This window comes from Phodopus roborovskii, unplaced genomic scaffold (genome assembly GCF_943737965.1).
Source record: "Phodopus roborovskii unplaced genomic scaffold, PHOROB, whole genome shotgun sequence".
Lineage (NCBI taxonomy): Eukaryota > Metazoa > Chordata > Mammalia > Rodentia > Cricetidae > Phodopus > Phodopus roborovskii.
In genome coordinates, this window is record NW_026126549.1 from 19,939,470 (window position 1) to 20,054,806 (window position 115,337).

At 49.7% G+C, this 115,337-nt stretch overlaps 1 protein-coding gene across 2 annotated transcripts; it reads right to left on the reverse strand.

Annotated features, from left to right (window-relative positions):
* Positions 1–54,639: 54,639 nt before the first annotated feature.
* Positions 54,640–114,560, reverse strand: Ndst1 (N-deacetylase and N-sulfotransferase 1). 2 transcript variants are annotated; one of them, XM_051200953.1, is made up of 15 exons: positions 114,395–114,560; positions 81,819–82,747; positions 76,588–77,082; positions 73,684–73,771; positions 72,217–72,371; positions 71,279–71,464; positions 70,374–70,502; positions 69,524–69,706; positions 68,183–68,279; positions 66,796–66,919; positions 65,042–65,216; positions 62,107–62,277; positions 61,560–61,669; positions 60,136–60,238; positions 54,640–59,489 (listed from the first exon to the last, which is right to left on the reverse strand). In XM_051200953.1, exons 2-15 carry the CDS (start codon positions 82,329–82,331, stop codon positions 59,370–59,372), a joined length of 2,649 nt encoding a protein of 882 aa, XP_051056910.1. In that variant the 5' UTR covers positions 82,332–82,747; positions 114,395–114,560; the 3' UTR covers positions 54,640–59,369. The 2 variants fall into 2 exon arrangements, with proteins under 2 accessions (XP_051056910.1, XP_051056911.1); XM_051200954.1 differs by lacking the exons at positions 71,279–71,464; positions 114,395–114,560.
* Between the last annotated feature and the right edge of the window lie 777 nt (positions 114,561–115,337).

The following is a 115,337-nucleotide window of genomic DNA, read 5'->3' on the forward strand; positions in this document are numbered from 1 at the left end:
AAATAAATTAAAAAATAAATGGATGCAGAGCGTTGAGCACACTTTCTGAGCCATCACTCAACTTATGTGAGTTATTCTTTCATCTCACAAAAATTCATCAGGACCCTAGTCTACTTCAGGTTTGATAAGAGATGTGTAGTGCAGATAAAGGTATTGTGTGCTAGCTCATGAAGTTTTGACATCTGTTAGAGCAGTGGTTCTCAACTTTTCTAATACTGCAACCCTTTGATTCAGTTCATGTTGAGGGGACCCCCAACCATTGAATTATTTTCATTGCTGCTACATAACTGTGATTTTGCTACTGTTATAAATTGTAATATCTGTATTTTCTGATGGTCTTAGGCAACCCCTGTGAAAGAATTCTTCAACCACCAGAGGGGTCACAATACACAGGTTGAGAACCATTGTGTTAGGGAGAGCTGTGAATGATAATGAGAACATGGTGATAATAGTAGGATTATTTATAAATGTTATGAATGATGATAATCAGGAGAGGACAGAAACTTTCTCCCCGGGCTAAGGAGGAGGGGATGAATGGAGGGTACTCAGGCAGAAGAGCTTAGCAGATGGACAGTGGATGGAAGGAAGGGGGAGGAATATGGGGTACCACACAGGTCCCTGGCTCTGAGGACACATGACAGTGTTCATGGAGGTTGGAAACAATAGGAAGAAGGTTCAGGTGTTTGGTGGAGCAGGGAGGTGTCTGATGTTTAGATTTGCAGGGGAGATAGGCAGTGGGATCCCAGAGAGCAGGAGAGAGTCCCACAGTGGGGACGAAAGTTTGGAAATCACTTGAAGAGACGCAGTCTAACATGAACAAAACCTTGTCAGTTGAGAGGTAACCCTTAAGGCAGGGCACGCTGCCAGTTATGCTTGAAGGCACCCTTGTAGTGAATGGATCTTGTTGAAAGAGTCCATTCTACCACCGCATAGCCATGAGAACTCTGTTAGGAGACAGACTGAGGACTCGTGTGTGCACATAGTCATGTACTGGCTGTGCCTGACTTGTAAGACTCTATGGAAGCCTACTGACTTAATGACAGTGGGGTTGAGCATGACCACCTATGGCCCTTAAGTCTCTAGTCTAGGCCAGTGATCCCAACTGTAGTAGTCTGGGTTGAGGTGCTGGCCTCTGGCTAGGGCTGGGCCAGGAGAGACCAGTAGGCGGACTGGGAAATAAGCACATTACCAGGCCCTCTGGTAGATCAGAGCCAATCAGGGGAAGACAGACATAAGCCCTAATCAGAGAGAGAGCCAAGTACCTTTTAGCAGGATCTGGGAAGAAGGGTGGCCCCAGGACTGGGCACCCACTTCCTCCTGGGTGTTCACTTAGGCGAGCATCACCAGTACTAGACAGATGCTTTCTTTCATAACTCATCCTACGGGGAGGGAAAGTGGGAAGCCACCGAATGAAGTGACCCAGCTGGGAATCACACCTAGCTCTGACACCTTGACCATGAGGCTGGACCTCAAACCAGATGAAGGTGATCTCAGACTCAGATCTTCCCTCTTCCTAGGTAGGACCTTGCTTGCTTACCAGAAACTGCCAAGCTCCTGCCACTGTGGTCTCAAAGGTCTTATAAACTCTCACGAAGGGGACTGTAGATGCTTCATGAACCTGGCCAGGGCCCTCCTACCCTCTGGAGTCAGTTTCCCCCAGCAGCACAATGCAACTCAGGCAGCCAGTGCTAGAATGGCCACAGGACTCCAGCATCAGATCCATGATTTTCAGTACTCAGAGCCACCCACCTCTACCCTGTCACAGAACCAGATGGCAGGAGGCAGCAGGAGTGGGTGAAGGGCGGGGGCAGAGCTCTCTGACTCCCCATGGGGGCCTCGCCTGCTCCATCCCTGCTTCTGTTTTGCTGTATTTGACAGTGGCCATGGTTTCCAGGAAAGAAGAGAGAGGCGGAAAAGTTAACTTTCCGCCACCCACACAAATATTTTTGGCTAGCTTTGTCTTCAGGCTGCCAAGCCAGGAGGGAGGAGTTGGCAGGAACAGTCCAGCTCAGAGCTCCCTCCCAAGGAGGCAGGGTTTCCAACCCAGGCAGGGGCTCAGCAGGGGTCCTAGCAGGCCTGTGCTCTGAAATACCACCCCAGAGACCAGGGACTCATAATCACAATAGCAGGCACCACATCCTAAGTGTCTACTAGGTACTGGTCCTTTACCCATAACTCTCCAGGAGGGTGGCAGGAGAGTGTTATCTGGGGATGAAGATCCTGAAGCTTGATACCATGTGCAGAGTTTTGGGAAGAAGGCTAAGAGGGTGGGGACCACAGCTGTCAGGATCTGTGCTCTTAGGTACCACTTTCAGCAGCAACAAACTGTGGCTCCAGGGGCTACACAGCCCCTGGAGATGCTGAGCCCATGTAGCAGCCCCATCTGTGTGGGCAGGAGAAGGCTAGTCCTGCTTAGCAGAGATGGAAAGGGTCCCGCCCAAGCTTGAAATGCATTTTTATGCACATGCTGCCCCTGTCTTGTTACCAGCTCTGAGCTCTGGCAGGGGCCTATAGGGCCCACGTTTTCCCCCCAGAGGGAGCTTGAAGCCCAGGTTAGGTGGCAGGTCCTAATTGAACCCAGACACCCCTATGTTCCAGCCTCAGCCCCACAGACCAGTTGGGCATCAATTCCTGCAGTCCCAAAACCTGACCAGACATCCTAGGCTCTTTCTGTTGCCAGTTTTTGAAAATAGAGTCCAGTATCTGTGACCTGAGGTGGGGTCGGGACTCAGGTCCTTTGTGCTGCTTGCTCTCTACATTGTGAAGGAAGGGTGCTGGCTTGGAGTCAGATCCTGGTTCAAATTCTCTCTCTCTCTCTCTCTCTCTCTCTCTCTCTCTCTCTCTCTCTCTCTCTCTCACACACGCACACGCACACGCACACGCACATGCACACGCACACGCACACGCACACACACACACACACACACACGCTGAGTTGCTTGGCCTGAACCAGCCTGCTGGGCCTCCCAGGGTAGTTGTAGGCATTTGTAGACAGAATGCAAGCTCACTGCTTTCGGCCACCAGCCACTTCCCTGGATGCCTGCAGAGGATGCCTGCAGAACAGACATTCAGGGCCAGTGACTGCCATTCACAGGCTGCATGACTGGAAGACCACAAGAGCCTACTATGAGATTACCAAGGAAGTGAGGAATGGAGGACTTCCAGAGGTACACAGCAGGGCACACCTCGAGGTACATGAGGGTGTCCAGACATGGGGTCCCTGTCATCACTCTCCCAGAGTCATCACAGGATCTGAGCTTCTTCTTCTTCTTCTTCTTCTTCTTCTTCTTCTTCTTCTTCTTCTTCTTCTTCTTCTTCTTCTTCCTCTCTCTCTCTCTCTCTCTCTCTCTCTCTCTCTCTCTCTGGCCTTTTCCTTTTCTTTTTTCTTTCTTTTTTTTCTATTTATATCCCCCCTCCTCTCCCCTGTCTTTCTTTTGACAGTCTCTAGCCCACACAGGCCTCAAGCTGGTTATGCAGCTAAGGATAACTTTGATCTTATGATTCTCCTGTCTACCTCCTAGGTATGGACCACCAAGCACGGTTTATACAGTGCTGGGGGTTACAGCAAAGACCTTACACATGGTAGGCAATCACTCTACCAATTGAACCACATCTTTGGCCCCCTTTTTTCTTTCTAAATATCTTTATAATTTTTTTATTTCATCTACACGTGTTTTACTGCATGTATATATTGCACCATATGCACGCCTGGTGCCTACAAAAGCCAGGAGAAGGGGTCAGATCCCCTATAACAGGAGTTGATAAATGGCTGTGACCTATCATGTGGGTGCTGAGAACTGAACCTGGGTCCTCTGCAAAAGCAGCAAATGCTCTTAACCATTGAGCCACACCCCCTTTTTTTTTTTTTTTTTTTTTTTTTTGGCATAGTCTCACTATGTAGCCCTGGTAAGCCTCTAATCATATTCTCTTGCTTCTCCCTTACCCCTACCCGAGTGCTAAGACTCTAGACATACCTGGATGACAGAGTCTAATTCTACAAGTAGAAGACAAAAATTAGACTGAAAAGGAATTAGTAGCCCAGGAAGATAAGATCCTCATTCCCCAAAAGGCCCTTCTCTCTACCTGACCCTGTCCTCCCCTACAGTCCATTTCTGCCTCTATGCTGTATAGGATCTGATCCATGGTTCTTGGCTTCCTAAGGGAGATGATCCATCAAGGACCCATGAAGGCAAGAAGTCAAGACCACTGGAGATAGATCTGAATATCCATGTGGGTTTGGACAGGCCAAAGTTGAGCATGCTGGGAAGGGCATAGGCAGGGGAAGCTGGAAGAGAGAGGGTCAGATTGCGACAGGCTTCAATTGCCAGGACCCTTTCTGCTAATGGTGTAGATGCAACCCTGTAGGACTGACTGCTGCTGGGCCAGTTCTGTGGAATGGGGCTGAGGGCAGTGAAGCTGGAGCAGAAGGCTGGAGACTGGACCAGGTCTGGCACTGAGGGGCCCTTGGAACGGAAATATTTTGGAGCAGTTTCCTCAGCTGGTGGCACAGTACCAGGCACATAAAAACAATATGGGTGATAACAGATGATGACTGTGTAGTGTCTTTTTCAGGTTCTATTCCAAACACCTCACTCATTTGACCCTCCTCAGGAGAAGAGGGTTGCTATTATTAACCCCATTCCATAGATAAGGGAGTTGAGCTTCCATGACCTGCCAAGTTCACACAGCCAGCAAGTGGCTAAATCAGGTTCTGATCTCAAAAGTTTCCCTCTACACATCACAGCTCATCCCCAAGGGTCCACTCCCTCAGCAGTGTAAATAATTACTGAATGAGTTAATGGGTGAATGAAGATGACAGGTCAGGGGATTCCCTCCAATGCCTATTACATCACCTGGCATACTATAGTCCCTTAACACATAAATATGGGGTAACCAACCAAGGGATTAACCACATATATAGCTGATGCTAAAAATGGCATATCCCTGGGAAAATGGTTACTCAGAACCTGCCCAGCCCACCCCTATCTGGCAGTACCCTCAGCTTCAGAGTGGATAAAGGACATTGTCTGGCCTGTTGAGAGCTGAGGTTTTCCTGCCATTAAGCAGAGGGCTGGTGCTATCCCCAAGCATCTGAGCTAAGAAGATGCTGGGTCTGCTTCTCTCCTGGGATAAGGTTGGGCACCAAAGCAGGAATTTCAAAGCAAGAGTCCCCTGACTGGCTGGGGCACTTGTCATTGCTCTGTTCCACACTCTTGGAGAAGTTTCTTCCTTTGCATAAGCCTCAGTTTCTCCAGATAAAAAAGGTCTTAGTGTGGTTAGCGGGGCAGGCGCTTAATGGAGCAGCAGCAATGGGGAGACAGACACTTTGTGGACCCTTTCATTGAACTTCCCCTGTCCCATTGTCCTGGCAGCCAATGTATGGCTGCCATTCCCCAGCCCTCCTCCTAGACCCTAAAGAGACGACAGACAAGGATTCTGGCCTCTGTCTGTGTCCCATCAGCAGTGTTAAGAGACCCAACCTGCTATGACTTTTCCTTCTTCCTTGATATTCTTTTACTTTCCTCCATCCCCACCTGTCCCTCGCGGAGAAGGGGTCTGGGTGGAGTGAGCATGATGTGAGGTCTGGAGAGCCCAGAAGCATCAGGAAATCCCTGGGCATGAGAGGGCAGTGAGGGAGCAGGGGTCCCCAGGGAGGTGAGTGCTAGCCAAGCCTCAAGTTTGCAAATCACCTCTGGTGAGTTAGATTGCCCCTCTGAATCCCTGGCGCCCTCTTGGCAGAGCAGAGGCTCAGTCATTCATTTCTCTGTTCTTTCACTCATCACGACTTCACGAATGCCTACTATTTTAAGCTCTAGTGGCGCACAGCGAACAAGAGGGAGAGAAACTCTACCCACGTGGAGCTCACATGTTGGTTGGGGTGGACAGAAAATAAATAATAAATAAATAAGCGAATCAGATGATGCTAAACGGGATGGAAACATAATTAAGCAGGAAAGAGAGCTGGGGAATGTTGTGGAGAGTCGAGATGGAGCAAGCAGATAGAAACCTCCACAGATGCTATTCTGGGTTTTGGGTGGCATATGTATTTCAAGTTCACGATGGTGTTAGATTTTCATATGCAATGATTTTAAAAAAGCACACAAATCAGCATCAAATGGCAGAAGCCCTGGGAGGTGCTATTGTTCTGAGTGTTGTTACTCACTGTTTTAGAACCTGCTCACCCCCCTATGACTGTGACTACTGTATTTTTTTTTTAATCTGTACTTGCACCTTTGATTTCACATCTCAGTATTATTTCATCTGAGACCACAGTGTTTCAAGGTTATGAAACTGATAGGATGCCTCCTCCTCCTAGAAAAACAGATGCTGTGCGATGAGTCTGGATAGTCCTTGGGAGGACTAAATAAGGCGACCTGTGAAAGCGATCTCTAAGGTACAGCTCTTGCCACTGTAATTATTGTTTTGTGAGAAGATGCCTGAGGGTGTAGTAAGAATCAGAGCTGCCATCCGCTGAGCACTGACTCCATGCAGGGCCTGTCCTGGCCACCAGTTCCACTGAGGCCAGCGCCTGCTACTCATTCTTATGAGAATTAATTAATATGAGAAAGCAGAGCCTGCTACTCATTCTTCCCAATTAATATGAGAAAGCAGAGGCCCAGCAAAGAGGAGTCTCTGCCCATGGTCCAAGAGCAGGGGGATGGCCAAGCTGGGACTTGGTAGGTCCCTAGGACATAAAATTGCCACTAGTGTCCTCTGAGGACTCCAAGAGGGGTGGAATGAGCCATTTAGCGCAAAGGGTCTCCATTTTTGGCCCTGGCTTAATCATAGCCCTCCACTCTGGTCCTCAGTGACCCCCCTAAGCCTGAGCCTCAAATCCCATTTCCAGCTCTGGGTTGCCTGTGGCACCTGATACCCCAGGCCCTAGATGCCAAGCCTATTCTAAATGGACTTGCTAATCCAGACTGCACCAAATCAGCTAAGTCCCCTGTACGTCACACCTATTTCTGCCGTGCTGGGTTGACAAGTACATGGGCCAAGGAACCAGCGAAACTGGAGAGACTGAAGTCATGGCTATAAATACAGGGCCAGTGCTGGCTGGATCAGACCAGCCTGGGAAGCCACAGTCCCCTCCTGGCCACAAGAAGAGATAAGTACCAAGAAGGGAAGGAACTTCATGGGGGGTCCAGAGTAGGCCAGAGCATCAGGCACTTGTCCCTAAAGCTGTTCTTTCTGGCCATCCTTGCCCTGCTCTGGGAACTCAACAGGACAAGTCCAGACTGAACAAAAATAGTGTGGTATGATTTCAGTTTGTAAAAGAAGCAAAAGATTCAGAGCATTTTTATCCATTTCCCTTCCCTCCATGGGCCCTTCTTCACCCAGAGTTTTTGTCCGCATGTGGGAGTCCAGGCATATATACTCTACAGTCTTTTGTTTGATCTGAGTATACGTGTAAGCATGTATGTGTGGAGTGTGGGGAGGGTACACTACTAGAGGCCAGAGGAGGACATCAGGCGTCCTAGTCTATCATTCTTCATTTTGTTCCTTTGAGATAGGATCTCTCACTGAACCTGGCACTAGGCTGATGGCCAGCAAACCCAAGTGATTCTCCTGTGTCTGCCCCATAGCACTGGGGTCACTGGCACAGTCACATACCTTCATGCTTCTGCAGCAAGCACTCCTACCACCAACCTGTCTCCCAGGCCAGAAATGTGCACACATCTCTTGCCACATCTATACCCTTACAGAGGAGAAATGATAGCTTGAAACGGACTGTGGTGGGAGCCGTTGCAGCATGGGAATGAGAAGATGTTACAAGCCATGGTCTTTTCCCCCATAGAGCCTACTGTTCAGTACTGACCACCCCTGAACCGGTTAAAGCCACAGCCAGTGAATTCCGCTACACCACATTTCCTCAATCATGGTGAGCCTCTGCTTTTCCTGAAACCACACCTATGCCATGACCACTATGAGATCTGCCTGGGCGTATGCCCTGAGCTTAGGTCTCCAAGAGGAAGTACCCAACCTTGTCCATACATTAGAACCATCCGAGAAGGTTTCACACATTCCAAATCCCTAGCCGAAACCCTGAAGGATGACAAATGTGTCTATGAGTAAGACTGGAGCATCTGAAAGTTTTTATCTTTCCCTATGATTCCTGTGTGCAGAGAGTTTGGGAATGCTACTCTTTGTGAGCAGCCATTTAGCTGTTTCCAGACAATAGTGGAAAGGGAGCTGTGAAGACCCCATCCCTGTTCCACTTAATAATTCATGGGGTTTCATGAAAGTGTGTGTAAAGGATAATGAGTTTTATTTGTTGGCTTACAACCCTCATAGCAGAAAGCACACAGGAACCTGGGAGGCAGAGTTTCCTTTGCCTTCTTTTTTGCAACCCAGCCACTAACACCATGCTGAGCAGATGGGCCACAGGCTTATCAACCCTCTGGAGGCCTCACTTCATGTGGTACCCAGCTGGTCAGGCAAGGAGATGGAGGGTTCTCAGCCAGCCCCTCCTCCTCTCCAAGCTGCCACTTCCTAACCTAAAGGCCAAAGGTTCACAAAGGTGGCGCCTCCCGGGAGACATCAAGCTTCAGGCTCAGAAGACTGGAAATAGAGACATCAGGGTGCAGTTTATGCCAAAGGCTTGTGGACTCATCACAGCGTCTTCTGGGACAAACAACAGTTAATGAAAAAAGTGATCATGTAAGAGTCTAATATTTATGGGTTTTTTCCTGTGACCCAGACATACCATGGTAATAAGCCCTTGCAAGGTTGTGCTAACCAAATTGGCTACCACTAACCACATATGCTTCTGAGTAGTTGTAATGTGGCACTCTGAGTGACACACGTTCCAAGCAAAGAATACAGAACATTCCCAAGATGACACCAAAAGGAAAAAGAAAAGAAAAAAAAAAAAAAAAAGACTAGAGAATGTCTCAGAATAGCTCCACCTGGTCTGTAAGTAAGTTATCAGAATTAATTGCTCAGGCATCTTCCTTCCACTGGTGTTTTTATTTGTTTGCTTGTTTGTTTGTTTTGTTTCTCTTCCCTTTCAGTGTGACTGCAGACATTTTAAAATTATACATGTGCTTCTCTGGTCAGCCCTAGCCTGAGTCTGGAAAGGCATGGCCGCCACTGCCATCCATGCCTCTGAACTTCAGACTGCATTCTGGTATCCCATCACTGTACCAGTTCAGAGACTTTAGGCAAATCATGTATCTGTCCCTCAATTTCCTCATTGTCAACTAGAACAATATTAGCCAGTGTCCTGATGCTGTGTGCCTGGAATCTCAGTGCTTAAAAGGTTGAGGCAGGAGGACTGAAAGTTAGAGGCTTGCCTGGACAACATAATGAATTACAGGCCAGCTTGAGCTACAGGGTGAGACCCTGTCTTAAAGGAAGAGAGAAACAGAACAGCCTGGGATAAGAATAGTATGAGTTTAGCCAGGAGTGGAGGCGCATGCCTTTAACCCCAGCGCTCTGGAGGCAGAGGCAGGTGGATCTGTCTGCCTTCAAGGCCAGCATGATCTACAGAGTGAGTTCCAGGATAGCCAGGACTACACAGAGAAACCCTGGCTTGAGATGTGGAGTAGGGGGAGGGGGTGGGAAATAGTATGTGCTTCTCTCTGCCACGTTCGGGGTTTGAGCAAGTGCTGCACCGAGAAATTTCCCAGAGAAGAGTAGCCAAGCTGGGAAAATTCAGCTAGGCATTAAGCGGCTTTTTTGATAATCATAGGCCTCAGCAGACGCGGTGATTCCCACCAGTGGTAGGGAGCCAAGGGATCTGCGTAGCTCTTTAGCAGGTCCCTCCAATGGCGTATGAGCAACTGCAGAAGAGAGAACCCTCAGGAGAAGGTCTGACAGTGTGCACCCTTTCCCTCTCAGCCCAGTTGGACACACAGGGGCCCCTGGACTTGGCTCTACAGGACCCTGTGGGACACAGGGAAGGGCAGAAGTGTGAGGCAGGAGCTTGAGTGTCATAGTGGGTGGGGGATGACAAGGTAGGAGAAGCTGCTGAGCCTCTTAGCCTCAGTCTAACGACCTTGTAAAATGGGGCCAAGGACAGGGCCTCCTGGGCACTGTTGTGACACAGGAGGGGCACTCTGCACCATGCCAGATACAGGGTCTGACTCAGGAAGGGTTCTGGCGAGGAGTCCTCACTCTGGAGACATGTCGGCTTTTCTCACTGTTTGTTCACTCCACATAATCTGTTTCTTTGGGGCTGGGGAGGGTAAATTGTTCTTTCTTTCTTTCTTTTCCTTTGTTCCTTTCTTTCTTTGTTGTTGTTGTTGTTTTAGATAAGGGGCTCGTTATATAGCCAAGAGCCATGGCTAGCCTTCAAATCACTAGATAGCCCAGGCTAGCCTGACAACAACCTAACTGCCTCAGACTCTTATGCTATGATTACAAGTATGAGCCACCACCTCGTTTCCTCCCCACCCCTTCTCTCATTTTGTTTTGACAGTCGTTCTATATAGTTCTGGCTGGTCTGGAACTATGTAGACCAGGCTGCCTTGTAATGATCCTCCTGCCTCTGTGTCCATTGTCCTGGGGTGGCAGGCACGTGCCACTGTGGTGATTTGAATAAAAATGGTCCCCATAAGCCCGTAGGGAGTGGTGTGTCCTTGCTGCAGTAGGTGTGGCCTTGTTAGAGGAAGTGTATCACTGCAGGCGGGCTTTGAGGTTTCAGACATTCAAGTCAGGGCCAGAGTTACTCTCTCTTCCTGCTGCCTTCAGATCTACCTATGCTCAGCTACCTATGCAGCACCATGTCTGCCTGCACACTGCTATGCTTTCTGCCGTGACCATAATGGACCAAATCTCTGAAACTATAAGTAAGTCCCAATTAAACGTTTTCCTTTATAAGCATTGCTGTGGTCTGAGGTGTCTCTTCACAGCGATAGAAACCCTACCAAGACAGCTACCACGCCTGGCTCTGACATGTAGCCCCTGCCTGCACGTGCACTGCATATCAAGCTTGTGCTAAGGGTTCTCCTGGGTTGGAGAATGAGGTCAGGGGGACTGGGGGGAAACAATGAGAAAAGGTGCCAGGTAATTTCAGGACAAGGCAGGAGGACACTGTCACTCTTTCTTTTGTATGGCAGCCATCAAATCTCTTGACCTACTGCAGTGCATGGCATCTACAGGGCCTAAGTAAGTGCACATGAACATCTCCTATGCCAGAAGTGCCATGGGTTGTGTTGAAGGGCATGCAGGCTCCTCCTTCTGAGATAGGCACATTTTTAGTCCATCACTGGCTGGGCACATGGGAGCCTAGGGCTGGAAACACATTGGAGCTAAAACTATGAGCCCTATGAGCCCACTGACTCCAGACAAGATAAGGTGCTATACAGCCCTCTGACTTCAAACAAGTTGTCCTTGTTTGCCTCAGTTTACCTCTCCACTAGGGAGAAGGTTGCTCCAGGTGCTTGCCAATGGTTCCCTCAATCCTGGTAGGCCTGCGCCCCTCCACTTAAGACACCATGTCCTGGAAGGAGTGAAGGAGGGTTGAAGATGAGGCTGTACTAGCATGCAGTGACTAGAGCAGGACAGACATGTCGAGGTCTCCCCTGAGGAACCCACAGCACCTAGCACGGAAACAGCCGTGGTGAGGACACTAATTTGAGTGGTCAAAAGTTGGCCCTGAGGAAGCTAAGCTGTCTGTGATTTCTGGAGTCTTTATATATTTTTTAATTGTACTTACTTCTTTTTATGTATATAGATGTTTTACCTGCATGTATGTCTGTGAACCATAGTCTGTGCCTGGTACCCATGGAGGCCAGAAGAGGACATCAGATCCCTGGGACTGAAGTTACAGATGGTTGAGAGCCACATGAGTATTGGGAATGAAACCCAGATCCTCTGGAAGAGCAGCCAGTGCTCTTAACCACTGAGCTAGCTATCTCTCTAACCCATTTCTATGATTTCCAAATCCCCTTTCACTAGGCACCCAGCCTTAGCTGTACCTCCAAGGTGTCAGGACGTGTCTCCTCCCAAGCCAGGGCATTCTTCATCTTTAGAACCCCTTTCCTATAGAAACCACCACCACTGCTACCACTGATCTCTGTCCTCAGGGAACACCCACCTTTCCTACGCAGCTAACCCTCATCCAGACCTGCAAGAACCCACAATCCCTTTCCCATCCTGCCCACCCTCCCTGCTGTGAACCAACTCTATCATGTCTCAGAAGTGGAAAACCAGACCCAGACCCATAGGGAATATGGAAAGTCCATGCCTGGCCATTCTAGGCATTCTACCTATATCAATAAAGAGGAACATTAGACCAGTGTGGTGATGTTTTTCTTTCAACGGCCGCTTGATCTCATGCTCACCGTCCACAAAGACCTCACTGTACACCTGTTTTTACCATGTGCCCTACATTTCATACCTGCATAGTTGTCACTCTAAGCCCAATAGACAAATTATAAATATTTTAGTTAGATACACACACACACTTGGAGGCAGGGTAGAGCCAAGACTTAAGCCTACTAAAAGAAAATAGCCTCCAGCCCCCCTCATCATACATGCAGGCCAACATAAAATGATAGAAGGGAAATATAAACAGCTGCCCAAAGCTGTTATTCAGGAAGCTTGGAAGACGCTTGCTAAGACAGCGGCTGGGTGGGTGCGAGAGAGGGGTATGGGGCGGGCCAAGGAAAAGGGGGTGACAGAAGATGCTCAAGGATCAAGAACGTCCTGGTCCAGCCTGTCACTGCTTCTGCTCTTCATCAAAGCCTGAGCTAGACACACACTGAGACCCAGCCTGCTTCCTCCACGCCATGACATGAGCATGGCATACCTTGCCTAGGCCTGAAAAGGGTCCACCTCCTATTGTTGCTACTCAGAGTCTGGCCATGGTGGAGGTGCAGAGCTCAGGCCCATACTGGGGCCATGGTAGGACCTTAGCAGCTCAGACATGCTGGGGAGCTGGCAGCTAAAGCTCTGCACTCTGGTGGTCTGCTTTGGAATAGCTACCAAGCCAACCATAACCTCCAGCAAGCAGCTCTTCCTCTCTGAGACTTGACCTCTCCAAATACAAATCAGGGCCATTGACAGAGCCTATCTCCCAGGGTGCAGTGAGGGCTGGACAAGGTAATGGAAGAGTTTACAACAGGACCTGGCTCCATTCACAGCATTAACATTGTAGTGAAGGCAGAAGACAGGCAGGGTACCTGCCTGCCCAACAGCTTGGAGCTTCCTCCCTGCTCCCCCCCCCCATGTAACTGTGTCTCTGTTTGTATGCCCATATGCCTCTGTGTGTCTGTATGCTGACATGTAGCTGTATGCTTGTTTCCGTGTGTGAGGTACATACCCATTGATGTATGGATCTCTGTGTGTGTGCTCGTTTGCTCACATGCATGTGGTGAGGGTGGCCTGCAGACCCCAGGTGTGGTCCAGGAGGCTACTCATCTGACCAAACAACCCCATCTTAGCACTCCAGGCTTTCTCCTGAATACATATTCCTCTGCTTTCTGGTTCTTTTAACCCTTTCTTGTTTCCAGGGAAACTCAAAGGCAGCCTGGTCTAGGCTCGCCTGGTTCTTTCTTCTTTCCTGCCTGTTTCCCATACCTGTCCCCTTTCCCTCTCAAAGCCTCTATTTCCCAAGTGTGTCCCACTTAGTATTCTTCAGGTGTGAAACCACCCCACTGTCCTTGCCCCGCCACTGACCACGCCCATCCTACGAATCTAGAGTGAGCCAGTTCAAGAACTATTTTGGACATTGTTCCTGGCAAAGTCTAAGACAAACCCTGGAGCAAAGTACCTGAAGCCATTGACCAGTGAGCCAGCTGACTCTGCAGGCTGTAGCTGACAGATAGGAGAGGACTGTAGGAGGGGATTCCTCTGAGGCGCAAGACCTCTAGGCCTCCATCATCAAAGTCCTTTCCGTGGACCAGGACTGAAGATCTGATTGAGTCCTGCAGGCATCATGAGGTAGATGCTGTCCCTGCATCTGTTTCATATGAGGAAATGAGGCCCGACAGAGTTCAATGACCTGCTTGAAGTCAGAGCCACAGGCTAGGACTAGGAACAAGCCTGAGGAAGAATTGGTGCTGGTCCTACACCTCAGGGCCCCACGCTCAGTGTCTTGTCTTCTCTGTCATAGGATGATGACCTCCCTCCCTGGGTCAGCCTTTAGTGCCCCCTGTGGTGTGTACCTGGCAGTCTGTCCGGTTACTGTGTCACTTTCTGATGACCCATCTTACAGATCAGGAAAGTAGATCGCAGAGTCTCATAAACATATAACGACCCCAGGAGGAGCTGCAGAAATGACCCGTGCAGGCTGCCTAGCTTTATCCTTTGTTTCCTAATCCAACATTGGCCCTCAGTTTCCCCTTGCCTGAGATTGAAATATTGCCACTAGCAGCTTAGATGCTACACAGTAGATCAACTGCTTTGTCCACTTCCATTCTGCTTCTAACAAACCCCAAAAAAAGGACTCAGGGAAGCCAAAGGAGGTGATGGTGACGAGCCCAGGCATGGCTGCAACGAGGAGCTCAGTGGAGCGCTAATCCCATGCCTCCGTCACTGACCACTGTAACAGAAGCAGGTCTGTTCTCTAAATGAGGACATTTCTTTGGGGAAAAGCTGGTCTTGCAGCTCACATCCTGCCCGCTGAGCAGAGCCTCAGTCAAGCTGATCCCCATGACTCCCAGGAGCAGCCTAGGGCAGGTCTACTTGGGTTTGGCAGTGGAACAGCAGTGAGTCCTCAGCAGACCTCACAAGGCCTGTTAGACGTGCAGAGTTCCACAGGCAGAAATTGTGCCCCTGAACTTAGCCAGCTGCTTCCCCGGAGTCTGAAAAAGCTACCACCAGCACCCAAGAGACCTGGGCCTGCAGAAGGTCGATGGCTCCACTCGGTCAGCCTGCTTGAGGGAGCCATCCTCATTCTGCAGGGGAAGTGTCCTAGAAAAAGAAGAACATTCAAGAAGCAGGTTGCTGGCCCATCACAGTGTATTCAGTCCAAACAAAGACAATGATTCCTTGGGTTGGAGGAGAGAAAGAGAATGTCCTAAGGAGCTAGTTCAAGGTCATGCAATGTATTACTGGTAAAAGTATAATGAACCCATCCTTCAGCTCCTTCCTCCACCTGCCGCCTCCTTAAGAAGAGATCATAAATTCCTCCCTACCCAAGGATGCTCTCCACCACTGTGTGCCAAAGGCCAGTGCCCTCTGCTCGGTACCGGGCAAGATGAGAAAGAATGGTCCCAGAAGTTGCTGTTTCTGTTTCAGAACAGATAAGACTTTCTCAAGAGCTGGTGATAAGAAAGTGCCCAGTGGAGCTCTGTGTAGGAGCAAAGACCAAGTTACAGCAGCAGCCACAGTGAACTCATGCAGGAGAGGCATGCCCTCAAGAGTGCCATCTTAGACCAGCTCAGCCTGGAGAAGTGACTGGGATGCTACTAAGTCTCCTCCAAACCCCTGCAAGTACCCAAGCGCTCCTTACCTGAGGTAAGTCCTGTCTCAGCATATAAATCACAACCCAGTGACTTGGGAGCTAAGACTGAATGACAGGAAAGGCGTGAGCCTCAGGACAACTCCACCCAACCTTCTGAGCAATTCAAAGGAAGGCTGAGACCAGAGGAAGCACTTGAAATGCCACTCAGGGGACATTCTTTTTCCCAAGACCCTGCCTTTGACCTTGGACACCAAACCTACAGTAAGAATGAGCTGGTCCTTCTCTCTCTGCCCATGTTGGCCCTTGCTTTCCCAAACAGCACCCATCACACACCACACACACACACACAAAATGTAGCAACTGTGCTTTCTCCTCTGAACTCATAGAATTTGGCACTGCTAATTCGTGGGGCCAAGAGATGGTCTCCCAAGAAGATCATATCTGGTTCTCAACAGCTAGAATTATACTCTTATTGTGTGTGTAAGACAAGGTCTCATTATCCCATACTGGCCACAAATGATATATATTGGAAGATGACCTCCACCTCCTAGCTACTGGGACTACAGGCACACACCACCACTCCTGGCTTATGCAGTGATAAGGAGCAAACCCCAGGCTTCATACATCTAGACAAGCCCTTTATTACCCGAGCTGCAGACACAGTCCGAGAACCAACACTCCTGAGAGCAGTTCCAATGTTATAAGCGTGAAAGGAGACACAGCCTGAAAGGATAGGACCTAAAGGATTTTCTATGCAGTGCCAGGTTTCCTTCATTTTAGAAGAGTAAATCTCCTCACAGATTTGAGATGCTACTTGTATATTTTTCTCAGTATAAGGAAGACTAACACACACTCCTTGTTAAGATGAATACTAGCAGTGCACAGGGCACTGTAACATGAGTGAGCTGCCAGCGGTATGCATGCTGGACTTTGGAAGCATCGCCCTGGCCCAGCCATGTCATTGTAGGCAAGAAGACTGAAGCAAGGTGATGGGTAGGGCCCTGTGAGGCAAGACTTGGCAGGGTCATCACCTGACTAGGGAGCTAGCTCCCCTCGAGGCTCATTCTTCAGGGAGAAATGGCCTTGACTCCGGTCACTTGACCCTCAGAAATGATCTCACTGGCCAAAGAATGGAGAAGGGAGGCCCTGTCTTTCCCCAAGCCCAAGTCTTCACCCTAGCCAGGCCATGCCTCTGTCTGAATCTGGACAGACCATACCCCAGTCCCCCTGGTGGCCATTGGCCAGCTGTCTCCTGGCTCAGGCTATGGTGGCAATGCCAAGCCCCTAAAGGTGAGGGACTACCACGGAGTACAGGAAACAGACCAGAGGGGGCTGCTATCACTCTCCCTGTTCTGCTGTTTCATCTGGGAAATGGAAGAGAAGATGAAATGTGGCTGTAGGGAACGCATAACAGAGAGAAATAGGCGGAACGGAGCCCAGTAAAGTAAGGACCCCAATGGGCCAGGAGGGAGGCTATGTGAGCCTTGTAAGTCTACTCACTACAACTTGGTGATGGGCACATGACACACACACAGAACCTTGACATTCAATTGCACTCTGATGGCCCCCAATACACACACACACACACACACACACACACACACACACACACACGCACGCACGCACGCACGCGCGCGCCTTCTTGCCTAGCCCTTCACCTACCCTGGAGCACACTGCAGAGCAGCCTACATCTTTTCTCTCCCAGTCCCAAGCCTCAGGCCAGGCGAAGTCCTTGTCCTGCTGCCTGGGAGGCACATGTGGTTTCAGTTAGCAGCAGAGCGGGCATTTCCGTCCCAGACGGTGGGACCCTGCCAGGGCCCCAGCTCCATGGGAGTCCACAAGAAGGGCCACCTCAGCTCCCACTCCCCACTGGACATCCCAGGGACTGTTCTCTGGAAAACTCTGCAGTCCTCTCCCGCCATCACCACCTCACCTGGAACTGGACTCGGCACACACTGGAGAGGAAGCCAGCTGTGCCCGGCCTCTGTCCACAGCAGCTCACTGCCCACCGCCTGCCCGCCTGCCTGCCTGCCTCCTCTCTCTGCTGTCTCTAGCAGGCTGAACGGGATGGGAGGAGGGCAGGGTGTCAGGGGGCGGGCAGGAGGGAGGGAGGGGAGGGGGGCGTGTGGAAATGAAACTTTAATAACAGAGCCCCTTTTGTTTCCGAGCATATGGGATATTTCATACATACTGAAGACATTAGCCGTCTATATTTTTAAGGGCTCAGGCGAAAGGATGAATAAATAGAGCCCATGTTCTACTCAACAAACACACATGCAGAGAACTGACTCCTGGGGCATTTCAAACCCCAAAGAAACAGCCCCAGTGACACCAGACACTTTAGAATAAACATGTTCCCAAGCCTTTGGGCTCGCCTGGCCCCCTCTTGGAGCCACCTGAAGCCTTGAGGCTCCTTTCCCCTGCACTGCCTTCCCTTGTACCTCCATGCCTTCTACTCTATAGGGGGAGGTGAGTCCCTGGAATCCAGCGCCATCCTATCCCCTTTCCCAGGACCCCCAGGACCCAGCCAGATCTGTCAGAGTTCCAAAAGAACTTGGAAATCTCTGCCTTCCCCACTGTACAAACTGGGGCCAAGGCCCAGAAATGGGCAGGGACTTGCCTGAGGTCACACAGCAAACATGTCAGGGTCCTGGGCCAAAGGGCAGCACGGCTTCCTCCAGCAGACGGGTGTCCTATGTCCTCACCTCAGGGCTAAAGGTGGGGAGACCCCAGGACCTGGAGGCAGGCCCCGCATACGGACTGGGAGTGTGCCCGCCTCTTTTTCCCACTGGAACACTGCTCTGAGCACTGCCCCCCGACACACACACCAATTCTGGGCACCCATCCAAGGGCACCGTCAGCTCTGCAGCACTAGGAACAGGGCCCGCCCCAGGAAATCCCCTTCAGGCCTGCAGATCCCAACAGGCCTGGAGGCTTCAGGTGTGAGAAAGTATCCCTCTGTGGCAGCTCAGCTTCTCTACTCCTCAAGTGCCTTCTTTCTGTCCTCCAGGAAGAGAAATGGGCCCGGAGAGGGCCAGGCCTTGGAGGAGGTAAAGCAAGATGGTGGCAGGCCAGGAAATAGAAGCTCGCCTTCTGGAGCCTGTGTTTGCTGCATGACTGTACAATTGATTAGGCCTTCAGCTCCCTTCAGGCAAGCCTTTGTGCAGTGACACACAATCCCATAGTGCTCCATTGACTCTGTCCCTCTTGGAGCCCAGTCTCCTCTTGCCAGCTGTCTACTCATCCATTTATCTAAGTAGTTAGCATAGTGTATGGCACTAAGAGCCCATAATGAACACATGTAATTATGAGGTTGCCTGAATCCATCCATGGGCTCCATCTGTCCGTGGCCACACCCCTGCAGCAGTCACAGACACTCAGTACAGAGAGGTCTTGGCCTCTGCCTACTCAGAGACTCTTCAAAGATATGTTTTCAGTAGACTCCATCACTCACCTCTGCTGGTAATCACTCAGGCTCAGGGATTCTGCTCCTTCCCTGGGTCACACGGCTGGTCAGTGCAAGTCTGGGCCTCTAACCAGAGTCTCTTGACTACCATGACCCTAATGTTACTCACTCATCACTTATCCCCAGCTCTGGTCCCAAGACTGCAGAGCCATCACCACACCACTGGGAATCTCTGCATTTAACAAGTCTGTTGTGGTTCTGTGGGCCTAACCTATCCTTAGGCAGCACCCCTTGGGTGTATGTGCAAAAATGACACTGGCCTGAGAGCAGGAGGTCTGACGGTTTAGCCTCATCCTGCCATCAGTGACCTGCAAGACTCCCTCTAGGACACTCTTTCCCCCTTGTGAATGAAATAGCCGGTCATCTCACTGAGCGACAAAGGCCATATGATAGAGGGCGTGAGAGAACTCTCACCAACGTGCTGGTTTCCCTCTCTGGGATTTCATGCTGAGCCTAGACCCTGGCATTAAATTCTGTCTGGTTCCAGCAGGCTCTAACTGGTCTCTTCGTGCCTGGGTGGTCCTCAGTGTTATCTTCAGCCATCACAGAGTCGGCCATTCCACCTTTACACCCCAGCAGTGAGCAGACAGCAGTTCTGGTCACCCCAGATAAACGGATGTACTGGGGGAGGTGCATTGGAAATCCCACCTCAGTTTCCTCCCTCGTTCCCACTCAGACCCTCCACCCCAAGTTGTCTGCCCCCGTGGTCTCCAGGATGCTAACCACCCCACTATCCCTTCTGTGGACAGCTTTCTGGTGAGGGTGGCCCATGAGCTCTGGACACAGGCACAGAACTCTTAGAGTTCAGAGTCCTTTCGAATGAGGCTTCCTGTGAGTCCTGGGCTGTGTTCTGTATCAGGACATTTCTAGATGAGGAGCAATTGTCTTGATGATAGTCATTCCACACAACAATCATAACCCTGCCATGAGCAGAGCAGTGACTGCTGGCACCGAGGGAGCATTGTATGGGCCCAGTCCCTTCCCTGGTAGTTTTTTTTTGAAGCTGGGAGGAAGCTAAGCTACAAACCTAATGGCCCCAGCTTGCCCCTTTCAGGGCAGGTATACAAGCACATCTACCAACTCTGCCTCTTTCCTCTCAACTTCCTTTGGCTCCTCTGATATGCAAGACCCTGATACGCAGGTGTGGCCTCAGACTTTCCTTTCTCTAGGCAGCAGAACTGAGCACAGGACTCTGATCTGAACTGGCACAGAGGGCACATGCCTAGCTCCTCACTCAACTGGTGTTGAGTGGGTCCTCAGTGGCAATGCAGAGTGCAGCCAGTGTGACTATGTGGAAGCCTGTGGCCTGTCTCACCCAGAAGGGGACATCTGATCCCCCATAGGCAGTTGTGAGCTACCATGTGGTTGCTGGGAATAGAACTCAGGACCTCTGGAAGAGGAGCCAATGTTCTTTAACTGCTGAGCCATCTCTCCAGCCCTACCTGTTATTTCTTATCCAAGCCAGTTCATCTTTCCTTAGACAACCTGGTGGTTCCTCACTAGGAGGTCATAATAGTGATAACAAACTTAACAGAGTGCCTGATTTGCATGGCACACTGCACCCAGAACTCCTGAGCTCAGATCCTGTTGGATGTGTGCATGTTGGTAGAGATGGAGAAAGAGGGGCAGAGGGTAGAGGGAAGCAGGGTGGCCAGGAAAGTAGCCTGGAGCCATAGGCTCAAAACAAGGGTCTCCAGTGGGGAGTCCAGAGCCCGCTGACCCCATTAAACCCGAAGACAGCAGCAATTATCTTGATTTCCCAAAGAAGGATCCTAAGACATAGCCCACGGTTCTGAAATCTTCACTGTCACAGCTTTGCAAACACCATCTTAACCACCGAGGTCCTCTAGCAGGGTTCAGGATGTGAATAGAGAGACAAGGAGAATCCCATTTGCCTGCTTTGTGGGCACGATCCAAGAACAACTTCCATTACCCTCCGGTGTCTACACCCCTACCTGGTTTTGGGATGGGGTACTTGAGCCAGTATAGAAAGTACAAGCCCTACTGGGCCTCTGTTCTTAGCTCAGTAGGACACTGCTCTCCAGATCTTATCTTCCAGAGACCTCATGAAAGCACCAGGGCTGTGAGAGGAGCCAGGAGCCCTCACCCCCCACAGAACAGCCTGCGCCAGGGCCTCCTCTGACACATGAGATGTCCTGATCACATCACAGAAATGGAGTTGCTTTGGGGGTAAATTCCATCCAGATGTGTGGAGGGTGGGGTGACTTCCTGAGCAGAGCGGGGTGGTGTGCTGATACGTGGGGGTCACGAAGCTAGCTTGCCAGGGCCCAGGAAGCCCAAGGCAGGGCATTGTTCTCTGCAAAGGCCAAAGGAGGGATTTCAAGGCCAGGTTCTCCGTGTCTAACCTTGGTGGGCAGAGGAAACAGAGGCAGAGAGGGGCAAGAGGCTGATCCAGGTGATGGGTGGATTTGGTGGGTCAGGACCCCAGATCTCTCTGGCAGGAGCTCTTACGTTTTGGGAAGTTTTAGATAGAAGCTGACTTGGGTAGCCTCCTCCCCCCCCCCAAAGTCCCCAAGGAGCCTTGGATTAAGAGGGCAGGAGTGGGGGTCAGGAAGTGGAGACTCTGTGGTTAGGGGAGCTCTAATCACCTCCAGCTTGAACCTCCAAACCAGAGAATACTCGGCATTCCGTTCTGGGGGTTATAGGGATAGCATGAAGGAGAGGCTGCAGGGGCTGTAAGTGACTACCCCCTCCTTTTATCCGGTGCCTGGGATCACTGTTAAGGGGAGCCTGTGGCTTAGGCCTCTTTCTTCGGGGGGGACTCTCTGTGTCTCTCCTTTGGCTTCCTCTGGGCCACATACCTTCCTGACCTCTTTGGGCTGACTTACTGGAAGACAGGAAGAAGCCAGTCAGCTTGGGGGTGGGGGGGGCATGAGAACTTGGAGAGAATGAAAGGAAACAGGGGGGAGTGGGTAAGGGGGAATGGAGAAGGGAATTTTTTGCCTCCTGCCTCATGTTTTGGCTGCCTTAGTGTGAACATGTCTAGGCGCCTTATCGTGAAGGCCGGCACAGTCTGCACAAGAAAGAAAATAGTGTCTGCAGCCGGGGAAAAAATACATCTTGATTAAACATCCCTTTGGAATGGCACTGGGGGTCTCTTATCAGCAGGCAGCTGGGCCCCACATACCTCTGTCTGCTGCCTGTCCCAAGGCTCCCACCCTCACTCTGCCCCCACCCCCCACATCATGCCTCCCCAGCAAGCAGCCATCACACCGACCCTCAGCAAAGCCTAGGCTCACCTTGTCTTGCCACTGTCCTTGGCGCTGTATGACCCAGGCCAAATTCTTTCCCCTGTCTGGGTCTCAGTTTTTCTTCATTAAAAGTCAGGAAGGGAGGGCTGGAGCAGATGGTGTCTAGAGACCTTTCCAGCATTAACACTTTGTGATTCTGACATTTTTGTAGTTTGTCATTCTGTGTGTGTGTGTGTGTGTGTTTGAAGTTTTCCAGCCTCCACCCCAATCCTGACAGACTAAATGTCTACAATCTAAAACTTTCAAGTTCCTATCTATCCCACCAGACCCTTGAAGAACTTGCTTAAGCTCTGGTGAAGGCACTGGGCCCGGAGCTGGCATGTCTCACCAGAGAGTCCTTCTCGGCTCCTATGAGAAGTCCTGCAGCAGCAAAGGGCCAGCAACATTTTTTAGGCACGTGTTTTTGTTTGTTTGTTTGTTTTTTCTTTTCTTTTCTTTTTGCTGAGCATTTTCCATGAAAATCCATATAGAAAGTAGGCAACTGAAACACGGTGCCTGCTCTGCCTATCCCTTTCTCAGTACAATCTGCCTTCTAGGCCCCCAACTCTCCTCTACAGCCTCCAGAGACCCACTGTTGTCCCCTGAAGACTTGAGGCACAGTGGACAGAGACGAGGCCAGAAGGCACCTACAAACTAGACAGGACCTTTTTCTCTGAGCTGTGATGCTATCACCGAGGGCTGAGCTTGCCAGGCTCCCCTCCCCAAGTTGCTGGGAGGGGGAGGGGGTCAGTAGGAACAATCTAGGGACGTACTTAGAGGATAGGGTTGCTGATAGCAGTGAACCTCAAACTCCACATAGCTGGAAGGGAGGCTTGTGACTGTGCTTAACACAATGCAATGATAAATGTTTGAGACATGGATAAGCTAATTACCCTGTCTGATCATATCCACCCACTGAAATATTGTCCTTTACCTTATAAATACGTGTAATTATTGTGTCAGTTAAAGGGGGAGAATAAGAAAGCAGGCTGCAATCACAAGAACACAATGGTGGTGTTTACGGAGAGCTTGGAGTCTGTAAATATGAGACCAAGGAGGGTCTCTACTGGCCATCTGTCAAGTCCTGTCTCACATAATTAGAAAAACTCAGGCTGGAGATGATGAGGGTGGGGAACTTGGCAAAGGTCAACAGCAGAAGCAGGGTCAGGCCAGAAAAGCCTATCCACAGGTAGGGGAGGGGCTGGCTAGCATCGAAGGATTCCAGATAATTGAGATACTTAGAGTCCTCGGCTCCCCTCGCCTAGGCTCTTCACCCTGAGACACAGGATGAGGAGAAAGCCCCCTCTATGTGGCAGCTACCCCCCCCCCGCTCTGAGCCATGATAAACACCTTTCTGTCCTGGCTCCCCCAGCCCTGCCAGCCAACCATCTGCTGCAGGCCACAAGTCTAAGCCTGTACACAGGACTCCACAGAGCGCTTCTGTCTTCCAGCTGTCTGAGTGGCACACGTGTGATGATGCACCGGATGGCAGAAGGCAAGGCCAGAAGCAGCAGAGGCAGATTCTGCCTCGAATCTGACTTGAGTAACAACTTCCCATTCTGCCAATGCTGGAGCTCACGCAAGCGCACACGCACACACACACACACACACACACACACTCCTGGCACCTATTTAGCCCCCAGTCACCTTTCACTCTGCCTGTGTTTTCCTATCCCTGAACTCCAAGCAGCCCTAACTACTTAGAACTCATACATTTAGAGAGATCAGCCAGGACACATAGAGGACATTAAAAAATGCAGAAAAGTAGGAAACCAGGGACTGAGCAACCACAGAACCCAGGACTCCAGGGCTCGGTCTGAGCATCACAAGAAAGGCGGCTCCATCCCTGGCATGGCCTCTTCTAGAAGCATACCAACCTCTCTCCCTGCTCCCTACATCATACATTGCAATGCTGCTCCAGGCAATGCCCCAGACCCTGAACTATAAGAACTAAGTCTCTTCAGACCCCAGTAGGCCTCTAGCCCAGATGGCAACCAAGGATGGTTGGTATTGGGGTTGAATGAACACAGTGCTCAGTAGGACTACAGTAAATGACTTCTATGCAGTCCAGGAAGAGCCTTCACACAGTAAAGATGCCCCAGGCAAAGAGAACCCTCCAGAGATGGTGAGTTAGAGACAAGACCCCAACCCCAAAGGGGTACACAGGGGAGGATGGAGATGTTCGAGGAGACAGCCTCAAAGGTCTTTTCTGTCTTGAGAAGCTGTGTGTGTGGGACAAATATTTAACACTCATGCTTTCAAGCCGAACATTCAGACACAAGCCCTCTGTCCTCTGAAAGCTGGGTCAAGCCATCTTCCCTGAGGCTGTCCTCAGTCCACAGGCCAGCTGACCTTCAGAGTCAGCCCCAGTGTCGCCTTGTTCCCCACATGCCTTGAAACTCCCCCCAAGCTGGAATGCTCTTCCCTACCTCTAAATCCTCACAGCTGCATGCAGAGGTCTAATGTAACTCTGAATCAGAACGGGCTTTCTATTCCTTTAAACACTTTATTCCTGGAGTTGGAGAGATGCTCAGTGCTTTAGAGCACATGTTGCTCTTTTAGAGGATCCAGGTTTGATTTCCCACATGGTGGTTCACAACATCTATACCTCCAGTTCCAGGAGATCCAACACCCTCTTTTGACTTCTGCAGGCACCAGGCACACATGGCACACATACATATATGCATGCTGAACACTCGTACCCATTAAATAAATCTAAGAAATAATTTTAAAACTTTATTGCATTCAATAATGGTAGGGTCGACAGATTTAGCAAGTAAAAATGCAGCTGCCCCATTAAGTCTGAACTGATACAAACAACTTCTTTTATTTTCAGTGTACGTATGATTATGCATTATCTGTAATGTACTTATGCAGTACATTTATTTGCTATTGGGGTTAGGGTACAGTTCAGTGGTAGAATGGCTTACCTAGAAGGCAAGAGGCCCAGGTAAAGTTTGATCTCCAGCACCACCAACAATGAAAATTAATCATTGTCTATTAATGATGGGGTCTTGTCTCCAGCAAAGAAGCTCACCTCCCTGAAGGCTTCTCTGTGCAATGGTCAATAAAAATGTCCTAGTACTCAAGTTTAACTACATATTTTGCATTTTACCTGGCAGGCATAATGGAGAGGATTCTTGTCCTTTAACAACCCTCATATGTGCTGATCTCCCTGTTTTAAATCAGAGAGGAATCTCAGGCACTAAGGAACGATTAACAACAGTGTTCGTTTTTTTATTATGTCTTCCCTGTATAGTTGCTAAGTACTGGGAGCCTACAGTCTTCCATTACAGCAATATAACTTTTCTTTTGAGATAAGTGTGTTCAAGGTGTTTTAAGTGACTCAATCTAAAGGGGAAATGTTACATAACTAATGTCACAGGCTAAACAAGGATAAGGCAAAGCAGAATGAGAAAGCTCAAGAGATCAAGGCAAAGATGCTTCTCTTTTTTCTCCTCTGAGAGCCAGGGGCCCTGGTCCTCTGGCTCTAGTGAAAATTCAGGCTATAGGTCAGGGAGGCCTGCAGGAAGTGCCAGAACCTGCACTCTCCGATTGCAGGGGTGAGGTCCCAGCCTGCTCTCCATCACCAAGTCCCTGGAGCCCCTTTATACACAACAGCCCTACCCGGCCAGCCTGACTTCAGAGACTGTTTTTGGAGGAGGCAGCTGCCAGGCACTTCTCACGGTGTTTCCAAGTCAAATCCAAACCTTTTCAGTTTTGCCAGGAAACCACCCCACCCCACCCCCTTTCTACTCTCATCGGGGCTGCGGGCTTCCAGATGCTGCCCCCACCTACCAGGCTCCTTCCGGCCCAGACAGAGCCTGCCCCCCCACCCGGGCCTGGCACCTTCTCCTACTCCTCCCCCACCCCCTCTAAGCCTGGGGCTCTGAGCAGAGAGCCTTGGAATTAGAGGCAGGAGGTATGAGTAGAGCCAGAGAAGGAGTTAATTCTCCTATTGCACCAAAGACCCTCAGATCGCCACAGAGCGAAGGCAGTCAGGTAGCTTTTTCTCAGAAACCCCTGCACCACACCTTTGTTTTGTAGTCACCAATGGGGTCACTAGCTGTTCTTTTTGAGCCTCTTTACACACCATACACTTGTATATCCCACGAGCTCCCCTATTTCTCCATGACAGAAATGCTCAAGGTGGGGATTGCCATTAAAAAAGAAAAAAAAGAAAGAAAAAAGCAAGTTTGGGACCGATCCACTGTGCTAATTATTTTCCCTACGAGGGGCAAAACTCTGGGTTTGGATCTAGGTAGGGGGACTGTTGACACCCACCCTCAGCTACAGGGCATCATTGCTCAGAGCTCCAGGAAGTGATGCAAGGAAATTGAGAGACTGAAGGTAACAAAAGCTACCAGGCTCATATGATACTGGCAGCTTCATGCTCTTGCCATTCAAAACTAGGACCTGGGACAGCCCCTTACCCTTACTGGGCTGGACTTCCCATTCTAGGCTCTATCACAGGGCCTTTCAACTCAGCCAGGAACCCACAGTTTCAACTGGACTGGATCTTGGAGAAGACATTGGGGGAAAGGCCTGGGGACCATCGAGCTGTGGAACTCCCCGCCTCTGATCCTCAGCAAGATGTGTCTCCCCCAGGCGGGGGCAGGCTCGGCCCAGACATCAAAGGGCCTGTGCGGCTAGTGCTTTGAAGGGAGCCTTGGAGAGTAATAGGAAACATGAGGATGACACTGTGACCCAGCCCAAAGCGCAAGACTTGGAAAAATGAAAAGAAGGAACTTCTGGCAGCCCTCCGTGTGGGCTTTGGCTGAACTCAGCCCCTCGCAGCTGCTGGCAGTCTGTCCTCTCCCCCTGGATGATGTGGGTCCTTGCATAGACCAGGGGCGGGGACTTCTCCAAGCAGCAGAGGAACTCTATCCACTGGACTCCTCTCTTGCTCCTACAGGGAGCATTACAGACAGAACCAGAACTCAGGGCTCAGAAAGGGAGAATGGGGACTCAGAATGAACTCACTTGAAAATCCTTTAGCCCACTGAGACTCTATGGCTCATAACTTAACACTCCCTGCCAAAGGTATGGACAGTCTTGAACTAGACCATGCAGGTGACAATCTGCTGGTGTCTACTGAAGTAGATAGATACATGTGCCTCCTGGTCTGCATCAGCAGCTCTAGGAACCATATGCTTAGAGCTGGTTACACAGTATCCGTTGCAGGACCACTTGTATCCAAAAGTATTATCAACTCACTTTCATGCTGCCTATGCTGGATAGGCACCCTGACACTGAGTGCCATCCCTCCATTTTACAAGAATATTATACGCACCATTTTGTCTAATTGCGCCTTAGCGATGATTTCTAACCGGTATCTGCAATCTGTGTTTTACCTTCATACACTCAGTTGTACCGTTTGGGTTTATTTTCCTTTTACAGTGGTTATGCAATATGAACTTGTTAATGTCAGAAGGACATGAAAGCTTTTTATAGAAACATCATTCTCTCCTTTATAGAGGATAAAGTCCAGAGGGCATCCTGGCTTGATGGCCTTGCGAGCACCGCCCTACCTACCTCACCTTCTCTCCCTGCCTGCACTCCAGTCTAGCACACTATCATGGTTCCCCAGCCCAACACAGTCAGCAGAAAATCCCCTCCTCCCATCCAGACTCCACAGCCCTCTATGTTTGGGGTTAGAAACACTTTTGTTTGTTTGTTGTTTGTTTGAGACAGGGTTTCTCTGTATAACAGCCCTAGCTGTCCTAAAACTCGCTCTGTAGAACCAACTGCCCTCAAACTCACAGAAATCCTCCTGAGTGCTGGGATTAAAGGCATGCACCACCACACCCTGCTTAGAAACATCTTAAGACCTATTTGTTTCCACAGCCACCACAGAGATCCCTTCCTTACCTGCAGTCTCCCCACTTGGGCTGGGAGAGGCATCTCCCAGCCTCAGGGCTGAAGGGCTGCAAGAGTCCTAAGCACAGCACATAACCCCACTAAGGAGCCTTTCACAACACAGCACCTAGGATGCTCCTAAGATGGAGATGGAGGGGGGGGTGGCCACACTGGCCCCAGAGAGAGATTAAGGCTGGTCCTCCCACCCTACCTACACCTCACTCCACCCCAGGGTTTAGATACACCTTGTTAGCTCCCTAGATCTTTATGAAAGGGTGGGTAAAGGTAGCCAAAACAAGTCTAACACAACCAACAAGGTAGGACTTCTCAAGAAACAAAGAAAATGCTAGATGTGGGCCCTGGTAGAGTTCCAACCTTTTCTTTCAAAGGAAAAGTAGAATTCCAATAGCTTGTCCCACGTCACCCAGTAACTCACAAAAGGCAGGCTGAAACTAGAACTTTGACCCTGCTCTCGGAGGCCTTTTTGCAGGTGGTGAGGAAGCATTAGGGTCACCTCATTTGCTGTGTGAGCTTAGCTAATCTATTTCACTTCTCAGAGTATATGGGAGCTGAGGTCTATAAACGTACCTTCTGCTAACGATTTGACCTGTGCTTTGTTTCAGCAATACAGTAAAGAAACATCTGATTCTCACAGTTTAGATGTCCTGGAGTTCCTCTCTTTTAATTGTCTGTTTCCTTCCCATTTCCCCACCCACCTTCCTAGCATCCATTGTGTGTGTGTCCATCTTTTTATTTAACCAACCACTGCCCTCCCACACATTCAGCTTCCCACTCACTCACTCATTTATCCATCCATCTGCCCACATCCATCTACACATCAACCAGCCCTTTGTTCACGAAGTATTCTGGGGTTCTTATCATACTCCAAGGCCTGAGGATACTCTGGGGAACAGAACAGACACATCTGCCTTCTCAGAGACACAAATCAATCTAAGCATACCACACTTGGGTATAGTCAGAAATTGAGGCATAAGAAGCCCAGCTGTGGAAGAGCTATTGAAGAGGTGGCCTGTGTCTATGCAGAAGGAGAATAGGTATGGTGGATGGCTTGCCAGAGCAGGCAGTCAGGAATTGGACACTTTAAAGAAGAGGTTCAGGATGCTTCTGCCTGAATCATATACTGGTTCCTGGGGTTGGCCTCTGTGCTTTGGGGGTTTAAGTGAGCATGTCACAGTACTGGACCTAGGCTCCACCTTGCTAAGACAGCTTGTAACAATGGGGTCCCTCCTCCCATGCATTTCCCAGCCCACAGTCCCCTCAGCCCACCGCAGCCAAGGGCATCTTGCCTAAACTCACCTCTGCTTTCCTGGATCACTGACCAGCAGTCGTCTATCACACATGTCAAAGACCGTGATGCTGATGTGTGCTGAGGACCTTCAGGATGGTACAGCCACTGGGCTTCTCCAGCCTCCTCCTCCTGTGTGGGCTGGTTTACAATGCCAGTGAGGACTTTGCCCAGCTTAGAACCTCTGAGGCCACTGCCAGAGTCTAATGAGCTCCCAGACCTGGGGACACGGAACCAGACTGACTTGTTGGAACCTCTTTTGAGGAGGAAGGGATGCAGAGATGCCCTGTCTCTTGGCTGGTACCAGAACCCTCCCCCCCCCCCGGCATTTTTCAGTGTCTCTACATCTGTTCAAACAATGTCCACCATCCAGAATGCTCCCCTCTCCTCCCATCCTCTTCAAGTACTACTCACTCCCAGTTACTTGCCAAAGCCCTCCTCAAATGAGGCAGTCCAGACAGAGAGAGAGGTTGGGTTTGGTAGCCCAGAGTCAAGTCTCAGTGGCTGACTGTGAGCCTTCTGCAGCTATAAAATAGCAGGGAGAATAATAGTGTCACACCAGCTTGTTGGGTTATTGGGGCGATAGTCAAGGGAATGCATAGAAAGTGCTTGAGGCTTTGGAGCATTGACCAATGTCAGGAATGCTTTGAACTCAGCCTCCAGTGTCTCAGCCTTGAATCTAGAGGGCAGTATATGCCACCTTGGGTCACTGGTTCTCCTGCTGAGCTCCTAGGCAGAGCAATGACCTGGGCAGAGGGAGCTTTCACTGTTATGTCTGGCTCTGTCATTCGGTCCTTGTGTGACCTTGAGCAAACCCTTTCCTTCTACACCTCCTATGATTGGATGAAATACTGGGTTCCTGGGACCAGGAGCCCGGGTTCCCATCCTCTCCCTAGCCCAGTGTCAAGCCTAGTGTCAAGCACTCAAGGTTGGCTTGAGAGGGCAAAGGAGGACAGGGGGTAGAGAGTCAGGAAGGGAAAGGAGTCTGCAGCCTGTGGCGGTGGCCTCTGTCTCCTTCCAGTTAAGTTCGGAGCTGAAAAATAAATAAATAGATAAATACACCGTGTCTACACAGGAATCTAAGAAGGTGGTTTGTAGCCTGGATTTACTGTGTCTCCAGCTGCCTGGGGAGGACAAGCCAGGTCTGTTCAGCTGTGTACCAAGGGCCGGGTGAGGCATGAGGGGTGCTGTGTCCTAAGCACTCAGCCTGACCGGGATAGGAAGGAGGCAAGTAAGGAGACCAAGGGGGCAGGGTGTGTCTGAGTGGGCGAGAGGCGGTGTGTATATTGGGTGGAGCTCCCTTGTTCCACACCTCTGTGACCATAGCCAAGTGAGTGAGTTCACCCGCTTTGTGCAAGAGAGCTAACAATGGGAGAAGCAAACAAAGCCGAGGAAAGGCCCAGCGCTCAGCAAGTGCACGGTAAGTCAAGGAATGTGCTACTTCCAAGTGTTACTCTTATTGTGCTGTCAGAGTGCAGTGATGGGCATCGATGCAATGGAGGTGTGTGTGCGTGTGTATGTGTAGGGCAGAGACGTTGCTGACAATGGTTGATTTGTGCGCTGATAAAGAAGAGTGTGTGCAAGCAAATGCCATCATGGAGGAATTGGCTCTGCACAGTTCTTAGGAGTCTTAAGTGGCAAAGAGCTCTGAACCATCATCTCCCAGTCCAAGTTCCTCCCACCTCCTCTCAGCGGCATGGCTCATGCTGCTTTGTCAGATATCCATGTCCCCAAAGACAGGCACGCAGTCTTCCTTAGCCACTCACTCGTAGGCTAAGTCGGGCTGCTATCACCTTGGCCAAGTCTTTCTAGGTCTATGGCAGGAAGCTGGCCTGTCCCTGCACAAGCCTGTGCCTAGGGCAAGTAAGTATAAGTATTTGTTTGTTTTTTTTTTTAAAGATTTATGTTTCACGTATACAGTGTTCTGCCTGCATGTATCCCTGCAGGCCAGAAGAGGGCAGCAGACTTCATTATAGATGGTTGTAAGCCACCACCATGTGGTTGCTGGGAATTGAACTCAGGGCCTCTGGAAGAACAGGCAGCACTCTTAACCCCTGGGCCATCTCTCCAGCCCCGGCAAGTAAGTATTTGTGACAGGAACATTTTTGCCTTGTGCCTGCCACTGTCCTTAAGCGCTTGCAGAGTCCCTGCGAATCAGACCAGATTGTCAAGGAACCCCTGTCATTCAGGCTGTGTGAACTGAAGAGAATAGTGACACTGGCTCCCCAGGTCCCCAAAGAGAAAGTGTGAACCAAAATGACTCATAGTGACTTCAATCCCAGGGCTTCCCCACCCTGTGGGCCCCTCTATAACAGTGGGAGGCACGTGTTTCTGGGCCCCCAGGTAGGTTTTTGCCACCTCAACCACCAGCCACCTTCCTTCAGAGGTGGGGCCCGGACTGAGAAGCTGCAGAGATGAGGATGGAGGTCTGTACACGTGAGCTCGGCTGTTTTGGTTTGGTAGTTTTGCTTCATGTAATTTACCATAAAGAAGCAATGCAGGTGTGTCCAAAGACACACACTCAGAGTCGGTACCACCTGTCTATATCGGCATGGTTTTGAAGGCGCAGGCGCACACATTCACAAGGAAAGCCCTGAACCAAGCGGTGCAGATTTGCATCTCTTAGACCAGCACTTCACAACATGCTGTGCGGTAGGCAGGAAGTTTACAAGGATAGTCAACGATGATGAGCCTGTTTAGCACACACCTAAATATTTACACGTGTAGACCACACAGTCATGTTGCCGTTTTGGTTTTGCCTTTGTGTTTTTGGATTTTTGTTTGACCTTGAACTTACTAGGTAGCCAAGGATGACTTTGAACTCCTGATTTTCCTAGCTCGCAAATGCTGGGTTTACAGATATGAGACATTATATCTGATTTATGTAGTGCTGAGGACTCTGAAAATTCTAGACAATCACTCTACCTACTAAGCCACATTCCCAGCCCTGAATTTCACTTTTAGTTGGGTTTACCAGAAGTTGAACTTAAGTCCTCAAAAATGCCAGGCAAGTTACTACCAAGCTACATCCTCAGCCATATGTCATGACTCTGGGTGATGCTTAGTTCTTTTGTTCTCTCTGTCTCTCTGTGTGTGTCTCTCTCTAGCTATATCTCCCTGTCTCTGTCTTTCTGTCTCTATCTTTGCAAGTTGCCATGTGGGTGCTGGGAATTGAACCGGGTTTCTCTGGAAGAGCAGCCAGAGCTCTTAACCACTGAGCCCACTCTCCAGCCCTTTATGTTTGTCTCTCTCTGTCTCCTTCTGTGTGTGTGTGTGTTTGTGTGTGTGTGTGTGTGTGTGTGTATCTGTGTATGTACACATATGCTTTCTTCTAGTTATTGTTTGTTCAATACTAAAACCACAGGTGAGCCCAGAGATGGATCTTGGTGCTTGAGTCAAGCTCATAGATCCATATACTCTGTGTCTCCCATGGTACTGCTGAATATTCTGGAATCTGTCTTTAGATTTACACTCCAACTAACACATCCAGGGGCCTCCACCGGGTTAGCCCATTCCCAGAAGTCTCAGGCCTCAATCAGAGTTTCCTCGGTGGCTCTGGCCAGAAAAGAATTTGGGGCAGTCAGATTCTCTCTGGTGCTGAGAGCTCTTCCCTGGGCACCAGGGACAGAGTGAGTTAGGACTACCCGGGGTAACACAACAACTGACCCAGACCAGCCACAGAACCAAAGCTCCCCTCAGCCCAGTTACAGAAAAGACAGAGAGGCCCAACATCTGGGCAGCTGCTCTTTGCCTCACTGTTGTCCTGCCCTGCCCCCACCTTAGTTCCCCAAAGGCTGGGAACATCTGGCTGCTGGCCTTACTCCAGGAGGGGTGAGCAAGGGGCTTCCTTCCACCAGGCCCGGAGGCTGCCTTGGCGTAAGGCACATCAATCAAAGGCTGCAGAGCAAGCTGGTGCCGGAAGAGGAGCCAACTCCTTTCCCACCCCCTCCCTAGACATTCCTATGTAATGGACCCTCCTTTCCTGTTCATTTATTATCAGCCCACAGAGCTCCACCAAGCCCAGGCTGCAGACTCAAGCTCTATCAGGCCTGCCCTCCCCTGGGAGACCAGGAAGAGCACTGGACCCTAATGTTTCAATTACATGTCCTGAACATGCTCCCCTATCCTACACACAGACCTGCCCAGGGGTCATCTCCGTTAAAAAGTTTACATAGGCATCTTGCATATCCCCATCATGAACAGAACATCCTCTCACTGCCTGTGAAACTCAGCTCAGAGATACTACATTACTGGTTTGGGAAGTACTATCATTTTAACGGGGGTAATGTGTCGTCCGTCCAGCCCATGAACAGATGGTATTTTCCACCTAAATATAGGTATTTCTTTCCAAAGTTTTATAACTTTCTATAAGTTTTGTGCCTCTTCTGTTAAGTAGTGTCTATGTATTTTGTTCTTTAATTTCATTGTGACCATGATTGCTTTCTTAATCTTGGATTATTCTTTGTGACTACGCAGAAAATGCAACTCACATTTTTAATGTTTACCATGTACCATATGGAATTTAATCTTTTGTTTGTTTGGTTGGTTTTGGTTTTTCAAGATAGGGTTTCTCTGTGTAGCGCTGGCTGTCCTGGAACTCGCTCTGTAGACCAGCCTGGGCTCCAACTCAGAGATCCACCTGCCTCTGCCTCCTGAATGCTGGGATTAAAGGTGTTCAGCTTAAACCTATTTTTCTTTTAAAGATTTACTTGTTTATGAGAGAGAGACAGACAGACAGACAGATAGACTGTGGGTAGAAGGGTGCCATGACATGTGCAGAGATCAGAGGACAACCTTTGAGGGGTGGGGTCCCTCTTTCTACCTCGTTTTTGAGGTGGGGTCTTTGCTTCCACCATGTGGCTGCACTTGGCCAGTTTTCCTGCATCCATCCCCCATCTCACCACAGGAGGGCTGCGATTGACCCCCATCTCACCACAGGAGGGCTGCGATTGACCCCCATCTCACCACAGGAGGGCTGCGATTGACCCCCATCTCACCACAGGAGGGCTGCGATTGACCCCCATCTCACCACAGGAGGGCTGTGTCCCCATCTCACCACAGGAGGGCTGCGATTGACCCCCATCTCACCACAGGAGGGCTGGGACCCCCATCTCACCACAGGAGGGCTGCGATTGACCCCCATCTCACCACAGGAGGGCTGCGATTGACCCCCATCTCACCACAGGAGGGCTGTGTCCCCATCTCACCACAGGAGGGCTGTGTCCCCATCTCACCACAGGAGGGCTGTGACCCCCATCTCACCACAGGAGGGCTGTGACCCCATCTCACCACAGGAGGGCTGTGACCCCCATCTCACCACAGGAGGGCTGTGATTGACACAGGAGGGCTGTGTCCCCATCTCACCACAGGAGGGCTGTGATTGACACAGGAGGGCTGTGACCCCCATCTCACCACAGGAGGGCTGGGACTTCAGCTCAAGCCTCAGCTAATGCAGGTTCCAGGGATCCAACTCAAATCATCAGGTTTGTGTGCTCATCACACCTGCTGAGCCCCCTTACCATTCTTTTTGACCTTAATGATTCTACCTTAGGACTTTCTAGCTATAAGATCATGTCAGACTGGGGACACAGCTCAGTGGTTGAGCACTTGCTGAGTATGCACAAAATCATGGGTTTACTTCATAGAAAGTATAAAGCAAACTCTTTTTGCATGAAGGCAGAGCCTTTCCATCTAAATGCTTTTTCCCCCTCCTTGCATCATCACCCTGAGGAGAACCTCCTCTAGAACATGATGAGGGAGGATAAGGATGGACATCTTTATCTCTGCCCTTTTCTTCCTGCCCGACATCTTTCCCCTCACTTCCTAATGCTTAGATACTTATACTCCCCCATCCCTGCCCACCCAGGATGGGTCATTCCTGCCCACCCAGGATGGGGTTGGGGGAGTATTAGAAGAGAGGAGTACATCTGCACAGGGGGTGACAAAGGAAAAAAGAAACATTGAATGACAATGCATGCCTGTAATCCAAACACTTAGAAGACAGAGGCAATAGGATTCCCTCAAGCCAGCCAAATCTCCAAGCCAACCAAGGCTACATAGTAACACTTTCTCTCAAACAAACAAACAAACAAACAAACAAACAAACAAATAGGACTAGAGATGGCCTAATCAGTAAAGTGCTGTCCTCATAACCATGAAGACCTGCGTTTGATTCCCCCCCCCCATGGAAAAGCCAGGCACTTGCTTGTAATTCCAGCACTGGTGAGATGGGAGACAGACAGGCAGATCATCCGAGTCCACAGGACAGATCCCTGCACTGGCTGCTCTTGGAGAGGACCTGCTTCTGCTCCCAGCACCCACATGGTGGCTCATGACAGTCTGTAATTCCACTTCCAGATGCCCTCCTCTAGCCCCTGGGAGCACAAGGAATGCATATACTACATATCTATGCATGCAGGCAAACACTCATGCATACAAAATAAAAGTAAGTAACTTCCTAAAAATTAAAAATTAGTTTTTAAGATACTCATAACACAGAAACTAGAGACCTAGGAAGAAAACATAATGGTTGATATTTGTCACAGACCTACTCCCATGCACTCAGAATGCAAAATGAACCAGATAGTCAAGAGTCAAAGCAGTGGGCTGGAGAGATGGCTCAGCAGTTAAAAGTACATGCTGCTCCTGTAGAGGACCCAGGTTCAATCCCAGAGTCCACATCAGGTGGCTCACAACTGTCTGCGACTCTACCTCAGTTGTCCCTGGTCTGCTTGGCTGCTAGCACTAATGTTCATGGTACCAAACACAGACAGGGTCACATACATGCATACAACTAAAAGTAAAAATCAAATCTTTTAAAAAGCATCAAAGCCAGCATTCAAACTGAGATCAAAGCTCAAGTAGTCCCACACCCATTCTTCTTTTCTTTTTATTACCACTGCCAGGGATTGAACCTAGGATCCTGTACATGCTGACCAAGTACTCTACCACTGAGTTGCATCTCTCAATGGTCCATATTTCATCTTATAAAGAGGGAAAATCTAGAATGAACCCATCGTTGCCACTCAAAATCCTCCTCCATAGTCTACAAACAGCAGACCCAAGCTGTGCACTCTGGTTCAGATGGGAGTTTACAGTGCTCCAATTCCTAGCTGTGGGCTTATAAGTTTCCCTGTAACTTTGTCGTTCTGTAAAATGAGGAAAAACAGTAGCAACCCCAGAGGGCTATCCTGAGGACCAATTAGTTTGTTGGTAAAGTGTTTAGTAGAAGGCTTGCATGTGATGGAGCTATGTGAATGACTCCTCTTCTGCAGATGTGGTACTCAGAGAAGTTTACCTGCCTGTAGAGAGTCTGGTTGTGGCACCTGAGAGGGGGCTGGCTCCTTGGACCCCTTTGGAGTTGTGGAAAAGTTGCCATGACTTACGTTCCTTGTAAGACAGGTCAGGTCACTTTGGTATCCTATGTGTAGACCCATGGATGGAAATTCACAAATATAATAATCTCATTGATGGTTCTTACTACAGCTTATTATGTGTCAATCAAAGCTCAACCAGAGAAACCCAACCAGGAAGAGATATCTTCTAAGATACTTAATGCTAGCATTTGGCCTTCACAGTCTCAGGAACTAGCTGGTATCTTAGGGGTTCTACTACTGTGATAAAACACTATGACCAAAAGCAACTCAGGGAGGAAAGGATTTACTTTGTTTACACTTCCAAATCACAGGAAGTCGGGATAGGAACCTGGAAGCCATGGAGGAATACTGCTTACTAGCTTGCTCAGCCTACTTTCCTTTACCATCCAGGACCACCAGCCCAGAGAGGCACAACCAACAGTGGGCAGGGCCCTTCCACATCAACCATTAATCAAGAAAATGCCTTACAGGGCCTGGAGAGTTGGCCCAGCATTTAAGAGCACTGGCTGCTCTTCCAGATGTCCTGAATTCAAGTCTCAGCAACCACATGGCAGCTCACAACCATCTACAGTGGAATCTGATGCCCTCTTCGGGCATGAAGGCATACATGTAGATAGGGCACTCATACATAAAATAAATACAAAAATATTTTTGTAATGTCTTACAAATTCACCTAAGGCCAATCTTAATGGAAGCATTTTCTCAATTGTGATTCCCTCTTCTAGGTTTATATATACAAAAACTTGTCTAGGTTTATGACAAGTTGACAAAACCAACCGTCATACTAGGCAAGTCTGAGATCCACAAGTGTGATGGTTAATGTCACAACATGTCAAAAGAATGATGCATGTTATCAGTGCCTTGGGGAACTGTGATAGAGTCTCCAGGGGAAAAAGGCAGAGGGCCTTTCACCTCAGGTGCATTTTGTTCCCAGGATTGCTCTTGGACATGATCTCATGCCTCCTGTGACAAACATTTACATTCAATTTATAAGACGTTTATTCTTGTTGGATGTCAGACCGTAGATATAAAGCCCAACCTAGTCAGTGTACCCTGAACCTGGGTATGGCCCTCTGCCTTGCTTTAGTGCTGTTCTGTTTATAATCTATAGCACATGGTAGGCAATTGGGTTTAAATTGGTCAGACCTGAGAAAGTTCTGGGAAAGGGCTGCTCTGTTAATATTTTGTGTGTACTTACTGATGTTTATTTAGATATTTTTTCTGATCATGTTTCTCTGAACCCAAGCAACCCTCTTTGGATCATTGCTTCCTTTGTTACATTTGTGTGTGAAAGTACACTGAAAAGAAAATAAGGCTGCCTACAGCATTCTTTCAGGTCCTCAGGTCCCAGGCTCAGCAGACAAGATCTGCACAGGTTAGCTGAAAAATTGACAGTTGATTTTATGGGCCAACTCGACTGGGCTAAGGAGTGCCTGGATATTTTGTTAAACAGTATTCTTCCACATGAGGCTGTCGGTGGATGGGATTTGCATTTGAATCAATGGGATGACTAAAACATATGGCCTCACGGTTGGATGGGTGGGGGCTTTATCCAACCAGCCAGATACAAAAAGAGGAAAAAGACTCCCTCCCTGGAGTACAGGACAGTTCTTCCTGCCCAGATGTCTTGGAATTGCGTTATCTGCTTTTTCATACCTTCAGATTGGAGCCAAAACATTGTCTGTCTAGGTTTCCAGCTTGCTGATCTGGGGGAATGGTCCATGGCACATGAGTTCCTTATAATAAATCCTTTCCTATGTATACAAATACACAAACGCACACAGAGACACACACTCACATGTGTACATAAATGCTCATACACAGCCTGCTGGTGCTGTCTCTGGAGAAGCCTACCTAATGGAGGTTCAGGCCCCAAGAGGAAGGGCAAACTGGGACTGCCGGGTACAACACAGACAAAGCTGACACACAAGCAAGCTGTCCTCTGGAAGGAAGCCTAAGCTTTGCATATGGGTGAAGGCAGGCCTATGCCTATGACCTGGGAGCCTCTCTCTCACCTAACAGGCTCTGGATTTTAATCACATCCGTGAAGTACCCCCACAGCATCATCAGCATCACCGTCTTACCTAACACCTGGGTCTACACCCTGGCCAGAAACATGGTGCCAAGCCCATAGCAACTGTTCTGTTTTTCCAACAACCCCACAAGGAAGGCTTATCTGGCTCTTTGTTCTAGAAGAATCTGACTTGTCCAGGGTCACGCAGCTGTTGTGGAGAGGAGCTAGGTGAGAACTCAGGTCCTCTAGGACACCCTCTGAAATCACAGCTGGCTCTGTGCCACTGACTCATTTTCTAATCATACCATCCTCTGAGGCAGGATGCTCTTGATGGCTTTATAGGACATGGAGTTTTAGAGAGGGTAGGTGGCTGCCCCAGGTACTCAGCAGGGAGAAGGAGTCCTGTCTACTCCTGTTCCTGCTCCACCAGAGCCATCTGCCTCTGCCTCACCTCAGCAGCTCATCACACAGGAAAACACCACCCGAGATCCCTCCCCTGGACGACACAGCACAGCCTTCCTTCTACCCTCAGCCTTGTGCTGTGTAAGGAAGGGCACCTTTCTGTTGGGTTTAATATTGAAGGGTATGTCTGGCTTGAGAACAGTGTAGCATGTGGGATTTCTTGTCCCAGGGAATTCCTACTGTGGGCTAGACCCACTCAGGGAAGATGCCGATACTTCTTGGTCAGCATCCAAAATCACTTTGTGTGCCGAGCTTCAGGCTGCGAGGCTGTGGGTCACTTAGTAGGATCTGCATGCCTGGGGAACCAGGGCAACTTCTGAGGCAAAGCACTCAACTGGAAGGGTCTCAGTGCAGCCAGGCCTGTGGTCAGCACAGGCTGTGGTCTGGCTTAACCACCCACCCCTTCTGGTGGGGGCCTCAGCGCCAGGCCCTATGAACAGTGTCTCAGTGTGTTCTTGGCTAATTCAGCTACACCTTACACCACTCCCTACTCATCCCCAGGAGTCACAACTGTTCCCAAACAACCTCTGAGCTCCCTGACACAATGCAGAGGTCAGGACAGGGGTCCTGAGTCTGGAGATGAGGGCTGGCATGTCAGCGGAGCGCCCATCCAAACTTCCCCTCAGCCAGTCCCTCTCCACCTTTGTTGAGCCATTGTGAACAGGCTCCAGTCGCTGTGTGGAAAATGCTGGATGAGAGGGGGCTCTGAGAAGATGAGCATCTTGCCTCTTGTCAAACAGCCTGGGAGCAACCCAAGCAAAAACACCCACAGCCCATGGTATTAACCACGGCACCTAAACGCCCTTTCAAGTTCAAGGGCTTTAGGGGTGCTGTGGGTAGAGCTCAACATACACATACACACCCACCCATTCCTGGGAACCAAAGCCTGCCCGAAGTCTGCCTTTTCCAGACAGCATTGGAGAGGCCCCTGCAAGGTCCTGAGGTATAACTTTCACCTGGAGAGGACCCATCTCCCATAACCCTGCCTGACCCCAAGAGCCCAGCCTAGGGTACCATTGGTATGTTAGGGGTAGAGTTCCAGTCCTGCCCCTGTACACTCTCAGCCTGATAGGCCTGTGGGTCACCAGCCCCTTCCCCCAACCCTTATAGCCACAGGCCCCAGGCCAGGCTCGGTTTCCGGAGCTGCCGCCAGCAGGGCCAGCCACACCACACATGGTTTTAATCAGTAGCCTGACTGAATGAATAGTGCCTTGTGCAAGAGCCACAGGGCTCACCTCCATGGCAGGGCAGACCAGGTAGGCAGCCTCAGGGAGGGTGGAGTGCAAGGAGACCTCAGCTGAGGTGTGGGGAGGTGCCACTTGAGGCAATGCTACAGTGTAGCACAACACTTACGAGCCAGGGCCTGTGTTCAGACAGAAGGGTGACGTTTGGCCCTGCCACCCACAGTCTATGTCTAGGCAGCTCAGGAAGCCTCTGAGCCTCAGCCCCACCCTGGCATACAGGGCTGAAGAGAGTTCCTGGCAGGGCTGTGAGAACTTGAGAAGTGACACTTGGCACATAGCAAGCATTTCACACCCAGAGTCCAGCCCAACCTGTCTGGAGACAGGGGCAGGGGACCCACAAACTTGCTTTATGAAGGGGGGGATGCTTAGAGCGTGTGAGCAGAGGGGTTTCAGCTACCTCTAGTGTTCCATTGGCTCCGGGGACCCCACCCCTGAAGCTCCCTGGCCACTTCCAAAGCCTGGTGGCGAGACCTCAGTCACTGACAGGCCAGCTACCCTCCTCAGCTTCAGTCAGAGCTTAGATGGAAAGAACTAATATCCGAACACTTCCTGGGTGCAGGACTTTCCCCCACGCTGTCCTGGTTAGTCTTCTGACAGCTTGACACCGATAGAGTTATTTGAGAAGAGAAACTTCGATTAAGAAAACGCTTCGATCAGATTGGCCTGTAGGCAAGCCTGTGAGGCATTTTCTTGATTAATGATTGATGTGGGAGAGCCCGGCCCACTGTGGGCCACCGGTGCCACCTTTAGGCAGGTGGCCCTGAGCTACCTACATAAGAAAGTGGGGCTCCAGCCCTTGAGCAGTACTCCTTTGATGCAATTATGTAGCTTCAGTGCCTGCCTTGGCATCCCTCCATGGACTGTGACCTGTGACAGCTAAGTGAAACAAACCCACTCTCCCTGCGCTGTCTCATTTGGTCATGACATCTTACATCTTTAATCATCAGCTCTCCTTGCATATGACAAGCAGAAAAAGATAAGCAACTTGGTCACAGCCTGGAAGACAGTGCCATAGCACCACCTGTCAGGGAGCATCAGGCCTGCAACCCCACCGTGGGGGCCTTTTCTGTGGACCTCCAACAACCTGCGGTTTATTCACCCAGACCCCTGCCCAACCTCCTTGCTGTGCACAGGGCTTCGGCCAAGGGCCACAGGTTTGTTTCTTTCTTCCCACCTCACCCTAGCACCCCACAGCCTGGCAGAAAAAGCCATTTGAAAAGGGAGTAGGGGAGTGGGAAGGGAAAGGCTCTGCAAGGTTCAAATCTCACTGCATCACTCCTTCCTGGGAGTCAGAAGAGAAAGTACAGGCTCCACACCCTTCACACTCCACAGGATCAGCAAGCCCCCAGCTCCTCATTTCCATCTCGGCCTTGCCATAGTTACCACTGTGTGGCTAAGTTGTGAGGCCTAGCTCACACCTCCGGCTTGTTCAGTGGGCCCCCTTAGGTCCCCCTCTACCCTTGTGAACTGTCCTTTGAGGCCCAGCCTAGCACACCATGCATTGTGATACCTGATGGTCAATGTTGTGGGATATTAATTTGTGTTAAATTCGTTTTATGCTGTGGAACACTTGTTTTAATGGTGCAAAGATGTGTTGCATTCTTTTATGTTGTGTTTGTTTAACTATGCCTGCCTAAAACACCTGATTGGTCTAATAAAGAGCTGAATGACCAATGGCAAGGCAGGAGAAAGGATAGGCAGGGCCTCCAGGGAAAAAGAATAAATAGGAGGGAAAAAAAAGGGGGGGGGATTGAGGAGCAAGAGTGAGAAAAGGAGACAGGCTATCAGGGCCAGCAGCAGTTACACAGCAAGCCATGGAATAAGGAGGAGAGAAAAGATACCCAGAAATAGAGAAAGGTAACAGCCCAGGGGCAAAAGGAAGACGGAATAATTTAAGCCGGCTAGAAATAAGTCAAGCGAGGGCCAGGCATTAGTAAGTAAAAATAAGCCTCCGTGTGTTTATTTGAAAGCTGAGTGGCAGGTCCTCCAAAGAGTAAAGAGCAAAGAGTAAAATAAACAACCAACTACAATGGTCTAGCTGGGTGAAGTCCCTCTGTGTTCCATAGGTTTCTGTTTCTGGTAGCAGAGCCTGAGGCTCCTAGGAGTTCCCTGAATTCAGAATCCATTTCCACAGAAGCAGGAACTGTTCTTCTATCCAGCAGTCAAGCGATGCCACCTTTACACACTGGCCTCTCTTGCACCCATTCTGACCCAGCAGCAGCCAAGCTGTGGGTGATATGGTCGTGTCCCTTGAGTGTCAGCTAGGTCTTAGGCTCTCACGGGGCTCCAAGCTCAGTGAGAAACCATTTAAAGAATAAACGGTGTCACTCTCTTCTACGTGGCTTGGACATTCCTCTAGTTGCTGTGGCCCTGCAAGAATGGGGCACATACAGCTCTTCAGAAGCCCCAGAGTCACCCCAACTTGCCTGGCTCTTGATGCAATGGGTCAGTGAAAGCCAGGAAAGAAGGCATCTCTGGAAACGACTATGGACACACTCAAGGACTTGACCACAAGAATGTTCAGCATGCCTTTGTTTACAATCCAGAAAAATCTAAAGTAACCCACACAGTCAATAGTTAAAGTCTGGTGCCTTTACAAAACCTAATCCCACAAAGAGGATGTCATATGACACAAGGAGATGGTCCCAAAGTATCTCCAAGTGACTGGGGTGGAATATAAAGCTCAGAGGAAAAGCTGGCTCCAGGCAATTCTGTAAAGGAAGCAAAGGGTAAATGGTGGCTGGGGGGGGGCACATGCAGATCCACCACCTCAAGGTCAGGGACCCCGGGAGATCTAGCAGATACAAAAGTCAAGGGACCACCCACAAACTGGGGAGAGTGTAAGTGCTGTGTGGGAGGCATGGACTAACCCAGTTTGCACACCAGTGTGAGCAGCTCTGATTCCACATGGTGGGTCATTTTTATCACCTTATGTTTGTGTACTTGTGCTTCCAGAATTATCTGCAATGGACGTGTATCACTTATATAAACTATGTGTTTATACGTGTGCACATTGTGACTGAATGTGAGAATGTGAGTATGTGTACAGACTACAGGTTGACAGCCAGCTGCCCTCTTCAATCTCCACCTTTTGCTTTGTTTGCCTTGATTTTTTTTGAAACACTGTTTCTTCCTGATACAGGGGGTTCACCAGTGTAGCTAGGCTGGCTGGCCAGCAAGTCCTAGGAATCCAAGTGAATACAGCCATGCCTAGCTTTTACATGGGTGATGGGGATCCAAACAGGCCTTCATGCCATGAAGCAAGCATTTACCCACTGAGACATTTCTCCAGCCCCCTCATGCTTTACATTTAGAACTGATGTTATGTTTTGTTTTGTTTGTTTTTAGTGACAAGTTTCTCTGTGTATCCCTAGCTGTTCTGGAACTCACTCTGTAGCCCAGGCTGGCCTCGAACTCACAGAGACCCACCTGCCTCTGCCTCCCAAGTGCCCCACCACTGCCCGGCTGATGTAGTACTTTTACAAGCTTGTATTGCAATGAAAAGGGAATAACAATTGGATGAGGTAGAAAAATGTCTAACACTACATAAAGATTTTGACAAGTATTCTGATTAAAAAGAAGCTTGCAAACCACAGTAGATGGGGCCAATGAGAAGGCTCAGCAGGTAAATAAAGGCACTTGCTGCCAGGCTTGACAACTGAGTTCTATTCCTGGAACCTACCTGATGGAAGCTATCCTGTAACCTCCACTTGCATCACACTCATCCACAGGCAACATAGATAAGTGAATAAACGAGTTATCTTAAAAAGCTTCATTTAGGGGACAGAGAGAGGGCTCAGTGGTTATGAGCATACTGCTTGATCTTGCAGAGGACCTGTGTTTGGTTGCCAGCACCCATATCAGGTGGCTTAAAACCACCTGTAACTCCAGCTCCCAGGGATCCAGTGCCCTTTTCTGGCCTCCTCAGGCACCAGCACACATGTGGGCATATGTATACACACAGAAATAGTTCATTATAAACAATGTCTTTAAAAGCTTTATTTAAAAAAAATACAGTATATGTTCTCTTACAGAAACAACTCTCTGCCTAGGACAAGGAGGCAGAGCACAGGGGTCATCTCAGGGCAGTGGGGTCTGGACATTAACGATGGCTTATTAGCCTGTATGTTCTACATTTTCCACAATGGGGATTAACATGTACATACGTGAGCATGTATATTCTTAAAAGGAAAGAGCTGGCTCAAGTTTTTGCCTGTGCCAAAAGCACCCCAGTTACAGCAGACTGCAATTCCAGGCTTCTCCTGGCCTCCTCTCTCCCACATACGTTCACACCTGCTTCCAATTTGCGCCATCTTGCTGTCCTTGCTGTCCTTCCCGAGTCCTTATAAAAGATCTGAAGTCTGTGTTGGAACCAGACAGCTAGAGCTTGGGCCCAATCCACTGTTCCTATCCAGTGGGCGCCCACCACTCCACACGGCCTCCTGGGATCCTGTTCCAGTTACTGCAGACTCAAAGCAGATCCAAATACAGAACTATAAACACCACAGGCAGAGGCCCATAAACATCTGCTAAGTGACCCCAGCTGTGCAGATGGGGCCTGGCCCTCATTCACACTGGGACCAGAGGGACTGGCTGGTCATGTGGGATGTCCTCTGCCTCCTCCTTAGACCATGAACTACCAAGAACCATAGACTTGCAGGGAGGGCTAAACTAGGTGAAATCACATCCAAGAGGGTAGAAATATGAAGGCCAAAGATTCTTAGCCTATTGAGCTGCATTACCTCTATACTGAGGCCACAATTTACCTTTCTATAATATGGGGAAGCAAGGACGTAACAGACTAAACAGCCATGAGTTCTAGCGCATTGTGAATAATTCGTTAAGTCAACAACGTAGGCATAAATGCTCATGATTTCTTTGTCTATACTATACTAGGTATACATGAAAATGTGGTAACATAAACATATGCTATAATAAATTATAAATAAAATTTTGAGCATCTCTATCTCCCAAGTGCTGCAGTTACAGGCATGGAGCATCACACTCTGGCTCGGTCTTATTATTATTCTATGTTGATATAATAAGCATCTCCAGATATGTCATGGGGGGGAATATGCACAGACAAGCCAGGAGAACTTCCTGTAGGAATGGAGATATAAGGCCTATGAGTGACAGGCAGATGAAACCTCCAAAAGCTCTTAGGGTCAGGTAACAGAGATCTGAGGGTTAGCAGTTTCCTAGGACTATTTGGGGGAAGTTCCAACATCCCCCCAGCATCCTGGACTAAAATGACCTAGCCTCATCATCCCTGGGGGAGCTCCTAAACCCACCACAGACATCACAGGACCCTTATGGAGTGAGGTAAAACCTAACCCACTGCATTTGACCTGAAACATCTGAGCCCAGGCCAGCAGGACTTGAGTTTTTGACTGTGTAACAGTTGCCTAGTAGGTTCTGAGGAGACATGTCTGGTATGGTGGGCATTGGGAACCTCTGATTTATGGACGGCTTGTGGAGTGGAGGACTACTCATGATTCCTGCCCAACTCAGATCCTCTGACCACAGGGAACAGTGAATGCCAGGCAGCTGGAAACCACCCCATGTTGGAGACCTGATGGAGATAGAAGCCCTTGGGAAGCTCACTAGGTAGCCAAGGTTCCAGGACAGGGCCCGCCTGCCTCAGCCTTCTGAGCTCAGTGCTGGAGGCTGGTAGCTTCCCAGTATTACAGCCCAAGGGTGGGTATGAGGGCACTCGGAAAAGCACAGCTAGGAGGTCAGTTAGAACTCAGAGATGCAGTGTTTGCCCAGAAGCACAAACCCACATTCTGTCCTCACAGTAAAATCAAATAGCATCATCAACAGCAAAAAACCCACACAAGATGCTTTCCAGAGATGGCACCTAAGGGTGGAAAGGGCTCGGGTCAGTGAACAGGCCAGAGGTCGTCCAAGTGGGACCATCTCTGGTGGCCCTGTGTATGTCAGGAGTCCTCCTACTGCCCACATCACAGGCAGCAGCTGCGCCCAAGCCTAAACCTCCCCTGACATGCCCTCCCCTTTGTCTGCCATGTGACCTCCCGGTTCCTCCATCTGCATCATACAGGGCAGGTATAGGCAGGAGTGAGTGGCACATTCCAATCCTGCCTCTAAGACCAAAACCTCCTTCCTGTTCCAAGTGGGCCTGAGGCCATGCCATTCTTGACCCAGGTCACACTCACGTCAACTGCCATTTGTACCCATGCTCATCATTATGCTCTATGAAAGCATGAGAACAGCAGAGCCGGGCACTCGCTGTCAAACCCAACAACCTGAGTTCAATCCCAGACACCCAAAGGGTGGAAAAATTGATGACTCCTAGGAATTTTCTCTGATCTCACAGGAGCTGTGCCAACAGCGAATGAGCACACATATGAACACAAGTAAGTGTAAACATGTTTATTTTTTTTAAGAATGAAACTTTGAGCCAGGTGTTGGTGGTGCATGCCTTTAGTCCCAGCACTCGGGAGGCAGAGACAGGCAGATCTCTGTGAGTTCAAGTCCAGCCTGGTCTACAGAGCTAGTTCCAGGACAGGCTCTAAAGCAATACAGAAATACCCTGTCTCCAAAAACCAAAAATAAATAAATAAAGAAAGAAAGAAAGAAAAGAAAAAAAGGAAAAAGAACGGAACCTTGAGCACCACTAACTGGGGAAATGCAAACCAGCTCCAATGAGGGTCCATTTCCTGTCCATTAGGCTAACTGCAGCTCACAAAAAGGAAAATACTTTTTGTTAAGAATGCAGCAGAGTGAGAACCCTTATGCTTATGCATGGCATATGTGGTTGGTTGCTATGCAAAGAATGTGGCAGTTCCTAAAAGACTAAGCACAAAATTATCTTATCCCAGTAATCCCCTTCAAAGCTTAGATCTAAGGGATTCTGATACACACTTGCACTCATCTCCAAAGCACTATATGCAGTAGCCAACTAGAAAAGCAAAGGCCAGACAGTGGTGGTGGCACACACCTTTGATCCCAGCACTTGAGAGACAGAGGCAAGCGGAGCTCTGTGAGTTTGAGGCCAGCCTGGTCTACAACCAGAGTTCCAGGACAGCAAGAACTATTACACAGAAAAACACTGTCTCACAAAACAAAAACAAAACGAAAAGTGGAAAAAATAAAAAAATAAAAAAGAACCTCCTGTCTCTACCTTCCAAGTGCTGAGGTTAAAGGTATGTGTTACCATGTATGGAAAAAAAAACCCAACCACACAAACAAACAAAAAACCAACAACAACAAAAACCTTTATTTTAAAAACTATATTAAAATGAAGTTTTGGTAGTTGCTACAAAATAAATGAACTTTAAAAACACCATGGGTGTAAGGATTCAGGCATTACGCTGGCCTGCCCCTGTCACCTGGCAAAATGCATTCAGGCAGTACCCTGGTCAGCCCAGGGTTCCATGAGAACTATCTACACTCAGGTATAAAAGGACCCCTTTAAAAGACAGACCCCGCCCACTTATGCTCTCTCTGCTTTCTTTGCTCTTTGTTCCTTACTATCTTTCCAGCTCTTCTCCTCCCTCCTTCCCTCCCTCCCTCCCTCTCATGACTTCTCACCTTACTCTTCTCTCTCTTCTCTTCTGTTCCCGGTGTCTCCATGTCTCTTTTCCCTTCCCCCTCACTCCCCCTTCTAAATAAACTTCTCACTTAGGCTCTGTCTGCCTGTCGTGTTATTTCCTCTCGCCTGTTGTGGAACCTGTTATGCTCTCCCACAAGGTCCCTTACTTTGGGACCCCCATCCGGGACACCACCCTGCCCCCTTCTCCACCTTTCCCCAAATTTATCCTATAACCTATAACTTATAACTGTAACAAAGGAACGACAATGGGTGTTTTCCATGCAAGCCGGATAACTTGAGTTAGATCCCTGGAACCTAAGGAAGGAGAGAACCTATGTCATAAAGTTGTACTGTGATTACCACATACATGTGGTGGTATGCACTTAAACATACATCATGCACACACTCACAAAGTAAGTTTAAAAACTACCAAAAACAACCAAACAAACAAACAAAACAACAAAAACAGGCTAAGTGAAAGAAATCAGGCACAAAGGCCACATCACACAGAATTCTATTCATGTGAAATGTCCAGTGTCCCCACACACACACAGAAAGTGCTAACCAAGGTGGTACGCTCCTGTCTCAGTTCTCTGGAGGCTCAGGCAGAAGAATCCCAAGTTCAAAGTCCACTTGGGTTACATGACAGATCCTGTCTCCAGAAGAAAATCAGGAAGGAAGGAAGGGGGAGAGAGAGTGTGTGTGAGTGTGGAAGGGAGGGTAGAGGGGAGGAAGAGTTTAATGTTAGGAATAGAGAACAGAAATAGAATTAGAGATGATGGGACCCAGCTCTTAGCACATGCTCCACGAGTATCCAGTAACTGAGCTCCATCCCCAGCCCCACTAATCTCTGTTTGGCCTTACAATTAAAGTGGTGCTGACCTCAGAGCAAGGGTCAGTGAGCATTCCTCCTGCTTTGGCCTTTTTGTAAGAGTTTGATTGGGGTTGGTGGTGATGCTGGGGAGAATTTCTGGTGATGTCAGCTTAGCGCTCAGTTTCTCTTTGCTGGGAGGTTTTGAGATGTTTTGATTTGCTGGGTTTGAGTGTGGACCAGGGATGGGGCTCAGGTGGCAGAGTGCTCTGGATCTTGAAGCCCTGGGTTTGTTACTAAGCATTGCAAAACCCAAGTGTGATGGGGCACACCTGAATCCCAGGACGTGAGAGATGGGGCACATCTGTAATCCCAAGACATGAGAGATGGGGCACACCTGTAATCCCAGGACGTGAGAGATGGGGCACATCTGTAATCCCAGGACATGAGAGATGGGGCACATCTGTAATCCCAGGACATGAGAGATGGGGCACACCTGTAATCCCAGGACTCGGGAGATGGAGCACACCTGTAATCCCAGGATATGAGAGATGGGGCACATCTGTAATCCCAGGACATGAGAGATGGGGCACACCTGTAATCCCAGGACGTGAGAGATGGGGCACACCTGTAATCCCAGGACGTGAGAGATGGGGCACATCTGTAATCCCAGGACATGAGAGATGGGGCACACCTGTAATCCCAGGACGTGAGAGATGGGGCACACCTGTAATCCCAGGACTCAGGAGATGGAGCACATCTGTAATCCCAGGATGTGAGAGATGGGGCACATCTGTAATCCCAGGACATGAGAGATGGGGCACATCTGTAATCCCAGGACGTGAGAGATGGAGCACACCTGTAATCCCAGGACATGAGAGATGGGGCACATCTGTAATCCCAGGACATGAGAGATGGGGCACACCTGTAATCCCAGGACTCAGGAGATGGAGCACATCTGTAATCCCAGGACATGAGAGATGGGGCACATCTGTAATCCCAGGTGGAGTCAGGAAGAGCAGAGGGACAAGGTCATCCTAAAACAGCTCAAGGACAGCAGCAATCATGAGACTCTAAAAGGAAAATGAAGCAATCACTTCTCCACCTTTTGGTTAACACCAAATGTTTGTCTGATCGCTTCATCAACTGGACAGCTGGTTGGTTGACAGATCTGGGGGAAGAAGGAAAAGGTCTTGCTCTCTAGCCCAAGTGGGCCTCAAACTCTTGGTAATTTTCCTGCCTGTTTCTGGAGTGTGCCACCTTGCCTGGCTCTTGCCAGGAGCGTTTTGATCTCTGGTTCTCTTACTAGTGCTGTCTAATGGGTGATCCATTGCTTCTGGGCATCTCTGGGAATTTGTCCCCTTCACCTGAGCTCCCTGGTGTGTTGGTGCATTCACTAGCTGTCATTTCCCTGTAGTCTCCCAAGCTCCTTTTCAGTTTCTAGCTGGTCAGCAGTTCTATCTGAATTTTGCCCCAGATCACCAAACCCTTCCATCCCAAATGTCCTGAGATAAGCAGTCAATTGTGATGTTTCTGTGCAGGATGGACACTCATGACAAAAGTGGCAGTGTGCTTTCAGGCTCAGACGGGGCTGTGTGGCCTGGACAACTAAGAACTTCCCACCCAGTAGGCTTCTACAGTGAGTTCTTCAGGTTCAGAAGCCTCACACCTCCCAGAACCATTTCAGCTTGTTACTGTCACATTTTTACAAATGGGGAGAGACAAGTCACCTGCCCTAAGCCACATGGCCAGATCTGAGATCAGACCAATCCTCCTGGAATGTTCTGATGGCTATGCTAGCAGCTTACTCTTCACATTATCAGTGAGCAACCCCTAAAGAGGACGAAGGCTTGGTAGGGCAGGCTCCAGCTTCTCCGTGCTCCTAAAGGTGGGCAGAGCAGGACCTCTCTGGGTACCTGATACAGGAGCCCCCCCCCCCACCTGCCTCCATGAATGGCAGCAGACTGTCCTCCCTGCACTGGTGCCCAGAGGCTCTGTGAAAAAGAACGGGAAACAACACAAAGAACACAAACCAGCGGGGGATGTGTTTACTTAGGTGTTCACACGTGAAAATAATTCTGGAAAGATCTACACAGCCAATAGTGGTGGCTTGCACTGAAGCAGGGGTCTGTGGCCGAATATTAGTACTTCCTGCTATATTTCTGTTGGTCTTCTTTTAGACTCCGGAACATTTATAGCTTTAAGGTGGCCCATCCCAGGACTGTGTGGCTGGCTTTGGGAGGAACAGAGCCAATCACAGAGAATCGTTCCACTCTGTCCCAAGGACATTGCACACTGCTTTTCTGAAGGCCAGGGCTGTTTCCCAGCCTCGGCCTCAGGAGGCAGGACCACAGAGGAGACTTGGGACTGAGGCGTCTCAGAGACCAAGGACTTCAGTTAGCCTCTCAGATTTTGGATCTGCAATAGAATGGTGAGAACATTTCAAGGCCTTGTTACAAGTACTGAGAGGGCAGCTCCCAGGAGCAGAGTGCCTGACCGGCACGCGGGAAGTTCCTTTTATTATTTTCCTACTTGTTTATTGTCCTATCAGCATTAGTGTAATGCTGCCTCACATTAACAAGTCTGGTGAGGCGTGAATGACAGTCTTCAGAAACTGAGCCAAGAGTGCCACCTGGTGGACACATCCTAGGCCGTACCCCAGACATACCAACATTCGGCTTGCTTTCTTCTGTTACTCCTCCTAAATATGAAATATTTCATTGTGTACTTACTATGTAGCTCAGGCTGGCCTCAAATTCATGGCAATCCTCTTGCCTCAGCTCCCATGTGCAGGTGTGACAGGCAGGAGTCACCTCGCCCAGCTTCAGAGTGTACTCTTAACACTGACCAACTCCTAAATACCAGTATAACAGCCAAAATAAGAGAGTTTATCTTTGAGAGAACACTATTCCCCAGAGTGCAAAGTCCCGATTCAAGGATTGTCCTTCACAGCTACTTATTTAATGGTTCAGGTTCGTTTCTAGGGTAGTCTGTGAGCCATTACACAGCCTTGTCATTATTAGATTTTCAGATAGTTACTTGGCAAACTGTCTTGATGAGGACGCATCTCTGGTTTCTTCTTGGGACCTATAATGGTGGTGGTTTCACAGGTGGAAAACCAGGTCCCCAGGGCATCTCATCAGGAGCCACACAATATCAGTCTTTTCAATGCTGGCGATTACAGCTCTAATGCCCTGTGAGAGTGAGTCAACACCACCGGGAGCTGACTTGTTGGCCATCACAATCAGACTCTTAGCCTAGGGGCTCTTGTCAAGTGTTTAGGACACATGGCAAAGTCCTCCACTAGTACCCTGGGCCTGCAGAACTATTCCTAGAAGAAGCCTTAGGGTCAGGTGGAGAGCAGCATTGGGCCCAACACACCATCCCAAGAGCTCTGATTCCACAAGTGAGGTCTAAGCAGAAGCTAAAGTCTCCTTAGAAAACGCTCCTCTTCCAAGTTTCCTCTCCCTCCTTTGGAAGCAGCCAACGTGGTTGTCTTGGTAGGAGACACATTTCTATTCCCGGGGGAAACACTCTAACATTCTTATTACACAAATGGTCACAAAGACATTGCCCCAGACTTGGAGGCTGAGGTAGTTCGTGTGCGTGTGTGTGAATGTGTAGCAGATGCATGCATAGACGACCAGACACAGTATCGGTCGGTGTCGTTTGTTCTTCCACCGCTACTACCCTCTCTCAATAGCCCTAATGGCCACGTAGGCTAGAATGGTTGGTCTGCAAGCCCCAGGCCCCACCTGTCTGCCTCCCCATCACTGGAATTGCAAACATTTGCCACTATGACCAGGTCCTTTTGTTGTTTTAAATCACGGGTTCTGAGAATCAAACTCAGGTCTCCGTGTCCCTGTGCTTCACTGTCACACCATGTGGATCATCTATCGGGGACTGTTCCTGGCACTTTGCTCTTATGAAACACACTACCTGTGCTGGTAGTTCCTTGTCAATCTGAGGAGAGAGTCATCTGAGGAGAGGGAAACTTTTTTTTTTTTTTTTTTTTTTTTTGTCTTTGAGACTGGGTATTTTAAAGAGAATGAACTTTTAAAGACTGCAGACTTTTAAATGTTGAAATGTTTTATATTGTGATAGTGATATTAACATGACATCTTAGGAACAAGAAAGGAAAGGTTATGACTTAATAGTGATGTGTCTGTGTGTCAAGTTTTCAAGGGGACAGTTGTGTTGGTTAGTGAGCTCTCTTGTCAACTGGAGACAAGCTAGAGTCCTGTGAGAAAGGAACCTCATTTGAGAAACCGCCACCACCAGACTGGCCCTAGGCAAGCCTGTGGGACATTTTCCTGATTGATGTTTAATGTGGAAGGGCCCAGCCTGCTGTCGGTGCTGCCAATAGGTCAGTGTCCCTGGGGCATGTAAGTAGACTGAGCAAGCCAGGAGGAACACTCCTCTATTCATCTCTTCTTTAATTCCTGCCCTGCTTCCCTCAGTGTGTCTGACAGAAACCCTTGCCTCCCAAGTGGCTTTTGGTCAGGGTGTTTGACGAAACAAAAGTACCCAAACTAGAAAACTACCCAAAGGCTCTTGCAAGGAACTGTGTCCTCCAGAAATTTGGGCACTTGGTTAACTTAACTGGCATTCTGAAGGGATGACTCATAGTCAAGGATAGAGGGTCTGATGGACTTCCACTCACTGGGCTGTTGGTATTGTACAACTCTTCCCACCCCCTCATAATTTGTACAACTCTTGATTACTCTGCAAACAGCTGGGCAAGGTTTTTCTATTTCAAGGAATCTTAGAATTCCAGGACAGCATGAGATGAGGTGCAACAAAATCAACCTCATCCTTGCTCCAAGTAGAACACACTTGCCTTTAGCCCCTTCCTGCTAAGTGACCCAGAAAGCCTGTGTCTTCACAGGCACAAGCATGGCATCTGCACCATACCTTCTGGGTCTGCTCCTGGCAGCACAGCCTCCAGCAGTTCTGGGCAGTGGTGTTTCATGACCCACGAATGCTACACTTGCCAATCTGAGAAGTTTCTACAGGTTGGAGCTTGGTGTGCTCACCCAGACCAGGGCTCCCTTCCCCTCCCAGGTGTGTCCAGAACACCTGTTCTCTTTTTCGAGGTGGAGGTGGTGGGGGGCGTTGTTTGGAATACACTTGGGAGCTTGACTCAATATTCCCAAAGATTCTGAGAATCAGGGAGTTTCTTGAATACACATTGCTTCATCTTACTTGTAGAATTTCTGGGTGAGTGGGTTTGGACAAGGCACCTGGAATGCCCACTTCTCAAGAGGATTCTGGGATTGGGCCTTGACACCTGCCTTGCAGACATCAGGGCAGAGTCTCTGCTGGGAAGACTCTGGTCCTTATTAGGCTATTCTCAAGGCATGTCCTTAGTAAACTGGAAGGGGGGTGGGGGTGGCTTGACAATCACTCGTTTTTCCCTAAGGTTTTCTTGGATAGTGAGGAACCTATGAAACCTTCCATCTGAGCCTGAATCCCTGGAATTTTGCTCAAAATGCCTTGTTCATACCCGCCAGAGGGATCTCAATCTCTAAAGTCAGAGCATGGGAATCTGTATTCCAGGCACATTCTCTACATGAGGCCACTAAATCCAACTCACTTCACATCCTAAAAGACAAGGGAACTACCAATCAAAAAGTAAAATGGTGTGACCAAGTCATGAAAGAAATAATGGCAGGGTCCTCTGGGGACAGTGGGCACACCTAGTACTGACAACCCTGTGCCCAAAGGCTCTTGGTCATCTATCGGAGATGAGACACTGCATGGCTGCCCTGGGTTGGGCCTCTACAGCATCTGAAAAGGCATCAACTTAGAATGCAGGGGAAATGTTCTGTCCTGACCAAATCAGGATGCAAACTGAGCAAGTTTGGGCCATGATGAAACCCTCCATATCCCCACCTTCCCTAGCAGGCAAAGGTCAGACACAAAAACAAGAACAATATGTACAAACAGAATCCCATTTTATTAGCAGTTAGTTCAAGATTGTACATTAATGGAGGAAAGTTCCCATGTTTAACACAACCCAAAACGGCTGGTTCAAGAGCCCTCTTCAGGTGAGCTGGGTAGCATGCCCTCTGCAACCCTTCCCACCCCCCTGCAGGGAAGGAAATCCTCTGCCTGTTTCCCAAGCGCACCCCACCCCACTCAGTTGGCCCTCTTCTCTCCCCAGGAAATAACATGAATTTCATGCACAAATTACAAAAAGAGCCCTCTTGCCATAAGAAAAGCTAGCTCAGTCATAGAAAACCCTTCCCTCCGGTAGCCTCCAGGCCAGGGAAAGAGGGAAAAGTGAACTTCTTAGGCAGAAACACTGTGGGGAGTCTCCCCTGGCCTTCAGGCTGGCCCTCAGCAGTTGACACACATAGTCATTGCCCAGCCTGCTCAGAGCTGGCAAGCGCATCAAGCCCAGAGCCAGACAACCCTGACCCCAGCACTGCATGGAAGGCCAGGAGGTTGGGGTGAGGGGCAAACTTCTAACCTCATTTCACACACAGTAGAGTTGGTTCTTGCATGGACATGCGGAAACCCCTGCTGTAGCCTCTATCTCCTCATTTTAAGGAAGGGGAAGCTGGGGCGTGGGAGGAAGACTGCCACATGGCCACCCACTGTACCCCGTGCTCTTCTCACACCTCAGTTAGAGGAGGCATTTTCCCCATAGCCCTTCCTGCCATAATCTGAGGTCTTACTCCTGCTCCAGTGCACACGGACCATCTCGAAAGTGGAGACCCCAGAACCACAGAACAGAAGCAAGGACAAAGTCAAAACAAGAGCAGAGAAAGAAAGAGATGGAGAAACATGGATGCTGCGCCCGGTATGGGACAGCCTGGCTTCTCCAAGCTGTACACACTCATTCTGACATCACAGTGCCCAGCCTGGCCTCCCTGGGGCAGTTCCACAGGCCATCCCACCCCACAGTGCCCTCAGACCCTCCCAATGTAACCCTGTCTCTTCAGGGACCCCTTTCCCCTCCTCCAAGATGGTTTGGCCCTTGCTACAGGTGGTAATGAAGGTAAGGGCACCTTAGGCACAAGGGAAATGCCACATTAGCACAAAAAGCAACATTACCCTTGAAAACATGTGGGCTAAAGACTAGAGGAAAACAACTGGATCTGGAATGTGGAACTTCTATATGACAACAGACCCTCTGGCCTTAAATCCCACACCTTTAATTCCAGCACCTGGGAGGCAGAGGCAGGTGGATCTCTGAATTCAAAGCCAGGCTGGATCACATAGCAATTTCTAAGACAGCCAGAGTTACATGGTGAGACCCTGTCTCAAAACAGACAAACAAACAAAATACCATTTTGGACTGGACCTGGTAAGTGCACACATTTAATCTCAGCTCTTGAGAGTCAAGTGGATCTCTATGAGCTCCAGGGCTAGCCTGGTGTACATAGCAAATTCCAGGCTAGCCAAGACTACACAATGAGACCTTGTCTCAAACAAAAACCAAACATTTTTTAAAAAAATCAGATGGGCAGAGGGAAAACTTTTTAGCATTCTAAGAAACTTTTTTTTTTTAATAAAATACAATGTTCTTGCCCTGACTGGACCTAATACTAAAACCAGGTATTAACTGCTGAGCAGTGAGATTGGGGGTGCTTTAGGTACAGACAGATTGTGGTGGGTTGGGACTACAGTCTCGGCTGTGGCACTGGCTGGTCTGGCAGAAGGTCCTTACCCCTCAGCGCAACACTATCGATAACAGTCTCCTGTACCTGCAACTCACTTTGAAGACACATACACATACAGAGAAAAGAAAACAAACTGGCGGATGCTAACCTCCTTCAGTCCAGACGAAGGTGGCTGGCACTCACCACCCAAGACTGGCTGAGACGGTTCTGAGCTTGCTGTGCCCTCTGACACAGCTGTGGGGCTCCGGGGTGGGAGGGGCCAGCAGTTTCCTCCACTGGAAATCAGCACCCACTGCTTACACATATGCCAGGGTGTGGAAGGGGCCATTCTAACTTCATGCTCTCGGAGGTGCCTGCCCCAGAGAAAGCTCTAGAACCTGGAATGACTGAGGCAGTTGCAGGTGATCTGTACCCATAAGGCAAAGGCTGCTGGTAGAGAGCACAGAAGGGACAGGGGATGTCCTGAACGACTGACTCGAGTTCCCTCAAACTTTTTTTTTTTTTCCCCAAATGCTTCCAGTCAATCAGTGGACACTCTAGTTGAGAGATCCTAGAACAAACTTCTCTATTTTCCAAGACCCAATATCTGCAAGCTGGGGAAGACTCTGGGTCCAGTAGCAAGAGGGGACACAGTAGCAGCAATAACCTACAGACTTAGAACAGTCTCTGGGGTCTTAGAAGGAAATAGACAGTAGCTCCTCTGTCTGCCAGGCTCTCCAACCTGCCTGCTTCCACCTGAGGCCAGAGGCAGAGACTAACAGAGCTGCAGGCTACACAGGGGCCTCTCCAACCATCCTACCTCAGCTCTCACAGAGTCTCATACAGAGAGTAACTTTCCGAATATAGGAGCCATCCTTGCTGACAAGTGGGAAGTGAGGCTAAGGGCACATACTGACCTGACTCCAAGTCTGGTTCCAGCTTGCTGGCAGGGTCTTTGAGCATATCTAACCCTGTCCTCGGGTATTGTGTAGTGACCAGGATACACGGGCTCTGCACACCTAAACCATGCCTGCAGGTTCCCCTGAGCATCCAACACTCTCCACCACAGTGGAGAACTCAAGGAGAGACTATCTCAGAATCAAGACAATCACCAGGAGGATGAATGCTGGAAGCAGAGAATACAGCAGGAAAAGTGGTGTGCAGGTCTTGGAAGGGGAAGGCTCAAAGGCACCTGGCTGGGAAAGAGTGGTTTGTCCCCATGTCCTGGAATGACCACAGCTGTGACTGAGGGAAAGACAGGAACCTGGAACACAGGAGGACCCGAGGGTGGGCTCGGAGGCAGTATGGTACCAGAAGAGCACTTGGCTCAGAAGCAGTCGCCTGAATTTAGTTCTCGGTACTGCTTCCAACAGCTCTGTGACATTGACCAAGGCCACCTCCCATTCCTGAACCTACTTTGTGTCTGTCTTGGAACCCTTCCAAGTCCAGTATGTCCTAGAAGCCTGGTGGACACTGAATTGGCAGTTGAGGAGGGGCAGGGAAAGGTAACCCAACCTCAGTCACTTCACATTGTTAAAAGGGGACAGGAACACAACCCAAGCAGAAAACACCCAGAGACCCTGTGCCTGCAGAGACTGGAGACACTTCTGTGGGTCCCTGTGGGCATCCCACTCCAAGGCAGCCCCAGCCTAGCACCATGTGAGGGGGAGGGCAGCTCAGGGCCCCAGCCCTCCCCCCCCCAGCCCAGCTCTTCCCTATGGCCCAAACACCCCAGGGCCACTAGGCTTGTAAACCCAGACTTCCTGGAGCGAGTTGGTCTTCCTTTCCAGCTTAACATCTCTGCTCCCTCTGTGGGAGAGGGAAGAGGGACCCTTCAAGCCATCTCCCTGAGGCCTAGACTCTTACATAAACACTCATCTTCCCTTCCAACTCATTCTCTAGCATTAAGATATGACACCCTTTGAGGCTAGGGCTTGCCACCATTGTGTATGACTGAATTAAAAACAAACCCAACCAAAAAAAATATAATATATATATACACATTATATATATATATATATATATAAAACACAGTGCGACCCCAGCACCCAGGGTATAAACTCTGGCACCAAGAAATAAAAACACAAAATATTAAAATACTTTAGCTTCTTAGTATTTGGGAGGTTAAGGGGGGGTCTCAGGGACCCTCGGCCACAGGTTGCTGGGCAAAGCAGTGGACAGCAGTCTTGCTAACTCTGCCATGTCTGCTGGGCCGAGGCAGTGGCTGTAAAACGATGTATGTACACAAAGCATGGACACTGGCAGACTCCTGACTCGCCTCAGCCTTTACCACAGGAAACACCACAGTCCCACCCAGGTTAACAGAACAGGGCTAAGGCCCATGTCTCTAGGCCCAGTGGCATGGCAGTGGCCCAGGGCCTACAAGAGACCATGAGCAATAGGTGGACACAATAGGGGCCAGAGAGACTCTCCCCTAAAGGGAAGATGAGATGTGATAATATTAACCCACATATAGAGGCCGTATGTCCTCTCAAGATGGCCACCCTCACATCCAACCAATGAGTGCATCTGGGTGCCCAGCTAAACCCTGGCAGAGCCTCGCTCGAAACCCTCAAGGACATGCCCAGTCTTTCTCCCTAGTTGGGCGAAAGACCCAGCTGCGCTCTTCTCCCTTACTGTCTGGAGGACAGGGAAATATGACAGCTAATACTGAGGGGCACCCTGCTGGAGCAGGGGGCGTGTAACAAAGGAAAGGGCAGGAGTGGTAGAACACAATGAGGGGACGGAGGGCGTCTCCAGGACTCCCCCTACCAGGGAATGACCTTCCACCAACACAAGCGGTCTCCCCAGGCAGCGAAGCTGCGAACGGAATGGACCTCTGGTGCCAGAGAGGTTCCATAGGCCACACATCCAGCAGTGGATGCTCTGAGGCGCTTGCAGACCTGCCTGGACTTCAGGCCCCAATGGGCCTTAGCAGAGTATTGCTCGTTGCTTTAGGCTGGCCGGGCCCAGCACCCTTCTTGGCAGGTCAGTCTGGCTCAGTGTGAGGCAGGACATCCCTGCTAACACAAGCGTTCTGTCTGGCTGTGGTGGCCGAGGCTACCTGGTGTTCTGGAGGTCCTCCCGCAGCCAGGTGGGCAGTGTCTGGCCCATCTTATACAGCAGCTTAGAGAGCTCGATGTTGTGGTCCCGATAGTAATCCTTTAGGAAGGCTCGGGACTGCAGTGGGAAGAAAGCTCAGGTCAGAAGTGACATGTCAACATGAGTATGAGCCTCTCCATAACATCACACTCTGTCTTATCCCAATCCTCTTCCAAAAAGAAGCCTCCGGAGAAAATGCTCATGGTGGAGCACCAAACCAACAGTGCCCAAGGTCAAACCCATGAGAGAGAGAAGAAAGCATTTATCAAAATCACAAGAAGAAGAAAACAAGACAAGATACAACCTATGGCCTTCCCCGAATGTGATTTCATGCAATGTTCCCCCTACAGAGTAGCCTGCTTCTCCTTTCACAGGGCCAAACCCTGGGGATGACCCCCTAACTCTACGCCCTCTGTCCTGCAACGACCCTCTGTGTCAGTGCTCCTGCCTTGGACTCTGCTTCGTATTGTGTGGAAGCCATGCACAGCATCTGCTCTATCCATGGAACCCACAGTGCTAACCCTGCTAAAAGATAATAAACACATACTTGACAAAAGTAATGCTGACCTCCAGGGCCCAACCCCTATTTCCTTCTCTAGAAAATGACTACTGGGCAAGAGGTCCCAAGGCCAATGCCATAGTCAAGAATAGAGGTTTAAAGGCTTCCTCCAAGAGGGACCCTTCCCACTCAGCCCACTGCCATGGGACTATAGCCCCCACTTACATCCAAGTCCATCTCTGGATACTTCCGTCCCTTGCTTTTGCCCAGACACTTGGTTTTTCCTCCTTCAAGCAGTTGGCACCAAAATCCTTTCTTTGGGTCAAACCTGAAGAGGTTGGAAGCCCATGGGTGAGTGGTCTTGCCTCCCTCCTCAGGGCCATGTCCTTGTCCTAGTGTCTATTCACACAGTGTGAATATGCAGGCTGACACTTGCCATCTGTAGCCAAGTGTTGCCTTTTCTCCCAAAAAAGGCACCTCAATGTTCTAAGTCGCTGTAGTCCAGGCTGAGGAGTTTCAGTTCCTCCTATAATCCCTGTGGAATCTTTCCAGTCCCACAGAGTCCTGAGAGACATTTTGAGCAATCCCTAATGGTATAGAATGGGTGTTTTCTCTCTCTCTCTCTCTCTCTCTCTCTCTCTCTCTCTCTCTCTCTCTCTCTCTCTCTCTCTTCCTCTTTTCCTCCTTCACTCTTGGTTTTTTTGGGACAGCCTTTCTCTGTGTAGCTTTGGAGCCTGTCCTGGAACTCGCTCTGTAGACCAGGCTGGCCTGGAACTCACTGAGATCTGCCTGCTTTTGCCTCCTGAATGCTGGGATTAAAGGCATGTGTCAACACAGCCTGGTGAACCCAAGATTTCTTCAACCCTCAAATTTCAAGATGGTAGTAAGCACATAAAAAAACATGCTACAGTCTAAGCATGGAGCCCAGAGTATCACACATACTTTGTCATTCAATCCAGCAATTTTAGGAGGCAGGAGTTACCCTCCTCATCTCCATCCCCAGAGGGACAAATGGAAGGTCCAAAACCCAGAGGACTTGTCAAGTCATAGAACTCAAAGATAAAGAAAACAAAACAAAATGGTCCTATTTGGCCCTAACCAAGTATCAGTGATGAGGCAGCCTACACTCACAAGTGTTGTAGTCTTCTGCCTCCACAGGGGGTGCCAACTCTGTTCCATCTCAATACCCTTGACAGTGAGGAGGAAATACCCCAGGAAAGCAGCTGATGAGGGTAAATTTATTCCTCCTACTCTTGGGACTCCTCCTGGGATTGAACATGCCACCTGTATGGGACATGGCACTGGAAGGCAGCCTCCCCAGTCCCAAGTCCCTGCAACCCAGGCTGATGCTTACTGTGGTAGCTACATCACTTAGACAAGAGAGACTGCACGGAAGAGAATCCTCCAAGGTGAGCTGAGCAGAGGAGATCCATCGCTCCCTTTTCCTAAGGCCAAAGCGTTGCTGGTATGACCTAGGCATCTTAACATTTGTTTTTCTGCTAAAGAGTCACCATCAGGGAAGAGCGGCATGTTTCCTTATTAACTTGAGTCAACCCTAGGTATCCTCCAGTCATTCAAGCCTTTGTTTCCTTAGCCAGGGTTCTGGGCCAGGGAAACTGCCTCCATGCAAAGACCAAGGCAACACTTACGCCAAGGTTTTATGGTAGTCAACGGTGCTGGTCACCCCAAGGAATTTCTGCACTGTATCCATCACTTTGGCAGGTTCTGTTCGCAGCAGTTTGCCATCCAAAACCAGGATCTGAAGACAAGGGAAGGAAGAAAGGCTATCTGGACTTGCTTTCATCCTAGTGGCAAACTGTCCATGCCCACTGCAGCAGGAAAGACCTGGCTGCCAACACGGGGCCCTGAGCATCCAGAAAGCACCCCCTACTCCTGATATCCTCTACAAAGATATCCCTGCTCACCCACTGCTCACTGCCAGCTCCCCACCTTGTTCTTTCTCAGAGTTTAAGCTGTCAGCAAAGCTGGCACCCTTGCAGTGCACTAATTGCAGCCTCCAACCCACTGTTCTGCTCCAGTCTTCAAGGCTTCTCTAAAAGACCTCCTTTGATCTAACCCTGCCAACACTCTACCACCACACCCTGGTTCCTCCTCCTTCCTAGCCCCCCACAGAGCTGTCCAGGTCCCCTTAAACTAAAGCCACTCCTTTTTGCAAGAGGCAGGGCAGATAGCTACCTGGTTGGCATGGAAGGCGCTGAGCCAGCGTTCAATATGAGTGGCATACCAGCCAGGGACCAGGCAACGGTTCTGGAGGGCACGAAGCTTTGAGGATGCATCAGGGCCAGCTGTGATCACCTCATGGAAGGTGTACTTTAGAGCCACTGGGTCATCGTGGGCTCGCTGGTGCTGCAGACACGGGAAGAAGACAGGTGCATTGCAGGTGGAGCAGAGACGAGTGGGTAGCCTAGGCCGATGTCCTGGTTCTGCCTCACTACTTTAGCCTCAGAGTCATCAACTCCAAAATCCTGAGTTCCACAGCTTTTGCAAGGTAGGAGATACCCTACACCAGCATCCCAAATGCTCTTCACTGGCACAGTCTCTGAGACCCCTGCTGCTCCACGGACCTGCTAACCAGCAAGTGTCAACATCAATGTGGCTTTCTTCAAATCGACTCCCATTTCTTGAGACACAGTCTCATATTATCCAGGCTGACCTCAGATTCACTACGTATAGCAGAGGATGGTCTTGTGACCTTGAACTTCTGATTTTCCTACCTCTATGTTCTGAGCACTAAGATTACAGGCATGTGTCACCACATCTAGTTTTGTGCAGTGCAGAGAGCAAACCTAGAGCCTTATGCATGCTAGGCAAGCATCCTACCAACCTAGCTATATCCCCAGCCCTCACTTTTCCTTTTTACAACCATTTACTAAAGCCCAAACAAGAAAACCCTTGACATGATCTTTATAAAATGGAAAAACAGAATCAGTTGCTATGTCCAAAAAACAGCTATTGATAAATAAAATAAAAACACAACCATATTCTCAAATGCCAGCTAGAGGGAAATACCTGCTCTAAACCCTGCACGCAAAGGCCCCATCCTTGCCAAAACAGAGTGTCACCTACTAAAAGGACATGAGAGTCTCTTCTACCAAAAGCAACATTGTCCTTAATAGACACTGGATGGACTGACAGAAATCACAGAACGGGGAAATGTCAGGTTGACCCACCTGTAATGCTGTAAGCCACGGGCTGATCTCAAAGTGAGAGGCCAGGCACTTAGCCATGCTAACTGACCCTGCTCATCATTGAGAATCATGCACAGCCTGGGGCAGGGCAGGCAGGGCAGTAATGCATATAAATGTATAGACAATCTCTGCTCCTCCCGACTTTTTGAAGACAGACCAGCTTCCTCCCTCTCCTCCCAGTACCTTCTTATATCCTTCTAGAATGAAGCAGCCTCTTTCTCCTTATGGCACTTTGCTCACCGATCATAGACAGGAGAAAGAATTAGGCTTTAGGTTTATAAGACCTGCATTCAAAATGCCACATGTGATGGTGACTCTTAGTTGTCAACTTGACTTAATCTGTAATCAACTAACAGGCAAGCGGCAAGAAATACCCATGAGGGATCTTCTTGATCAGGTTATCTAAAGTGGGAAGACCCACCCTAAATGTAGGCAGCACCTCCCAGTGGTAGTCTTGATAAAAAGAGCTGGAAGAACAAGGCTTGTCTTTTACATATCTGTTTCCACTCTCACTGGCAAGTTCATCTATCCTGTTGCTGCTGCTACTGTTGCTGTGTTCCTTCCCTCATGTCAGAAGTCAACTTCTTCTGGCTTCCAAATGTGAACTAAAGACTAGTAGCTCTCCAGCAATCCTGCAGGCTTTCAATGACAATCATTATTAGTCTACTCAGAATCTATCATATAGCCAATCCAATAAACTCTTTATATACATATCCGTTCTATAGGTGCTGTTCCTTTAGAGAACTCCATTACACTACATGAAACCCATGTAAGGGAGATCTGCACACACACACACACACACACACACACACATCCTTGTCTGCTTTCTAGAAAACCACTGTGCACTTCAAGGGAGACAGCAAAGTCGTTCTGTCATGAATACCAAACAGGACTGACTGGACTCATGAGAGCAACCTTCTAGCCATCCATGCTTTGGAGCAAGTGTACACACACAGGCAGGAAACTGCCTGCTGCCCTCTGGGCTTCCCACAAAGATGAAGTCCCTGGGAACAGCAAGACAAGGTATAAACCAGCATCCTAGAGAGCAAGAGAAAGGGCTTCTCATCACCGCAGGCTCAGGGCGAGACTTCTAAGGGACTACAGGAAGAGAGGAACCCTGTACACTACACAGGATTCAGTGAGGCCCCAGGAAGCAATCACTACAGCATTAGGTGAGCAGGCTCAGAAGGTGACAAAGACCCACTGAAAGTGGTAGGCAGGATCGAGCTTCCCAAGCCAGGACAGTGTGTACTTCCCACCTACCCAAAGGCTGAGGCCCACAGCATGATGGTCAGACCCAGTCTGATGGCTTGACTCAGGTAGACCAGAAAAGTAGCCTCAGGCACCAAGGCAGCTGAGACACAGTGCTTGCAGTGTGGACTATTCCCAAGAAAGAGCAGGAAGTCGGAAGAGGAAACCCCTCCAAGCCCCATGTCAGGGTGAGAAGCACTCCAGTGAGCCCATGGAGTGCATGCAGAAGTCAAGTCGGGGCAGACACTCAGAAAGCTCTGCAGCACACACCTGCAATGGCAACAGGGAGGCCTCTGTCTGCAGCTCATGTTGCAGCCCAGGTGGGAGCGGTCTTCCTAGACCCCTAGGTCTGAGTCCTGCTCCCTAGCAAGCATAACCCAGATGGCTGCTTTTGGGATCTACGCTGTCTCTAGGTCCACTCAGCTTCTGCCTCTTATGGCTCTCAAAGTCTAAGACAGGACCCATGAGAAGCTTGGAATAGACAGGTAGAGAGAAGATGATATTCAGCATCAATTCTGCCTGTCACCACTACCAGGCCAGAAGCACCACAGAGGAAAGACTACTGTCATCTATCACCCGCCAGGCAATGCGCCCAGGGCCAAATGCAGTGGTGTTTCTTCAGTGCTGGTGAGTAAATGTATACAGATCCATGCCATACTCGGGACACTCACCTGGTACCAGGAGTAAGCTCGGTCAGCTGGATTGATGAGGATGGTAAGGATCTTGGCCTTGGGCAACAGGGTAGCTGCCCGTCGTGGTGCCACTTCTGAATCAAAGTAGTTGGCACTTTTCTCAAAGTAGAAGTCAGAGGTGGTGTTGGAGGGAATAGGGAAGAACTCCATGTACCTGTAGGAAGCCCAGAAGCAGGGCTCAAGGCCAAATCTCATAAGTCAGGTGCCCCAGTGTGATAGAGCAGGGGTCCCTAAGGTAGAATTTCCTCAAAAAACAAAGCAAGGCACAATGACCCAACCAGCAAGGACTGTCTCTGATGGGGGCTTGGGAAGAACTGCCACTTGGCAGTCTCCTACTCCAAATTCATTTCTTTTCTGGTGGGCATCACAGAATCAAATGCCTGGAGATTCTTAAGCATGTGCTGTGGGTTGTGGGGCCTGAGGAGGGGACTGTGCATCTCCACAGATGACTTGCTGGCCCTGACCTCTATGTCTCTGGGGATAAGCAAGGCTCAGAGTGACTCCCATTCAGGAAGGACAAGTCCAAGGAGATGATGTCCTCTGCCACCTCTGGGCCTGGGATAGTGCTTTTCAGTCACCCTTTGCCACTTATACCCCTCTCTATACCCATAGATTGCTGTGGATGAGCACAACTTCCTACCCAAACAGAACAGACCTTCATGGAGATACTGAAAAGAAAAGAAAATACACCCTAATTCAAAGTACATATTTCTTCAGTAGTTCCAAGGACTTTTAAACAGAATCCCCTAGGACCTCTTAGACTGTCATACCGCATTCCAGAAAAACCAAAGTCTTGGGAATGGGGCTAAGAAGTCAGTCTAACAGTGTTAGACTAACTTTCTCCATCTGTAATACCTTTTTTCCTAAGCTTGTAGTATCCAGCACCCAACTCCTTAACCGTCCTGGTAAAAGTATCCCCACAGCTACCCTCCATCCACATGTGAGTGGTGGGGTGCCCTGTAGCCCAGGCAGAATGGGGTATATTGCCACACATTTCCTTTCTAAAATCCCAAGCACATGGGATGGCACTAAGATATCTGGCCACAAGGGATTTTAAGTAAGAGAATACACTTGTTAAAAATATACTGAAAGATGGAAAAACATGGAGAGATGATATATGGCAAATCAAAGAAAACAGTGTGAAAAAAAAATATCAAAGGACAAACACAGGGGCCCATAATCTCTGTACCCAGGGAACCCACTAATTAATAATACATAATGTGAACATGCTCACATGAGCCTTACAAAGGCAGGAAAGACACAATGGGAAAACTGGAGGGTAACAGAAGCCCATGTTAGCCCTCTACATGGTGCCCTCTTGGGAAAGTTCTGGTGGGAGTGTGATTCTATTGCCCCCAGAGAGCTCCTAGACACCCAAGGAACCCCTCTTCCTATAGTTGGCCATAGGCACAGGACACCCTACTGTCAATAACTGACTTGTTGGATGGGGACAACCTCCCTGCTTGAGGACTCTATGTTCTGTGCACTCAGGGAGGGGCTGGATGCCCAGTCCAGCTAGCTCTGACCCTGAGCAAAGGGCTTCCTCATCTAGTGTCCTGTTTGTCACAACACTGTTGCAACATGACTCAACGGTCACTGAGCCTTGTCCATGTTTACAGGACTTTTAGCTGCGTGTGAGCAAGCACCAGCTGCTTCCTGCTGTGGCCACAATGGCCACTCCAGCTGGCTCCATGATGGCCTTCCTGTCCTGCTGGAGACAGAAGGCCACTTACCAGTCGATGCCTTTGTGATAGTTGTGGCCATTAAAAAACTGGATCTCCTCAAAGGTCTCGGAGCTGGGGTAGTTGCTGCTGAGGTCCGGGTGCATGCCCAGGAACAGGTAGAGGGCCGTGGTGCCTATGAGAGTGGCGGCAGCTGAGACCTCAGCCCAGCCCCCAACCACAAGACAAGAGCACATTCTGGGCCTGTCTTCCCTAGTCACTGGGAGGGCCTGAGAAAATCCCTTCCCTTCTGGAGTCTCAGTTCCCTCAAGAGTATAATAAAAGATACGCTAAATGCAGACTGTAAGGTCTATACACGATCACTGGTCCCAGTCATTGGTCCCTGTGACCCTTCCAGATAGATACCATGCATCTATTATAGCATTCTTCATCACTAAACAAGGACTTGACCTCAGAGGCTCCCAGCCCAGGTACCTGCTGCCTACTCAGAGTCTCAGAACTAGGCACTTTCAGCTTGCCTTTTCCAGCTCTGGGCCTCTGTCCACATGGGAACCTGGGAAGAGCCCAGGGACAAGGAAGCTCCAACCCTCCAGGTCTGTTCCTGGGGAACTCTTGGGTCCCTTCATTTCTTTTTACTGCGTGCTTGCTTTACTCTTTGACAGGGTCCTGATATGTAACACAGGCTACCTCACACTCATGGTCTGGCTGCCTCAGCTTCCAGAGAGCGGGATTTACAGGCATGTGGCAAGATGCCTAGCCAGTATGAAACTCCCCAGAAGCCAGGAAGCCCAAGCCCGCTAGCTCTTCTTGCTGGTGCCTCCCCATCATGTCCCCTTCCTCCTCTTTGAGAGGACCCTTTGTTCATTCTCCAGGTGCTCTCTGTGACAGCACATCCAAGGAGAGACTCTGAAGTTTGGTGACTGCGAAGCTTCAGGGTCACAGACCCAACTATCGTTTCCCAACTCTGATGCCAAGAGTCACTTAACTTCTGCACCCCCGTGCTTGTCCATAAAAAAGAAACATCCCCCTGCCCTCACAGACCTGAGTAGATGGCAAATGCTTAGCAATCGTGCCAGTGTGTCTTTCTGACAGACATGACTAATTGATCAGCCCTCTCTGTGCTGACCCAGTTTTGCCAGGCACTGCTCAAATTTGCAAAGTAGATGCTCTAGACATCTTTCCTGCTTTGTCTCAGAGGCTCCTAGAAGGGTGTTGGGGGGTGTTCTCTGAAGCTGTGGGTTCAAAATAAATGCCACATCTCCCTGTGCTCTCCACCCCCACAATGACAGGCAATTCATAAGTGTCCCCATGTTGCTCCCACTTCTGGTAAAAGGAGATTGAATATTTAAGACTGAGACCTGATCAAGATGGTCCCCAGAATTCTGTGGCTGAGATAACAGGCAGTGGGGGAAGCTGGGTCAAGGGTCAAGAGACCTGCCTGTTTTCTGGGGGCCAATGATGAGAAGCTTTGGGAAGCGGTCACATGTCTTCTCCTTAGACCAGATGTCTTTGTGGCGCTTGTCCTCACAAGGATCCTAAAACAGCAATGGAGAGGATATGAGGGAGGCCTGAGACCCACGAATGAACTCCCTCCACGTGTGGCTGTGTCTCTGTCTGAAACCAGGGTCTCACTAAGTAACCCTAGCTGGCCTGAAAGTCACTGTGTAAACTAGGCTGGCCTCAAACTCACAGATCTATCTGACACTGCCTCCCAAGTGCTGAGCTCAAGGCACATGCCACCATGCCCAGCTCTTGCTGTATCCTCACCTCCCAACACCAGTCTGTAACAGACAGGGAGGGACCATTACTGGCTAGTGTTGCAATCCCATCAAGCCTGGAAAATGGCCAGCTATGTGCTCATCACTACCAGGAACTCACAAGCACTTGTTGACTTTAACTGCATTTGCTATGCCTGAATCCAGGGTTCAGCAAACTCCCTGTGGGAAATGTTCAGTAAACACTGTAGGCTGACAGCTCTCTCTGGTCTCTGCTGCAGTAGCACAAAGGTGGCACAGACAGACACACAAGAAGCGTGACTGGGCGCCAGCAAAACTTTCTTTATGCAGACAGACCACAAGCCAGACTTGGCCCAGGAGTAAATGTTGGGAACCCTGGCCTGAGTCTAGCTTCTGCCTCCAGCTTTTAGCAGTTGAGGTATAGATTTTCCCTAGGACCACCCTAAACTTTCCCTCAGCCCCTTTACTTGTAGCTGAGAGCCTGCTGCAGTTGAAGAAGATGGCATGAGTGGCCACTAGGCAGGGCAGACACTCTCTATACTTTGCCCACACTAGTCTTACCCCAAGTTTTTTGGTTTTCGGGGGCTTTTTTTGTTTGTTTGTTTGTTTGTTTGTTTGCTTATCGTTTTTTGTTAATGTGCATTGGTGTTTTGCCAGCATGTATGTCTGTCTAAGGGTGCTGGGTCCCCTGGAACTGGAACCACAGACATTTGTGAGCTGCCATGTGGGCACTGAGAACTGGCCTGGGTCCTGTGGAAGAGCAGCCAGTGCTCTTACCACTGAGCCATCGCTCCAGACCTTACCCACTGTTCCTAAAGGCTCTTTTCCAAGGCTGTGTATGAGTGTGCATGCACACAGGTTTATGGGTAAGGATGGGGCACAGGCAGTGTATACATATATTGCACCTATGCATGTCCAGGAGTGTGCTCACACTGCTGAGGGAGTGTGAAGTGTGATGGCTGAGCCTAGAGCACATGCCTGGAGCACATGCCCAAGGACAGAAGGCATGCTGCTCTAGCAAGGCACCTTGCCACTCTGCTCACCTGCCACAGTGGGTCCTTCTCCTCAGAGAAGATCTGGAAGTACTTCTGGGCCAGCTGCACGGGGGGCAGCGTTTGCAGCCTCAGGTTGGTCCAAGAGTGCAGAAAGCGCACCAGGTGCTTAAAGGTGTATAGCCCCAGACGGTCATTTCCATAGTTGGACAAGTGTGTCATGAAGATGCTGATCTGTTCCAGGGAAGGAAGAGGGAGGTGAGGCTGGGTCAGCTTCTGAGTCACTCTTAACCCCACCTGTGACTAGTCACTGATACCCAGGGCAAGGTACACTGGAACTATGAACAGTGTGACCTTGAGCTGTGTTCAGCCAAGGAAAACCCAGGCCTAACTGACATTACAGGTCTAGGGTAGGAAGCCGGCCTGGGCAGGAGTTATTTGCATTGTTTTATAAATCAGGACAGGGAGTGTACACAGAATATGAGGAATAGGCAGTCCACAAGGCTGAGAATAACACACACATTGCTCATTTTACAATGAAGAATAATTGGTTCCACCTTACAAATAAGAAAAGAGAGGTTCAAGTGAAACGTGTGGTGTGTGGTGTGTAAGGGGGGAGAGAGGGTGTGTGCACGTATACACATACAGAGAATAGAAAGACAACACAAACAAAAAGTGCTAGCATTTCTACATAGAAGTGCAAAATTACAAAAGAGAAAACACCAATGCTTTTGTCTGGGTCACACAGAAGAGCCCAGTGCCACAAATGGACAGTGGACCTTCCAGTTCCCAGTCCCCCATGCCAACTTGCCCACTCTCCCCCAGCTCAAGAAGCCTCCTAGGTTACAGACAGGCTGTTGGCACCCCTCCTTGTACCAGCCCTAGGCTGCAGAGCACTCACGGGATTGAGGAGCACAGTGAGAAAGAGCTCGCCGCCATTGATGATCTTGTCCAGCTCACTGGAACCTCCAGGGTATTCATTGTAGAAGATGGTGTGTGTGAAGAGGCCACAGGTCTGCCGAGGGAGGACCTGAGAGGGAGTAGTAGAGGGACCATGGTATCTCCAGTCATGGTCCAGAAAGGAAGGATGCTTCCTCAGAAGGGTAGAGCCTCCTCAGAAAGACGCGTCCCTATGAGGCCACGTAACCCTCACTCCTGGGTCCTTCCCAAGGCTCTGCAGCCTGCAATAATCCCCAGGTGAACCACTGCCCTTCTTACACAAAATAATCAGATCCAAAAGCAGCATGGGAGTTTCTAGAAACTTGTACCATTTGTAGTGAGGGTCTCTGATCCTCTAACAGGACACTGAAGGCAATGTCAGAGCCTCCGCTAATACTAATCATCATGAACTGATGTAACTGCATGTTGTCTGTCTTCCTTCTGGAAATCAGGCTCTAAGAACAGGGAATGAGCATGTCTTATAACTACCTCATGCCCAGAGTTAACATGAATCCCAGGGCCAGCCTGGGCTATGAGACCCTGTCTCAAAATAAATAAAGGGAGGGAAGGAGGAAGGGAGAGGAACAAGGGGAGGCAGGAAGGGGGAAAGAGAGAGACACAGAGGAAGGAAGGAAGGAAGGGAGGGAGGGAGGGAGGGAGGGAGGGAGGGAGGGAGGGTTCCTTGATCCTGTCACAGATGCTAAGTAGGACAGCAATCTGCCCTTCCTATGATGGAGCCTCCAAGGCAGAACAGCAGCAGAAACTTGCCCCAAACCCCTAAGTCAAGCCCCTAGCTGCAGCCATGCCTCCCAGCACAGTGTGCGGCCCCGTAACGACAATGCCCATCGTGCCCCTCCAACCACTTGCCATGATGCCATTGTGGATGAAGCCGCGGCGGTAGCGAGCAGGCTTCAGATGGGGATACTCTTCTGTGCTGGTCACACGGATGTTCCACACCTGCTTCCAGGCCTCGTACAGCTGCACATGCACAGGGTAGACACCGGAGTGGTGGGGCGCCACTGCATACCCCATGTCTGTGGGAATGCCGTGCTCCTAGGGAGAGGGTGACCCAGGAAGATGAGAATGGGGTCTTTCCCTGTTGACCTTGTTTTTCTTTTATAGAACACAAGACAAAACCAAAGGCTAGAATGGCAGGGCATGTGGTCTGAGCCCGTAGTGCAGATGGGGAAACTGAGGCCTGGAACAGAAAGGGAGGGACTCAGAATGTCAAAGAGAGTGACTGGCAGAAATGTAGGCTTGAGTGTCCTGACCCTCCTTCAGTACATACGCCTGGCACTTAGCTCAGGACTCATGCTCTGCTGTCTCCTGGCGGCCAGTGTGTCTAAGCTGGTCTTTTGTGCATCTCTCTTTTCCCAAGTACCTCTGCCAACTCTCCAGAGATCCCACCCTACCTAAAGGCAGAAGTCTGGGCCCAGGAAATGAATTGGCCTCGGGTGACCTCCTGAGTCTCAGCTTCTTTTATTCAGGTTTTTGTTTTCTGTTGTTTTGAGACAGGATCTCATTCATGTAGCCCAGGCTGACCACAAGTGATTGTCCTGCCTCTGCCTCCCAATGGCTAGAATTCCTGCCATGTACCACCAGGCCCAGTGAGTTTTAGTTTCTTATCTATAAAGAGGGACTGCCCTCCTGAGATGTCCAGGAGACAGTGGTTATCGAGGCAGCTCACCCCAGGCCCTGGCACAGAAACAGATCTATCTCACTGACTACAACAGCACTGGGAGGCCAGTGAACCCCAGCCCAGCCCCTGCTCCCCCCAGTTCTGTCCCATAGGGAATCTTACTCACGACAGCGAACTTCTTGTTCAGGGCCATCTGCTCAGCCAGCACAGACTCGTTGTGGAACAGGTGGGGCTGCATGTGGCTCCACATGTGGGGGAACCACCAGAACTCTTTCACGTAGGACAGCAGCAGATCATCCCCAGCATCCTCAGCATCAGTGCCTACGGCAGTGACACAGAGAGTGTCCAGCACAGCTGGCAGGCATAGCCCTCCAACCTGGCCGCAGACTACAGAGGGAATACTCAGTCATGGGCCACCTAGGAGCTCTGTGGAAGAGTCAGCTGAGCTTGGGTACAGGAGACACAGTCTAGTCTGATCTGCCCTTGCCTCTGTAAGTGGCTTGGTCACACCATATCCTCTGTGGGTTCTTGGTGTTTGAAGTCAACAACCCCAAGTGTTTCCTGTATCTCTCACATGCTTACTCTCATCCTATTCCAATGACCCAAACTGAGCACATGCCCTTTTGCCCACTAGTCTGCAGAAGTTCTGGGTGGATACAGAAGGCTTAAACCTTTGTCTCAGAGGTACAACTACAGCCACCTCTGATCTGCTAAGGACACAAAATGCAGTAGCGCTCTCAGGTACCTTTGAGCCATCTTGCACATTTTCATCTTCAACCTATTGCTGACTACGGTGGCCCTGCCTAGAACTCCAGAAGGCATCTTCACTGAGGACTGTAGACCTGAATCAGTTCCCTTTCATTTGCCCAGCATGTGAGGAACCTGGAAGAACCCTCAACCTCAACCCTGTCACACAGGATATTGGTGGGCATGGTGGAGAGGGACTCATTCCTGCTTTCACTTTCTATGCTATGCACTTCCATAACATTCTTAAACTCGGCCCACTTCTGGCTACTGAAATAGCTCAGCAGTACCATTTCAGCAATAAAATGGCCAAGCCTCGCAACCTGAGTTCAATCCCCAGGATCCACATAGTAGGAGAAAACCAACACCCAAGTTGTCCTCTGACCTCCACATGTTATAGCAATGTGAACACAAACACATGTATATAAATAGCAAATAAAAATGTAATAAAAGCTTTTCTTTCTTTTTGTTTTGTTTGTTTGTTTGTTCTCTTTGTTATAGTTGTTTGGGGCAGGGTTTCTCTGTGTTAACAGCCCTGGCTGTCTTAGAACTTACTTTGTATACCAGGCTGGCCTCAAACTCACAAATATCCGCCTGTCTCTGCCTCCAGAGTGCTGGGATTGTAAGTGGAAATCATTGTGAAAGGTAAGAGTGAGGAGGAGACAGGAGAAAGAAGATATATAACCTAGGACCTCACAGGCTGCCATGTATATGGAAACCTTGTTGCTGTTATAATATTGTGCCCAAATGCCCTCTGCTGGGATGTCCCCTGTGGACCATGAACTCTGGAGCCCCCCCACCCAGGATATCTGGTGCCCTCATAATAGCAATTTGGGGGGGGCAGGCTGGGAGAAGGTTGTGCAGAGGGCAGGAGTAAACCATCACATACCTGTGTGGAAGAATTTCCCTGAGTAGCCCAGGTTGAAGGTGAAGTTTGGGATGTGTGTTCGAAGTTCATTCTGTGTATCAAACAGGGCCTAGGACAGGCAGAGGAGAGGCAGCAGTGAGGGAGGGGTTCAGGTCTGACTCCTCCCACTGAGCATCTGAGGGGTATCCAGTTACAACAGAACCAGCTACAAAACTCACAGGCCCCAACACAGGGCTGGCAATGTCTCTCTGTGATGGAGCATCTGCCTCACACCTGAGGCTGTGGTTCCATCTCCAGCACAGCCCTCCAAGATGCAAATGTCTGGCCCTTGCTCCAATGCTAGGAACATCAAACAGATGACAGCAGGGCTCAGCCACAAGGAATCATCTCAGCAGGAGCTCCATGGGGCAGCCCAGGCTGTACAACTAAGAAGCCAGCCCCCTGCCACCTCCTATACCAGATGCTATCTGGCTTGAAAAGCCCTGAGCTCCAGCCCAGCTCAGCAATGCATGCCTGAGGAGCTGTAGAATTTCTCTGGGCCTTCACTGCAAAGGGGGACCAGATCTCTGTCCTCATGGGGCTCTTCCGACAAGTGAGATTCCTTCGGTCTGTAAAACTGCATGACTTGTGATAGAAGAGTGAGGAAGAGTGAGAGCTACAGTCGTGTCTGCCGTCACCGACACAAAGAGCACAATGTCTCCTTGCCGGGGAGAATGCAAGTCTACATCAAAGGATCCTGACCCTTCCCAGGACAAACTGTGCTGTGTGCCAGTGTCCTATGTGGACACATCTAGCACCCATGGCAGTCCATGGAAGGGGCTGACATCTGGGTTAGGACTGCACAGCTCACAGGGCATTGAGGAAATCTCTGGGAGCCCACTTCCAGGCAGGACTGTTACCTCAGGGTCTAACCAAGTCTGATCACTGTCTGACAGACACATGATCCAGCCATGCCGCCTGAGGCAAGCTGTTCCATCTCTCTGAGCCACAGTGGCCATCTCTATAAAAGGGAACTCATACCTCTTCACCAGCTGCTATGAAGACCCAGAGAGGTAACACACATAGACACTTGAGCACAGAGCCTAGCATTTGTCAAACACCAGAAATGCAAATTCTCTTGGAACTACAGAAACGGCACTGTATGGCCAGAATGACACAAGCTAATGAGGTGACAGTGATGGTTCTGAAGGATAGCCAGTTGACAGCTAGGCTCACTACTAAAGCGGAAACTGCTTTGCCTTTCTGACTCGAAAGGATCTTATAGAGGAAGTACCTGCCAAAGAAGCACTTGTCGTCTGCCCCAAGGCAGGTGCATGGAAGACAGGGGTCTTGTTTTCTACAAGCATAACTCTTTGCTGTGGCACTGCCTCTTCCTCAGAAATGGGGGAAAGAGTCAGGCCTGGTAACACATGTCCATAATCCCAGCATTCAAGAAGGATGGAGGATCAAGAGTTCAAGGCCAACCTGGGCTACATGAGACTGCATCCAAAAGAAAAAGAAGGGGTGTGTGTGGGGCGGGGTGCTAAAAGCTAGGCAGAGTATTCAGGATGCTGAGGCTAATGAAGTCCAGACTAGCCTGGGCTACAGTATGCAATTCTGGATCAATGGCTCACAGAAGCCATGGTAAGCCTGGTAGCCACAGTCTCTGAGGCATTCCCTTGCTCATGCAATGGATAGAAGCCTGGGCCACTAGAAGTGTGTGCTAAGCAAGCAAAAGGGTCATCTGCTCTGCTGGGGTTGGTCATGGCACTGCATGAAGATGATGGCAGGAAGGCTCAACTAGAGTGAGCTTTATCTTCAACAGAACACTTGAGAAGTGTCAGTGGTTAGCATTGTGTATAAAAGCAGATCAACACTGCTTAGGTCTGCTTGCTGTGGCAAATAGGAGAGGGAGGAGCTGACATGCCCCGCCTCAACCAGGCACCATGGTGTAAGCCTAGTGTAGCAAACAGCCTGAGCCCCTCCCTAGACCTCTCCCTTACTTGAAGCTCAGTGATGCGATGAGACTTCCCCAAGTCACCTAGTCCGAGTCACCACCCACTAAGCTCCTCTTGGCACAATTCATTTCTCACCAGGACAAGCCCACAACCCCAGAGGAACCTTCCTTCTAGACCTTGGGCCAGCCCTGCCAGAGATTTCAAGTTCAGGAAGATAACAGTGGGTCTGCACTACTCAGGGAGAGTGCCTGCCACACTGCCTAAAGCTTCTTGCAGCATCAAAGCGGCTGTGTCTGGTGCTAATTCATCTCTAGCCCTGTTAATCTCCTGAGAGAGGACACCCAGTCAGCAGACAGCAGCTCCAGGGACTTAATCCCCTGCTTTGTCTCCATCTGCTTTATTGTTATGTTTGTCCTCTGTGGTGGCAACCCACACCTATGCCCTTTCGCTAGCATGCTGTCTCCTCTGTCCAGTAAGATCAATGACTAAAGGACAACAGTATCTTAAAGACTGTCCTCTGGTACACTTCCTTCTTGACAGCTCACACATGTATGCAACCCTGTGTTTGCAAGGAGCTTCCACAAACAATTTGGTAAATGGCTTCAGAATGCAACATCAGCATCCCACTATCCACATACTGTGCATGTGACTTGGGACCTTACCCTGAAGAATCTTGTGGAAGCTCTGATAACTACGAATGTTTTTGAAGAGTTAAAATCACACCTGTGTTAAAAGGCAGATTACAACCCTGGCCGGATCTTTTTTTTTTTTTTTTTTTTTTTTTTTTTTAATTGTTGTTTCTGCCTGGGTCTCTTCCTCCTGAACTCCAAAATACGCATGCAAAATCTCTCCATATTTAACACTAGACACCTCTTGCACAGAGTTAGAAAGCAAATGGTTGACGTGGGGGACCCAATGGGTTTACAAAAAACAGCACAAGAGGCACAGATGGGGGTGTGGCCCGATGAGGTATTCCAAGACTACTTACCTTCACATCCTCCACCTTCATGCGTGTGCCCTCCTTGCCCACAAAAATGTCATCGATATCCACCAGGATGTATCGGTCCAAAGGCAGTGAAAGGCGCTTCCCTGTGAGGAAGGCCACAGCATCCACGAAGACAAGCTTATGCAGCCAAAAGTTGAGGTTGTTGCCAAACAGCACACGTTGGATGCCATCATGGAGGCCCAGGTCCTGAACCACAGTAGCATGCAGTGCAGCATGCAGGCCAGCATCTGCACCGAGGTGTGGGATGGACTCGGAGGAGCGCGTCTTGGCCAGCAGTACTGGTTCATAGGTAGAGTGGTTGGACTGGAACACAGTCCAGTCCTCGCCAGGCAGTACACCCTTCTCCACCTCACTGGGCCGTGTCACATAGAGCAGTGGGGACTTGGGGTTGATGCTGCAGTCCTTTAGGCCCAGGTTCGAATGCAGGAAAAGAGGGAAGCCTTTGAGCTGTGCACTCAGCAGACTGTTCTCATTGGCCTACAGCAGTGTGGGGTAGGAGAAGAACTGTCAGGCATAGTTGAAAACAGTGATGTCAACATTATTTACAACTTCACAAGAACTACCATATCCCTCACTGAATACACACACAGAGACACAGACAACACACACAACACATGTGTGCACACAGACACACAAATACAGACACAGATCCACATAGACAAAGACACACATATATGCACACACATAGACAAACACACACACACACACACTGCTCTCCCACACAGAAAGGCAGCTCTCTTGCCCACTGGCTACCACTGATAGTGATACGATCTCCTCCTCCTCGGACTTGCAGCTGCCCCCATCCCGTGGACTCCATTTCCTCTTCCCTGATCTCACCACTCCTTCATGCTCTCCCTCACCCTTCCAGACATCTGACTCTAGTCAGTACATTTGTCCTTGTTCCTGTACTGGTTCTATCTATCATTTCCTCTGGGACTAGTAAACTCCTGCTCGTCCTTCAAAACTGAACATATATACCTGCCTCTTGCAATGGTCTTCCTGGGATCATGGCAAAGCCTCAGCTGCTGCACTGGGTTCAGAGGTTCCCTCCTACCAGCCTGTGCCTACTTGAAAACAAGACTATATTTCTTAGTTTGGATCCCTGACACCCAGCAGGGACTCACATTCATTTGATGAGTAACTATTTTTAAGACTGAAAGAGGAACAGACAGTTGTCGATACCTAGCACCTGATAGCTGTGGGTTCCAGGGTTAATTTATCAGTCTACAGCTACTTACTGTACCAGATATTATAATAAGTATTTAATGAGATATAGTGAGGAAAAAATACAGACAGGAAACTGTAAAGTGAGAAAAGCAGATGTGATTCTCTCCCCTTTGAGTCAAGCAGGAAGGAGGGACAGCCATCAAAACCACATAAGAATAAAACATGGTATATCTACAGGGAAAGGTCACAGCTGCAGACCAGCCCCTGCTGGGCAGTCAGCTACCTCAGGAGGCCCCTGGAGAAAGGGCCTTTAGAGCTGGTTACAGAATGAGTGATCAACTAGGAGGAGGTAGAGGTCAGGTCCTAAGAATAGCCAGTAAAAAGGCCCTGAGGCAGGAGAAACCACAACATGACCAAGAAATAGCAAGGAGCCAAAGAGTGATCAAGAAAGGACAAGAGGCAGGAGGGCCACTGGGGGCCCAGACCCACAGGTCCCTGGAGCTGTCAAAGACTCTACCCAAGGATTCTGAATGTGGTCACAGGTTCCAGTTTGCATCTGGAGAAGGAAGGAGGCTCACCTACAGGACACCTGTGACCCATGTGGGGCTGCCCGGGTAAGCACCACGCCTGGGCACAAGCTGAACAGAGAGCAGATGGAAGGTTTTAGTCTGAGCCTTGTGCCAACCAGGTGCAGAGCTGAGCCTGCCCACAGAAAGCTGTTCACTAATCTTAACAGTCCAGCCTTTTCTCATTCCCAAAGCCTCTGCAGGGGCCTGGCTTTGTAAACTGTGATAAGGAACCATTTTGGATCTCTGAATGCAGGGAGTGCCTGCCAAGTGTCCATCCTCAGGGATGAGGGACAAGAGACTAAGACCCAGACTCAGAGACACCCTCCTCAGGCTTCCAGCCCCCCACCACCCTCAGTCAGCACTGGCTCAGAGTGTGATCTATGAGGGGACCCAAGACACATCAGGCCTGTCTACCTGTGCTGAGGCCTGGGGGCCCACGGCAGACACTGGTCCTCAGGGAACCCATTTCAAAGTCCTGGCTCTGAGTTTGCTGTGAGGTGCTGGTGGCTTGTCTAGACACAGCGCCTCTGAGGAAGAAGTCAGGCCATGATAGTCACAAAAGGCAGCCAGGGAAGGGAACAGAGGGCCTAGGACTGGAGACACTGGCTCTGTCACACAGTCCTTCTTCCCACACCTCAGCACTAAGGGAACAGGGGTCACCCTGACATAGGAAGAGCCTGGGCGAGGAGTAGGATGTGAAGGCCTAGCATAGACAAGTCGCCCTGAGAAACCCTACATCCTTCCTCTGGATCTCTAGTCAGTTTGTTCCTACCAAGTCTTCTGAGGTCATCCAGTTAGAAGCAATAAGCTGGGTTGTCGACTCTTGGCTGGGTGGCATACTAATGATGTCACTCTGATAAAGCCACTTAATTTTTGAGTCACGTTATCTGAAAACAAAGTGCCTACTCTCTGTGACAACATGCAAAGCAACATGCTGGGCACTGAAAGGCCAGGTGGCCTTCACCAGCCCTCGGGGCATTCAGATGCAGACCATCTGCTTGTAAGGCTGACATGTGTCAGTGTTAGGAAGGCACAGGTGAGGGCCTGACCCCCACCTCAAGGACTTCTGGGGGCACAGTGTCCCAGCCACAGACTAAGTGCAACTGCGGTGTTTACTGCACTTGGAGTAGACATGCCACCCAGATGGCTCTGATGGAGTGAGTGACTCCAGGTGCTGGCCTTGTCCTTGGTGCTTCCTTCAACTGTCTTACTTCTATCATGGTCTAGAGGCAGGAGCTGTAACTAATCTCACTAGTTGAGCATCCTGGCCAAGGTCACATTGCTTCTATGTTTCATAAAGTTTTGACTCAGAGTCTGGACTTTTAAGCTTGTGGTTTCACCCTGCCTTGAGAAGCTGGCCTCTGAAAGAGGTGGAACTTGAGCCCTAGCACAGCCACTTGAGTCTGACAAGTCTGAGACACAGCACAGAAGCCAGCCTCTGCAGAAGAGCAGTGGTGTGCCTCAACCACCAGGGGGCGTGTGTTCCAACCCAAGTCACAAGCCTCAAGTCAGAATCCAGGAGTCTTGACTTAACACAACAGCACAGGGCAAGCTGTCTTTGCCACTGACCCAGGAGAGACTATGAGCACTGACCCCAATCTTTGATGAGCCTCATGTTCCCCATATGCGAGCGGTTGGGATATACAGGGTCTGAACCCTGTTGTTTTAACTGTGCTCAATGTCCAAGCCCCAGGCCTAGAGGAGTCTAGTACACAACACAGGGCTTCTGACAGACTTGCACTAAGTAGTCAGCTCCTAGACTCATAAACCTTAGAAAGACCAAGCCTGTGGCTTGGGGATTTCTGAACTTGAATCTTGGTAGGGGCATGAGCTTGGATACATTTCTTTTTGTTGTATTGTAGTTTTGTCTGTCCCCCCCCCCCCCCAAGAAAGAGCTTCTCTGTGTAGCCCTGGCTGTCCTGGAACTCATTTTGTGATCAGGCTGACCTCAAACTCAGAGATCCACCTGTTCCTGCCTCTCGAGTGCTGGGATTAAAGGCATGAGCCACCACCACCTGGCACTGGATACGTTTCTTAACCTCTCTCTGCCTCAGTTCCCCCTCTCTTAAATCACCATAACCTCTGCCTGCCTTGGAACACGGCTTATTAGTGCACAGTGACTTAATTTGTGTGAAGCAGGCAGGCAGCAATGGCATTGAAGGAGCTCTCAATAAACATCAGCTGTTCTGATGCTTCTCAGGCCCGGGGCTCTGAATCAACCTTAATGAAGTGCATGGCAGGAGAGGGGACAGAGTACAGGAGAAAAGAAAAAAGTCAGGGACAATGGAGCCAGCCTAACTTTGTGCTTCTGTGAAGCCATAAACCAGGCCAGTGTTCCCCAGAGGGTGCTCTGTGAAAGAGATCAAGCTGGCTGGGAAACAAATCATACTGGGCCGCCCCACTGCAGGGATCCTGAGGGCCTTTGGTGTTTGACTCACTATCCCTTTTCAGTCAGAGCCTCCTGCTGTATTAGTGCATGAAAGAGCATGCTGTGGGAAGCCTGGGCTAAAGCAGCCCTCCCAGCACCGGACAGAGGAACAATGTGCACAGAGGCTTGGGGCATGGGCACCTTCTACCTGACCCTACTCCTTGCTCTAGGTACTCACACTGTGCAATAGCCTATGCCCTTCCCAGCCCCTTCAGGCCTCTTGAGAGGGAACAACCTTCCTGGCTGGCCACAGAATGCAGCACTGTCCCCCTTCTCTGCTGCCCTTCATTGTAGATTTATCACACATGCCACAGCCTCTGTGCTTCCAGTTGCCCACTCCATCCCTAGTACATTAAAATGTCAGCTCTGGGAGAACAGGGACTTGTCCATTTCCATTACTCTATGCACTGGTACTTAGCACAGGGCCCAGGACACTGGAAACATCCAGTAAACAAATGTTCTCCAGAGGTGCCTACATTCATCTTTCATGACCTATATCTATTGTTCCCACCCCCTCCTCAAGGGCTGACCTTCCATGACAACCCCCATCCCAAGGGTGGTTCTGGGAACTCCACAAAGCCCAGAGTAGCTTCCCACCTGCATACTGGGATTTCTTTCTTTCCTCGTGCAAAATGACTCTTGTTTGGAAGAAACACAGATTTCACCCTCCCACTATCCAACTCCCAGGAGGAAGAAACTGCCTCAGGTGAGTGACAACCCGCTTGTCCCTGCACTTGTTCATCCTGAGGTGACTGCCATGGCACGGTTTAGAGTCCCTAGTAGACTTTGTCCTTTCCTACCTTGTGCCCAGCCCCAAGTCTCCCTCAGGCAAGCGCCTACTGTGCATTGTGTCCTGTGTGCTGTAGACAATGCCTCCAAATACTTATTAAGCATTCATTAGCAGAAGCAGGAACCCATTTAACCTTCATGACAAGCCCAGGAGCTCAGTGCTACCACTGCACTCGTTTTTGTAGAGTGAATTGGCAGGTGCTTGACTAACAAGTATAGAGACAGTGCTGGAACGGCTCAGACACCTGCTCCCTGAATACCTTGAAGAAGCCGATGATGCCCACACCATAGGCCACACAGTACTTGTCCAGCAGCTCCCGGTTCCAGGCATCCAGGTTGACATACTTGAGGATGTTCTCATAAATGATGAGGGCAAAGCGGCCACGGCCCTTGTCGGTGAGTGTAGGCATGTCCCCCTTTCCTGGTGCAATCTCTGTTCGGTACTTGAAGCGGCTGGATTCCAGGATTGCCACCACCTCCTGGCCCAGCTGTGAATAGAGGCTCTCCACAAATACGAGCACCAGTGGGTCTGTTCGGGAAGGGGCAACTGCCTGCACAGGCTTAATCGGCAGGAGACGGCTGGGAGCCACAGGTGGTGGGTCCCCACAGTCAGACTCAGAGGCATCTGCTGAGGGCTCAAGGCCCCGGTTCCAACCATATAGGTAGTAGGCAGAGACAAAGACGCTGAATAGGCAGAAGACGAACAGCAGGAAAAGGACAGCCTGTGGGGACATGTGCCGACACAGCCTCCGGAGGCATGCCAGGGCAGGCATCCTGGCCCCCAAGATCTCAACTAGCAGAGGCCCAGCCTGGCCTGGCCCCCTTAAGGCCTCACACAGGAGGCCCAAGAATTGTCCACTGACTGAGAAATTCAGAAACTTAGGAAGTAAGACGTTCAAGTTCAGATGGCAGTGGAAAGAAGGATCCGGGCCCCTGGCCCTTTCCCCAGCCAGGGGCACAGTCTATAGGCTGGTCTTGCTCCTTCCTTCTTCTATACCCCTTTATGTCACCATGGCAAACCCCAACGTGGTCCTGTGCAGAGCAGAAGTGCCCCAGGGCGTCAGGGCCTCCAGGGGGTGGTCAACAGCAGCTCTGATGACAATGGGCCAGCCAGGGGGTGCCGCATACCGCTGCCTGCTTGATCTTGCTCACTTTCTCCAGTTGGGTGCACAGGGTGATGGCTGGGAAGCTAGGGAGAAAAGCAGACAGTCAGAGGAGTAGAGCTTTCAGGGCCAGTCGACCATAGAAACACCGGTTCAGGCAAGGCGAACACATGTTCAAGAACCAGAACCGCCACCCAACCTTACACTCATTTATCTCTATGAACCTCAGTCTCCCCATGTGGGAAAGGAAGCAAACAACAAAGGAGGCCATATCATAAGGAACTGGAAAATGAAGGCCAACAATGTATAGAAATCACTAGGGGTATACTTAATGAAGCATCCACCAATCATTATTATTAGACCAAGAAAAATCCAGAAGCAGGGCTGGACAGATGGCTCAGAGTGGCCTCAGTACTCAGGTTAAAAGTGCTGGCTGTACTTGCAGAGGACCCAGATTTAGCTCCCACCACCTCCATGGAGGCTCATCACTATCTGAATGAAGCTCCACAAGCACCAGGCATATTCACAGTATACATAAAAAATTTTTTTCAGAAGCAAAATGTGACACTGAACAGTTGCAAAACCTGCGAGGAAAAGGACCTGCATCAGGACCAAATGCACATCCTTTTGTCCACTCCCCTCCTGCTTCCTACCTTCTGCTTTTCATTCTGCCAGCTTTTCCTGAGTGACCCCAGCAACCCTAGTCACTAACAGAAGCAGCCAGAGCAGGAATCCAACCCACAGCAGTGTACAAAAGCCTATAGGAAGTCACTATGGCTGAAGCATCAGTGAATTCACGCTGTGAGGTTCCTTCCACACTGGGCTGTGGTGAGGATTGGTGCAACAAATGTGTCTAAGGGGCCTGACACAAGGACACTCAGAAACAGGTGTGGTAAGCATTTCTCCAGATGCAACCAGGAATCTCTCTTCCTCAGGTACATGCTTGGCAACCTTGGATACTAGGTGACCAAAAACACCTGCCTGCGAACCAATGGGACAGGTAAGGACTTCCTCTACACTGGGCCTTATCCACCCAAACAGACAGACCTCTAGAGTCTAACTTTTTCCCCAGCATGAGCCCCACCAGAAGGCCAAAGCCAGAACACCCATCTCTCTCTGGAAAGAGTAAGCAGAGACCACACATGCAGTGCAAAGACTCCAATCCCCATGTTCCCATAGCAGCCCTGGACACCACCCTCTAGCCCCCAGTACATGAATGAAAACCATCAAACCAAGAAGTACCTTCCCACAGGGCACCCTGCAAATTAGAAAGCTCTCCATGTGGGCTGGCAATAATGGAAGTGAGACAGACTGGGCTGAGGCACCAGATGGGGAACTGGGAATCTGGGGGTTGGCCTTATGGGTAAAGATCGCTAATCTCCTTCTAGGCCAGAGACTCTGATGTGTTCAGCATGGGGCCATGTGATAGACTGCAAGAGCTATACTTGTAGGAATTCAGCCTGAATGTAATCACTGCAGAAGCATGTAAAGATTTCCCCATGGGAGATGCAAGATGGGGTGGGGAACGTGGGAAGGAAAGGGAGGGGCAAATAAAACTAAAGCAAAAGAGCTGGAGAGATAGATGACTTGATGGTGAAGAGCACTGGATACCCTACCACAGAACCAGGGTCCTATTTTCAGCACCCACATGGCAGCTCACAACATCTGTAACTCCAGTTCCAGGGATCTAATGCCCTCTTCTGGCCTCTCTGTGGCACCAGGTACACACATGGTACAAAGACATACATACAGGAAAATCACTCATATGCGTAATAAAGAAATTTAAAAATTAAAATTCATGTATAAGTTTTTAAAGAATAAAATATAATGAAACAAATGTATGAAAATGTTGTAACGAACCCCATCATTTTGTATACACGCTTAAAAATCATATGAAAGGGCAAGGGAAATGGCTCAGTGGATCAAAGTGCTTGATAAGCTAGCCTGATGGCCCTCACACAAGATTCAGGTGCAGCAGCATGCATCTGTGATCGCAGCACTCCTACAGTAAGAGAGGAGGCTGAGATAGCAAGAGCTCCAAGAAGCTGTGTGCCAACTAGCCTAGAGTATGCAGCAAAGCAACAGCAACAACCAGGAAAAAGAAAGGTGGAAGATGAGAACCAACTCCTGAAGTTGTTCTCTGACCTCCACAAACATGCTCTGGCATGCACAAGCCTACATTCCCACACATTATCATCCATACACACCATAATACAAACAGAACAAAGTTTTAAATTAATCTATTTTTATTTTATGTGCATTGGTGTTTTGCCTGCCTGTATGACTGTGTGAGGGTGTTGAATCCTCAAGAACTGGAGTTACAGACAGTTGTGAGCTGGGAATTGAACCCAGGTCCTCTGGAAGAGCAGTCAGTGTTCCTAACTACTGAGCCATCTCTCTAGCCCCCAGAATGGATTTTTTTTTTTTTTTTTTTTTTTGTTTTGTTTTTGTTTTTCAAGACTGAGTTTCTCTGTGTAACCTTGGATGCCCTGGGACTCATTCACTCTCTGGACCAGGCTGGCCCTGAACTCACAGAGATCTGCCTGCCTCTGCCTCCCAATGCTGGGATTAAAGGTGTGAGCTATCACTGCCTAGCTAAACAAATATTTAAAAAAAAAAAAAAAAAGATTTCTCTATATCTCGATAAGAATCCAAATCTCAGTGTAACTTATGATGGCAAGTGCCCAATACTGGGGTATTCTCTAGAAATCATAACACAAGCCAAGCATGGTGGCACATGCAGTCTTAGCACCCAAGAGGATGTGGCAGGTTGACCACTCCAAGTTTGAGACTAACCTTCTGTATGGAGTGAGTTCAAGCCAGCCAGGGCTACACAGCTAGGCCCTGCCTCAAAAACAAACAAACAAGAAGCCCTAATGTGATAAGAGGATCCTAGACAACCTTAGCACATAAAGAATATTGACAGACCGACAGACATCTGCCACAGGGGTAAGGATGTATAGTTAGTGTGTGTGTGTGTGTGTGTGTGTGTGTGTGTGTGTGTGTGTGTGTGTGTAAAAGCCTGAGGGTCTCAGGTATCATTCTTCAGATACTGTATCTTTTTTCTGAGATAAAGGTCTCTCACTGGGCTGGAACTCACCACACAGTCTATGCTGCCTGGCCAGTGAACCCCAGGGATATGCTTGCTTCCATCTCCCTAGTTCTGGGATTACAAACATCCCCTTTCCCCCCCCCCCTATATATAGTTAAGAGGAAACTCAGACACCCATGCTTACAAGGCAAATACTTCACTGGCTGAGCTACCACCCCAGACCTTGCCACATATACTATTGAAATAATCTGTATGGATGCTCTTGTTTCTGCTAAGTATTTATATGTACACGACAGAAATCAGTAACACACACACACCATGTTAACACTGGCATCTCTGGTGATTTTCATGGCTGCGTTTCTGTCATGAAATGAGGAGTTGGTCCCACCTGTGCTATGATGCACTATGACCCTGAGCGTATACCTTGTCCCTCTCCAGGCTTCCTGTCTGTTAGAGGAAGCTTGGGTTCTTCTGTCTCTTCCATTCTACACTATGTACAGCTGGGAAAGAGACTGCCTAAGCCAAAGCAGACATCTGTGATGTCAGGGAGTAAAAGTGTGGCTGGTAGGAAAGAAACAGGGTATCTCAAAGAAGTTAGTGGCATTTAACCTCTACAGACAGACTGGGAGGGTAGAGGACAGCTTCCTGGGGCTAGTGAAACTTAAACAGCCAAGAGCAAGAAGGACTAGCCAAGAATGGAAGACAGAATGGCATGTGCAGCAACCTGGAGACAACGAAGTGTGTGATGCTTTCCAGGACTCCCTGCAGTTCTAGTGGGCAGAGTAAGAAAGACCAGGTATCCTGGCAGAGCCAGGAAGGCTAGAGGGACCAGCATCTCACCAGTGATAGGAACTAGCTACAGCCACAGCCACGGCCAGGCCTGACCCCACACCATGCCAACAGGAACACAAAGCTGGAGAATGGAGTTTGCCCTTATGGTCCCTGCCCACATCATCCATCCATCTGGCCCTACAAAAGGGGAGGTGGTGAGCTCCAGTGTGTGTCACTGGCCTCTATGCCATTAACAGCCTTCCTGCTTGTTATTAATGCAGTTCATGGTCTCAGGCATCTAAAGGCCAAGGGCCCTGGTGAGAATCTGGCATTTTTCAAATATAAAAAAAGTGTACACTTTAAACCAGGGCTCTGCACAGGCTCATCAGCTGTAACATGCACTACTCCGGTGGGGTCATCGATAATGAGGGAGATTGTGTACAGCAGGGAACACTACTTTCCTACCAATCTTACTGTGAAAGCAAAAAAATGTTCTTTAAATAAAGGCGAGATGGTCCAGCAATTAAAAGGTCTTCCAGAAGACCTGAATTCAGTTCTCTCTACCCATGTTAGGTTGCTCACAACATCCTGTAACTCCAGTTCCTGGGAATCCAACACTCTCTTCTAGCCCCCATTGACACTCCCATACACTCAAATACACAATAAAAATAATTCTAACTTCTACAATGCATACATGTACATATATTGTAAATGTAATAATTCCAGAGAACTCGAACCAGGTGCCCAAGTCCAAGCAAGGGCCCAGAGTCCTACATTAAGGAATTTCTTACACATGCAGGCTATAACCAGGTGGCTTCATATTAAATCAAGCCTCATCATCTAGGAGCTGCATATTCTTGTACAACTAACTACTCTGTGCCTTGGTTACCTCATTTGTAAGCCAAGGAACTTACATACTACTTCCGGGGTTTGTGAAAATGATCTGAACTCAGAAGCAAGCATGGCACACTAAACTGAGCTGTCCGCCCACTACTGTTAGTCTTTGCTCTTGCTGCCTCCTTAGCATGCTCACAATGGCCCCTCACAACATGGACAACAGCTTAGTTCACACAGCACTGCAGAGCTCATCTCTCTGGCAGCCCTGGAATCTGACCGGGGCAAGCCCTGATTTCACAGAGGGAGAACAGAAAGAAGTAGGGTGTCTAGTCCACGCAGTAGGGGGCCTGGCCTAGCCCAATGCCTCCTCCTCCTCCAAAAATCCCCATCTTTGGAATGTGTGGCTTTCCCCAGGAGACAAAGGATATAAAGCCTTGGAGAAGTCCAGACCAGAGAGAGCAAGCTAACTGGCCCCCTTGTAAGCAAAGCACTGACTTCCCAGCATCTTGGTAAAGACTACCCATCACCCACCAGTAGCAGCTGAAAGCCCTTCTCACCTTCTGCACTAAAGAGCACCAGTGGCTCAAGGGACAAGAACTGGGAAACTCTCTCTCTCTAGAATCACCAAGGCTTCAGGATGGCTGAGGTAATCTGGGCTCTTTCCTGTAAAGCACAGCCTTGGCCAGCCAGTCACCATATTAGTCAGGTAGCTCATGGCATTCCCATCCCCAGAAATGCCTTCCCCAACCTCTTGAGACACTTAATCATTCTTCTCATCCCAGTTCCAATGTCACAGCCTCTCTGAAGTCATTCTCCCACCCCCACCCCCCAGGCCTACCCCTTCGTGTCCCCACCCCTTGCTGGAGGATGGGAAATACAGCTCTGGAAGCAGAGGATAGATGCATGTTCTCTGGTTTACATGACGCTTTCCTTTCATTTAGGAGTTTCCCTCTTAAAAGGGTAACGCCCAGAACTAGGGAGCTGGCTCAATGGGTAAAGCAATGTCACATGAGCCTGAGGACTGGAGTCTAGATCCTCAGCACCCACACAAATGTCAGGCATGCTCAGGAGGAAAAGATGGTGGATCCCCCCAGAAGTCTTTCTAGTTTGACTAGCCAATTTCAGGTGAGAAACTCTGCTTCAGTATGGAAGGTAGAAAGTTAATTAGGAAAGACACCAGACATCACCTCTGGCCTCCACACCCAACATGTGCATTCACCCATATGTACCCATGCACATGGGTACATACCACACCACAGGGGGTGGTGAAGGGAGGGAGAGAGAGAATGTTCTAGTAACACATATCCCCACATTTGCCATCCGCTGAGGCGCTGACCACCTGGCTGGCTTCTAAGGGACCTAGAAAATAAATTGTTTCCTTCCTTCTCCCCAACCTGGGTGCCACACAAAGGTGAGGACCAGGTCTTAGCCATCATGGAAGCTCCCATTTTTTCTCAGATCCTGATGTCTCCAGATACGATAAATAGCAGGGTTCTTTAACAGTCATTACATCTTGATTCAAAACTGCTTCTTCCTGACTTTGAGTTAGTCTTACAACCCTTCAAGAAGCCCAGACGCTCCTCTAATAAAACCATAACAATTACAATGACAATCATCACCATGGCTGGTACTGACACTACACATGAAGCAACTCCTGAGCTCACACTGTGCTTAGCACCTTTTCTACCTTCTCCCCTGTAACCCTTACATTATATGTCAATATCCTCATTTACAGTTGAGAAAATGAGGCTTGGAGACTGCTTCAGCTAGTCCACTGCACAGCTGAAATTTGAACCCAGACCCCATGAAGAGGAAACAGAGAGTGCTCTTGGCTGTGCAGCTGGAGAAGAGCCCAACCACAGAAGCTTCCAGTCCTCAGCCTGACTCCACTGCACTCTCCCAGTCCCAGCCTTAGCTTTGCCTGCCAAGGTGCTGGAGATAATGAATGAGATGCTCTGGTCGTCATAGAGACACCATGGCAACCCAGCACTTTGGGGGAAACACCACAGTAACTGTGGCCACTGCTCTGGAGTTGAAAGTCACTCCCTATCATACATCCCTACCTCAAAGTGCTGGTTCTCCACAACCCTCCCTGGGACTCATAGGAAATGGAACACTTCTTATAGAGCAAGTTGTTTGGAGCATGGCAGCAGCAGAAGTGGCAAGCAAGTTGGCTCAGATGAAAGGGTGGGCTCCAGAATCAAGACTGAGAGCCCCCAGGACACACAAGGACTGGGTGAACGATACATTTGAGGGTGAAGTGTGTCACTGTGTGTCAGCAGTCCTGAAAAGCACTGTGTGCTCATCCTCCTTTACCCAAACATCATCAGCAACAGAAGCAAAGTGGCTGCTAGCTGTAGTCCAGTCTCAGGCTGAAGGCAGTCTGCCAAGCTGGAATCTTAGCTTTATTATTTACCAGCCTGTGACCTTTATACAAATCTCTCAACATCCCTGAACCTCAGTTTCCCTTCCTCTGATGGAAAAAAAAAAATGTACTTGTGTTATATTCTTTTCTATGATATGGACGGCTGGGTGGAGTGGCCTTGGCTTATACCTATAATTTCAGTAAAAGAGGCTGAGGCAGGACTGCTGAGAGTTTGAGTAGCTTGAGCTACAGAGATTTTCTCTTTTTTTCCCCAAGACATGGTTTCTCCGTGTATCTGTCCTAGCTGTCCTGGAACTCACTATGTTGATCTGGCCTCGAACTCAAAGATGTGCCTGCCTCTGCCTCTCTAGTGCTGGAATTAAAGGTGTGCAGCACCACTACCCGGTTCGACTCTTTTTTTAAATTGTGTGCATACGTACATGTATGTGCGTGTTGTGCATCTCTATGGGTATGTGCAGTTGTCAAATCAGTTGTCAATGTTCACAATCCAAATGTGGAAAGGACAGAAGACACTGGCTGTCCTCCTCTATGACCCTCTCTACCTTATTCCCTTGAGACAGTCTCTCATTGAACCTGAAATTCACCATTTCTCAGCTAGGCTGATAGCCAGCAATCCCAAGCAATCCTCCTGTTTCTACCTCACTCTCCAACACATGTAGCTATGCCTGGCTACCGGCCATGTTTACTTTTTGACATGGGTGCTAGGTTCTAAATTCAGCACTCTTACCCACTGAACCATCCCTCCAGTCCCAGACCCCATCTTGAAGATAAAAAGTTAAAAAAAAAAAAAAAAAAAAAAGGAGAGGGGGCTCTCACAGCAAGAATATGAACCATATTCAAGTCGTCAAAACATATGCCTTAATATTCCTGTGAACTTTACAAAGGATTCTTTTTTATCTTTTCACTTACTTTTTAAATCTTAGCCTATAAACCTAGACAATGCATTTCAAAAAGCATCTTATAGGCTGGAGAGATGGCTCAGCAATTAAGAACACTGGCTGCTCTTTCAGAGGACCCAGGTTCCTTCCCAACACCCACCTGGCACCTGGCAGCTCATACCTGTCCCTAACTTCCGTTCCAAAGCTTCTGATGCCCTCTCTGGACTCCAGACACCAGGCATGCAGTTGGGGCACAGACATTCATACAGGCAGAACACCTACTCATATAAATTTAAAAATTATAATAGAAATGTCAAAAATTAATTGATTAGTTAAATTTGTAAAAGAACTCCAATTTAGCTTTAAAGAAAAAGAAAAAAGAAATCAAGCACCATGGCACACCCCTTTAATCCTAGCACTCAGAAGGCTGAGGCAATGGATCTCTGTAAATTCCAGGCCAGACTGATACATAATAAATTTCAAGCTAGCTCAAGGGCAACACATGTTACCTTCTCTCAAAACAAAACAGGATCTGTGGTCTTGAAGCCAGAAAGGGAAAACTGGAAGGAGCTTCAGGAAAGAGTAGCAGTGTGACATCACCCTGGGATCTGGAAGCATGAAGAAGACTTGTCAGTTTCTTCAGTTTATCTGTCACATGAGGTCCCAGAGGGAGCCCAGAGCTTCAGGGAAGGTTTCTGGGAGCTTCAGAAATCATGGTTTTAGGTTTCTGGTGTAATGCCACTTCAGGGTGAGTGAGGGAAGGTCCATGCAGCCCAGCACATATTTTATTTCCAATCTGAGCCTGATAACACCGGGGCACCCACTTTCCAATACACACAATACTGGACGCAAAGGCACACTCAGACACACAGGCATACTATAAGGCATCACTATGGGCATCCAGACCACACAGACACTGAGAGCTGAGGAGGAACCCTGCAGGGAGTTCCAAGAACTTGGGAGGACAGGGTGGTGGCAGCTGTAGGCCCAGGCACCAGTCCCACATGAGTCTAGAGCTATGCCCCACAGCTGGCCCAGCTCCTCCCAGCCATTACACCTCAACCCAGTCACACTACCACCCACCCACCACCCAGACACACCCTACAGCTGAGCCACACCCCACAGCCACCCAGATTGGCCTGCCCCACCCTCCAGAGTCAAAGCAGTAGAGAAAATCCTCACATTTGCCTCCCAGCTGTGGGGAGAGTTGTTCCATTCTGAATTCTCCCCAAGAGGCCAAGACTAGGAGCAATCCCTTCCTGGTGGAATCTGTGGCGCTCCCATCCCCCATGATCCCACAGTGCTGACTGGCCTATAGCCAAACTGCTGCTTAGCAGTCACCCTACCATGACCACAGTCATCATTAGCCAGAGCCTGTAAGTGGCTTAGCTTGGACTCACAGGGCCACAAGGGCATAGTCCACCTGCAGTGAGTACACAGAGCACTGAGGACCAGAGAGAGGAAAAGGAAGGAATTCTTCGAACTGTACCGGCCAGGAATGCCCTGCTTGTCCCCTTTTCTCATCCATTAGAGTCCTGCCCACCCTCCTACAAAGCCAGGTCCTGCCTGCTGCGGGTGTTGCGAGCACTTAGATGAATGCTCCTCTACTTCTCCACAGCCTCCCAAGACACAGAGGTTTCCTGTCTGCAGTGGGGGGCTCACAACAAGGATCCCTGCCTTCCTCTTCCGTCTATGGAAGGAGTCTCAAGCCAGCTATATCAGTTACAGCCACTTCCCTCTCTGGACACCACACGGTGAGATTCCGCCCACTCCAACAGCACTGGTGACCTCTATTCCTCAGACTGTCCAGATGAGGAGCCCAAGCCCCAGAGGCTCTCAGCCTGTGGAGCTGGCTGGGAATCTCTGTACCCAGCCTAGGCTTTCCTCAATAGCTTAATTGGCCTGGGACAGCTGGTGCTTGCTTGATGGCCAACACAGTGTCCATTCCCACTCTTCTGCTGCATTACCCACTGTGTTTCACATGCAGGGACCTCCTCTAGAAGGAGCCCGCCCCACAAACCCTCCCTCCATCAGCAAGCACACCAAACAACACTGCTCACCCTGCTTCTTAGCTTGGGAGCTTGTACTGGGTCCCCTCCTGGCAGGCAAAGGCAGGCCCAAGACTGTGGGTAGCTAATGCCTTATTTCCAGCAGGGCCTGAGTTGAAAATTTATCTCTATACCAGCTCTGGAAAAAAGGTTTACCAAGCAAACAAACAGCAGGTGGGGGATGGGCACTATGGATAACAAGCCAAGGCAGGACCAGCTATGCAGTACCAGGCCTTCCCCAGAACAGGCTCACCCCAGTGTTCCTAAACCCATTAAATCCATGGCAGTTATTTTCCTTAGGTTCTGAACACAGACACTTAAAGGAAAAGGACATTTTCTTACAAAAATAACAACCACCCCTGCTGACATTCACTAATCCAGAGAGAGCTCCTGGGAGCTCACAGGGGCTGTGCTGAATGTCCCCTGCTGTGCCTACCACACTGGGTAGCATCACCGGGTGTACACTCCATGAAAGTGCGGACTCTGAGAAGGCAAGTGACTGTCTAAAAAAAAAAAAAAAAAAAAAAAAAAAAAAATCACACAGCTGAGTGGACATGGAGCTCCCTGGCCCACTCTGGAGTCCATTCACAAGCCCCTTAGAGATTCCTGCTCAGCATTCCATACCACCTCAGAGCCAGGTCACAGCCAGAGGAGCCTTGTCTTTCCCCACACCAGTTGGAACGCTACTAAGAAATGGAATGCACCTGGTAGGCACTTGCCTTTAATCCCAGCAGAGGCAGATGGATCTCTGAGTTCCAGGCCAGCCTGACTTACAATGCAAGTTCTAGGACAGACAGGGCTACACAAAGAAATCTATCTTATAAAATTAAAAACAGAAAAGAAAGACAGGAGGGAGAGAGAAAGGAAGGGAGGAAGGAAGGGAGGAAGGAAGGGGAAGAAATGCACTCTAGTCAGGGCCCTCCTGAAAAAGAGCATCAGGGGAAAGAGTAGTTCAAGTCAAAGCGGCCATCTTGTCATTTGTTCCCAGTAGAAATCAACCTATGCCTTGAATTTCTCTGGTCTGCCTTCCTTTTGGGAAAAAAGGATGTCCAGGTTGCTAAACGCTCCCCTACAGTTTTGAGACACGGGCTCAAACACGCTGATGTTGAGCCAAGCCCTCCCCAGGTGTTAAACTTGGGGGATAAAAGGGCAGGGTCCCCTCCACCAACTAGAAGGTCAGAGCTAAGACCAGCAAAGCAAGAAGCCGTCTGGGCAACCCCTGTGCTGAGCCTGCCTCCCTGGCTGCACACTATGACATGGTGTCTGCACCAGGGCAGAAGCAGTTTAGGACATTTTGAGAAGCTAATGACAGTTGCTAGCAGACTCACCCCAGATCCACAAATTCAGGGTGGTGGTGTCCGGTCCCCACCAAAAAGTCAAATCTCCAGGGGCCTTGTCTTTGGCATGCCCTAGTGTGTCGAATTGGGTAAGAATGTTCCCTACAAGCTCACATATTTGAATGCTTAGTTACTACAGTATGGAACTGTTTGAGAGGATTAGAAGGATTAGGAGGTGTGTCCTTGCTGGAGGAGGTGTCACTTGAGGGAGGCTTTGAGGTTTCAAAAGCCCACACCAGGACCAGTTTTCTCTTAATTAATAATGGACTAAGCTCTGAAACTGTAAGGCAATCAATTAAAGGTTTTCCTTTTTTTTTTTAGATATCTTTTTATTTTTATTTCATGTGCATTGGTATTTTGCCTGCATGTATGTCTGTGTGAGGGTGTCAGATCTCTTGGAACTAGAATTACAGAGAATTGTAAACTACCATATGGGTGCTGGGTATTGAACCTGAGTCCTCTGTGAGAGAGGCCAGTGCTCCTAATCGCTGAGCCATCTCTCTAGCCCCAATTTCTCTGTAAGAGTTGCCTTGATCCTGGTGTCTCTTTTCAGCAACAAAACAAAGCCTATGACACTCAGCTCTTGTGGTTTGACAGAACTAAAGCCACATATGTAAAAACCGAGCACTCTCAGAGATCACCACCCCAGGGTCCCCTACCCTGAAGGAACCCTTCAGTTCCTCAGCCTCAGGTGTTGTTGACTCTCCTCGCTATTCCAGGGAGCTGTAGAACTAAACCATTTCCCTTCCCATCCCTCAACCAACATCTCTTCCCATTCCTCTTTCTCTTCCACCACAACAATGCACCAGGCCACCCCACCTCCTCCCTACAGCAGCCCATGTGCCAGGACACTCTTGGAATCAGCTTCTCCTCCTGACTGCTGACAGAACGTCATGCCAGGCTTAGTAGCCTGCTGCACACCCAGGCCCCAGCTGTGTGGGTCTACACACACACACACACACACACACACACTGCACATTAACATATAGTCAGACTGGACAGGGCAACAGATTGAGGACAAGAGTCAAAAGGGCCAAGAAGGCCAGCACTGATGGGAACCAGGGCAGGAATGACAGGACCCACCAGATGTCAGGAGTTCAGGCACTGGTTGCTCAAAGTCTGTACACCTCTCAAGGGCTCCATACTCACTTCACATAGCTGCCCCTAGTCCCAGAGCCAGGACAAATGGCATTACTGTCTGCCTAGTTCCCCTCTGGAAAGGGGGTAAGGAGAGAGGGAGAGAGATGGTCCTAGCACACCCAGAGCCAACAACCCTGTTCCAGGAAGCCTCCTGTCTTCTCACCACCTCCCTTACAGGACAACCAGCCTGGACTTCTGGACCCCCCCAGACCCAGCAAGGCCCAGGGGCACCCACAGCAAGCAGAGGCTACCTGGAGGTACCTCTATACGAAAAGAAAAGCATGTCCCCAACCCTATGAGAGTCTGACTTCTCTGGTCCCTCCCTCTCAGGAAAGGTGACCATGAAGAGTGAAAAGAACCTGGGCAAGCACCAAGTGTCAACTGGCTTCCAGCTGTACTTGACTTCCCGTGTGACCTCCCCAGCCAGCAACAGTTTTCCTACCTGTCCCGAGGAGAGGAGAGAAGATTGCTATTCCCTCTTGGTACCATCTGGAAGTCAAAGGATCCATGACGTTGGCTTTTGGCTCCTGACCCCGCCCTAGCTGAGCTGAAACAGGCCCTTCCCATTGTCCCGCCCCACAGAGGAGGAAGAAAGGTGACTGGCAGGAGCATGGAGGGTGCCAGAGTCCCTGTGAGTGTCCACATGCTAGAGCTGCAAAGCTTGCACACAGTCACGGCCCAGCAGAAGCTGCAACTTGGCTCTAGCCACACAGTAAACTGGGAAAGGTCAGGCTAGCTGGGTTATGGCAGCCAACACTCAGAAGTGTCCACCAGAAAAGGGACTTGGATTTAGCTTCTGAAAGGACATCAAGAAAGTACAAAGCACTTCTCTAATGGCAGAAGCTCAGGCCCAAGAGCAGCAATGGCCTAACTTCTGAGCCTCTCAGGTCACAGCACAAGGTCAACAGGGGGCCCTGCCAGCTACAGGTAAACCCTGGAAACCCCTACAAGGTATGAGCAGTCTTAGCCACCTCTTAAGAAGTCACATGGGGCTTTAGCACTAGGGAGACCGAGGGAAGAGCATCCATCCATGGAGAGCTAGTTACAAAAAAAAAAAAAACAAAACAACAACAACAACAAAGGAAACCCCTGGAAGCAACAAGAGAAACACCAGCCAGAGGAGTACCCTAAAACCAGCCAGCTCCAAAGATGCCAAAGCCCTGGGGACACTAAAAGCCTGGAGGGGACTAAAGCCAGTACAGAGGAAAGCCGGTGGCTAAAATGACTCCAGAAGAGAAAAGCCGGGAGGCATGGAGCCACAGATGCCCCTAATTTCCTAAAGGCCTGGTGGGCACAACACAGGCCTGCTGAGACAAAGGATGTTTCCTGAAGGCCCACATGAAAGCATTCTGTCCCTTCGGACTTGCTGGAGCTTGTCACCATGACAAGAGCCTGCTGCCAATACACCTGGAGCATGAGGGGGCTCGATGCAGTCACTAGGAGGCACAGCTAGCAGCAGAGAGGGTGGGGAGAAGCCATCAGAGGAGGACACGCTTCTCCAGAGAGCAGAGAGTAGAACAAAGGGTACACCAGACCCACCTGAGAGAGAGAGCCCTTTGGAAGGGGATCGAGGGCACGCTAGATGGGGTCACCAGGTAACCCAAAAGGCCCCTGATAAATACACCACACACAACTCCCAGGACTCTGCTCAGTGAAGCAAGCAAGGTGTAGGGACAATTGACAGATGACATAGGCATGGGTGAGGGCGGCTCCTCCATACCTCACTGGAGGCCCAGCTTTGGAAAACCGACCTGGGACCTCATGTAAGCACCTCCTGTTTCTAGGCTTTCTCTTCCATCTGTGAAAGAAATTGTAGTAGATGGTCTCATGGACTCTCTTGACCCTCGACTGAGATTCAGGATCAGGCACAAATGACGTCCACCTCATCCACCTCAAGGCACAATGGGGCCAGCTCACCATAGCCCAGAATTCCTCAGCCTCCCTCCCCTCCTCCAACTGCGGAGTCTCTGCAGTCAAGCTTCTCTGGGCTTAACTTCACAAAGGAGGAAACTTTGGTTCACAGAGGTTAAGCTGTCTGCTCAAACTCCCAATGGGTAAATACTTAGCTGACATTCAAACCCGTGCCTGTCTTGGTTCTTAATTCCTGGCCACAGGTAACCTCAACCCCACCAAGTCCTGCGAAATGCCGTGGGATCTTTGCACCTCCCACGTTTCCTGGGATATAGGGCTGAAACTAATGTGTAAGCTGGCTGGGAACAGACAGGTGGAGAGGGGAATCCATGTGGGCACTGGGAACTCCACATATTGGTCAGCCTGCCACCCAGCCAGCTGTCCACCACTATGGTTAATGTACTCACTGCCCCAGCCAACACCTGTCATTTTTGAACCACACACACACACACACACACACACACACAGAGAGAGAGAGAGAGAGAGAGAGAGAGAGAGAGAGAGAGAGAGAGAGAGAGAGAGAGAGGCAACACTGCCTTACACCATTGCTTTAGTAATCACATGACAGCTTTGGGAAAATATGAGGATTTCTTCCCCCATCCTCAGGAAGAAGGAAATTGGACTCTCAAGAGCACACATCCCCCTAAAGGCACACAGGAGATGGCAAAGTCAAAGCCCACTCCTCTGTCTCCTTGCGCAGAGCTGAATCCACCACAGACTCAATTTGCCAAGCCAACCGGCCTTCGTGAGAGCCATGAGTACATGTGAGAGCTTACATCTTGCCAGGATACCACCTGTCATCTCAGCTGCCCACCCCCCTGCAAGCTAATGGCCATGTTGATCTCACTGTGCAGACGGGATGCTGAGGCTTCAGGGGGACCATTGTGCCCACCATCTTGACATTACAGATAGAGAGAAGAGCTGAGTGGCTCAAACCCTGGCGGAGCCTGAGGCCTAGACCTCTGTACTGTATACTCTGTCTAGGAGGTTTCATCACAAGCACACATTACAAGGGAACAAGAGGTCAGACATATCAAATAGTGCAAGTGCCTGGCGGGGCATGGCACAATTATGATAACAGGAGGACAGACAGAGCTAGTGGGAAGCCACAAGAGGGAGGTGAGTGTGAACGTCTGTCTGGGCACAAGGCCAGGCGTCTGAGCAAGGGACACAGGGACAGAAGGAAGTGACAGACATGAGGGGGAGGCCGTATGAGATCTTGGTCAAGCATCTTGCTTTCTCCGCACCTCAGTTTACCCAAATGCTAAGGAAAGTTGCTGGAGTATCTCCAGAGCCTTTCCCACAGACCTAAAGACCCTTGGACCCTGAGAAAAGAAGCACTGCCCAGTGTTGCCCCAGGGACTTTGAAATGTCCTTGGCTGTCCTGGCACAACTCAACTGCTGGAAAAACCTTACAGGGCAAAGGGTTCAACTGGCATGCCTGGGCCAGTGAAGTGTGTGGGTCCTTAGGGGGCCACATTCCATTCATTGTCAACCTCTCCATGGCTCCACTGAAGCAGGCACCACCCTGCCTAGACCCAGACCAGGAGCCAAGGCCACAACCAAGTGCACAGAGGAATGCCACTCCAGCCCAGCCTGCCCTGTTACAGCCCTAACTGGTTGGTTTGTTTAGTCAAGGTCTTACTGTGTAGCCTAGGTGGACCACAAATGCTGTGGTGTCCACACTTGGACTCCTAGGATCAAGTGATCCTCCTGCCTCAACCTCTAGAGTACTTAGCACTGCCACACCTAACTCAATGTCTGGAATGTCCCTTAAGTCCCCTCAACTGTCACCTACCCTTCAAGCCTCTCACTTGCACTTCCCTAAAGCTGACCACTGAGTGGCAGGAACAGGAAAATTACCACCCTCCTCCCTGAGACCTGTGCTGCCATGACAACGCAACAAAGACCCTCAGCAAAGGAAGGTACAGAGGTACAAGGGAAGGGGAAGGCAGTGGTCAACAGGGACTTGCTAAGAGTCTGAGCAAGACTCATGGGAACAAAAGGAGGTGACACGGTAAGGAGGCCTTCTGAGACTTTGCTTAAGCATCCTGCCTGCCATACCTCAAAGGGGAGTCCCTGGAACAACCCAGAGCCCCACAATCCCAGAGCTCAACAACTACAGCTGCCCCCACCAACCACAAGTAAACGTGTTCTTCTTTTGTTTGTTTTTTAATCATTTATTTTTTTACGTGCTTCGGTGTAAAAAATGTCTGAAACCCTGGAACTGGAGTTACAGACAGCTGGGAACTGCCATGTGGTTGCTGGGAATTGAACCTGGGTCTTCTGGAAGAGCAGCCAGTGCTCTTAACCACTAAGCCATCTCTCCAGCCCTGTAAATGTGCTCTTGCTTGAGAAACTGCACAACTCCTACAGGCTACTCAGCAAAACCGCTGCCCTGATGGAACACACAGGTCACTGCTCCTAACAGCTTCTTCTAATTGAGTGTGGTGTCAGGTCTTTGCATAGTGTTTTCTGCATATCTCTCAGTAACTTTCAAAGTACCCCTGTGAAGCAGGTGTTAGGACTGGCCGGTTTACACAGATGAGAAAATAGAAGATCAGAAATGTTCATTCATTTGTCCAGAGTCTCACAGCCAAGCAGCAGAGCAGGGACTCACTGTGCACTTGCCTGACTCTAAGCCCAATTTGTTTGTTTGTTTGTTTTGTTTGATTTTTTTTTTTTTTTTTTTTTTTTTTTTTTGTGAGACAGGATTTCTCTGTGTAATATAGTTCTGGCTGTCCTGAAACTCGCTCTGTAGACCAGGCTAACCTGGAACTCACTAAGATCTGCCTGTCTCTGCCTCCCAAGTGCTGGGATCAAAGGCATGCACCACAACTGCCCAGTTAAGCCCAAATTCTTATTTTTTATTTTTTTCAAAGATTCATTTATCATGTATACATGTATGTCCAAATTCTTTTTTTTAATTTTATTTATTTATTTTTTATTTTACATATCAATCCCAGTTCCCTCTCCCTCCCTCCCTCTTACCCTCTCTACCCCCTCACATGCACCCTGGCCACCTCCCCTCCCATCCCCCCACCCCAATTCCACATGTAGGGCAATGCCATCCAAGTGGGGTCATGTAGATCTGTCAAGTCATTGTATGTCCAAATTCTTAATCACTGTGCTATGCTATCTCCTCAAATGCTCCCTGCTACCCTCAGAGCTCCAGGCCAGAATAGCACTGCAGTGCAGAGGAAGGTAAATCAAGCAGAGGGCTGGCTAGCAGAACCAGAGCCTGAGACTCCTTCAAGCTCCCCTAGGCCCACCAAAAATCCAAACTCCCTCCCATGAGGCATACCACACAAAGGGTATGGGGCCTCCACCAGGACCTGTCGTCCTCTCTGTCAGGAGGAAGGGGAAGAGGCAGGCTTGCATACAAAACTGAGAGCTAAGGCATTTCTCTCAGGGCAGACTCTTGGAACAGGGGAAGACAAGGCACAACTCACACTGGACAGCACTCAGGGCACCCCCCCTACCTTCCATCAGTGTATGCCACACCCCAACACAGCTGACCAGAAATCACCATTTCTCTTTCCACGCCTGCTTGTCCTCAGCCTTCCCGATCCAGTTAGTGTCGACAATGTCCTTCCGGTTCCTCCAGCCAGCAACACTCTCCTCTCACACCCACATCTAATCCCTCAGCAAATCTGTCAGCTCATCTGCAAGATAAATCCAGAAGCCACTCTTGGTGCCCCAACCTCCCTGCCACTGAGCCATCTTGTTCTTCATCTGGAGGCTATGGCCACCTCCTGACATCATCCTGCCTACACCCTGACCTTATGGCTCCTCTCAGGGAGGCAGCCATGTGATCCCTCTGTATGGAGGGTTAAACAGAGCAGTCCTATACCCCAAGCCCCGCAGCAGCTTCCCCTTTACTCATTCCTAAACAGCAAAGCCCTCCCTCCTAAGGAACAAGAAGCCCTCCCCCCTCCCGCGGCCTTCCCCCTTTCTGCCTGCCCAGGTGCCTTGCTGCTCCTCATATGTGCCCCTACCAACCCCCAGACTTGGCTTGACATCCCCTCCACCCCACATGGTCCTCCCCAAACTTGTACCAGCATCCCACCTCCCGAGACACCTACCTGCTGTGACATAGGCAGGCCACTCAGGCAAACCTGCTATCTCCAGGCCAGCTTTATTCCTCCTAGGGGGACTTACTACTTGGCACATAAAATGTGTTTGTGCTGATTTACTGGCTCGGCCCTACTTGTGATGTGAGACATGAAGAGTCCTAGTCTATTCTGCCCACTGTTGTGTCAGTTCCTAGAAAAGGGCCCAAATGAAGCAGATGCTTTGTAAAAATGTGTTGAATGTGACACTACCTCCCTTCTAGTCTCAGAGCCCTGAGGGTGGTACCACACCTCTGTCTTAATGAAACCTCTATTTCTCATGTGACCAGTTCTGGCCAAATTCCCACTGGTGACCACTGGATATGACATTCCATTTCTCTCTGTCTGCAGCCCTTTGGCCCCTGGGGAGAGACTCTAGGTCTTGACACTTGGGCTGCTGGAAGGAGCCTTGACAGGGCTGCTGTTGGCCTTCCCAACAGCCCACAAATGCTTTTAGCAGGTGGAGGGGAAGCCAGGGCCTCGCCTGCCCTTCTCTGTCCGCAGAAAGATTGTCAGAAACACTTGCTTTGTTCTCAGAAGAAAGAGCACAAAGCCAGTGTCAGGCAAAAGTGGGCACACAGACAGCTGGTCCATCAAAGACAGTGCAAAGGAAAATCAGGGTGTTTAAGGGGTCACTCACATACCTAGCCTATTTCATGCCTCCAGGGTACCGTGGCCCTGCTCAGTCTTCAGGACCCAACCTTCTCAAACAATCAGTCCCAACTGCATCGATGATCTGCCACTAACTGTACAGAGGGAGAGGGGGACAGAGAAGCAAAGCCTAGCTTGGACTGAGAAGATCTGAGGTTGCAGCCCAATTCTTCATATACTCATGGCTAACATCTGGAGAGCCTCCTCCCTTTAGGATCTCAGTTCACTCAGCTGTAAATGGCTTGTTCAGTCTTGTACTTCATGTCTCATCCTGTGTGCCACAGGCCCTCCACACACCCGTCATTTTTTATAAAGCCTGAGAGCAGAGGCCTAGCACCTACCTAAGAGCCAGACTTCTAGCGTCTCCCCCTTCTGGATCAGAGCACACCACTCTCAGGGCACCCTTCTTCTGAGATACCAACTGTGTGAAGTGAAACCCTCTGGGCCTGGCCAAGGCAGGAACAGGACTCTACCCCACCCAACGACCCTGCCTACTGTGCTATCCTTCAAGACTTGCTCTAGAAGCATGCAGAGCCACAGTGACAGGGAGGAGCCCTGTGTGCTGTCCCAGAGGGTGAATGAGAAGCCATGGGTGGGATAAGGGAGGCGTTCCTCTTAATGTCACTCTGGGGTCCTCTACCAGCCCTGGACCCTATACCCTAAGACACGGTGCTCAAAGTGAGGCCTGAGGCTCTCTGTGTCTGGTATTTTGGGGAGGGAAAGCCTAGGAACAGCATCAGGGGACAGGAATCTATTGGCATTTTTTTGTTAGTTTCCCAGAATTTACTTATCTACAGAGTAAGTGTGATCTATCAGCAAAAACTACTTCCAGAAGGTACCATCTTCATTGGTAGGGAGGCCCATACCTTTAATCCCAGTTCTCATTGGCACTCTGTGAGTGTGAGACCAGCCTGATCTACGTATCAAGTTCAAAGGCCATTCAGAGCTAAACAATAAGAACTTTTCTCAAAAAAAAAAAAAAAAAATCAGAAAAGGAGTCCAATAACTCTTGAATGGACAGACAGCTGAATAAGAAGGAGCTGAAGGCTCAATAAAACAACATTTATCAGCAAGAGTATGGAGCAAACAGGAAAGCCTAGTACAATAGATACCACACTGGTTTCCACCCTCCCCTTTGCCCCAGATGACAGGGACAGACCTATACATGGTACTGGTGAGAAGTGCTGAGCCCGCAGGCTTCTGTGAGCATGTGCTGCAGGACCACTTTGAGAAAAAGGCTCCTACCCTATGCTATGGCAGTGTAAAGTTAGCACTCTCAGAGGCTGCTCCCTGTATCAGAGAGAAGGCCTGTCAAGAAGATCACAGTGAGTTCCAGGGTAGCCTGGGCTATCGTAAACAGACAAGCATCAGCTGCACCCTGTCTGGAGGGAGGGCCTCAGGACCCAGGGCAGGCTGACTCACAGCTGGCAAAATGACAGCATCTATCACTCCTTCAGTTCCATGGGATATATTTAATATGCTCTTGCTGTATGCAGTCCTAAGCCTAAGCACATTCCCAGGACACAGATATGAACAGTCCGCACCCTCACTCCCCACAAAGAGCCACAGGAGAAAGGCAGACAGCAGCCCCTGCCCCAAGGACAGAGTGGCAAACTCAGATGTCCCTAGGGTCCAAGATTATGAAGCACATGAAATGACAGGCAGGATCAGTAAAGAGCACAGACCTCAGCCCCAGCATGAGCCACTGGAGATTGCAGGCTCGAGGTCTCCAATTTTCTAATGGGGAGCAGGGAAAACTGGGAGGCAGGTCCCAAACTCTGGGATTAACATCATACACTACCATGCCCAGCTTGATGTTCCAGTTTTTGCAGTAAAGCAAGAAGTATGATTTTTTTTTAATGTAAAATGTCCTATTGACTACTAGCTCAATATTTGGCATGAACCAAATAGAATCTGCCCATAGGGCATATGCGGCCTGCCAGCTTGTAACCTCTGTTCTCTTAGAAAGGATAGAAAAGACAATGTGGAGTTCACTGCAGGGTTGAGCACTGGGGTTGTGACTAGCCCTGTGGAGGCCAGTCACAAAAACCAATTCTCAGTACCAGGAGGGCTGCCTGGAAGAGGGGTTGGGCTGGAAAGTAAGGCAGGGGATGTTTAGAAAGGAAATGAATACAGAGCTGGGACCACAGGAAACCTGAGCCTCTTGGCCTTACCGGCTGGCTGGCCAGTCACACCCCAAACCCACGCCACCTAGTAGCCAATGTTTCCTCAAAAATCCAAGGTGCCAGCCAGTCTCCGGAGCAAGCACAGGCCCTGGATAGTGAATGGAGGGGCGGCCTGCCTCACGAACCTGCAGCTGAAATCAATCAGGCTAAATCAATCGGTGGAAGAATAGCAGGGGTCCGATTTCAGACCTGCAGCTTGAGGAAGTCAGCTAACAACAGCTCCAAGGGGGAAGGGAGCTGGAGACAATGGAGGGACAAAATGAGGTTGAGAATCTTGTCCTGCCTGGCCAGGCCAGGTTGTTACATAAGCCTGCCTCAGGACAAAGTGTGGGAGCGTCAGGGCTGGGGAGTCCCAGGATGCAGAGAAGGCTACCCTCACAGCCTACCCACTACAGCTCTACAACCTTGCCCTATGGCCCAGGCACCAGGTGAGCCCAGAGATAGAGAGGCGACCCAGACCCGGGGTCAAACCACAGGCCTGCAGCAAGGACAGCCATGTACCAAACTCTTCTCAAGTGATAGTTCTGTACCAGGCACTAGGGGAGTCCTCCCTACACACACTGATTGAACAGATAAGCATCCTTAGTTATTGCCATTTTATACATGAGGAATCTGAAACACAAAGTCACCAAGGTCATACAGATCCTAACGGGAGGAGCTGGCTTCACATTTCTGGGACTTGAAACATTAGTGTCAGCTTATAGTACATATGGCCTTTGCTCATCACAGAATACCTTATCACTCTGTCAATCTGCCAAAACTGACAGGACTCTCTTAAACACAGGAAAGGGCTGGAGAGATGGCTCAGCACTTAACAGCACTGGCTGCTCTTGGTCTTGAGTTCAATTCCCAGCACCCACATGGCACCTCACACCTGTCTGTAACTCCAGTTTCAGGGGACCAAACACCTTCACACAGATATACATGCATGCAAAACACAAATATATATGAAATAAAAATAAATAAATTATTAAAAAAAAGAGGACCCAGATTCAGTTCCTAGCACCCACATGGTGACTCACAACTATCCCTAATTTCAGTTCCAGGGGATCTGACACCCTCTTCTGCATTCCATAAATACCAGGTATGCATATGGTACACAGACATACATGCAAGCAAAACATCCATACACATAAAATAGGTATAAAAATTAATTTACAAAAAGAGAGAAAAGCAGTATAAAGACATTCCTTCAAAATGCAACATCTGATTTCAGGAGTTCACAAAGTACTGGGGAGAAGAGGGGTGGGCCATGACCACAGAGTACCCTATAGACAGGAGACCAGAAACAGAGGGAAGGGATGCTCAAAACAGCCCACTGAGGTCTCTCCTATCTATAGGCACTGAGCCCATCACCCACATTTATGGGCACAATCGGGGCCAGGGCCTAGTCATCCCTGCAGAACTGGGAGAACAGAATGAATCAAGACACACAATGGCCTGTGACTCTGTACCCCACTGAGTATGACTCAGAGCTCCTAGCTGCTGGGTAGGCGGTGTAGAGCTAGACCCAGCATCTGGACATGGTGGTCTCAGTCAGTACTCCATCCATCCTTCTGCCCACCACCTTGCTGCAAACCAACTTGGCCTTCCCCAACCCCAGTAGCAATGCATTTCCAAAACCCTCGCCACCCCCCCCATCTCCAACAAATCAAGATCTGAAGATTGCGTGGCCATGAAGACCCCATTCTAGCCCAAGTACTGGGCTGCCTCTCCCTGGGAGACTTCTGGCAGCCCCTCCCACCTCTAAATCTGCTAGTGAGACTGGGAGGCTCCCTACTGGAAGTCTTGCCCAGCTCCAAAGCCCTGAACCTATAAACAACAGGCCTGACAACTTCACAGAGCTCTGGATCTTGCCTTTGGGAAATTACATAAACATCCTTCAGAGAAACAAAAGTCAAACCTACAGACTCAACTTTTTTTTAAAAGGATATCAAGAAACCTTTTTCCAGTCCAGCTTCCCCCATCCTACCACCATTGTTCCAAATATCCTCTCAGGACCTAGAAAATACATTTGGTTTCCGTCTGGGGTTTGGGCTTCTTGGTGATCTTCCTCATGGAAACTGCCCCACCCCTTCTTGGCAGCTATCTCCCAGGGCATCTCCCTTCCCAGAATTGCCCTAGGCCACCCTGAGGATATGGCCACATAGCCTGCCAAAGACTAGAGGGATGGGGCAGTTTAAAAGAGAAAACCCTTCCCTGTTTAGGAGCAACAGCAACAGTTCTTAACTCTCTGGTCCTAACAGTGACTCTAATGCCCTATGCAGCCCGAGTGAGCTCCTGCTCCCGTTTGAGCCTTAGTCCTTCAACTGTGAGATGAAAGGTTCCTATGCCAACAGGGAAATCCTGGGGCTTCTAGAAAGTACACTGGGGACACAGGAAGAAAAGACCAGGGTTGATGGTAGACAGATTTTTAAAATTTATTTTATTTATGTGTGCTTGAGCTCTCGTGTTTGCATGCGAGTGAGCATGGGTGAGTACGAGCGTGTGTGTGTGTGTGTGTGTGTGTGTGTGTGTGTGCGCGCGCGCGCGCGTGCACGCGCGCACCCAAATGTGCATGTTCATTCCCTTGCACAGAGACCAGAGACCAGAAGCAAACTTCCGATGCCTTGGAGCTGAAGTTACAGGTGTTTGCAAGGTTGCTCAGATCTGGTCCTCTAATAGAACACTAAGTGCTCAATAATGGTTTAGCCATCTCTCTGGCCCCTAATAGACTGATCTTACCCCTCCTACTTCTCCAACCCTAACCAAAGAAAACCCACTTTATTTCTCAAATTTAATCTCTCACCCTACCTTTGGGCCTTTAGCTCAGGCAGCTCATGAACAGAACAGAGAATAACAGTGTCTGTAGTAGAGGGCCCTGCTTGGGAGCAGAGGCAAGAGGGTCTCTGTGAGTTCCAGGCCAGCCAAGGCTATACAGTGAGACTCTGTCTCAATGAGCAAACATTTCTGAATCTAGTCCTGCTATGCATGGCCTAGGTACTTCCATCTATGAAATAGAAGTGACTATAGCACTCCCTAATTTAGAGGGTTATTCTGGAGATTGCTTCTGAGATGACATGGAAGTGTCTAGCAAGCATTGATAAACTGTCAATAGATATGAGTAGCAATTATGATCATTATTAGAATTATTGAAATGTTTAAAACCATTGACTGGTGACAGCTAAGGCTTCTCAGACCCATGTCTACCTACTGAATCATAAATATGCATGCCCACACATCCCTAACACACACCATTCTCTAATGCAGGACCCACATTCTCTGACCCCAGCCCTGGCCCAGAGCACAGCTGGCTTGTTCCTGGCACCTTTTTTTTTTTTTTTTTTTTTTTTTTTTGGGTCTGTTTTTTGAGACAGCATCTCTCTGTGTCATTCTAGTGGTCCTGGAACTTGCTTATATAGCCCAGGTTGGCCTTAAACTCACAGGGATTCTGAGTGCTGGGATTAAAGGTGTGCTACTCTGCCCAGCCTCCTGGCACCCAATCTAGCCAACACAATCTCTCTCACTCTTCCTACTCCCAAACTGTCTTCCTCTAATTATCCTAATATTCTTTCTTATACTCACAGGGTTAAGCTGTACCCCAATGCTCTTATAAGATTCTTTCTCAGGATAGGGGGCACTCTTCTAAAATGGTAGCTCCTTTGAAACATAGTAAACAGGGGCCATAGTAGTACATGCCTTTAATCACGGCACCCAGGAGGCAAAAAGGGTAGATAGCTCTATAAATTCAAAGTTAGCATGGTCTATATAGTATCAGACTATCCAGGACTACATAGTAAGGATAGTGAGACCCCCTACAAAAAAGAAAGAGAGACACACACAGACAGACAGACAAAGTGGAGAGAAAGTAGGCTTTCCATGGGTGTTCCCCACAGTTGTTCCATGACTTAGTATGCTGAAAACAGGGGTCTAAGTAAAAAGGCATTTGGTTTGGTTTTTTTTTTTTTTAATGACCTAGCCCAGTGGTCACTAAAAAGATAGGACAAAAAGGAACTGGGCTCCCTGGTTTCCTCCAGGTGCTAGGAGTCTGAGTAAACTGAAAAGAGGCAGTGACCTTTTCATGACCTAATCCAGTGGTTCTCATGTATCAGAGCCACTGGGAGAGCTACTGAACACAGACTGCTGGGCCCCAGCACCCCAGCGTCTGACTCAGTGGGTCTCTCATGTTCCCAGGTGATACAAAGGCCAATGGTCTGACTTCGAGAACCGCTGGCTGAAACCTGCAGGGAGAGCACCTACTGCTTCCATTCCTATAAAAGCATGAGCCAGGATGCCACACTGTCAGGAGGAAGAACATGCAGGCAGAGGGACACAACCTGAATAAAGGACTGGCTATGACAACATACACTTCTTGCTGGCATCTGCCCGGGCAGGTAGCTATGTGCAAGCAAAGTAGAGGGTACAAACCAGAGGTGTCTGCCACTGAGCAAAGACTACAACAAACCTCCACCCTCTGCCACCTGGAGATCTGTCCAGACAAGCCAGTCCTTGGCCAGCCTAAGGGTGCTGAGAATCCAGGCTTTCCATCATGGAGCCAAACCTCAGGCCAGAAAGACCAGAATCTCCACCATCTTATAATCACATGAGCTTTGGGATTTTTTTTTAAAGATTTTATTTTCTTTATGTGCTTGAGTATTTGCCTGAATGAACTGTATGCCTGTGCACTATCGTGTACAGTCCCCATGAAAGCCAGAAGATGGCGTGAGAACCCCTAGGAGCCACCGTGAGGATACTGGAGATTGAACCTGGGTCCTCTGGAACAAGGAACTAGCCAGAGGAGCCCTTCAGAAATCAGCAAACACTGGCTGTAATCTTGAGTCTAAACCTTGGCTGCCATATCTGCTTAGAGGTGACACTAACTCCATTCCCACCCTTCCACAGCTGTTATAAGAATGAAGTGAGAGCTGGTACACCCCACCCCCTGCAGTGGTGGGAAGCAGATCCAAAGCTACACAGAGAAAACCTGTCTCGAAACCAGCCCCTACCCCCAAAAGGAATGTGAGCATCTCGGTCATGAATAACTATCAAGTTAGGTCTGGTGGTGTACATCTTTAATCTAGCACATGGGAGATAGAGCTGGAAGCCAGCATGGTCTATATACGTTATAGGCTAGCCAGACAACACAGTAAGACTGTCTTTAAAACAACAACTATCACCAGGCAGTGGTGCATGCCTTTAATCCCAATACTCAGAGAAGCAGAGGCAGACAGATCTCTGAGTTGGAGGCCATCCTGGAGTTTCAGGGCAGCCAGAGATACACAAAGAAACCCTGTCAAAAAACAACAAAACAAACAAAACAAAAGAAAAGACCAAAAAATTGAAATAAAACAAAAAGCTAGGTAGTGGTTCACACCTTTAATTTTAGCACTCAGAAGACAGAGGTAGGCAAATCTATGTAAATTGGAGGCCAGCATGGTCTACAGAGTGAGTTCCAGGACAGCCAGAACTATTACACAGAGAAACCATCTCAACCTCACTCCCTCCCCCCCCAAAAAAAGAATGAATGAATGAATGAATGAATGACTAAATAAATAAATAACAATGTCAGTTCCAACTGGCATAAGTAACCAACACCGACCCTGTACTATCAGAGTTAAAATACTTCAAGGTAAGGACAACTGCAGTCCCTTTGCACAGGTTCCAGAAGCAGAAGTGACAGCAGGGACCTGGCCCCAGCCTGTCTGGCACCCAGTCTTGCTCTTAGCCTTGACTTGATCTGTACCTCGCTATCGCCTTAAGTCCCTTCTTTCCCTGTTCCCATCACCTCTCCCTGCCACCATCCATTGCTCCTTCCCTCCTGGAAGCTCCAAGCCCACAGCCCAGGTCACAAGAGATGGGTCATAAAAGCAGCCATAGGGCCACCTGCCCAACTCACCTGGAACAGGCTGTACACTACTCAGCATGGTCACCAGGGAGGAGACTGGGCCTGTGGGACTTGAGTCCCTTAACCTGGATGACAGGAAGGAAGGCAGAAAGCAGAGGCATCAACAAAGGGAGGAAATCCCTCCCAGCTTCCCAGATATAGCCACGGCTACTGCAGGCCATGCGATGGTCCAGGACTCAGTTTCCACACCTGCACTTCCCAGCCTGCTACTTTGAATGGCTCCTGCCTGCTGTGGGTACTGCATGCCAACCACACTTTCCAAAAATAGAAGTTTTGGGGTTGTTTTGGTTTGGTTTTTGTTTTTACATTTAGACTGTGTAAGAGTGAGTGTGTTTGTGGCATGTGTAGAGGTCAGGTGACAACTTGAAGGACTTAGTTTTGGAACTCACTATGAAAACCAGGCTGACCTTGAACTCACAGAGATACCTGATCTTAGTGGAAGAGAACCAGCTCCTGCAAGCAAGACCTAGCTTGCTCCAGAGGTAACTGTCTGTAACTCCCATCCCAGAAGATCCAACACACACGGTGTACAGACACACATGTAGGCAGAACACTCACACACATAAAATAAAAGCAAAGGTTAGAAAAAAATTTTTTTTGTTTGTTTGCCAGGCTGGCCTCGAACTCACAGAGATCTGCCTGCCTCTGCCCGGTCCTGAGTGCTGGGACTAAAGGTATGCACCACCAATGCCCAGCTAGGAAAAAATGTTTTAAAAGAAAAGAAAATCGGGATTATTGGAAGAAGGTCGTCAGAGCTCAGGCACTTGAGGAACTGTACAGGCAGGCCACTGGGTATTAGAACTTCCTGCCGCACACAGAAAAGACTATGGCTATGGGAACAGTGGGGCTGGAAGTAGGCTGAGTTCTCAGGCAAAAAGGGAACTGAGAGTAATCACCCAAAGCTGACCCTGTAGTACATTCTCGCACACCCTCACCAGAGTCTCCACTCCCCAAGCAGGTACTCAGCAATGAGGCCCTCCACTTGTCCTCAGGCAGTTTCTTCACAGGTTAGACGCCCTAGGCGTGACCTTACTGCTATCTTTGGCCTCAAAACCCTACAGGACCAGTCTATAGAATCTGCCTGCCCTTAGGGAGCTTTCCAGGGATTCAAAAGCAGTGATTTTGCTAAGGTCCTTCCAGAAACCTGGGCCAAGCCTCAAGGCAACTACAAGGTCCTTTAGCCCTCTCCTGCCATCGGCCTCAGCCTGGGTCTGCCTGAGTGACCAGGCCAGCTCCGCAGGGTCACAATAAATGAGTTTTTTGGTCACTCTTGCCACCATCTCCGGCTAATACAACCCTATGAACAGCAACTCAGTGGCACACAAACAGATCAGTATGGGTTCAAACTCTGGCAGTTAACTGACTCTACCCTTCTGAGCCTCCATTTCCCCAACCTAGAAATAGGGCAGGGTGGGGTGACCAGCAGCAACTACTCTGCAGGGTATTGTGAGAAGTCAATGGGTGTCTGTAAAGAGCCTGGCACTATGCCTGGCAAAGAGCACTGTAACAGGCACCATCTCAACAAACCGCTTACAACCTTCTGTCTTCTCAGCTACAGCATAAAACCCCCCACTGTGCAGTCCGGTGCCCACTGTCCTGTCTGATGTCCTGAACCCTCAAATACTTCCTCCTCTAGGAACCCTAGCTGACATTACCAACCAGGAAGCTCTTCCTTCCACAGTCCTTGGGCCATTGTCTCCTGCTGATCACCCTATCACACCCTGTCTTACAGTAACCCCCCCCCCTCTGATCCTTGTCAGCCCTCTCTAGACAAAATCCAGCCAGCCTTTTGTCCCATTTCATGTCCCCTGACACCCCTGGCCACAGAAATATTCCATATGAATTTGAAAAATTACCCAACTTCCCATCTCAAGCAAAGAATGTCCTCCAAATAGTCCTGTTATTTCAAGCCATACTGAAAACAAATTCCAACCTAGTAGAAGTCTGTGCAAGCCCTAGAGATTTCTAACTCTGGCTCTGGTACTAAAGTGCAGACACATGAGCCCAGAACACAGACAACATGGGGCCCTGAGGCCAAGGAAGAGAGGGCTTGGATGGCTGAGGCCATCTCTCACATTCTCTGTTGGCGCCTATGCTTTCTTCCTGCTTATCTCTCCATCTGAAGACTCTCCCTTGCACACCCCCCTGCGATGGGAATCTTCCTATTTCTCACTGCCTTTCTTCCTTTACCTGTTGACTTCCCCATAGGCCTCTCTGCTCTGATCAGAATGACAAACAAGTGAGTCTGACCACACAACAAGGGACAGCCCCCAAGTCACCAAGGACCCTTTCCATGCCTTCCAGCCCTCTACTTAATCCCTAGCTTTTCAGAGCTAAATGGTGGAATTTCCATTCTTGTTCCTACAAGCTGACAATGATGTCAGCCCAGGAGAGCTCTCTATTCCCAGGGACCAAGGAAAGCCTACAAATCCTTGGGAATCCCACCCTCTGAGCCAGAGGGCCTTGGAGCAGTTGGAGCTATGTGCACAAACCTCCCTCCCCCAACAACCCACCACACTAGCCCTCAGTCCCAGGTTTTAAGATGTCATTAATTAGCAATTTGTATTCCATCTTTTAAGTAATTACTCAAAACCCCCAATCAGTGCTTGATTGGTAATCATATCCCTCCCCACACTACCCACACACTCCCCCAAAAGATTGGGCCCAACTAGGACATGAAAAAACAGTGGGAATCTGAGCCACTGTTCATAGTCACTAGTGGGGTCTTTCCTGGAGAACTACGAGGAGCCCAGTACTGGGCTAGCTGGACTCTAGAACACACAAAGACAGGTATCTCCAAGACGATTCTGCAATCTTGCTGGCTCAAAGTTCATCCTTCATACTAGCTCCAATGATCTCTGAGGCTAGAATATCAAGGCCTGCCTCTTAGATTGGCAATGAAGGCCCTGTGGCTAAGATACTTGGGGCATAAATCCTTGGCCTTAGGTCCCCAATCTGCCCAAGGGTTCTACTCTTGAGCCCAACCTCCTACCCACTGTTGATCTGAAAGTGACAGGTCTAAAGGGAGTTAAAAAGCAGGTCTCCTGGGTGCTGGGGAAAAGTCTGTTGACAAAGCCACCAGCTGTCCCCAGTTGGAGCCAGGGAGACAGACTCCTCCCTGAACCACCACCCACACCGGGAGAGCGTTCCTACCAGGACCCAGCCAGCAACGGAACTTGGACCATCATGAAGCCTCTGATCACAGACTCCAACTGACCTCCCCTCCAGCTCCAGCTGCCACACTAACAAGACCAAGGGCCAGGTAGAAGGGTGCCTCACCTGGGAAAGGGTGATGGGGCAGGGAGGCAGTTCATAGGATTCAACTGAAAATGAAACTATAAACCCAGGCATATCAAGAGGCTTAGTAGGGATCTGTAGTTGGTATACAGGACTGAGAGAGGGGGCAAATCCCAGATCCCATTTCCTACCTTCCTGACCTTTTCCACTCAGTGCCTCAGTTTCCCTTCTGTAAAATGTGCCTATCAATAAGGCAAGAGAACTTTGTAAACAAAACCGTGTAAAGCAGTGAGTTAGCCCAGTGCCTGGCACACAGCAACATGCACTGAACACTTGTTGAATATAAGCATGCCAACATTTCCCGAGGTCCCACACCCAGGCTTCATCCCCCACTGACAGATACACCCATTTTACAGGTCAGGAAACAGAAGCTAGGAAAGGTAAAGAACCTGCTCAAGGTCACACAGCTGGGATGTTATGAACACCTAGGTCTGTCTAACCTCAGTCCAGAGGGTAATATTGCCCCAGGATGTCCCCCCCGTGTTCTTCTAGGGTCAGGAGGGAGGACCAACAGTGGGATGTAGGATCTGTGGGGATCCTGGCACATAAAAGCCAGGTGATGGATGAGTCCTCAGATTCCTGGCAGCTCCCAGACCCCTGCGTCCTACAGGCGTCCCCTCCTCATGGTGGTCAAACGCTACAGTCCCGGCTCCCGGGAACCTGAGGGAGGAGGGGAGTTAGGGACCAGGCCGCTCAGGGCCCCGGAGAAAACCGGTCCGGCCGCCTTCCCCATTCCCGAAGCTGGGACCCGGCCTCTAGCCCCCTCCCATGCTAGACAAAAGTTTCCCCTGTTCGGGAGCCGGGGAGGGGGAGGGGGCATTCCTCGTGGGTGACATTATCCGTGACCTACAGCTGCCGCGCTGCCCGGCCCGCACCCCGGCCCGCCCGGCCCCGCGAGGCCCCCACCCCTTTGTCCTCCCACCGCCCGCCCGGCGCCCGCGCGCACTAAACTTACGCCCGGGGCCGCTCGGGCCCCCGCGCGGCCTGCACGCCGTGCCCGGCTTCCGAGCGCTCGACCCGGGACGCCGGCCGCCCAGCCCTCCGGCCTCTTACCTGCCTCGGCCGGGGCGCCAGGGGGAAGCGGCGCGGGTGGCCGCGCGGCCGCCGGTCTCGGGCGTGCGCGAGGCGGGCTGCGGGCCGGCTTAACCCCTTGCTGGCCGCGCTGCGCCCGCGCCCGCGCCCGTGCCCGTGGGGAGCGCGCACAGGGCCGCCGGGCCGCCCGCCTCCCTCGGCCCGCGCCTACCTCCCCTGCCGTGGCCGTGCACGGGGCTCGATCCGGCGGCGCGGGGCGGGCGCGCACGCTGCGGGGGCCCAGCCAGGGCCGGGGCGGGACCGGGCGCCGCGAGCCGGGCTGGATTTCTCGCTTCCACCCGGATTCTCCCTCGGCTCTCCCGACCGATTCGGTGCTGCTCGGCGACCACGTGACGCGGGCTGCCTTTGACCCCGGTCTCGGAGCGGGTAGGGGGCGGGGGCCCGGGCTCGAGGGGTGTCAGTCGCGGGACCCGCCAGGGCTGCGCGCCCCGCCAGGGTTCCGGAGGCGATGACCCCGAGCAAACAAAGCCCTGGGGAAACCAACAAGTTATTTGGGGTCAGAGAGGGACCCGCGCTGGGGGTCGGAGAGGCGGCAGAGGGAAGGAGGGGGGACAAAGACACGCTCTCGCCGCGACTCACGGGCCTGGAATCGCTGTCTGGGCCCGGGGACTGCGGGTCCCGCCCCGCTGGCCTGTGACAACCCTCTAGTGCTCCTCAGACAACAGGTACCTGTCAGTGTGACCCCTCTAGGGCAGGACTTCACACCCACACGCCCTCGTTCTGGCTGAAAAACACTTGTATCCCTCCTTACTGTGAGGGTCTGATTCGCGTACTGATTTCATCGTTTACTAGGATGTCAGATCCCTCAACAAGTTGTTCCCAGCTTAATCATTTCCTCTCTGAGGCATATAGCAGGCAGACTGAGAGGTATATGGCCTTGTGCAAAAGTTTCTCCCATCTGGCCTGTTCAGTCCCACCCATCTCTCAAAGAGCCTGCAGGTTGGACAAGGTTCCTCGCATTAAGTAGGTAGAAACCCCGAATTTCCTGTACTGTACAGAGAGCCCTTTAACAGCTGATGTTAAAATTTATTCTCAGCCCAGAGAGGTCTGCTCTCAGCCATTCAGTAAGCCTGCAAGGGAGAGGAAGGTGGGGT

Excerpts from the sequence above, each read along its gene's own strand:
- Ndst1 (XM_051200953.1), bottom strand. The coding sequence starts at position 82,331 with ATGCCTGCCCTGGCATGCCTCCGGAGGCTGTGTCGGCACATGTCCCCA. Across the intron at positions 69,707-70,373 it reads TCACTGTGCTCCTCAATCCC|ATCAGCATCTTCATGACACA; the intron begins GTGAGTGCTCTG and ends TCCCTGGAACAG. Across the intron at positions 66,920-68,182 it reads CATTGGCCCCCAGAAAACAG|GCACCACGGCCCTCTACCTG; the intron begins GCAGGTCTCTTG and ends CCACTCTCATAG.